Here is a 143,060-nt window from a genome sequence, read left to right as displayed (position 1 = left end):
AAATGCAAGTTACAGTTAAAGCTAGGAGATGCAAGGAACAGTCAAGAAACAGTCTAAGGAAATAGGGGAGTTTTCTCATCGTGTAGCTGGATTTCCAGAGAGTTCAACTGAAAGTTTTGTGAATTATGGGAGGAAATGGGTGTTGGGTCAAGGGAGAAAAGCTCGGAGTAGCATGGTATTAAGAGTACACAAAAGAATAGGAGACCAAAGGCGCTTTTGATTTGGGTGTGATCAAAGAAACCAGGAATGTTAAGCACAAGAGAGGGGCGGAGCAAAATGGCGGGGTGAGCAGGAATGTTAAGCACAGAGAACTGCTACATCAGACAAAGGAAAGGGGGAGGGTGCAGTAGCCTCCTAAATCATCTGACATGGAGTATCTCAGGTATGGAGCAAGAAAGTCCAAATCTAGTTGTCAGGTACTCAGGTGTAGGCAGCCATCCTATTGGCTTTGGCCCTATGTTTCTGGTTCCAGTTAAGGGTCAGGCAACAAACTAAGGGACCACAGGGACCAAGAGGAATGCCATACTGTAAAGTTCTTCTCTGAAACACCCCTACAAGATCACGTCCAAAAGCACAGAAGGGGGTCATGCTGACTGTCAGTGCTCTGTGCCATTTTGTGCTCCCTCCTACATACCCTCTGCTCTCTCTGACTTTTGGCCGAAGTTCTAGTCCCACCTGCTTTGTCACCCACTGCCTGCCTATATAGTTCCCTCTCTGACTTTCAAGGTCCTCATTGGTAAAATAGACACAATATCAATTCTCTGATCACTCATATTGATGGAGTGATATAAATAATGTGAAAGGGCTTTGAAAAATGTAGTCAGATAAATAGATAGGTGCACTGACTTCTCCCCACTTTGCCCGTTCCTGCTTCAAATTCATTCTCCTAGATCCCAACCCTTAATTCCCTAACTCTATCCTAGCCCTTTGACCAATCTGTGCTACCGAGGGGCAAAACTACATGTTATCCTAAGGAACAGGGACTAATATTACAGCCCAATTTCTTCTCTCTACTATTCCCCATGATCACTCTTAAGCCTAGAAACTGGGACCACTTCCCTGATTGGTCTAGCCCCACAGAGAGAGGTATGTACGTTTCATAATGGGCATTCAGTCATGGGATGATGTGAAGTCTAGCTTGTGAGATAACTGCTGGAGCAGGTCTGGATTTATGCTCAGTTACTCATTTTGACAAGATGAGTAACTAGAGAAAAGCCATTTGAAAAATGAGAAGAAAACTACCTCTCATTTCCCCATCTCAACCCCATCCTCCACCTCCTCCTCCTGTTCCTTCATGCTCTTGTTCTCCAACCCACCTTCCTGCCCTGTCTCCTCACTCTTTTGGCTCTCAGCCTACTCCCCAGCGCCCACCTTCTTCAGCTTCCCGCCCTGCCCATTTGCTTTCTTTGATTAAAGTAACCCCTTCCTATCGCCTTGCCTTCACAATTTCCCCTTCCCCGCCGAGCCCTTCTTCTATTCCTTCCAGACCATCCAGTCGCCGCCCTGTTCGTCTGCCTCTCCTTTCCTGTAATGCCTCTATTTTTGCTCCTACCCCTCCTCCTAACCCTTCTTTATAGTCCCTTGGACTCTAGTCCTCACCAATACTCCAGCAACCCTCAATCAGAACCTTTAACCAGGTGATCCACAAACCTCATCCTGTAGAGATGATTTCTCTACTAGTGGGTCAGTCCTGGTGAAGTTCAGAGTTTCCAGGACTGTGGATTCCCGGTAGCCTGACCTGGTGGACACAGGAAGTTCAAGATGATGGCCAATGAACATTCAGCTTTGAGGGTAAGCTTGGTTACTTACAGGATCCTTTATCCAAGATGGTGTTTTTGGAGATGGCCAGATGCTGGTTATACCACTATTTGTATTTTGCCCTCATCCTCATCTTAGCAATCTTCTTCAGATGCCAGAGACACCTTTAACAAATTCCTTTCTCGAGAGAGTCTGTTCCTTTCCTCTCCTGCCTGATCAGCCAGGCCGCATAAGCCTCTACATTTGTAATTGGCTTCTCCATGGAACTTTGTCTGTGACCACAGAATAAACAGCAAGACCAGTGACAGAGAAGCTAGAGAAGAGTGAGGACTGGAAAGCATCTAATCTGATCTCTAGGAGGGTAATCCTATTGATCTATCCTGGGTTAAAGTGAGTGTAAGAATGGGTGACCCCTGAGAACTTACACACAGGGCACAAGGACCCCAGTACAGATAGATGAGGACTCAAGGTTTTTTGGTCTGGTTCCTCCAAGACTCCATTTTTCTGCATCCTAGGATTCTAGAACCTTGCCATCTTGCCTTGAGAAATGTCTTCTGCAAGAAGAGAGAGGGGGACTTCCATTGTGTTCTCATCAAAGCTCTGATGCTGTCTATACACCAGAATGTGGCTGGTAGCAGAGACTAGAAGGGAAGGACACATCCAGATCCTACCTGATGCTATCACCAAAAGAACAGATGATATATATTTTTTAAAGTGCTCTCTTCAAACTGATATATAGATTCAATGCAATCTCAATCAAAATCCTAACATATATTTTGGGAGAATCTGTCAAGCTGATTATAATTCGTATGGAAAGGGAATGGGCCAAGAATAGCCAAGACTCTCTTAAGAACTGGTACGAACAATTTCTGTACCAGATATCTGGACTTATTACAAAAATTGTAGTAATTAAGATAGTGTATTACTGGTGTAAGCATAGACAAACAGACAAATGGCATAGAAGAGAGTCCGGAAACAGACTCATACATATGTGGACACTTGCTTTAAAACAAAAGTAGCATAGCAAAACAGCGAGGTTAGGACTATCTTTCCAATAAGGTGATTCTGGATCAACTGAATACTCATATGAAAACAAAGTAAGCTAGACTCCTACCTCATACTACACTCGAAAACCAATTTCAAGAACATAGATCTAAATGTCACAGGGTGGAAACAATAAATCTTCTATGTTTGCTCTGGTCATGCATGGTTATTGAGCACTTGGGATGTGTATTAAGTGTAAAATTCACGTGAGATTTTAAACAGTATGAAAAACAATGATAATAATGATTATATAATAATGATTATAAAAAAATGATAATAATTTGGATATATTGGGTTAAATAAACATTTACCTTTTTTAATTTTAAATTACATATGTGGCTTACCTCATATTATTATTGGGCAGCACTGATCAGGAAGGTAACATAAGAAAATATCTTCACATAAAATTAGGAAAAAATGTCTTAAGTGGCATCTAGAAAGCAGTAACCATAAAGGGAAAGACAGATAAATTTGACCACATTTAAATTTTAAAAGATACTATTAAACGTCTTGTAAGTTATTAAAAAGACACTAGTAAGAGACTAAAAAGGCAAGCCATACAGTGAGGAAATAAATTTGCAACACATACAATTCCAAAAGGGCTTATATCAATAATATACAAAGAGTGCCAACAAATTAATAAAGAAAAGACTAACAATCCAAGAGAAAATAGGAAAAGATTTGGAATGGGCATGTCACAAAAAAAGCTATCCAAATGACAAATAAACATACCAAAAAAAGTTGGTTAACCTCACTAGTCAATAGGAAAATGCAAATTAAAACCATAATGAGATGCCACTACATACCCACCAGAATGGCTATAATTAAAAAGACTGACAGTGTCAAGTGTTGGCAAGAATGTGGAGCAACAGGAACCCCAGTGGTGGAGTAAATCAGTTCCACCATTTTGGAAAACAGCTTGGTATCATTTACTAAAACTGAACCAAAAGCATTCCTTCTAATCCAGCAATTCCACTCCTAAGTATACATCCAACTAAATATTTGCACATGTGCACTGAGTCATTTATAAAAATATTCATTCATCCACTCCTAAGTATACATCCAACTAAATATTTGCACATGTGCACTGAGTCATTTATAAAAATATTCATTCAACATTATTTGTGAGAGTCTTTACTGAAACAACCCAAGGTACATCAGCGCTAGAATGAACAAATAAATTGCAGTACAGCTGCAAAAGTGAACACTACACAGTAATGAAAAGTCATGAAACCACATCTATATGCAACAGCATAGATGAATTTCACAAACATCATGTTGAGCAAAAGAAGCCAAACACAAAAGCATGCAGTACTGTATGATTCCATTTATATAAAGTGGGAAAAAAGCTACAGAAACCTATGGTGTTAGAATTTAGGATAGTGGTTACCTTTGAGGAGAAAGAAGAAGACCGTGTTTGGGAAGGGGCATGAGAGAGGTTTCTGGGGTGCTGTCAATGTTCTACTTCTTGGCTTCTTTGATGGTTACAAATGTGTATTTTCGGTAAAGTACACAGTGTCAGCTATACATTTCAGAAGAAATGACTTTTCTCTGCATGTGTGATGATTCACAATAAAAAGATTTTTTTTAATTTTGTTTTTTAAATGTGAATGCTTATCAAGAATCCCTAACTTGGAAGTGTGAGTTCTGACAAGTTGCGGTGCCAGGAGGGAGGTGCAAGGATCTCCCATCAAGAACCCAACAGTCTCCCCTTTGACCTTCCCTCCCCATCTGCCAAATGTAGACAGAGGATCAGGCGGCTTTTCTCTTTTACTCATTAACATGGTGAATTATATTTTCAAATATTAAACCAACTTTTCATCTCTTTGACAAACCTCACTTGATCTTGATATATTACTCTTTTTATATATTGCTGGATATTATTTTCTAATAATTAGTTAAGGATTTTTGCATTTATGTTTATGAGGAATTATTTCTTTAGTTCTGTTTTTTGCAGTAATTTGGTTTTGGTACCAATGTAATGCTGACCTCATAAAATGAGCTGGGAAATGTTCTCTCCACTTCTGTTTTCTGAAAGGGTTTGCATACTATTGGTATTTTCTTCATTATGCGTTTGACAGATTAATCAGAAAGGCCATCTGGGCCCAGAGGATTATATTCAGGGAAGTTTTTCAATTACAAATTCAATTTTTTAAATAGATACAAAGCTACACAGATTTTCTCTCTTTTTTGGTCAGTTCTGGAAATTTATATCTTCACAGGAGTTATCCATTTTATCTAAGTTGTCAAATTTTTGACAAATTCTTTATAATATTTCCTTATTGCCCGTTTAATGTCTGTAGGGTGTGTAGTGATGTCCCACTTTCACTTACAATATTGGTCAGTTATATCTTCTCTTTTCTTTCCTTTTTTTCTTGATAAGTCTAGCTGTAAGTTTACAATATTTCAAAAGACCAGCTTTTTATTTTATTGGTTTTATTGCTGCTTACATGTGTTCGATATCATTGATTTCCAGTCTTATTGTTATTATTTCCTTCTACTTATTATTTTTTATAAAATTTGCTCTTCTTTTTCTAGCTTCCTAAGGTAGAAGCCTAGTTCATCAATGTACATTGGTTCTTTTCTAATACTAGCATTTAAAGCTATGAATTTCCCTCTAAGCCTTGCCTTATATGCATCCTAAAAATCTTGATAGTTGTGTGTTCATTTTTTATTAGTTCAAAACATTTTCTAATTTATCATGATTTGCTTGGATTCATGACTGACTTATAAATGTGTTATTTAATTTTCAAATAATATAGATTTCCTAGCTATCTTTTGTAATTGCTTTCTAACTTAAATTCTGTTGTGGTCAGAGGACATACTATGCATGATTCAGTTCTTCTAAATTTACTGAGACATGTTTTCTGGCCTAACGAGTGGTCTATATTGGTTAGTGTTCTATGTGCACTTTTAAAGAATGCACATCTTGGGATTGATGGGTCAAGTGTACTATAAGGTCAATTAGGTCAAATTAGTTGACAGTGTTTTCAAGTCTTCTACATGCTTACTGATTTTCTGTTTATTTGCTTTACCAATTACTAAGATAGGAATGTTGAAGTCTCCAACTATAACTGTGAATTTGTCTATCCTTTCAGTTCTGTCGGTTTTTGCTTCATGTGTTTTAAAGTTCCATTATTAAATCTACACACATTTAGAATTATGTCTTCTTGGTGAATTGACCCTTTCATCATCATGAAATGTCTCTCATTATCCCTGATAACATGTCTTGTCCTGAAGTCTGCTTTGTCTGACATAAGTATAGCCACTCCAGCTTTCTTATTATTCCTGTTTGCTTGGTATATCTGTGTCTAGCTGTTATTTTTAATCTATGTGAGTCTTGATAGTTAAAGTAGGTTTATTGTAGATAGCATATAGTGAGGTCTTTTATCTAATTCAACAATCTCTGTTTTTTATTGGAGTAGTTTGCTTTCAATGTAAATTGTTAATATGGCTAGGTTTGAATCTAGTATCTTGCTATTTGATGTCTATTTGTGACATCTCTTTTTTGTTCCTTATTTCCTCTTTTCTTGACTTCTTTTGGATTAAGTCAGATTCTTAGTATTATTTTCATTATCTTCACTCATGTCTTATTAGCTATACTTCATTGTCTTATTTTTAGCAGTTTTTCTAAGGTTTACAATATGCATCTTTAGCTTATTCCAGCTTATACCTTAAATAATAACATAGCACTTTATATATAATGTAAGAATAGTACAATTGTATACTTCTATTTCCCTCTCTATTTTTGTGCTTTTATTGTTATACACTTTATTTCTGCATATTTCAAACTCCACAATACACTGCTATTATTTGTGCTTTAAACAATTATTTTTTAAGAAATTGGAAAATGAAAAAGAATTGTTTTATATGCATGCCCATGACATTTCTGGTTGTCTTCTATTCCTCTATGAATATTGTTGTTATTTTCCTTTGTTCTGAAGAACTTCCTTCAACATTTCTTATAGGGCAGGTCTTCTGGTAAGGAACTCTCACTGCTCTCGTTTCCCTAAAAAATTCATTATTATACCTTCATTCTTGTAGGATATTTTCACTGATTATAGAATTCTAGTCTGATTGAAAAAACTAGAGAAGGATAAGGTTTATAAGATAATAATATTAAAACTACAAACAGACCAACTCTATACAGTGCAAGACCAATTCTACGTGGTACAGAGTTAATATCTATTTGGGTAAGGAGACACATTTTCAGACACATATAGATTAATTCTTCTATATGTGTCTTTATAAACCTACTTTAACTATAAAGACACATACAGATTTATTCTTTCAACACTTTAATGAAGCTCCATTAGCTTCAAGTTTACATAGTTCTGATGAGAGGTCTGTGAATATCATATTTGTTACTTTGAACATAATCTCTTTTTTTCCCTTGATGTTTTTATCACTGATTTTCAGCAATTTTATGATGATTTGCTTTGGCATCAGTTTCTTTACATTCACATTGCTTGGGCTATACTGAACTTCTTGGATCTATGAATTTATAGTTTTCACCAAATTTGGAAATTATTTACCATTAATTTTTCAACTATTTTTATGTCCCTCCACTCCTCACTCTCTGAGACTCCAGCAAATTGTATGTTGGATACTTGCTTATCCACAGGTCACTGAGGCTCTTTTCATTTTTGTTGTCTTTTTCTCTCAGTGCTTCAATCTGGATGGTTTCTATTGAAATGTCTTCAAGTTCATTGACATTTTATTCTCCAGTGTCTAAAAGCTATTAATCCCATCAAGTGAAGTTTTTATTTCATATATTTTTTATCTCCAGAATTTCCTTTTAGTTCTTTTTTACATCTTCCATTTCTCTCATTATTTTCATGTTTTCCTTTAAATTCTTTAATAGATGAGTAATAGCCATTTTAAAGGCCTTAAAGTTAATTCCATAATCTTAGTTATTTTTGCTTCTGTTTCTATTCATTGATTTTTCTCCTGGCTATGGGTCACATTTTACTACTTCTTCAACTTCTGCATTTCTAATAGTTTTTATTTGATGCTGTTCATTGTGAATGTTTCATTGTTGAGTAATGAGTTTTGTTTTCTTGCTTTAAAAGGTGTTGGGAACTTTTCTATTAGGTAGTTTAGCTACTTATGGATCAATTTGATACTTTCAAAGCTTGTTTTTGACTTTTATAAGGATAAAGCTAGACTAAACTTACCCTAGAGTAACATTTTCTCTAAGGCTAGCTTAGTCCTATTACTAAGGTGTAAACTTTTGGGGGTCTCTACAAAATGCCTTCAACAAGAATTCTCTACTGTGTCTGGTCAGAACTCACTTTTATTTCAGTCCTGTACAAGTTCTGGGAATTGTTCAGCTCACACTTTCTCAAGATATTCTTTCAAATAGTTCCCCTCTCTTGCTATCAGCAAGAGACACGAGGGGATTCCAAGCACATTTCTGGTTTCTCTTCTCCTCCTTTCCCTTCTCTTTCCTTCCCTTCTCTTCTCTTTTCTTTCCTTCCCTTCCTTTCCCTTTCCTTCCCTTACATTCCCTTCCCTTCTCTTCTCTTTTCTCTTCTTTTTCCTCCTTTTCCTTTCCTTTCCCTTCCCTTCTCTTCCCTTCTCTTCTCGTTCTCCTCTTCTTTCTCCCCTTCTCTCTCTCTCTCTCTCTCTCTCTGTCCCTGTCTCCCTCTATGTCTCCTCAGCCAAGCACACTGCCATGTTCAACTTGGATTACCCCTCCCTGAATACTTCAGAAACTGTCTCCAAGCAGAAATTTGGGTCAACTGTAAGGCTCATCTCATTAGATTCCCTTCTCTCAAGGAATCACATTCCACTGCTGCTTGTTAGCTAATGTCTGGAAACATGCATTTTGTCTAGTTGTTTGCAGCAAGAGGGCAAGCCCAGTCCCAGTCACTCTATTGTGGCCAGAATTAAAAGTGTTGTTTTATTTTTTTACCCTATATTTTGCTTCCCCAATCTCCTTACCCAAACAGATATTAACTCTATAACATGTAGAATTGGTCTTGTACCATATAGAGTTGGTCTGTTTGTAACGTTAATTAATAGTATTATATAAACTCTAGCCTTTTCTAGTTTTTTCAATCAACATTGTTTTTAAGGTCTGTCCATATGGCGGTAGTGCTGTACATCGAGTTTGTGGTTCTAGCTGTTGCATAGTTGTCTCAGCAGCACACTAGAGGCATCTCCTTATTCATCAAGATCTTTTGCATGTTATGAAATAGTTTCAATTTTTACTTGCATAAAAGTTTCATGCATTCTTTGTTAGGTTAATTCCTAGATAATTCAGTTTATTGCTAACGTGAATGGTATTTTATTTTCTATTATATTTTCTAGTTGATTTCCCTGGTAGCTGGGTCACTGCATCTGATCTTAATTGAGAGATGACCCAAAGATTTCAAGAAAAGTCTGCAACCTCAGATACTAGATGAGAAGGACCAGGGCCATTACATTCTTCAGCTCTCTGGTATCTCTCAATACATATTATCTCAGAGTTTAGAAGCACACTGACAGCCTGGAATGACCCGAGGTAAGCAGAAGCTAGCCCTAGAGAGTGACCAAGCTGGGCTGAGCTGGGCTGAGCTGTGATATGTTCAGAGCCCATATCAGGGCACCTGGGAAATATAAGAATGAGGAGCTGGAGTGGAGAAAAGATGAAGCTACAGACATTCTGACTCCTCTTCCTTCTAAGCCATAGCCTAGCCCTAGCCCTGTGGAGAATGAGGGCTGATGGACCACTGGACCCAGGCTGAAGAAAGCTCACTTTGGCAAGGCAAAGATACAGTCTTGCTAGCTGTCCCAAAGCTAACAGTGTGGCTTCTTAGCAAAATGAAGGTTTGCTTTCTTCTTAGCCTTAGGAAGGTAGCGAAGACTTCAGGAGCCTGAGTCTTGATGGGAAAAGGGACCCAGGCATGGCTTACAATGACAAGGAACAAAGCTGCTTCTGTAGTTCAGCCAGGTATGATAAAATCTGTTTCATTTCTGAATGATATAAGGGTTATATAACGATGTAAGAAGAAGAAAATCACAGTGCCAACTGGTCAGACATCCAGTCAGACAGAAAACATTTATCAAACACTTACATCTGTACATATTGTACTGGTAATGCAGAGACAGATCAGATACATTTCTTGTTCTCAAGTAACTTATATATAAATAAATAAGTTTAGTGAAGTATTTTAGTATCTATAGATTTGGGATAGAGCATGACACAATGAAAAATTGGACTAGGGGCTATAGAGTCTAGAAAGTTTTGTGAAAGATTACATGTGAATTCATCATAAACAGTGGGTAGGTGATCCCCAGACAGACAACAGGGGAAAGAGCTTTCCAAGCGAAGGAGAAGGAGCTAAAACAAGGAGTCATGAAATCACCTGCTGGGCTCAGGAAACGGCAGACATGTCCGCACAGCTGACATGTTTAGCACTGTGTGCCCCAGACCTAAACACATCCTGGAACACACCATATCATGAATGAATGAATGAGTGAAGGAAGGAAGTACATAGTGGGGAGGAGCACAGGCTTTGGAGTCAGTGTTTACTGAAACCAGGGGTGGCTCCTTTCTTTATGCTAGGCCTACAATTGGTTCTTTTAAAATAAATATGATGTGGAGGCCTGCCTGATGGTGTAGTGGTTAAGTTCACACTCTCCACTTTGGCAGCCTGGGGTTCACAGGTTTGGATCCCAGGTGTGGACCTACGCACTGCTCATCATGCCATGCTGTGGTTGGCGTCCCAATACAAAATAGAGAAGGATTGCCACAGATGTTAGCTCAGCAACAACCTTCCTCAAATGAAAAGAGGAAGATTGGCAACAGATGTTTAGCTCAGGGCCAATCTTCCTCACACACACACAAAAATATGTGAAATATCTTTTCACAGAAACAGAAAGTAAGACAATGGTTGCCAGGTGCTGGAGGTTGTTGTTTAATGGGTATAAAAAAGTTCTGGAGATTGGTCTCACACAATGTGATTACACTTAACACTACTGAACTGTGTGCTTAAAAGTAGTTCAGATGGTAAATTTTATGTTATGTATATTTTACCACAATTAACAATTTTTAGTATAAACTATAAAGTCCCCAAGTTACTCAGATTAGGAAAAGCTTATTCTATCTATATTATCGCACGGGTGAGATCAGCCAGAACGTTATCTCAGATATGAAACTTCCACTGTTTTGCGAGATAGACACAAGAGGGTTTCAATTCCTGGCATCTGCTTTAAAGTGGGAGAGCTTTCTGACTCCTTCCAAAAGCTTTTTTAGGAAATGATTGGTCAAGGTGAGGTCCAATGATAAGTCCACTACCTCCTGCGTTTCCCACTGGACTGCGAGTCCTCTCCTGGCAGCTGAAGGGCGGTCCTAATAACCAGGCTTGGTGCTGACAAGGTGAGCGGAGCGCCGGAAAGGACGGCAAGAGAAATAAGATTCCGGGGAACGCTGTTGCCTGGAGACGGCGTGCCACACTGTTGCTCGGAGATGGCCGCAGACCCTGCACTGGGCGAGCGTCCAGAAGGAGCGGGACCCGACCCAGCAGGGCCGAGGCCATGGCCGGACACCAAAAGGAGAAGGTGGTCCCAGATGAAGTCCATCAGAACCAGATCTTGAGGGAATTGTACCTCAAAGAGCTACGAACCCAGAAGCTCTACACACAGTATCACGTGAATCCCCTCCGCAAAGGTGAGCGGCTCTGCCGAGTGGAGGAAGGGTAGAGAGGGGGCGCGGCCCTGGGGGGAGGAGCCCTCGGGGCGCGGCGCGGAGCGCAGTGGGAGACCTGACCTGGGCTCCATTCCTAGATTTCAGGAATTATGACTTTTGCGGTGGGGGGCGGGTCTCGCCCCACATCACATCAAATATATTACATATATTAAATGCACCCACACTGCGATTAAATATTTTTGTTGCAAGAAAACCGAAAGAGTTTTTATAATTTTGCTTTTAAAACAGTTACATTTTTCAGGGTTTTATGTTTCACTTTGTTTTGCTTGTGTTTCGTTTGTTTTTAGCAAATAAGAAGGGTTTTTTTAAGGCTTCCGTACTGTCTTAGGCCTTCGGACAGGTGAGGGCTTGTAGTAGACCCCGGCCCACGGTGCCCCCTGATGAAACGACCCTACCCTCCCTTCTCCTCACTGTGCGCATTCCTTCGGCGGTTTCTTGTGGTCCTGGAACATCGGCTCCCCTTGAAGGCCACTGAGTCTCAAATGGAGCCCCAGACCCATGCGCCCAACTGCCTCCCGGCTACATTCCCCTGGACAACCCATAGGTTGCTCAGAAGTTTTTCACTGGTCGGAGTTTGAGATAAAAATCCCTGGAGACCACTGGTCCCTTCTGGCCTCTGCTCATTTCCTACTACTCTGCACCTCGCTCACTCCGCTTGAGTTACTCTGGCCTCCGCGAAGTCACCAAGCTCACTCTCGGCTTCCTTCCACACATCCTCACTTGGCGTGTTCCCTGACTTTATTCAGGCCTCTGCTCCAATGTCTCTCCTCACAGACATCAGCCACACTCCCGCCCCACCATTAACTCTCTACCCACGTAACCTGCTTTATTGTTCTGCATCTCACTTACATTTCCCTGATATTATATATTTGTTTATTGTCTCTCACCAGAAATAGAGTGGAAGCTCAGGGTGTACGAGAACCTTCTCTGTTTACAGCCCTATCTCCACTGCATTCGAAATTACAAGCAGAATGGATGTTTGTGGATTCTGCACCTCTGTTATCACATGGCCTCCTGGGTATATATCCATTATCTGCTTAACCTTCTTTGGCTGCCTGGGATGTCTGCATCCCTGTAGACAAGCACTGTCCAAGAGAATGTTTTGTGATGGTGAAAATGTTCTTCTGTGTCTGTTCGGCCCCAAATGGTAGCCATTAGCCACACATGGCTATTGAGCACTTGAAATGTGGCTAGTGTGACCAAGGGATGGATTTTTAATTGTATTTAATTTTAATTATTCAAATTTAAGTGGCCACGTGTGGCTGGCGGCCACTGTGCTGGACAGTGACACTCTAGATTGTGAGGTCCTTGAGGGCCTCATTGCCTAGTGCCCAGCACGGTACCTGACATGTGACAGACACGCAGAAGATGCTAAATGGATATCTGGCCTAAGGTGGATCTTAGAGAGGGCAGGGAGTTACTGTTTTAATGTGAACCTGCAATGCTGTTTTTCTCTAGTGCACACAATTGCCAGAAAGCCCATGTCGTGGCACGATAACCTGGAGGAGCCTGCAGATGGTAAGTCCTGGGGTTCGAGACTGCCGTTGAGATAGAGCACAGACAGGCAGCTGGCTGGAGAGAGCTCTCAGGGTGGTGTTACCTTGGGACAAGTATCAGTCAGTCCTCTGCTTGGATGATCTGAAAACTGGAGTCATTCTCACCAAGCTCACAAGAGGCTGACATATTCAACAATACTTCTGGTTTATTAACTGTCAAGCCAACAAAAATGTTTCTAATGGTCTTAACACCACACTGTATTCATTCATCAAACTTTTAGCTGTTACAATCACACATTTGGGAGTCATACTGAGTTCAAATCGTGGTTCTACGGCTCACGAACTATGTGAAGTTGGGCAAGTTTTTTAACCTCTCTAAACTTATCTCTTGGGGTCATTGTGAGGATTAAGCAGACTAATGCAAGTGCTTTGAACAGTATCTAGTACATGGTGATCAGTAAATGTTAGTTATTATTATTATTTTCATTAGTACTATGTGATAGTCCCTATCATGGGCTAGTGGGCAGGGATCTCAGTGAAGGAGACAGACAAGCAAATAGAGACTAAGATTGGGATGGCAACAGCATAGGCAACAGGTGACCAAGTCAGACAGTGGAGTTCTGGGAAGTCTTCTTGGAGGAGGTGATAACAGGGTGAGGTAGAGTATGTCAGGTGTAGAAGACTGAGAAAGGACATTCCAAGTTATGTGGAAAGGCACAGAAATGAGAGACACCACCGTGGCCCCAGAACTGCGAGTCATTTGGTGTGGCTGCAGTATGCAGGTGGATGGGGCCACGTTGGGGACTGAGGGAATAGAGATGTTTGATGGAAAATCTAATCCTTCCTGGGAAGCCGCTGCCCTTCTCCTCTGCCTTCCTAGAGTAGAATTTGATAGAGTGAGCACGTAGGACATATGGGAGGACGGGTGTGCAGTGTGGGGCAGGGGGCGGGGGGAGGATCTTATAGCCCAGTGGAGACAGACAGACGAGGGAATAGACCCAGAGAGAGCGTAACCAAAGAGGTCCGACCATCATCTGTAGTGAAGTGACCTGCCCAGCTAGAGTAAAGGATGCGAGTTGGGACCTGGTAACTGCTACCGCTAAAGAAAACAACAGGTGGTGAAGGGCTTGAAAGCTGAACAGAAGTTCACCACCCGGGGCCTTGTCTCAGGGGTGAGCTTGGCCCCATGCCAGGCCCTTTATTCACATTCCTTCCTTGCATTCTCAGTCATCTTGCTGATCTAGATGATTTCCTCCCATTTTACAGATGAGCAAAGCGAGGCCCAGAGAAGTTAAACCATCCAGCAAGCTAGTAGTGGAAGGGTCAGGAATGTCGGATGACAAAGCCTGGGTTCTTCCCATTGTCAGACTGCCTCTCTCAGATTAAGACTTGACAGGGTAGAAATTGAAAATGAAATTTTTTTTAAGTCCTTAAGCTGTTGGAGTTACAAATATGCCTGGTGTTGGCAGCCATACTTATTTCAGTGCAGAAGGATCTGACCTCACTGCTTATTGCCCTCCTCACTCTCTGCTGCAGCTGCTTTGGCCAAACCTGCTCATGCCTCAGGGCCTTTGTTCTCCCTGCCTGCCTGCGGCGTGCTTTTCCTCTGCCTCTTCCTCAGGGCTGGCTCCTGCTTGGCATCCAGAGAGGCCTCCCTTCGCTGTCCTTTCTCAAGTAGCCACCTTGCCTCCGCATGCCCCTTTGCCTACTCCCTTCTTCACAGCTGGCATCGCTGTCTGCCGCATCGGGTTTGTTTGTGTCCTTGTATATTGTGTCCCGTCCCCCCACCTAGACCACGAGCTCCAGGAGAGCAGGAACCATGTCTGTCTCAGTCTGCTCTGTCTCCAGGACCCACAGATGTTTGTGCTCAACAAATATTTGTTGAAAGAGGAGTGGAGGAACGAGACACCTGTGTCACGAGGCCTAGGCAAGCCTCTGAGGCAGGTGCTCCGCCTCTAGGGAAGGACGTGGCCAGAGCAAAGGGCACAGGACCACCTGCAAAGACTGACTCCGTGACTCACGCCTCCTCTCCCAGCCAGGTTTCTGAATCTTATTCACCACGCTGCCCAGGGACCAAGGAAGAAATACACGGAGACACAAACTGAGAGCCAAGAAATTGGATGGGACTCAGAGCCCTTGGTAAGTGTGGCTTCTTGCCTGAGGAAGCGCAGAGGCAAGGCAGGTGGTGGCCAAGAGAACAGAGTATGGAGCCAGGCTGCCTGGCTGTGAACTCTGGTTACCACTTATTAGCTGTGTGACCTTGGGTAAGTTGCTAAGCTCTTTCGTGACTCAGTTTCCCCATTGTAAAATGGAGACATTACACTACTTACAAGGATTAATTGAAGGAATATTTGTAAGGGGCTGAGAAGAGGGCCTGGCACGTGGTAAATACTGTGTGAGTGTTGATTAAACAAAGGTTGCTGACGGCAGACTGCCTGTTTGCTCCACCTGTTATTAGTAGGGTGGTCTTGGGCTGTCACCTAACATCTCTGAGTTCTGTCCCCTTATCTGTAAAGTGGGAATGTGAGCAGCAGTGCTCCACTTGACTCGAAGGGCACCCCAAGCTGCAAGGAGTCTGTGAAATGTGGTCTTTAGCTCATTGTCACCCTAAATGCTGCAGGGCTTCTGTCACTAAGGAAGAAATGTAGAATTTCAAATAGACAACTTGAACTTCCTGTTGCCCTTGTCTTAACTCTGATTATGTCCAGCATCACATAGAAGGTTTTCATTTTGAGGTAGTCCAATGTGCCAATCTTTCCATTATGATTTTGTGCCTTGCTTGTGAAAACCTTCAGCATCCAGAGTTACAAAATGACTAACTTTTCTTCTATATTTTCCCCTAAGTTGTTGTGTTTCTTAACACTTGGCTTTTAGTCCATCTGTATATTTTGTGCATGATGGGAAGTTGGAGACACTGTTCTTCAACTGTGTCGGAACTTCCTTCATCACCTCAAAGGCACCAAGGTCTTGCACACCCTGTAGCTTTATGTTTACTGCTTCTGCAGCCCACCTCCTGACCGCCCCCATACTCCTTTGAGACAGCTCAGGAGTCACTTCTTCCATAAAGTCCCATTAAGGAATGTCTCTCCCCACCCTCCCCACCAGGCAGAGTTGGGCACTTCCCCCTTGTGCTTCTCTAGCATCGTGCGCCGCCTCCTGCTGCTGCAACATTCAACTCAATTCAGTGTATCAGTGTAACATGGTGACTCTGGCACCAAACAGCCCGAGTTCAGATCCCAGCTCCACCACTTTGACCTGAACCTCTCAACCTCCATTTATCCACCTTAAAATGGGGAGGATAATATCGACACTTGAAGGTTTCTTGTGAAGATTAACTGAGACAATGTATATAAACTACTTAGGACAATACCTGGCACATAATAAGTGCTCCATAAACACGGCTACTATGATGCCAATGAGGAAGAATGGAAAGGAGGGCACATGGCCCAACCAAGGACCAGTCAGATGCTTCTCCTGACAGCTTGGCTTGATCTCCGTTGTCTTCACCTACGAATTGTCTAGTGTGCTCCCTTCCCAAGAACTCCCCATACCCTGTAGTTCTCCTATTTCTAGGCGCCTGGCCTTCTCACCATTTGTACAACTCTAGTCTGGGGCGCGTGGCTCTGCCACAGGGCTCCTGCACAGAGATCGGAATAAACGGCTCAGTAAGTCAGGTTTTACCAGTAAGGAGGAGCGCAAATAGCTGCTCGTTTGCAACAGCTCCTCTTCAGATATGGGACATGGCCTTGGCGAGAGGAGACTATAGGAGACAGGGTGAGGATTCCAGCAGGAGCCCCCACCGCTTACACAAGGAGGACTGAGCCCAGGAGGGAGAGGCACAGTTAGACAGCTGGGAAAGAGATAAAGGCTCCAAAGGGAAAATGAGGAGGATGAGGGGAGGCAGGGTTTAACTTATAGTGAATAAGGGAAGGGAGAGGAGCGTTGTGAAGGAAGGAAACTTACCCGAAGTTAAAAATCATCCAAGTTAGATAATTAAGCAACTTAGAAAAATATTACAAAGCACAAGGAAGTTAACTCACTATTCTTCATTTTCTTAAAGAGTAAAGGCCTGGCGCCCACAGGTACAAAGTGAGTATGGAAGTGTTGCATCTTTGACCAGTACATCTTATGGCAGTGTCACCACACCGTTACAGGAGGGACAAGTATGGCTTCCCTGGCCAGCCCTGCCCCGCTCGGACCTTCCTGCGCCTTGCAGATAACCGACTGCATCTGCTCCCAGATCAGTCATCACGGAGTTGCAAAGGGTCTGCAAATATGTCCAGCCTGTTCATTATAAATCTGGGGACAATGCCATCAGATGGCACTGGTGGCATAGTAAGAAAGCATACCCAAAAACGTTAGATCCACGTGTTATGCAATCATAAAAGGTAATTAAGCTGGAGTTTCAGAGTGATGCGGTTAGGGGCAGAAGAGGCTTGATCAACCCCAACTTCACTTAGGGCTCCCTGCTGCGTAGTAAGACTTTACTCCAGACAGGCAGAGATCCCCCAACCCCATACTGAGACACTCAATAGATCCCTCTCAGTCTCTGGTCTCCTAGTAACATTTGATAAAAATGTATCCTTTAAGTTGATTTCATGGTGTAGCTTCTATAAGATTTATGTGTCAGAGTGCTCACTCTTACTCCCTTCTCTGTGTAACTACTTCGACAACGTTCGTTCTTTCATTCAGCCAAGATGTAGAGTCCCTAGTGTGTGCTGGATACTGTTGTAGGTGCTGGGGATAAGCAGCGACTGAAACAGACACAGCAGCTGCCCTCATGGAGCTTACATTCCAGTGTGGGAAAGAGTCCTTGGGCAGGGCCTCCAATTTAGGCAGTGGGAAAGGGAAGGCCAGCAACTTTGCAGAGGCTGTTCTCATTCAATCCTGCAACTCTTCTGATGTAAACGTTGTCATCTCCATTTCACAAACAGGGTTGAGCAAGGAAGAGCACCAGAGGCCACACATCAGGAGACTGGGGCCTGATTCGAGCCCAGATCCATCCAACTTCAAACCCAGGTCATCCCCTCTTCCCCACAGGCTTCTGACGCCTGTATTCTCCTCTTTAGGTCAACCCAGAGCGCAATGACCGCAGGCTGAACCACTTCAGGGTCTACAATGACATCACTCTGTACAAGGCGAAAATGTGGAGCTTAGGGGAAGATGATCGCCACAAGTAGTGTTCCAGCAGTGGCGTCAGTCCCTGTCTTTAATGCCCAAAGTGTGTGCTGCCCAGAGAAATAAAGACTACTTTAAAGCATAGGTCCAACTTTTCCTATCCTGAGTCTCACATTTCTTTCCGCCCTAGTCCACTGGTTCAAATCCTTAATCATAAACTACGGGGAGAATTCCAGTTAAAGATGCGAAACCAAGTGCATACAATATCTCCTCTGCCGTCTCAGACCCAATAAAAGATAATAAAGGGATAAAAAAAAAAAAGGTATGAGCCCACAACGGAGAGAAACATTAAAAACCAAGAAAACCAAAGACATAGTTAGAGGATGGAAAGCTGATGTAAGAGGGGGGAGGAAACACAAAAGGCAAGTGGAATGGGACACCTCTGAGCATAGAGCCTGTGCCTCCTGGGACTATGGAGAGAGGTTCAGGACTCTGAGACAGAGTGGGGTGTGACGCAGGGCTGAAAATGGACATTGGTATGGAGTTTACAGGAAGTCCCACCGCACACACATCAGCAGCCAGACACTGGAGGTTTATTCTTGGAGAAATGGGAAAAGCCCAGGGCTCAGGGACACTAAGTGAAACATGGGGTAGGAGTGAGGTGTGAGGCTGAAAACAATCAATGAAAATCTGCAAAAGGAAAGTTGGACCGCTAGCCCACATATATTGCATTTTTACCCTGGATTTGAAGCTGGAGTGTTCCTCTCTGGAAAAGCAAAATGGCTCTAAAGAAAAGACCGCCCCCAGAGTACCATTTGAAGGTTCTATAAAGAAAGAGCCAGGGAACTTCCAGGCTGGTGAATACATGGAGGTGCTGGGAGAGGGTGTACCCAGGCGGGGTATAGAAGCTCCGCGCACCATCCCTCCCATGACTTGCTCTTTGGTGTCTCTTCCATCTGGCTGTTCGTGAGTTATGCCTGAAAGGGTGAAGCCATATATTGCTGAGACCACTCCTGGTTTTTGGGAACCCCCCATCGAATGGAAGCCTGCAAACTGGAGTGGACTCGCCCTGGGAGACATTTTCATACAATACGATGGACTAGACTAATTATTATTGATGATGTCAGAATCTAGAAATGTGCCAGTATCTCTTTAACTATTAGAATCCTTTTGCTATGAGAGATCCGTGGTCAAAGACCAGGCAGGGGGGGACCTGTGATATCATAGATATTTGGCCTCTGTCCCCAGTTCCTGACACAGAGCTCCCAAATCCCCTGTAATTTCCTTAGTGATACCCGTGATAGGAGCGCCTTTTGTTCTAATGAGGCGACTCTTGGCAGCCTCTAGATAGATTCAGGACATGGGCTGCTCGCCAGAAAGACCAAGCCTCAATCAGAAACTTGGAACTTTCCACTCCACCGTCCAATCTCTGGGGAAGGTAGAGGGGCTGGAGATTGAGTTAATCACCAATGGCCAATGGTTTATCAATCACACTACATAGTGAAACCTCCATAAAAACCCCTAAACTACAGGGTTTGGAAAACTTCCAAGTTAGTGAACACATCAAGGTGCCGGGAGGAGGGCATGCGTGGAGAGGGCGTGGAAGCTCGGTGTGCGCTCCCCCCACCTTCATTTTATGGTCCTGCACTACTGTGCATAGCAAGGACTCCCTCATAGACTTTTTTTAGATGACTTGAGGAGAAAGTAACAGCTTTCTCTCTCTTTCTTTTTTTTTGGTGATGTTAGGAAGGAGGTGAAAGCAGAAGAAATGTAGTTGCTCTATTTAAAGGAACAGACCTGCAGGAGCACAATGACCACTTTCAGAGCTAACAACATTGTGATGAAAAGAATCAAGGACCTAATCTATTTTATAATTTACACCAGATCATAAAATTAGACACACAGCTCTGTATATCAACTAATCGTTTTGTGCTCTCCTCCCAATATTCATGACGACGAACAAATTTGTAAAATTTTGTCAATTAAAAGCCCTTAGCTAAATGCACAAGAAAATGAAAAAATAAACATTTACTTAGTAGACTATAATTTAAAACATTAAAAACATTGAGAATCAAGTGCTTTACTTCTTTGTAAAAGCTGTGCCTGCCTTTTTCTTGTACATGATATGGAGCAAGCACTTCCTACGCCTTGGCAAATTGTCTTACTCCTGTCTAAGTTTGGATTCACTTCCAACACCTCATCATTTGTACTTTCAACATCACGAAACATCTCCAAGAGTCCCTTCAGTGTGCAGTTTTCTGCCAGTGTCACTTCCTCCGGGACACTGTCATCTTTTCATCACTTTCCTCATGACATTGGTCAGTTCACAGTCACTCCTTCCCTGGCTGCATTTCCAGGCTTGAGAGTAGCAGCAGGGCCAGCACCACTGCCTCGTCAGCTGCTTCTCCTACAACTCTATTTGTGTGCTATTCAAATTTTACTTCCAACTTTATCACTTTTCATTTCACTGCTGCATTTCCATCTTTGCTGGTCAATTCCCTCAATTATACTTCTGTAAAATGCCATGTGGGTCTATTGCTGGGAGACAAGGCGGCCACACAACTGCACTGTGCCACCTGTGTGTGCACCAAGGAACAGGGGCAGTGAGCAGTCACGGACAGACTTTGAGAGAAGGGACGATTGGTCACTAATCATTATGCATCTATTATTTATGTAGTGATTCGTGGACTAAAGGGCTAGCCGCAAAGTTTCTACTTTCTGCAATTACTCAGTTAATAATACTTTGGGAACTGAAATGTGAGGTGTTGAGAAACTGCTGTTAATGAACTGCATGCACCTTGATGACTGAAATCCACGCATACTGGAACCAGGCAAAGCAAGAACAGCCTGTACTCTGTACTGGGAACTGCTAGGTTCCTACCTATCTTTCAAGGCAAGGAATTGCATTTTAAAGCAAAAGGAGGGTAATACTGCCTGCACCCTGACTGTGCGTTATTTTGAGGGCTAGAACAGGAGAGGAAGTGATGTAAATGAGCTCTAATGCAATTAAGGGAACTGATTTCAATTGCTATACAAAAAAGAAAAAGATAAAAGCAAGGAAGTTATATAGTTTTCAAATCTTTTAAAAGTACTTAGCATTAATAATTTACTTTTGGCCTTACCAGTGTGAACAACTGTTAACCTGTGTTCCCCTTTCTTAAAATTCTCAATAAGCTCCACACATAATTCAAAGTGCCTAACGGATTCCGAGACTCCATATTTGAATTACTTTACACTACCCCATTCACTAATATTGTACAGATTGTCAGAGACAGGCCAGGGTAAAATATTTTGGTCTTCTGAAAACATGACCTGTCTGCTCAGAATTTTAATTGAAACTAATTTACAAGAAATTCCTTTTTTTGTGCTAGAAACTCAGTATATGAAACAAGAAATGTGCTTTTTCAAGTACCAATGATGCTACCAGAAAGGAAACAATATGGAAATAAGTCATTTCTTCTGGTTAAGAATATATAGTTCTCAGATATTTGTAGCCTCAGTTTCTAAACAAGAATGGAGAGAGGGAGGAGGGCAGGTAAACTGACTTCCCATCCTATCCACACAGAGGAAAGCCCAATGTGTAAAGTGGCCTGCCCACCCATGCCCAACCTATGCATAGCTTCCAGCCAGCACGTGAGTCTCTCAGTGTGTACCACCGAGGATGATCAGACATTAAGGAAAGCCACTCCAGCAAAATAATCCTACGCAGGCATATATGCTTATTGCACAGCAGGCAATGTTCTAAGCATTTCACATCCATTAACTCAGTTAAGGCTGACAGGAACCCCATCTGGCGGATTCTTTTATCATGTTTATATAGAGATGACAAAGCACAGAACTGTCTTGACCAAGGTCAAACAGCAAAAAAGTAGAAGAGCCAGGTGTCTTGCCCAGCGGTCTGGCCCCAGAGTCCGTGCTCTTAACTTCCACAGCTCACCATGAAAAAGGGAGACCAAACGCACTGGGAGGGGCGGGGGAAACTTGAGCAAACCAAATGAAAGGAACAGAAAACTCTTTAAAAAACCAAAACTGTAATTCATATTCTGAGAGATATGACTTGACAATATACCTAGAGTAAGAGCAAAATGATATGAAAAAAGGGCAATTAGAGAATAAAGAACTTGTGGGGGGGCCGGCCCCGTGGCTGAGTGGTTGAGTTCACGTGCTCCGCTTCGGCGGCCCAGGATTTCACTGGTTTGGATCCTGGGCATGGACATGGCACCACTCATCAAGCTATGCTGAGGTGGCAGCCCACATGCTACAACTAGAAGGACCCATAACTAAAATACACAACTATGCACCGGGGGGCTTTGGGTTGAAAAAGCAGGAAAAAAAAAGAAGACTGGCAACAGTTGTTAGCTCAGGTGCCAATCTTTAAAAAATAAAAATAAAAAGAACTTGTGGGGGATAAAATGAAAAATGAAAGCTAAAATAAGTATTCAATAAAATGACTAGAAAAAAGAATCAACTCTTTCCCCTAAAGTAGAACTAAAATTAACACAAATTTAGAAGATGGGCAGAAGTGGTTCAAAATTTGACTACCGGGGCCGGCCAGGTTGCATAGTGGTTAAGTCCACGCACTCCGCTATGGCAACCTGGGATTTGTGGGTTTGGATCGCAGCTGCAGACCTACACCACTCATCAAGCCATGCTGTGTCAGCATCCCACATACGAAACAGAGGAAGATTGGCACAGATGTCAGCTCAGGGCCATCTTCCTCACCAAAAATAAAAAACTTTGACTACCAGAAATTCCAGAGTTAGAACAAAGAAAATAAGGCGGAGGTTATCAAATAAAATTTCCAGAACTGAAGAACCTGAATCCTTCCAAATACCCTAATCAAAGAATGAAAAGAGGCCCACACCAAGGCATGTCATCACGGAATTTCAGATCGCCGGGAGAAGCAAAACCTCCAGAGAGAAGAATGAGAAGGAGAATGGTGCTGACTTCTCAGTGACAACACAAGAGGCTGCGAGACACAGCAGCAGCGCCTGCAACACTCTCAGGAAAAGTCACAGAAGCCAAACGAAAGGCAACTGCAGAAACGCAAGGAGATAAATTCACCTTCTGTGTCCCCTTTCCTAGGTAGAAAGTGGTATATGGCAAAAGAAGGCATAGGCTAAGACAGGAAAATACGGCATCCAGAAAATAGTAGATCCAATCTAGAAGGTCAAAAAGAGACAGGGTAACGGCCATATGACAGGTGGATAAATGATGAAGCATCTAAGAAAAAAGAATAATACAGAAGGAAAATTAGGCACATAGAAAAACAAAAGGTGATAATCAACTCAAGGAAAAACCAAAAGCTGTACCACAAAGGAAATTTTATCCCAGCACAGCTAGCCCTGCAGCAAATGGGATTTAAATAATCATAGTGATATAAACGCTGATTACTGATTTATCCAAAATCATGACACCACTATCCGGAAGGAGGGGGGAGAGGAATTGGGAGGGGTATAAGTTACATCTTCATCCATCATAAAAGGAAGCCGCCTGGACTTGAAGTCTAAATTATTATCAATAAATAGCAATACGATTTAATATGTAAAAGTAACTTCTAAATCTTTCAGTCCTGAGTTTTTAACCAAGAATATACGTCTCTTTGAAAATTTTTCCTTAGTTTATTGACAGAATTTTTTATAAAAAGAAACCAACAGAAGGGAGCCCACTGCATCATGAAATCCCAAGTCTTCATTCCTTTTTCTTGCTTCTTTGTTTTCAAAGATGCTGCTCAGCGTGCTCTGCTCTTCATTTTCTCTCTTGTCCGTTTTCCAGGTCTCTTCTACAGAAAGAGAAACACCACATGTGGTCACACAGCAGCATGGCCTTCTGCCCAGGGTCAGGATGCACAGGGAAAGAAAGGGAGTAGTGGGTGTGGGTGGGAGAGAAGGCAGATCCAGCCCCTCACTGGATCCCTGGCTCACTTACATTTGACCCTTTCTTTCCAGGCCTCTTGAGGCCCTTGCCATGAGCTGTCTTGGCCCGGAAGCTGGATACATCATCGTAGCTCTCACGAGTGTTCCACTTGGAGCCTTTCTTCTTTCCACCATAACCAAACTTCTGGTTTTTATAGCGTCTTTTGGCACTGGGCCTGGAAAAGCAGCAGTCTTACAGCTCACCTGCCAGCAATGTAAATCCTGACGGGTCTTATGCCCCAACAAGAGCCCCAGTTTCTTGTCTTTATGCAAAGCCCCTTAGATGCCACTGTACCCAGAATCTCATCCTTAACCCTACATTCCTACTCTACAAGCTCCCCAGGCAAGCTCGTCTATTTAGGGTTTTAACTACTACAGCAGGAAAACCAACAAAGCAAGAACCAGGAAAGGACCCACATCTATCTGTGGCTCACCACTGACCTTTGGAAAGCATTCTATTTTAACTAAATCTTGCTGAACTTATCCTCAGTTGTTTCTAGTCCTCTCAACTTATTACATGCAGTTAACATTTAAATGTAATAAATTTTAAAACTGGTCACTCTACGGGAATCTCAGATTCAGCACGTCACCTCGCTTCCTAGACTGGCTTCACTTCCAGGATGTGTGCCTGACTTGAGGCTGGTGGTGCCACCATCTGCTCAGCCACCCAGGCTAGAAACCTGGGAGTCAGCCTTGGCTCTTCCTTCTTTCACTCTCTACACCCAACCCAATTACTGAATCCTGCTAATTTAACCCCGTGAATATTTCTTCATTTTCTCTTCGCTACCCCCATTACCACTTTCAGGTCATTATCACTGCTCTCTGAACTTTCATAATAGCCCCCTAATCAATTTCCCTGCCTCCCTCAAGTCCATCATATACACAAGGACCACTGTAATCTTTTAAAAGCATGAATATGACCTGCTCATTATTTCCAGTAAAGCCCATCAGTGTCTCCCAAGCCTACTGGATAAAGCCCAAGCTTCTCAACCGGGCAAACAAGCACGCGTGTGACTCGGCCCAGGGCCCCTCTAGCTACATCTCACCCTTCTTGCCTCACACTGAATTCCCGGTGATACCAAATGTTTGCTGTTCCTCACACAAATCTGCTGTTCTCATCTCTATGCTTTTGCTCATTCGTGTTCTTCCTTCCTCCGCAAACCTCCGTCTCTCCTAGTCTCCTGGTTAATTCTTACTCATCCTTCAGACTCAGCTGAAGCGGGACCCTCTTCCAGGAAGCCATCCCTGGACCATGTCAGATATTTCCAAAATGTGTTTCCATGCTACTCCCCAAATGCCTCTATCATAGCATTTACTATGTCACACAGAAATTATCATTTCCCCAGACCTGGTGTCCAGGAATCCCTTTTAATCTTCATACTACTATGAGGCACAGATGAGGAAATTAACATCTAGATAGGTAAAGTAACTTGCTCAAAGCTCCCCTCCCAATGAAGGGCAGAGTCTGGATCTGACCCCCAGGTATGTGCTCTTAACCATCACACTGTGAGACGGAAACCAAGTTTTACTGAGTATTCACTCAAAATATGCCAAATCCGTAAACCACCTCACTTTAGTCTTCAAAGGCTAAAAGGACTATCCCACGGTCCTGTAAGTCTTGGCCACAGGCAGCAGCAGCTACAGTCTCTCAACTCTGAGGCCGCTCCTTGTGGAGGTCCCTGCTGTACTTGGGAGCTGCTGGCCCTGGACCCATCACAAAACAAAACAAAACAAAAACACTCCATACCCCTTCTTCATCTGCTGGCCTTTAGCTCCTTCCTTCTTGCCACGGGCCACAGGTTTCTGATCTCCCTCAAGGAAATCCAGTTTATCCGAGAAACCTGGGAGGAAAGAAGTACTTTGATCAGTGCCATCGCGTTTTAAAAGCTTAAAGTTCAAAAGAAGGGTGTTACTTACTGAATTGATTTTAAGAGGCACATCTTGCTCCCCACACCATCCCAAACCTCAGCTCCAACAGTTCCCAACCAATCAAGGCTCCAGGGGACTCTGTGTTAGAACTGACCCTAAGGGACCCAGTACTGCTGCTCCCTCCATGCTCAGGAGGGAGATATACTGACCTTTCTGGTATTTCTTAATAGCATTCATCATATGCGCTTTCTCCCGCTGCCTCTTCTGAAGAACCTCTGTTTGGACCTGGGGACATGGACACAGGACTGTTATACCCATTCCAGACCATCACGGCCAGTGTCTACACTCTCTCAGGAACAACACTGTGATAATACCACCACTGCCGGACTATGTGCCAAAACTATGCTAAGGCTCTAAGTATATTCTCAGTTTATCTTCTCAACAACCCAGGGAAGTAGAAATTCTCAACACCACCAAAAGTGAAGCACAGAGAGGTTAAGTAACTGGCCTGAGTCACAAAGCGAGAAAGTGCAGAGCTGAGATTCACACCCAGGCAGTCTGCACTCTTACCCCATTACACAATCCTGCCTACAAAACGGTAGCAAATCACGTTTAGGTCTACATCCCATGGTCCCCATTCATTACACTTGGGCAGATTAAATATCTAACCTACTGTTACTAGGCATGAAAGTACCAACTGAAAAAAACAATCCCCCCAAAAAACAAAAAAGAAAAAAAGCTTTAAGGACAAAAGGAGATGCTTACATGGTAAGGCAGGCTTCCTCAGTCTCAACACTACTGACAGTTTGGATGGGATAATTCTTTGTTGCGGGGTGGACAGCATGTCCTGGGCATTGTAGGATGTTGAGTGGCATTCCTGCCCTCTACCCACTAGATGCCAGTAGCACACGCCTCACCAAGATATGACAACCAAAAATGTCTCCAGACACTGCCAAATGTTCCCTGGTATGCAAAATTATCCCAGCTGAGAACCACTGTGCTGAGGTTTCCTCAAATTAGAAACATGGAGCTAACAGGCCCAACTGAATTCTTTGCTTTTGATAAATCGTGTTAAACCAACTGCCCATGTCTTTGAGTTGATCTCAGCCATCGACCACCAGATCAATCCAATAAGTCGACGGCTGCCCTTCTGCAGAGGACAGGATGCTAATCTACTTTTACTCTGCTGGGGATTCAAATGTGGCCTGCAGCTCAGCACCCCAGATCACAAGTGTTTATGTCCAAAATGTTGACAAAGGCTTAACACCCATGCTGATCCTCCTTAGACTCATTTCTTCCCATAACCCTAACTTTAATTCCTATAATCTTCTTTCTTGTATGACCATGAAATAAAGAAGAAAACCAAGAAAACTTCCATGGTATGCCTGCTCTGGTTTTACATTAGAACTCAGGTATTCATAGTTTTCAAACACACAGGTGCCATTTCTTCTCTCAGATGGGATGACAATCAATAATACGATTCCCTTGAGGACTTTACAACCATTTAGGCCAATGATTCTCAAACCAGGATGCATGTCAGAATCATCTCTTTTGGGGGAAGGGAAGAAAATATACACAGATTCCCAGAGATTTTGAAGCCTAGAAAGCTGGTTTGAAAAATTCCCCCAGGTGGTTCTGCTGTGAGGTCAGGTTTGGAAATCACTGATGTGGACCCAACTCTTCACTGTACCGACGTGCAGAATGGAGCCCAGAGAGGTGACGGACTCACCGGCAGTTACCACACTACTTCTGGTGACACAGTGGTGTCAGGAAAGACTGCTCAAGGAAAGACAGCACACACCCCACTGTGAGACAATAAACACACGAGCAAACACACACAGAGCATGGAACCAAATCAGACCATGGCAATCTGGCCTGACAAACACACCCGGTCAGCCCACTCCAGCAACTTCCTTCTCACCTTCTTTCCGTATTTTCTCAATGCTCTCAGTTGCTTGGCCTTTTCCGACTTCTCCATGGCCACCTGTTTAGCCTGTAGCTTCTGTCGAATCTGAAACACAAAATGTTGTCAGCTTATGTTATTTGAATCTGAACGACCAGTACTTAGGGGGCACTGGAGCAGGAAACAGATAGTCCCAGTTCCGCAAACTGTGGAACTCAAAGGAACCTTGTAAATCATCTAGTCCAAAGCCTGTGTTTTACACATAAGGACAATAAGGCCCAAAGACTGAGCACTTTGTCCAAGATATCAAAAGTAACAGCGGTGGAGCTCGAACTGGAAAGTGGCCTTCCCACTCTGAGGGTGCCGTCTGTTCCATTATACAGAACTGTCTGCTTATAGCTTTGCCAGGAAAAACTAACTTCCCTCCATCCCTACTGTCTGCAAACTGAGGTTAAACCAGCATGCAGCCTCAGTTCCCTTCTCCAATATACCACACACACATCAAAAATTCAAACAGATGTCAGGTACCTAACCTCTTCCGTCAAACATACACATTTCAGTTAAAGGAGGAGCAGGTGTCAATGTGAATGTACAGAGATGTGTCTGGGCTCATCTCTAGATTAGCTTCCCTGCGTGCCACCGAGACAAGAAGTCCCAAAAATCCAGCTTGAGACCCAAGGGAACTATTTAAATATATCTTCGATTAGATTTTGACAATTCTCTTCTGCCCAAAGTTAACTGAGGACCAAATTCTACCTAACTCTAAATTACACTACATCTGAGGCATATATTAATCCCTCATTTTACAAAAGAGAAAGCTGAGGCCCAGAGAAAAGAAACTATCTACAGGTTATAGCCCAGACCCCTGGCAATGGTGGGATAAGAACTGTTTCTTCTACACACCATGCCATGACCATGCCAGTTAGGAAATGCAAAAGGCCATCTTTACCTCGGGGACCACACTTCTTACAGTACTTGTCCTCTCCTTGATTGTTTAAATTAGGAAAAAGTCATCCTTCTATTTATCTAATTGGTGATGACTGGCCTAAGTGTGAAGTAGACAATCGAGATAATAATTGTCCTGTGACAACTAGTTACCTATTATTGGGCTCAGGCTTTTTTAAAACATTATGGGAGATAAGCCAGCTGAATACACTTAAGGATGAAGCCTCTACTTTCCAGAGAAAACCTTGTTTCTTACCTTCTGCATCTGCTGGTCAGACTTGGCCATCTCTGCAAAATAATCATCGGGCCTCTTGGTAGGGACTTTGAGCTGACGGAGGCGGGGTAACACCGCAAGCACTGCGGCCTGGGCCTGGCGGTAGCTGAGGATGCAGGACAAGGTGTGAAAAAAGCTCCGGGCGCAAGGACTTACACTCCTTCTCACTGCGTCTCATGAGTTAGCCAAGATCAAAAAGACTCTCAACATCTGACCTCCACCAGCAAGAACAAACACACAAACAAAAACTAATAAAATCTCACTAACTCGGTATCTGGGAGAAATTTAGCTGCAAACTTTTTTTTAAAAGGGGGAGAGCATTGCTAACAAATTAGTAATTTAAAAAAATGACCACTCTAAAAGTACCCATTAACTTACAAACTAATACCAATTATTAATTCTTGCGTAGTCACTTTAAAAAGTTCATGTAAGAACCTCCCAAGTAAATGCTTGTTGCAATAACTGAATGCACAAAAAAACCTTAAAACTGCATATTTCAAAACAAACAATTTTCAATTGCGACTGCTGGACCAAGGGGCTCTTCTCAACCAGGGAAAATCTCCTAGATCTTTTTAGTCAAAAGAAGCCGTTGTCCTTACTCCCGGGCTTATAACTTCAGAAGTGTACTTTCCTCCTCTCCCTACTCTCTAGCACAGGGACCCACAACTTCTCCCACATTTGAAAACGAACATACAAGCTCATCTCTCGCTGGAAGTCATCTTCTGGATCAACAGCTTTCTGATCCTTGCTCTGAGATGTTGACTGAGGTTTACTGATTTCCGGCACCGGACCCAGGGTCACATCAAGCCTTTCAACCCATTCCAGATCCCGCTTGAATTCAGCCAAACACTGCTTCAGGCCATTCTAGGAAATTCAAACACCGCGCTCACGAGAAGGGAATAGGCCCACGGACAAAGTGCTAACCCCCAATACTCGGACAGGTAACTGTCTTGGCAACGCACAGGCTGCGTCTTTCCCGGGAGAAGAACTCAGGTCTCCTAAGCACAACAGAGCCTGATGCGCATCCCACGGCTGAGTACCCCCGACCCGGCGCCCCGCTCACCACGTCGTTCACTGCCTTCTTCGGCCCCTCAAGCACCACGTTGAGGCCTGGCTTCAGGAGCCCTCGGGAAAACGCATCCTGCAACTGCAGAACACAACCGGCGGTCAGCACCGGGCTGTAAGGAGCCCTCTCCGGCGCCCGGCCCGCGAGCTCAGCTGACACTGACCTCTCTGTCTGTGACAACAGAATCATCAGAATCCGAGTCCGAACCCGAGAGCGGCGGCGTGTCCATCTCGCGGCGCGCACGTCCGACACCTACCCGAGGGAGCGGGATGGCCCGAGGCCCGCGGGGCTGGAAAAGGGCGCCTCTCGCCGCCGCGACCTGCCTTCAGCTCCCCAATCTCCCGCTTCGGCTCCACGTGGACTCGAACTGCCCCAGTTGCAGCGCCTCAACCCGGCTGCTGAACTTTCCGATGGGAACTTCCGCTTCCGGCCGCGGAACCACACTTCCGGTTTGTAGTTGCTATAGGAACCGCTCCGGCGTTTGAAAGTGCCGGGGCGGCTTGGGATCGTAGTTGTAGTGCCGCAGGGTACGTGCGTGGTCTGGAGACACGGAGAGAAGAGGCGAAAGGTGGGAGGGAGTACCTGGGGGTCGTCCGGAAGGGCAGGAAGCCGCGAGGGAGCGAAGGAAAGGAGAGGAGCGAGAACGGGAGAGATAGGGTGTCGCGGGCTCAGGGGCGTGTCATGGGGGCGGGGCGGTTGCTCCGGCTGCGGGGTCAGGGGCGTGTCCTGGGGGGCGGGGTACTCCGGGGCGGGGGTCAGGGGGCGTGTCCTGGGGGCGGGGCGGCTGGTCCGGGGGCGGGGTCAGGGGCGTGTCCTGGGGCGGGGCGATGGGCTTCACTCTCGCCAGCCGCGCTCCGTTTTCAGCAGAACACTTTGACCGTGGACCATGTCGACCGTGGTAGCTCAGTCGCTGCATGTTTTTGGTCTTCGATCCCACGTGGCCAATAATGTCTTCTTCTTCGATGAACAGATCATTATATTTCCTTCAGGAAATCACTGTGTGAAATACAATGTGGATCAGAAGTGGCAAAGATTCATTCCAGGTAAAACCCTTTCCATCCAGATGTACATTAACAGTATGTGCCAGATATAATCCCATAATCCCAACACGACAATTGAAAGAAAAATTTTTTGGCCAACTTGAGTATGTGTATAGTTTTATAAATATAGAAGAAATACATGTCTACTTGCATTATTTAACATATAGATTAATCAATTACACATACATAGTTAACATGTAAAATAGTGTTAATTTAAAAGTGCTTTTGTTCACTGTGATTTAGTGAAAAGAAATATTTTGAAGAGTGTTTTTTCATGCATCTTCAGTATTGTTGTCTCTGCCATCGCCGGGGCCACTTTTTGAGTTGTCTGACACAGTGTTCCTGAGTACACCACCTTCGTTACAGCACCTTTTGAATTCAAGTTTAATGAAAGACTGGAGATTTTACCCCAAGTCACAAGTAACCATGTGTATAATGTAAATTTTTTTCTTCACACTGGTCCTTTTGATGATATATATGATTTCCACAACTTAATCGCTTATTCTCTTTTTCCACCCTTTGTTGCGTATAGTTTTACCACATATAGGTGTAACCTCATGTAAAATATAGTTTTGTTTTTGCTATATTCTAACTTTATATAAATGGAATCATAGTATATCTATTCTGCGACTTGCTTCTTTTGTTAAACATCATGTTTTTGAGATTACGTGCATCTTGATACATATTACATGCATCTTGATACATATGACATACATTTTATTGCTCAATGGTGTTCCATCCTATGAATCAAATATCCCAAATATATCTATCCGTTCTAGTGTTGATGGACATTTGGGAAACAACAGTTTTTTGCTGTTACAGACCATGCCACTATAAACATTCTTGCATTCATATATGCTTGTCCATGCGTGCAGATTCTCCAGCGCACACAGCCAGGACTCAGATTACTGGGTGATGTGGTAGTACCAATGTACACTCCCACCAGGAGTGTGTGAGAGTTGTTCCCTACTCAAAGATTATTAATAAATTCTCCTATATTATCTCTTTTTTACTTCATACTTTTGCCTTTCACCTTTGCGGCTCTGAGTTAGAATGGTGCTTAGTGCATTAGGGAATAGCAAGGAGGCCAGTGTGGCTGGAGTGGAGTGAATGGAGGAGTGGAGCGCAAGAGGTGAGGCAGAGAAGTGATGGGGAGCAACATCACGTAGGGCTTTGTAGGTCCAAGGCTCTTACTCTGAGTGAAGTGAAACTGGGGGCGGATTCTGAGCAGAGGAACATGATCTGACTTACACTCAACAAGTTCATCCTGGCTTTTGTACAGAGAATGGATTTAAGGAGGGATGAAAGAGGAAGCAGGAGACCAGTTGAGAGACTATTGTGTAATCCAGGTGAGAGAAATGGTGGCTTGGAGCAGGTTGCAGGCAAGAGGAATGGTGAGAAAAGATCAAATCCTGGATGTATTTTGAAAGTGGTGGTGACAGATTTCCTCTTGGACCTGATGTGGGGTGGAAGAGAAAAAGCAGCAGCAGGGTTTTTGGCCTGAGCAACTGGAAGGATGGGATTACTGTTAACTGAGATAGAGGATTTATCCATGAGGCATAGTAGGCACAGAGTCTAGGGCCCATGATACTTTTTGGGACCAAGAAAATGTTTTAATTTTAATGTATTTTAAAATCAGGAAAAAAATGAATATAATAATAAGGACTAAATAATAATGAATCCAGCCTGGATTATATTCCTTTTTATACCAATGCAGACACAAAATATCATTTTCAACATTTTTTAATGGAGGACGGAGCCCATGAAAACAAAAGTACCTGGGGCCCATGAAAATCATAATGCAGCTCTGATTGCATTTCCCAAATAAAGTATTTGCACCGTAATCTTTGCCTCAGGCTCTGCTTTCTAGAGGACCGGGCCTTTCATTCTTATGCTTGTTACCTCATGCTTGCAAGATGACTGTTGTATCTCCAGATATCACCTCTATATTCCATGAAAAGAGGAGTAGAATGCATCCATCCCTGGTTTTCAAGAAAGCACAAGCTTTACAGTAAAGCCAGTCCAGCAGACTTCTGCACTTGTCTCATGGGCGCAATGTCACACAGATCACCTAACTGCAAGGGAGGCTGAGGAATCCAGTAATTAGCATCCCAGCCTCAAAAGTAGACAAGAGTATTGAGTACCAGTTGCTCAGGGCATAAAGGTTCCTATGATCTGACCCTATTCCACCCCTCTAGACCCATCTTTGGTCACCCCTGGCTCACATGCGATGCTCCAGGAATATCCCACTGTTTGCAGTTCTCCCACCGTACTGTACCCTTTGTCACATCCACACCTTTGCTCTTCCTACCACCTGCTGACCCTGCGTCCAACTTTGTCCTCCTTCAGGAATCATTCCCTGACTTCTCCTTCCACCTCCACCTCAGTAAGGTTCTCGTCCTAGTCATTTTCATAATACCCCAGACATAGTTGCACCAAGGGACTGCAAGGATTGACACTTGTCTCCTGTTGCGTCAGCAGTGCCCATCACTGTGCCTGGATCATGTTGGATATTGGTGAAAGCATGATCTACCCTCATTACCCTTTTTACCTCTGTTTGCAGGCTCAGACAAGAGTCAGGGCATGTTGGCGTTGTCCATCAGTCCCAACCGGCGATACCTCGCTGTCTCCGAGACTGTGCAAGAAAAACCTCTCATCACCATTTATGAACTGTCATCCATCCCTTGCCGGAAGCGCAAAATCCTTAATAATTTTGACTTCCCAGTTCAGAAATTTGTTAGCATGGCTTTTTCTCCAGACTCCAAATACCTGTTGACTCAGACATCACCTCCAGAGTCAAACCTTGTCTATTGGCTGTGGGAAAAACAGAAAGTAATGGCCATTGTTAGACCCGACTCTCAGAACAACTCCATCTACCAGGTACTACCCAGCATAATAAGTATTGTGCAAATTATGAAAAAAACAGTAAGAGCTCTCTTTTATTGAATGCTTTCTGTGTTCTGGGAACAGTGCTAATTTCTTAACATGCATTTTTAAATTTAGTCTCACAGCACCCATATATGGTATGCTTAATTGTTATCCCTATTTTACAGATGAGGAAACTGTGCCTCCAAGAGGTTGAGTCACTCACCTGAGATCACAGAGGTGGTGAATAGCAGGGCCAGGAGTCCCTGACTCCAGTGTCTGTCTGTCTTTTCTCTGGCCCAGAACTGCTTTCTGGTCACAGGTCAAGCCCAAAGGTGGACTGTTCAAACTCACTCTCTCTTCCTGGTCCTAACCTCTTCCCAGCAGCATTGCTGGGTGGTGGGAAGATTTTTGGGAATGTAATGTCAATTGGTAGATCTTTAGGAAGCTGTCATTGAAATTACAGTTATGTGGGGAACAGAATTTTCTATTGTGGTTTGAGGGCAAATGAAGAGGACCAATTAGGAGGCTGGTTGACTCTTAGGGAGTGGGTCCCACAGACCCGTTGTCTTGGTGCAGCCAACCTAGTCTAAGGTCTAGCACTCTGTTTTACAAGCTCAAGAACCGAGTTCTGTTCATGTTCAGAGATAATAGCCAGTCAGCTTCTCAGGCATAGACTCAGTTAATCTCCCAAGAGGCTGATGTGTAAACCAGCATGTCACAACTAGAACACTCACATTGTTTATCCAGTGTTATTTCCTCCCTAGTCATAGAGAACTTGGGAGATGAAATTAATAATTAATAATCAGAAGTTGCTTGGTGATCACAGAATCAGACCAAAGGCAGGGAGAGCCAGAAAAGTATTTCATCCAGTCCATGATGAGGCCTGATACAGCATCCCTGTTCAGAGCAGAGAGCGCCTCCTCTCAAATCGATTCAGTAAACACTTATTGGATGCCCACTGTGAACCCAGCACTTGGAATACAGAGATGAAAAAGCCACAGCCCCTCAGGTTGCTCACCTTCTAGTGGGGGTGACAGGTTGACTTCTTGTTCCTGTAGATTGGGATGAGGGTACCGATAAAGAAGCTCAGTTGGTAGGAGACCACGAAACAGTCCCTGACATGAGGTTCCTTCCCCCTGGACAGGACACATAAACCTGCCAGATCTTCATTTTTCTGTGTTTCCAGTTGAGCCTTCATTCCACTTTTTTGGCACAGAGCTTGGCCATTGTTAAGACCCACTCATCTTGCTTTTTGGCCTTTGTAAGGTGACTTTTGTAGGTTTCCTACTTTACGACTAATGAACCCCACAAATATAATGGATATGGATCTGTGCTCTTGTCAAATAGGGTGTCAAAATCGTATGATTTGGTCATGTTTAAAGGATACTCTGAGCTACCTAAAATAAATATTAATTAGTAAAATGAGAAATAATTCCATCAGGATTAGTCTTATAAATCTTTTTCTTTTCTTCTTTCACATTTTACAGGTGAGCTTCAATCCCCAGGATAACACTCAGGTTTGTGTCACTGGAAATGGGATGTTTAAGCTGCTCCGCTTTGCCGAGGGAACCCTGAAGCAAACCAATTTTCAGAGGGGAGAACCCCAGAACTATCTAGCCCATACCTGGGTGTCTGATGACAGGATTATTGTTGGTACTGATACAGGCAAGCTCTTCCTCTTTGAATCTGGAGATCAACGCTGGGAGACAAGCATAATGGTCAAGGAGTCCACCAGCGAGACGAAGAACCTGAACGTGATCCAGGAATCAGAGAGGTGATGGGGCCTCTCCGGGCTGGTGCTCTTGTGAAAGTATTCTCATCGTGCTAAGCATTACACCAAAAACAGCATTCTTTACAAATCACTCACAACCCCTCTACTTTAAAAATCAACTCTTTTCATCTTCTCTCTGCCTTTCTAGTTTTCATCTATATTCAAGCACAAATTTGACAGTTACGACCATAGCCTAGAGATAATTCTTTTTTATACCTAACCTCATTTTATAAGCATTTTAGTATGACTAGTCATCAAAACTACAGATTTTTAAAATGCATTTTCTAGTGGCTGCCTGATTTACTGAATCAATTCAGTAAATGTCCACCGAGCCCTGCAGCGCACAAGGCGTCATGCTGGGTGCCGGGGACTCAGGTCCTCAAGGACTTTGCAGTTCGGTAGGAGGCAGCAGACTAACAAGGAAGTGCCAGGAAATTTAATCTGTACATCGGATAGACGCATATGGGCCAAAGTTGGGGCTCGGGTCAATTTTACCTCTTCTACAACCAATAATATTCATATCTCACATGTATTGGAATGTATGTACTAGACACTGCCTTATGCGCTTTACGTATATCCTCATTTGAGTCTTAATCTATATAGTACCTATTATTATCATGCCTATTTTACAGACAAGGAAAATGAGGCTCAGAGAGGTTAGGTGACTCACCCAAGATCACAGTACTATTAAGTGGTAGGGTCAAACCTACCTATCCTCAAACCCTCAACCACATGGCATACTGTAGATTCTTCCTCAGTAACTTTCAGTACACCCATTTGTCACCATCCCCCACGCCAATGATATCTCCTTTATTGTCATGATTTTGTTAGGAGCTTCCTAATAAATCCCTGTGCCCTCCGGTTTGCTGTGTTCACAATCCTTCAGTGGGTCCAGGGCTCCAAGAATACAGCCCAAACTCCTGGACGTGTCCCACACATCGCGTCTGCTCTAAGCCTTCTTTACATGGGGAGCATCAGCTCTTGCCTCTACCTACCACACATGCCATGTGCACTTTTCTGCTTTGGGGCATGGTCATGTGTAGTTCCCTCTGCCTCCGAACCCTGCTCTGTTCCCCTGGACATATACACGTACCTGACATACTCCTGTTCGTCCTTCAGATCTCAGCTGGGAGCTCTCAGCCTCTGCTCATCTCGGATAGGTACCCCTCCTCTGTAACTGTCCTCACAAAATCCTTGTTACCTGCTGGCTGGCTGCTCCCGTCCTACTCAGCTGCCCCCTAACAGTCCTTGTCACATGCCCCCTAGACTATAAGCTTCTGAGGGCAGGAACTGTGTCAATGTCATTTACCATTGTTTTACAGAGTTGTTAACACAGTATGATACCAATAAATAATAGTTAGATGAATGAATGAATGAATGAAAGAGAGAGAGGAAAGAGGGAGTGAGGGAGGGAGGAAGGAAGGAAGGAAGGAAAGAAATGGGAAGCTGGATTCAAATGTCAGCTTTTCCACTTCCTAATTTTCCAGCCCTTCTTTCTCATCCCTAACAGAATTCATCTCCTTGGGATTGCCTCTGTTAACTTCATATACTATTTCCTTTTTCCAGCTTGATTGAATTTCCAGCAGTCACTTCCCCAGTTCCTTCCTTTGAACAAGTCATGATGACCAGCAGCCACAGCCAGCTGGCCATGCCCCAGGTGTTTGCCATTGCAGCCTATTCAAAGGGATTTGCCTGCTCTGCTGGGCCAGGGAGAGTTCTTCTGTTTGAGAAGATGGAAGAGAAGGATTTTTACCGCGAGAGCAGAGAAATCCGGGTAAGGAGGGGAGGAAGAAGCAAAACTGGGGTCCTACTTGCGTTTGTTCTCCAGCAGCTGAGCACTGACGAGGAGTTTGATGGGCAGGAGAGCAGCTGTAGCGCTGAGCATAAATGGGGACTTGAGCCATTTGTCCTGAGGGAAGTTTTAGTATGGGTTGGACAGAGTTGGGGTTTAGAATTAGGAAGATCTGCATTTGAATTCTGAAGAGAACTTTGGCAAATTCTGTTTTCTTTTTGAAGCTTAGCATTCCCATAAGAATTGTACTATTATAATATATATTGATGTTTAATGTCAAGCATACTACCTGGGACATAGGAAGCCTTCAGTAAATGTTTGTGGAATAAATGATACAAACTGTGATGGAGAGAGATCATGTCTGGTTGGAGAAGAACCAGGAAGGCTTCTGGGTGTTTGATGATAATCTTTGAGGAAGGGTCTTAGAGGATGCATAACATTTGACAGGAAGAGATGGATTAGGAATTCCAGATGGAAGGAACAAATTAAGCAAAGTCACCCTGACAGGGAGCAGGTGGTGTGTTTGGGAGATGTTCCCCAGTCGATAGGGACTAAAGTCACTTAAAGGGAGAAGATTCGAGCTAAGGCTGGTGAAAGATCTCAGATGCCATCCTGAGGTGTGTTTGTAATTCAGCAGGCAACCTGTTTTTCAGTGGAGAAGCATTGTGCTTAAGAAAAGTAATCTACCTATGAAATAGAGTGGGCATGATTTGGAGGCATTGGACGTGAAGTGGTTAAAAATACATTGGATGAGTTAAACTTGACTCTGACATTTATTGGCTGAGTGACTTAAGATGAGTTGCTGAATCTAGCAAAACCTGTCTTTGAGAAAATAGCCCATGCCCTGTGGTTATCAAAAGGATGAACCGGGGCCGGCTCCATGGCCGAGGGGTTAAGTTCGCGTGCTCTGCTGCGGCGGCCCAGGGTTTGGATCCTGGGCGCGGACGTGGCACTGCTCGTCAGGCCACGTTGAGGTGGCGTCCCATATCCAACAACTAGAAGGACGTGCAACTAAGATATACAGCTGTGTACAGGGCGGGGTTGGGGAGATAAAAGCAGGAAAAAAAAAAGATTGGCAACAGTTGTTAGCCCAGGTGCCAATCTTTAAAAAAAAAATTTTTTTAATAAAAAAAAAGGATGAACCAACATCTGTGTAAATCACTGCAGGGCTTGGTTCTCCAGAAGTCGTAGTAGTTATTATTGCCGCGATTAGGCATCAGGTAAGTAACAAAAAAGCTACTGAAGCCAAGAGGCCGTGAGATCTAGGACCACAGCACAGTCACAGAGGAAGTGGGAAAGGAAAGAGCCTCTGTGAAGGGTGACTCTATAGGACTTTCCCTGAGTAGACGTGGGATGCTGGAGCTAAGAAGCTCTCAGAGGTCATGTGTGGGCTTTAGGCCTGGATGCCTGGGAAAAAGTGCCAGAGACGGGAAAATTGGGGATAAGAGCAAAGTGGGCAGGGACTGAGGGGAGGCATTATGCATTTACTTTGCCTATAAAGCAGTTCATTCTTTTGTTTGTTTATTCATTTAACAAACATTTATTGAGTGTTTACTATAGGCTCCATGCTGGGGGCCAGCACAGGGGATACAGCAGGGAGGCAAACACACTAAGAGCTGTCCCTATGGCTCAGTCAGTCAGCCGACAAGCAAATAGGAACAGGTTGTTGGACGGGATCAACGCTGTGGAGAAAATAAAGCCACGAAAAGGACAGGGAGCAAGAGGGAGTTCTGTTCTAGAGAGGATGGCCCAGGGAGGCCTCCCTGAGGAAGCTGACATGGGACCAGAGACCAGAATAAGGTGAAGCAGTCGGAAATGTGGTTTAGACTTTGGGAGTGAGATCAGTCTGCATGCACGCACTCACATGCACTGCTTAGCTTATGTCTGGCACGGAGTTGATGCTTTATTTTTACTATTTTAAGTATTTATCACTGTAATGACTTTCACTACTACTGTTTTCATTGAAACCCTCATATTAGGTAAAATCCCTGAGAGCTAAAATAGAGAGGGAGAAAAGAAGAGGACTGAGGACAAAGCATTTCCGAATTTAGAGACTGAGACAGGATGAGAACCCAGCAGAGGACACTGAGAAGTCCTAGTTGTTCGCTCATTCATTCAACAAATGTCCTTTGAGAACCTACCATGCCCAGGTTCTGTGCTCAGAGCTTGAGATTGATGAGTCAGAGGTGACTGCTCCCCTCGAGGTCCTCTCCGTCTCTGTAGGAAGGCCACAAGGCAACACCCATTCATTCGCTGACCACCTGCTACATTCCAGGCACCGTTCCAAGCACTAGGGCACAGCAGTGGGACAGCACAGAGAAGGGCCTTGATCTGTAGGCTCCCATTCTACTTTACACAGTGTGATGAATGTGACAACAGAGGGAGGTCCCAGGTGCTGTGGGCACATTGAGGGAATATCTGCCACCCCCAGCCCAGGGCAGGCCAGGGAAGGCTTCCCAGAGCCCTCACTTCCCCTGGTGGAGCAGGGGGAGTTGACTACGTAAGGAAGGGTTACGGGGTATGTAGGAAGACAGGACTCCAGGCAGAGGGAGGGAAGCACAAGAGTCCAGTGTCCTGGACCTCAGGGGGGCAGGTGCCACCATCACTGCTATGGGCTCTTGAAAAGCCAAGAAGATGAGGACTGAGCAGGGGCCTCTTGCTTTGGTGACAAGGAAATTTCTGCTGTTCATGAGGACAGTTTCAGTAAGTGATGCAGTAGGAGCCAAATTAAAAGGAGTGAAGAACTGAGTGGTAACTGCGTGGTAAGGAAGTGGTGGTGGTACGTGCAGGCCAGCCTTTCAAGAAGTTTGGTTGTTAATAGATGAGAGATAAGGAAAAGGAAATCTGATTTGTAAGGTCTACTTGGGAATGACAGGCCTTCTCAGAGACTACTGGCAGGAGGCGTGTGACCCCTTCTCTTTTCTCTGCCCTGCCACCCTCCCCACATGCAAGAAGGGCTGTCACCTGCCCCTCTGCTGCCTTCAAGTGCACACTGCTGTACTTGGTGCAGGGGACACCCACACTGGGCTTCCGACAGGTGGGCCAGAGAGGGGTTTAGACCAACGCTTGTTTTGAAAGGGGCCCTCAAATTGAGATGTAGAGAGAGATCGTTTTTACATGTGCTGCTGTCTTATTATTCAGCCACTAATCACTTAGAGGTGAATACAAAACCCACAGAAACAGAGGCGACTCAAGCCCTCCCTTCTCCACATCTGAGGAGGATCCTGGGAAGCATGTTGGTCTGGGAGTCTGTAAACTAAAAGGATCTGCGAGAACTCTGACAGTCCAAGGACACACTGACAACGCTGGGACGTTACTGATAGCTGTCTCATGTCCTGGGCAGATTCCTGTGGACCCACAGAGCAGTGACCCGAGTCAGTCTGACAAACAGGATGTCGTCTGCATGTGCTTCAGCCCGTCGGAGGAAACCCTGATTGCCAGCACCAGCAAGAACCAGCTCTACAGCATCACCATGTCCCTGACGGAGATCAGCAAGGTGAGTCTTCCCAGCGGCGCTTCCTTCCAGCCCGGGGACTGGTCACCATGTGTGCAAATTTTAATCCGAAGTGGCTGAGCATGGGCTCCTTCACCCGCTTCGTAGCAGGGGAGAAGACACTCTAATTTTAGGATGTCCGTCTAGAAGTACTCTGGGACCATCGATGGGGTTGTGGTTGCTGCAGCCTCATTGGATCTCCAAATTTAAATCATTCTATCAAATTTAAATCGTCTGTCAAATTTAAATCATTCATATCCTTTTACCCAGCAATTGCACTTCAAGAATTTAATGTACTGCTATACCTGCCCTGTGCCCCGAAATGTATATAAAAGGTTTATTGTTGCTTTTTGTTTTTGTTGTTTTTAAATAACAAAGAAAGCTGGTATAAATACACTGCAGGCATTGCAACTAAAACAGCACTATTAAAGAGAATCACTTTGTTCACTTTGTCAAGAAGATATTACAATTTTAAATTTGTATGCACCTGATAGCATGGACTCAAAATGCATAAAGCAAAATTTGACAGAGCAGGGAATCTAGACCACCTATAATTATAGTGAGAGATTTTAATGTGTCTTTCTCAGTAATGGTGGTTTTTTTAAGTAACAGTTGTACTAAGTTATAATTCACATACCATACAGTTCACCTATTTAAAGTGTACAATTCAATGGTTTTCAGTGTATTCACAGAGTCATGCAACCATTACCACAGTCAATTTTAGAACATTTTCATCATTTCCACAAAACTTATAAGGGGGCTGGCCTGTTGGCATAGTGGCTAAGTTCGCATGCTCCACCTTGGCAGCCCAGAGATCACCAGTTCGGATCCCAGGCATGGACCTACACACTGCTCATCAAGCCATGCTGTGGCAGCGTGCCACATACAGAATAGAGGGAGACTGGCACAGATATTAGCTCAGGGCCAGTCTCACTCACCAAAAAAAAAAAAAAAAAAAAACCCAAAAACTTATACTCTAGCTATTATCCCCCTATCTGCCCCCTTCCCAGCCCTAGGTAACCACTAATCTGCTTTATGTCTCTCTATATATGCCTATTTTGGACATTTAATACCAATATTTGGAACTTTGTGACTGGCTTCTTTCACTTAGTGTAATGTTTTCAAGGTTCATCCACAATGTAGCATGTATCAGTACTTCATTCCTTTTTATGGCTGAATAATATTCCATTGTATGGATATACCACATTTTGTTTGTCTAATCATCAGTTGATGAACTCTTGGATTGTTTCCATCTTTTAGATCTTATAAATACTGCTGCTGTGAACATTCGTGTACAAGTTTCTGCATGGACATATATTTTCATTCCTCTTGGGTATATACCTACAAGTAGAATTGCTGGGTCACATCATAAGTCCATATTTAATAACCATTTAAGGAACTGTCAGATTGTTTTCCAAAGTGGCTGCACTATTTTATCTTCCCATCAACTGTGTAGGAAAGTTCTGATTTCTCTGTATCCTTGTCAACACTTATTATCTGACTTTTTGATTATAACCATCCTAATGGATGTGAAGTGGTATCTCATTGTGGTTTTGATTTGCATTTCCCTGATGACTAATGATGTGGAGGACCTTTTCATGTGCATTTGACCACTTGTATACCTTCTTTGGAGAAATGCCTTTTCAGATCTTGTGCTCATTTAAAAAATTGTGTTGTCTTTTTATTATTGAGTTGTAAGTTTTTTATGTATTTTAGATACCAGTTCCTTATCAGATACGTGATTTGCAATTATTTTCTCCCATTCTGTGAGTTGTCTTTCCACTTTCTTGATAGTGTCCTTTGATGCAAAAAAGTTCTCAATTTTGATGAAGTCTAATTTATTTTTCTTTTGTTGCTTATGCTTTTGGTATTATATTTAAGAATCCATTGCCAAATCTGAGGTTTTGAAGATTTACCAGTGTATTTCTTCTAAGAGTGTCATAGTGTGTGCTCTAACATTTAGGTCTTGATCCATTTTGAGTTAATTTGAGTATATGGCATGGGGTAGAGTAAGAGCCCAACTTGATTTTTTTGCATGTGGATATCCAGTTGTCCTAACACCATTTGTTGAAAATAGTTTTCTTTCCCCCATTGAATGGTCTTAGCACCCTGGTTGAAAATCACTTGACACATGGGTTTATTTCTGGACTTACAATTTTATTCCATTGATCTGACTATTCTTGTGCTAGTACCACACTATCTTGATTACTGTTGCTTTGTAGTAAGATTTGAAATCAGAAACTGTGAGTCCTCCAACTTTGTTCTTCTTTTTCACGATTGTTTTGGCTATTCTAGGCACCTTGCAATTCCATATGAATTTTAGAATCAGCTTGCCAATTTCTACAAAGCAGCTATCTAGGATCTCTATAGGGATTGCTTTAAATCTGTAGCTCAAATTGGGGAGTATTGCCATCTTAACAATATTAAGCCTTCTGATTCATAAACGTAGATGTTTTTCCATTTATTTAGATCTTCTCTAACTTCTTTCAACAATGTTTTGTAGTTTTGAGAGAATTACTTTGGCACTTTTCTTGTTAAATGTATTCCTAATGCTATTGCAAGTGGAATTTTCTTAATTACATTTTTAATTGTTCATTTCAAGTGTATAGAAATACAATTGATTTTTGTATATTGATCTTGTATCTTGCAATCTTGCTGAACTCATTTTTTAGGGGATTCCTAAGGATTTTCTATATACAAGATTGTAAAGTCTACAAATACTTCTTCTTTTCCAATTTGAAGGCCTTTTATTTCTTTTTCTTGCCTAATTGCTCTGGCTAGGACTTTCAGTACTATGTTGAATAAGAGTGGCAAGAGTGGGCATCCTTGTCATGTTCCTGATCTTAGAGGGATAGCTTTCAGTTTTACACCATTGAGTATGATGTTAGCTATGGGTTTGTCATATATGGCATTTATTATGTTGAAGTACATTCCTTCTATACCCATTTTTTGGAGAGTTTTTATCATACATGTATGTTGAATCTTGTCAAGTGTTTTTTCCTGCTTCCATTGAGGTGATCATATGATTTTTATCCTTCATTTTGTTAATGTGTCATATCATGTTGATAGATTTGTGGGTGTTGAACCATCCTTGCATCCCTGGAATAAACTCCACTTGATAATGGTGTATGATCCTTTTAATGTATTGTATTTGGTTTGCTAATATTATTTTGAGGATTTTTGCATCTATGTTCCTCAGAGTTACTGGCCTGTAATTTTCCTTCTTTGTGTTGACCTTATCTGGTTTTGGTATCATGGTAATGTTGGCCTCATAAAATGAGTTGGGGAAAGTTCTCTCCTCTTCTCGTTTTTGGAAGAGTGTGACAAGGATAGGTACTAAGTTTTCTTTGAATGTTTGGTAGAATTCACCAGTGAAGCGATCTGGTCCTGGAATTTTGTTTTTGGGGAGGTTTTTGATTGCTGTTTCAATCTCCTTACTAGTGCTTGGTCTATTCAGATTTTCTGTTTCTTCATGATTCAGTCTTGGAAGGTTGTATGATTCTAAGAATTTATCCATTTCTTCTAGGTTGTCCAGTTTCTTGGCATATGGCTGTTCATAGTAGTCTCTCATAATCTCTTATATTTCTGTGGTGTCCATTATAACTTCTTTTTGTTTCTGATTTTATTTGAGCTTTCTCTTTTTTTTTTCTTAGCAAATCTAGCTAGAAGTTTGTCAACTTTGTTTATCTTTTCAGAGAACCAGCTCTTAGTTTCATTGGTCTTTTCTATTGTCTGTTTAGTCTCTATTTCATTTATTTCCACTCTGGTTTTTATTATTTCCCTTCTTCTACTGACTTTGGGCTTCCTTTGTTCTTCTTTTTCTAGTTCCTTTAGGTGTAAAGCTAGATTGTTTACTTAAGATTTTTTTTGTTTCTTGAGGTAGACCTTTATTACTATAAACTTCCCTGTTAGTACTGCTCTTTTGCTGCATCCTGTAGATTTTGGTATGTCATATTCATTTTCATTTGTCTTCAGGTATTTTTTTTCTTTCTCCTTTGATTTCTTCATTGACCCAATAGTTGTTCAGTAGTATGTTATGTAGTCTCCACATATTTGTGATTTTTCCAGCTTTCTTCTTGTGGTTGATTTCTGGTTTCATACCGTTGTGGTCAGAAAAGATACTTAATATGATTTTCAGTCCTCTTAAATTTACTGAGCCCTGTTTTGTGTCACAACTTATAGTCTACCCTTGAGAATGTTCCATGTGGATTTGAGAAGAATGTGTATTCTGCTTTTGGATGGAATGTTCTGTATGTCTCTTAAATGTGTCTCGTCTAATGTTCCATTTAAGGCCAGTATTTCCTTGTTGACTTTCTGTCTGGATGATCTATCCATCGATGTAGATGGGGTGTTAAAGTCCCCTACTGTTATTGCTTTGCTGTCAATTTCTCCCTTTAGGTCTGTGAATAATTGCTATATATATTTTGGTATTCCTCTGTTACATGCATATATATTAATAAGTGTTATGTCTTCTTGATGGATTATCCCCTTTATCATTATCTGTCCATCTTTGTCTCTTGTTATCCTTTTGGCTTGAAGTCTCTTTTGTCTGATATGAGTATAGCTACACTGGCTTTCTTTTGGCTGCCATTTGCTTGGAGTATCATCTTCCATCCCTTCATTCTGAGCCTATGTTTGTCTTTAGAGCTGAGAGGAGTCTCTTGGAGGCAGCATATTGTTAGATCTTGTTTTTTAATCTATCCAGGCACTCCATGTCTTTTTATTGGTGAATTCAATCCATTTACTTTAGGGTGATTATCGAAATATGAGGACTTAATACTGCCATTTTATCTTTTGTTTTCTGGTTGTTCTATATTTTCATTGTTGCTTTTTCCTTGTGTTTCTGTCTACCATTTCAATTTAGTTGTTTTCTTTGATGTTTTTCTCAGTTTCCTCTTTTTTTTATGTTTTGTGTCTCTGCTCTAGATCTTTATTTTGTGGTTGCCTGAGGTTTGTATAAAACATCTCATAGAGAAAATAGTCCTTTTTCTACTGATACTATCTTGTCTTCATTTGCCTAAACAGGTTTCATCCTTTTCCTTTTCCCCTTTTATGTTTTTATTGTCACAAATTATTTTTTTGTGTTGTGAGTTGTTACCAAATTGAAGTAGCTATAGTTACTTTTAATGCTTTTTTTCCCTTTAAGCTTTTTGCCATAATTGTTTAACAACCTATTCTGATATAGAGTTGCAATTTTCTGATTCTGTCTATTTATTACCTTCCTTAAAGTTCATGTACTTTCACTTTTTTGTTTCACTTAGGAGAGCTGCGTTCAACATTTCTGATAAGGCAGGTCTAATGGTGATGAACTCCCTCAGCTTTTGTTTGTCTGGGAAAACCTTTATTTCTCCTTCATATCTGAAAGATAACTTTGCTGGACAGAGTATTCTTGGCTGACAGTTTTTATCTTTCAATATTTTGAGTGTGTCATTCCACTCTCTTGACCAGTAGAATTTCTGCTGAGGAATCCACTGATAGCCTAATGGGAGTTCCGTGGTAGGCTACTCTGTTTTTTACCCTGGCTGCCTTTAAAATTCTTTCTTCATCATTGACATTTGACAGTTTTAAAATAATGTGTCTTGGAGAAAGTCTTTTTGTGTTAAGATAATTAGGTTTCTGTTAGCTTCATGTACTTACATATCTAGTTCCCTCGCCAGGTTTTGGAAGTTCTCAGCTATTATTTCTTTAAATAAGCTCTTTGCTCCCTTCTCTCTCTCTTCTTCTTGGATACCCATTATCCTTATGTTTCCTTTTCTAATGGAGTCAGATAGTTCTCATAGAGCTTCTTCATTTAAAAAAAAAATCTTAATTCTCTCTCCTCTTCTATCAGCATAACTTCTAGGTTTCAGTTTTTGAGCTTACTAATACTCTCATGGTCTCCTCAATTTCCAGTGCTTTCTGATGCATTCTTCATCTCATTTGTTGAGTTCTTCAGCTCCGGAATCTGAGTCTTTTTTAGAGTTTCAATCTCTTTGGTAAAGTGTTCCTTCTGTTTATTAATTTTGTTTCTGAGCTCACTGAACTGTCTTTCTGAGTTTTCTTCTATCTCATTGAGTTTCTTCATGACAGCTATTTTGAATTCTTTGTCAGTTAGATCACAATCTTCCTTGACTTTAAGTTTGGTTTCTGTAGAATTGTCATTTTCTTTCTGTGATACTATGTTACCATGGTTTTTTATGGTGATTGTGGAGTTATTCCTCTGCTGGTCCATTTGAAATAGAGAGCACCTTCTTATTTAGGTAAAGCTTTGTTTACTTTGATTCTGAGTTCCACAGGTTAGTAAATTAGAGGGTTTTCTTTTGCTTTTCAGTAGGTGGCACTATAGCACAAGTTTTTGATTTCTCTTACGTGAGCTGCCTCTGGCTAGATTTGAGAATTGGCACTTTCCACCCTCCACCACCTCTGCCAGAGGTATTGCTAGTGCCCTTGTTATTGCTTGTGCTTCCAGCATCGCTGGTGCCTTGGTGCTGCCAGTATTGCTTTGGTCACTGGCATCGCTGATAGGGCACTAGATGCTCCTCCACTGCATCTGGGGTCATCTGAGTGACAAGTACCACTGTCACAGTGGGGGCCGGGGAGGATAGGGGAAACTGGGGTCACAGGTGCCTCCATCATGTCTGGGGTTGTTCAGTTTGTGGATGCCACCACCATGGGCAGAGGGCTGGAGTCGCAGGCACTGCTGTGGCTAGCAGGGCCAGTGTTGTGGGCCCTGCCACTACTGCTACTCCATTCCCTGTGGCCATGGGTGCTGCTGTGGCCAGGAGGTTGGAGGTGTGCTACTGCCTCCACTGCTGCTCCCCAGGACTGCGAGCTCAGCCACCATGGCTGGAGAGCCAGGACTGCAGGCACCACTTTCACTGTTTCCCCAATTCTGCCTCCTCTCCGTGTTCCAATCCACCCACCTTCAGATGTACAGATGTGTGGATCTCTCCTCTGTCCTGGTGTGTTGGGTAGAGGAACCTTTGTTGAGTTATGGATGTTTTACTAGTTGTGGATTGAAGAGCAGAGACAAAGGGAGCATCTCATGCTGCCATGATGCTTGCGTCACTCTCGATAGTAATGTTTTTCAACACAATAACATCCTCTGTGTCATCAGGAGCACTGGAGAAGTAATCATAGCATTTTCCCTGAGGTCATTTATCAACTACTGTGGTTAAATAGGTCTTGGCAGAATACTGCAGTCACACTGGGCCACATTCCCACTGGGAGCCAGATGAAGTCAACAACGTCCTCAACAAATCTCTGACTTTTAATTAGATTGTTTAATACAGTCACATTTAGTGTTATTCCTGAATAGTTGGATTTACCTCTGCCATTTTACCTTTTGTTTTCTATCTGGCTCATGGGTTTCTTTGTTCCTTTGTTCCTCATTTACTGCTTGCTTTTGCATTAAGTGAATTTTAATGTAGTGTTTTAATTTATCTTTTCATTATTAGTGATTGCTCTAGGGTTTACCATGTATGTTTTAACTTAACAGAATCAGATTCAGATTTATACTAACTTAATGCCGGTGAGATACAGAAATGTTAACCCTGCATAACTCTATTGCCTTGTCCCCCTTTATGTGGTATTATTGTTATACATATTACATCTATAAATGTTATAAACCCAACAATATATTGTTATAATTATTACCTTATGTAATTTTATATCTTTTTAAAAAGCTAAGGGAAGAAAAGGGAGCTTTTTATATTAACCTTATTTATTATTTCTGATTCTTTTTGTTTATTCCTGCATTTGAATTACTATCTTGAGTCATTTCTATAGCCCACCAGATTTGCTCCCACCCACCATCTTTGTGCTATTATTGGCAAATATATTACATTTTTATAGGTTCAACAGTACATAATATACACATTGTATATTATGTGTATTTTATACAATTTTTGTACAATTGCTTTTAAAATTTTAAATATACGATTGCTTTTTAAATCAGTTAAAAGAAGAAAGGAGATGAAATATGTATTTATACTATGTTTTATAATTACATAATTACCTTTGCCAGTGCTTTTGTGTGTGTGTGTTGATTCGAATTACTGTTTGGGGTCACTTGCTTTTAACTTGAAGAATCTCCTGTAGTATTTCCTGTAAGGTAGGTCACTGGCAACAACTTCTTTCAGTTTTTGCTGGGAATGTTTTTATTTCATCTTTGATTTTTAAAGATAGGTTTGCTGGATAGAGGATTCTTGCTGGACAGTTTTTCTTTGAGTGCTTTGAGCATGTTATCCCACTCTCTTTTGGCTTCCACTGTTTTTGCTGAGAAATCTGCTTTAATCTTATTGGGGTTCCCTTGTGAATGATCAGTTGTTTTGCTCTTGCCGCTTTCAAGACTTCTCCTTGTTTTTGGCTTTCAGTATTTTTACTATGATGTGTCTGTGCATCTCTTTGTGTTTATCCTCCTTGCAGTTCATTCAGCTTCCTGGATGTGTACATTAATGTTTTTCAATAAATTTGGGAAGTTTTCAGCCATTATTTATTCAAGTATCTTTTCTACTCCTTTCTCTTTCTCCTCTCCTCCAGTATTCACATAATGCATATGTTGGTGTGCTTTTAATGGTGTCCTACGTTTATCTGAGTTTCTGTTACTTTTTCTTCATTCTTTTTTCTCTCTGTTCTTTTTACCTCCAGAATTTCTATTTTTTAAAAAGTTTCTCTCCGTTTATTGATGTTTGCTATTTGATGTGACATATGTTTCTTTACTTCTTTAATTATGGTTAATCATGGTTTTCTTTAGTTCCTTGAACATATTTATAATGGCTATTTTGAAGGCTTTGTCTATTAGCTCCAACATCTGGTCACTCTCACAGGCAATTTCTGTTGCCCTATGAGTAGAAAAATGCAAATTTAAACAACTCTGAGATGCTTCTTTATAAGAAGTTTATTATAATAGCAAAAATCAGAAAGTTAGGTATCACCAGAGATTTCTGAGGACAAGGGATAATGGGAATCCTAATGTGGTGATGATGAAAGTGTAAACTGGTACAGCCCTTCTAGAGAGCAATCTGATAGTTCTTGGTCAAATAGAGAATTCATATATCTTGTTATCCAGTAGTCTGCCACTGGATATGTACCAGGCATTCCATCATGCAAGTCCATTAGAGAATGTACAAAGATGTTCACCTTAGTGTTTGTAGTAATGGAAAGTTGAAGACAATTCAGATGTCCACCTCTAGGAGTGATGGAGAAGTAAAGTAGTTGGATGCATACTACAGAATACAAAACATCAGTTAGAAGCAATAAATTATATTTACTATAACATAGATGGTTCTTTAAAAATATAGTCTTGAAGGGAAAAAGTAAAAATACAGAATGAGACCTAAAACACAATGCCATTTATAGGAATATAAAACAGGGCTGGCCCCATGGCCAAGTGGTTAAGTTCACGCACTCCGCTGCAGGCAGCCCAGTGTTTCATTGGTTCAAATCCTGGGTGCAGACATGGCACTGCTCATCAGACCATGCTGAGGCAGTGTCCCACATGCCACAACTAGAAGGACCCACAACGAAGAATATACAACTATGTACCAGAGGAGCTTTGGGGAGAAAAAGGAAAAAATAAAATCTTTTTAAAAAAAAAAGAATATAAAACATATATATATACAAAGACATAAATAAAATCCATTAATTGGTGCCTATGAAAAAAGAGGAACAGGAATGAAAATTGAAGAAAAAAATGAATGAAATAAACATAAAATAAAATTGGCCTTACATGAATTGATTATGATAGCCTGCAACTCTGCTCATGAGATACAAAATAAGGAAAGTAAAGACATAAAATCAAGGAAATATGCGGCAAGATCATCAGATGAGATTTGGGAATGGAAGAAAGAGGAAAAGAGTTTGAAAGGTTTGAAAAGAGAGAGTAAATGGTATGAATAGTTATCTGATTCAGAAAGTGAACTTCTTGACAAACATGGTTGGGGTTACCAGGCCCATTGGAGGTTTGTGGTCATGAATTCCAAGTGAAACCAGTAAGCTTGCTCGTCTGATTCTCCATGATTACACAACTACTCAGGCAGCAGTGCAGAGAAGAAGGGGAAGAGAGAGCGTTGCTTTTGTTTTTAAGATAAGAGAGAGTTGAGTGTATTTATAAGCTAATAGGAATGGCTAGTAAAGACAGGGAAATTGAAGATAGTGGAGAAAGAAGGGATAACAGATGGAGAAGAATGGGGATAACTTCTGCCTTCCCCTGCCCCCCAGCACAGCATGTCTTTCTCTGAGATCATAGAAAAGGGGGGAGTGGATGCAGCTAAGTTTATAAGTGAGGAGTGCCAGAATTTGAGGAAATATTCATTTTAGCCTTTTCTTGGCTTTTGAACAGACCTAAAATCTGTACATCTCATTAAATTTCCCAACCATCACTTCTCACTCAGGTGTCCTGGTATAATGCCTCTGATGACAAACATCTGGAACCTGTCAATGAAAATAATCCATAACCAATCTATAAACGAAAATTTGGGAGAGTTTATTCTGAGCTAAAATGTGAGGACCATGGCCCGGGGCCTTTCTTCCCGAAGGAAGAAAGGGCACCAAAGAAGTGGGGTGTACAGAATGGTTATATACCCCCAAAGAGGATGTTTCACATATGAATGAAATGTCCTTTTGAGTGACATCAGCAACATGGTGGTGTGAGCTCACCCAGGACTCTCTCCCCTCCAAAGTACAACCAAAAAGAGCAACTGCTTTCCATCCAAAAAAACAATCCTAATAACAGAAATCGTCAGAGACCCACAGCAGCCAAACGACTGAAGGCAGAGAGGCTACAGCTGGCCTTGGAGGAGCTGGAACGGGGTAGGAGGGAACTTCGCTCCCTCCCCTAGAGACTGGGATCACTGCTGTGGGTGAGAGAAGGAGTGGGGGAGGGGCTGCGCATTGGGGGATCGTCCAGGACTCCCACTGCCCATGCAGCGAAACCCTCTTACAGGGGAAAGCTTTCACGTGGGGGAACCCCAGCAAGCCAGGGCCCCGGGAGACCAGAAAGTGAGAGCTGATCCAATACCAGTGGGGTGAGTGAAAGTGCCCCTCCTCCCACAACCCACACTGGGCACCGCAATCTTGGCTGAAGGCACAGGGCTCAGAAAACAAGCCTCTTGACCCCCATCTAGTGGTGACAGGCTGTAATTGCAACCGAATAATAGCATCATGCACAAAAACCACTCCTCTACCATCCAGCAATTTATAAAAGCTCCAGTCCAAAAGGAAAACAATAAAAATACAGAAGTAGGTCCTGAAGGCTTGGAAATGGGTAAACTAAGTGAAGAGGAGTTCAAAATAGCTATCCTCAGAATATTCAATGAGGTAAAGGGAAATATAGAGAAACAAGTCAACGAGTTCTGGAGTTACTTCACAAAAGAGATTGAAATTATAAAGAAGAATCAATTAGAAATACTAGAGATGAAAAATACAATGGATCAGATAAGACAGAATACGGATTCCCTGAATGCCCGTGTAGACACCATAGAGGAGAAAATTAGCATAATCGAAGATAGGCAGGCTGAATGGCTCCAGACAGAGGAAGAAAGAGAACTAAGAATTTAAAAAACTGAAGAAAATCTCAGAGAAATAGCTGACTCAATGAGAAAATGCAACTTAAGAATCATCGGAATTCCTGAGGGCGTGGAAAAGGAAAATGGAGCAGAAAGTGTGCTCAACGAAATAATAGAAGAGAACTTCCTAAATCTAGGGATTGAGAGAGAAATGTGTGTGGAGGAAGCTTTCAGATCTCCTAGATTTGTCAATGTAAAAAGACCTACTGCAAGGCACATAGTAGTAAAAATGGCAAAAATAAAGGACAAAGAAAGAATACTCAGGGCAGCAAGGCAGAAGAAAATAACTTACAAAGGAAACCCATCAGACTTTCAGCGGATTTCTCTACAGAAACCTTACAAGCTAGGAGAGATTGGAGTGACATATTCAAAACTTTAAAGGATAAAAATCTTCAGCCAAGAATACTCTATCCAGCAAAAATATCCTTCAGATATGAGGGAGAAATTAAATCTTTTCCAGACAAACAAAAGCTGAGGGACTTCATAGTCACACGACCTCCACTACAAGATATCCTCAAGAAGGCTCTCATACCTGCAAAAAGAAAAAAGGGAGTGAGGGGTCACAAAACACAGAGTAGGGAGACAAATAGATAGAATATGAATAGGATAGCAAATATTCAACTATAGCATTAGGATAAAGGGAAGGAAATCACAAAAGCAAAGACAATCTTATCACTCTAACCACAAACTCACAACACAAGTTGGAATAAGAGATGAAAATAATAATTTAGGAGGGGAGGAGGAAAGGGACTGAAACAGTCTAGGCTAAGGAAATAAGAGACCACCATAAAATGGACTATGTTATACATGAGATTCTGAATACAAACTTCAGGGTAGCCACTAAACTAAAAAACAGAACAGAGACACAAAACATAAATAAGGAAAAATCTAAGAAACCCAGCATAAGGAATTGCAGAAGTCAATGGGTAGGCGGAAACACACAGGAAGAGAAACAAAGGAAACACAGGAAAACCGGAAAATGAGCAACAGAATGACAGCATTAAGCCCTCACGCATCAATAATCACCCTCAATGTAAACGGATTGAACTCTCCAATAAAAAGACACAGAGTGGCAAAATGGATTAAAGAACAAGATCCAACAATTTGTTGCCTCCAGGAAACACACCTCACCTCCAAGGACAAACACAGGCTCAGAGTGAAGGGGTGGAAGACAATACTCCAAGCTAATAGCAAACAAAAGAAAGCAGGTGTCACAATACTTATATCAGACAAAACAGACTTCAAGATAAGGCAGGTAAAGAGAGACACAGAGGACCAATATATAATGAGCAAAGGGACACTTCATCAAGAAGAATAACGCTTATAAATATCTATGCAGCCAACACAGGAGCACCAAATTTCATAAAGCAACTATTAACAAACCTAAAAGAAGATATCAAAAATAACACAATAATAGTAGGGGACCTCAACACCCCACTCATATCAATGGACAGATCATCCAGACAGAAAATCAACAAAGAAACAGTGGAGCTAAATGAAAAGCTAAAACAGTTGGACTTAATAGACATATATAGAACACTTCATCCAAAAACAGCAGAATACACATTCTTCTCAAGCGCGCATGGAACATTCTCAAGGATAGACCATATGTTGGGAAACAGGGCAAGCCTCTACAAATTTAAAAAAATTGAAATAATAACAAGCATCTTCTCCGATCATAATGCTGTAAAGCTAGAAATTAATTACAAGAAAAAAGCTGAGAAAGGCACAAGGATGTGGAGATTAAACAATATGCTATTGAACAAGCAATGGGTCATTGAAGAAATTAAGGAAGAAATCAAAAAGTACCTGGAGGCAAGTGAAAATGATAACATGTCATACCAATTTATATGGGATGCAGCAAAAGCTGTATTAAGAGGAAAATTCATCGCAATTCAGGTACATCTTAACAAACACGAAAAACCCCAAATCAGCAATCTTAAACTACACCTGACTGAATTAGAGAAAGAAGAACAAACAAAGCCCAAAGTCAGCAGAAGGAGAGAAATAATAAAAATCAGAGCAGAAATAAATGCTATTGAAACAAAAAAGGCAGTAGAAAGGATCAATGAAACAAAGAGCTGGTTCTTTGAGAAGGTAAATAAAATTGACAAACCCCTAGCCAGACTTACAAAGAAAAAAAGAGAGAAAGCTCAAATAAACAAAACCAGAAATGAAAGAGGAAAAATAACAACAGACTCTGCAGAAATACAATGGATTATAAGAGAATACTATGAAAAACTATATGCCAGCAAAATGGATAACTTAGAGGAAATGGATAAATTCTTGGACTTCTACAATCTCCCAAAGCTCACTCGAGAAGAGGCAGACAATTTGAACAGACCAATCACAAGGGAAGAGATTGAAACAGCAATCAAAAACATCCCAAAGAATAAAACCCCAGGACCAGATGGCTTTCCTGGGGAATTCTACCAAACTTTCAGAGAGGATTTAATACCTATCCTTTTCAAGCTATTCCAAAAAATTAGGGAGGATGGAACACTTCTAACACATTCTACGAGGCCAACATAACGCTGATACCAAAACCTGACAAGGACAGCACGAAAAAGGAGAACTACAGGCCAATATCGCTGATGAGATAGATGCAAAAATTCTCAACAAAATTTTGGTAACCCGAGTACAGCAATTCATCAAAAGGATCATACATCATGATCAAGTGGGATTCATACCAGGGACACAGGGATGGTTCAACATCTGAAAATCAATCAATGTGATACACCACATCAACAAACTGAGGAATAAAAACCACATGATCGTCTCAATAGATGCAGAGAAAGCATTTGACAAGATCCAACAGCCATTTATGATAAAAACTCCGAACAAAATGGGGATAGAAGGGAACTACCTCAACATAATAAAGGCCATATATGACAAACCCACAGCCAACATCATTCTCAATGGGAAAAAACTGAGCGCCATCCCCCTGAGAACAGGAACGAGACAAGGATGCCCTCTATTGCCACTCTTATTTAACATAGTACTGGAGGTCCTGGCCAGAGCAATCAGGCAAGAAAAAGGAATAAAAGGAATCCAAATGGGAGGGAAGAAGTGAAACTCTCACTGTTTGAAGATGACATGATCTTATATATAGAAAACCCCAAAGAATCCATTGGAAAACTGTTAGAAGTAATCAACAACTACAGCAAAGTTGCAGGGTATAAAATCAATTTACGTAAATCAGTAGCATTTCTATACTCTAATAACAAACTAACAGAAAAAGAACTCAAGAATACAATACCATTCACAATCGCAACAAAAAGAATAAAATACCTCGGGGTGAATTTAACTAAGGAAGTGAAAGACCTATACAATGAAAATTACAAGGCTTTTCTGAAAGAAATGGATGATGACATAAAGAGATGGAAAGACATTCCATGCACATGGATTGGAAGAATAAACATAGTTAAAATGTCCATGCTACCTAAAGCAATCTACAGATTCAATGCCAACCCAATCAGAAACCCAATGACATTCTTTACAGAAATAGAACAAAGAATCCTAAAATTCATATGGGGCAACAAAAGACCCCAAATTTCTAAAGCAATCCTGAGAAAAAAGAACACAGCTGGAGGCATCACAATCCCTGACTTCAAAACATACTACAAAGCTACGGTAATCAAAACAGCATGGTACTGGTACAAAAACAGGTGCACAGATCAATGGAACAGAATTGAAAGCCCAGAAATAAAACCACACATCTATGGACAGCTAATCTTCAACAAAGGAGCTGAGGGCCTACAATGGAGAAAACAAAGTCTCTTCAACAAATGGTGCTGGGAAAACTGGAAAGCCACATGTAAAAGAATGAAAATTGACCATTCTTTTTCACCATTCACCAAAATAAACTCAAAACGGATCAAAGACCTAAAGCTGAGACCTGAAACCATAAGCCTTCTAGAAGAAAATGTAGGCAGTACACTCTTTGACGTCAGTATTAAAAGGATTTTTTCGGACACCATGTCTTCTCAGACGAGGGAAACAATAGAAAGAATAAACAAATGGGACTTTGTCAGACTAAAGAGCTTCTTCAAGGCAAGGGAAAACAGGATTGAAACAAAAAACAACCCACTAACTGGGAAAAAATATTTGCAAGTAATACATCTGACAAAGGCTTAATATCCATAATATATAAAGAACTCACACAACTCAACAACAAAAACTTAAACAACCCGATCAAAAAATGGGCAGGGGACATGAACAGACATTTCTCCAAAGAAGATATACAGGTGGCCAATAGGCACATGAAAAGATGTTCAACATTGCTGATCATCAGGGAAATGCAAATCAAAACTACACTAAGATGTCACCTTACACCCATTAGAATGACAAAAATAACTAAAACAAATAGTGACAAATGTTGGAGAGGTTGTGGAGAAAAAGGAACCCTCATACACTGCTGGTGGGAATGCAAACTGGTGCAGCCACTATGGAAAACAGTATGGAGATTCCTGAAAAAATTAAAAATAGAACTACCATATGATCCAGCTATTCCACTACTGGGTATCTATCCAGAGAGCTTGAAGTCAGCAATCCCAAAAGTCCTATGCACCCCAATGTTTATTGCAGCATTATTTACAATTGCCAAGGTGTGGAAGCAACCTAAGTGTCCATCAACAGATGATTGGATAAAGAAGATGTAGTATGTATATACAATGGAATACTACTCAGCCGTAAAAAAGAACAAAATTGTCCCATTTGCAACAACATGGATGGACCTTGAGGGAATTATGTTAAGTGAAATAAGCCAGATAGAAAAGGACAATCTGTGTATGACTCCACTCATATGAGGAATTTAAACCTGTGGACAAAGAGAACAGATTAGTGGCTACCAGGGGAAAGGTGGGGTGGGGGGTGGGCATAAAGGGTGAAGGGGTGCACCTACAACACGACTGACAGACAATAATGTACAACTGAAATTTCGCAGGATTGTAACCTATCATTAACTCAATAAAAAATTTAAAAAAAAAAAGAAATGTCCTTTTTACAATGTCACGAGTCTGCTCTGTCGGCACAGGGATTGATGGACACAGCAGGTAGGTCTGCTCTCTCAGTGGACACAGCAGGGTAGCAGGTCATTTGTCTCGAGCTGGGTGGTCACAGGTGAGCACAGCAATCAGTTCCTAGCCTAAGGAAAGATGCTTATCCTTAAGGAAATGCCAATGTGGGGGGAAGTTGTACCTTTATCTTAAGGCCATTTGTTCTTGCCATAGTAAATGTTTAAAGCAGATGCACAATGCCTGCTCAATGGCCACAGTCAGGCCCTTTTGGAAAAACAAAGTCAGACCGAATTAAGTTTACACTAAATGGCTCCCTCATATACTCCAAAATATCCTATTGCTTGCCATTTCTGTTTGTCAACCCTACACAACCAGTGTAATGGAAGACATTTTAATTTAAAATCATTCACCCAACTCTCATTGCTGCTGGTGGTAGAGTAACATAGTCTCTCTGGAGAGAAGTTTGGCAGTACTTATCAAGATCCTTACATCAGTTACTTATCAGATCCTTACATCATTCATACCCTTTTTCCCAGCTTCCACTTCTAGAAATGTATGTGTTGTGTTGGTCCCAGCCAATTGACGATAACGCTTGGAATCAGCTAGGAATGCCTGAGGCGCCTGCCCAGTCCCATGTTCCTCATAGTGAGCCGCCACAGACACTTCCCACTGGGACCAATGTTCTAGCTAGACTAGCCTTTGTGATTCTTATGATTGCGGGATACACTTTGGCAAAAATCATCAGGGAATTTCAAGGAATAAGATTTACTGTTCCTAAGTCCTGGAGGGTACATGGCATGCTCAGGGGCCACACACAGGTAGAGAGACAGTGCAGACCTGGGGCTCTGATTTTATTAGCATCTGAGGGTATGTGTCTAGGGTTTCGTAGCTTCAGTCCTTATTGGCTAATTTAAAGCATAAGAGTGGAAATTAGGGTGTTGGGAGAGAGGAGCAGGGTCACTTAAGCAGTTTGTTATCTGGGTTACCCAGGGCTTTCTGAAAGAGGGACCTTCGTGGATGGGGGCAGCCTAGTTCCTTCTGTGGTTGTTTTGCTAGTAGCTGTGTCATCCAGCTGGCACTATGTTTATTCAAGATAGATGTCTTTTGAAATGGATGCCTCGGCAATCAAAAGCTTGATAGCAGGCACTTAAACTACAATCAAAAAGCTTAATGTCAGGCACTTACACTACAATCGAAAAGCTTAATGTGGAGCACTTACACTGCGATATCTAAGGAAGTAATCAGAGAAGTACACAGACTTACATGCAAGGATATTTAGTCTAGTGTTATTCCTAAATAACAAAAATCCGAGACCACTTAAATGTTCCCATGGTAGAGGAATGGCTAAATTAAATTCTGGTATGTTTGTAGAAGAAAATATTTTATTGCCATTAAAATCATGTTTTAAAATAATAGTGGCATAGGAAATTATGCATAGTATTAAAACCGTTTGCCCACGACCTGATTTCTGTGCACCCTGCCTAATTAATGTTCCTGGGTAGTAGTGAGAGCTGAAGTGCATAGCCAGCCTTTTGCTTACTCTGCCGGATCTCATTCTGTACGATTTCTCCAGGGAGAGCCTGCTCACTTTGAGTACCTGCTGTACCCATTACACTCAGCATCCATCACCGGTCTGGCTACTTGCATCCGCAAACCCCTCATTGCCACCTGTTCTCTGGATCGATCCGTTCGCATCTGGAATTATGAATCCAAGTAAGGAAAGAAAGGCTTTGCTACTGCAGTATGCAAGATTTCAGTTGTTAAATTTGTTCATGTGAGTTATTTTAATTAGAGAGTTTTAAAATTTAATTACTTAAAAGCTTTCAGTTGGAAAAAAAATGTTTTTATCAAGTCAGTCAACCTACCTGTTTCTCTTTCACTCTTGCATGGGCTAGAAAATTACTTTGTGCTTTATTAAATGCTTACTAGATACCAGACACTAGGGACATAAAGATAATATTCCAATATCTCACCTTCTTACATAACCTCCTATGTCCTTCCAGCTTTTCTATCCCCGCACTCCCACTAGATCTGCTTTTTGCCTAATGGAGCTCTCCAGACCATTTATTCCTCCTCTTTCTCCTCCTCACTGCCCATAGCCACCCTCAGCTCCCTAGAGACTCATTCCCCTGACATAGCTTCCCTGAGAATCTCCAAGCTAGATTGGCCCCACACTGCAATTTCTTTGTTTTTGTGTATAGCTGCTGAAAAGAATTGTGCAGTCCTTCTGATTTGGGGAATCTAAATGGAGCTGTGCCTGCAACATCACTAGACAACCCCTTAATCAGTGTCCCTAGTTGCCATACTCATTGCTGGATGCTATCCTCAAATAACCAAAATCTAGAAAAGAGAGGCAAGCCATAAAGTATCTCAAATGCTATGATAAAAATACATACCAGATGCAATGGAGGACTCAAGGGATTTGGTGGGATAGACCCAGAATTCAATAATTGCTCTTTTTCACAGCACTCTGGAACTATTTAAGGAGTACCAAGAAGAGGCATATACAATCAGCCTTCACCCATCTGGTCACTTCGTTGTAGTAGGGTTTGCCGACAAACTACGCCTTATGAACCTACTCATTGATGATATACGTTCTTTCAAAGAATACTCTGTCAGAGGATGTAGAGAGGTAAGAACTGCTGGCAATAAAGGTCCAGTTTCTTGGAAAGCCAGGGTTGAAATATCAAGAACTAACATGCCCTGGGGAGGTGGGACCAAAGTTCGTCTTAGAGAACTTTAGTGGTTTAAGGGGAAAAAACTCCAATTCTTCTCCCGCCAAAATATTTCATTGAACCCAAAAGCTTGTGAGATCCCACCAGTGATTAGTCCTCTCTGTGATCGTGGAATCAAAAGAAGCATTGAAAAAGAGAAGTTATCTCAGATTCAGCGTGACAGCTGGGAAGGCAAGGTTGGAGACTGGGAGGAGCCAGGGAATATGAGCTTCAACAGTGAGAGTCAATAGGCAGCCCATCAGATTTCCTGAGATGACTTGCGGGAACAAGACAGTCATTTCAGGAATTGCTTCCCCACTCTGAACCTTCTTCTTTAGACAATGTGAGTGCTCTACTCTGATCCAAGCAGTTTCATGATGAGTGCGCATGGCAGTGTCAGCATCTTGGCCAGTATGAGCTACAGGAATAGTGAAAGTATCTGAACTGTCAGCCAATTCTCGGTCCTAATCGCACTCTCTTGATTCCACTTCCACACAAAGTTTCAGCCTGAACTCTTTGGGAAAAGGAGATCTTGACTGTAACTACCAGTTGGACTGCTCATTGCTTTCTTTCACTCTTGCTCTTCTGCTGTATTTCCTGGCAGTGTTCCTTTAGCAACGGAGGTCACCTGTTTGCTGCAGTCAATGGAAATGTGATTCACATTTTTACCACCACAAGCCTGGAGAACATCTCAAACCTGAAGGGACACACAGGGAAGGTAAGTGAGTGAACAGTATCCATGGAAACAGGGGGCACAAAGCCAAGAATTCTGCTAGCCAATGGCATACAAGTGAATAAGAGAGGAATGATTCTGTCCCTCTTAGAGTTCACTGGCTACTTGGGGAAGGACACAATAAAACAAATGCACAAATTTATTTATTAATTGCAATAAATTCAATGGAAGAAAAACATAGGTCATGATGAGAGGAAATAATGTAGGAGTTGGCATAATTTAGATCAAGGTGTTCACAAAGGCTCAATCCTGAAAGAGTGGGTAGGAATTAACTAGACAGAGGTGCTGGGGATCATCATGGCAGATAGGGATCCAAAGACCCTGAGATGGGAGATTGCATGGGGTGTCAGAGGAACTGAAAAGTCTGTGGGGCTGGAACATCAGTATCAGGATGAAGCATGAGGTGAGCTGAGATTGGAGAGGTCAGCTGGGGCCCAGGTACATGGAACCTTGCAGGACTTTGTTCTTTATCCTCCTTGTTCCTTGAAGTCATTGACGACTTTCAGGGCCAGGAATAATAGGACCAGATTTGCGTTTTGAAAGAATACTTTGGCTGCAGAGTGAAGAATATATTGAAAGGGACAAGGGTGGAAATGGTAAGGAGACTATTGTGGATGTCACACAATCGATGATAGTATTTTGGACCAGGATGAAGGTGGTACAGATAGGCAGAAGTGGATGGATTCAGAAGAGATTTAGGAAGTAAAACCAATAGTTCCTGAAGATAGAGTGGATATGGGGCATGAAGAAACGAGAGGGGCCAAACATGGAGAGGGTAAGAAAAGTCAGCAAAATAATTTGAAGGGAAAAAGCCATTGAAAAAGAAAGGTGTTCTAGGCAGAAGGACATGTTAGAGATGCGGAATGGGAGCATGAAATAGGATGGTGGTTTGTGGTTTATGTGGCTGGAGCACTGGGCACATTTGAAAAGCGATAGAACAAGGAGCTGGAGAAGTTGGCTGCATCATAGAGTGTGTATGCCATGCCAAGGAACTGGACTTTAGTCTGTACATGATGAGAAATAATTGAATGGATTTAAGAAAGGAAATAATGGGATCAGAAAGGTAGTTTTCCAAACAGTATTGAGAATAAATTAGAGGAGAGGGAAGTGGGAGTGATGAAGACCAGCTAGGAAGTGAGGCTGAAAGATGAGTTAGGAACTAAACCACAGCTTCAGTAGTAACAATGGAGAGAAGAACGATATTAAGTTCCATTTTGGACATGTTATGTTTGATGTGTTCAGGCAGTGTGATATATGAGTGTGTAGGTGAGGTAAGATGTCAAGGATGAAAATGATTCAGTGGATTACGTGTAGTGGAGGCCAGAGGCATAGATTAGATCACCAAGGACCAGTGTGGAATCTGAGAAGAATCTTGGGCAGGAGAGTGGTGACCAATACTTACCAGATTGGTAAAAGAAGAGAAAAACTGAAAAAGAAGGTACAAGGAGCACCTGGAATCAGGGAATTGTATCAGAGAAGCCAGGAAACGAGTTTCCAAAAGGATAAAGTAGTCAGTAGTATTAAATGTCAGAGAGAGGTCCTGTAAAGACTAAAAACTGACCGTTGACTTTAGCAATTAACAGGTCATAAGTGAAGGTGCTGTGTAAACACAAGCATTGTTTAGAGCTGCTGGGCTTCCTTAGCTTCAGCAGTGTGATCGATCCCCAAGTGACTATGGGGGTCAGAAGAAAGCCCACCAGGTGATTCTGATGCTCTTCTAGGACCATGCATGCTCCCATGGGAGGCCCCACCTCACCAATTCAGGAAAAGAGCCTTTTGTTTCATCACTTTACACGTAGTTATAATACTGATCTCTAATCAGGGATATATGTTAGACTTACCTGCGTAATATTAAAAAAAAATAAATACAGATGGAGCATGCAGCTAAAGCCATGCATACAGGGAAATTTATAACCTTAAATACATATACGAGAAAAATTAAAAAGAAAATAAGTGATATAACCATTCATCTCAAGAAATTAGAAAAAGAACAGCAAATTCAAAGAAAATAAAAGGAAGGAAATAAGGATAGGAGCAAAAGTTAATGAGTAGAAAACAAACATATAGTAGAAAAAGATCATCCAAGCCAAACTGGTTTTTTGAAAACACAAAATGGACAAGCCCTTGGCCTGGCTGATCAAGAAAAAAAAGAGAGGGAAGATATAAATAACCAATATGAGGAATGAGAAGGGGCTATCACTACAAGTCCTATGGACATTAAAAAAGATCATAAGAGGATATTATGAGCAACTTTCTGCAAGTAAATTTGAATATATAAATGAAACTGACAAATTCGTAGAAAAACTGAATTTGTAATTTAAAACCTTCCAACAAAGAAAACTCTAGACCCAGATCATGACACTGGAGAATTATATCAACTTTTAAGGAAAAAATGATATATCTTGAAAAAATTCTAGAGAATTGAAAGAAGAGTAAATGCTTCCCAACATTCTATGAGGCCAGCATAACTGTAATACTAAAACCTCTCAAAGACATCCCAAGAAAAGAAAATGATAAGCCAGTTTATTTCATGAATATAGACAAAAAGTTGTAAACTAAATATTATCAACCTCAATCCAGCAATATATAAAAAGGATAATGTCGTGTGACCAAGTTGGGTTTATTCCAGGAATACGAGGTTGTTTTAGATTTTGAAATCGATTAATGTACTATACCACATTAACATAATAAGAAAAATCATATACTTATCTCTATAAATGCAAGTGTAATAAAAATTGATAACACTTAACATCCATTTATGATTTTAAAAACACACAAACTAAAAATAATGGAGAACTTCTTATTTTATAATAAAAGTCATATATAAGATATTTATAGAAAACCTACAACAAACAGGACAGTTAATCTGAAATTATGAAAGCATTCCCTCAGCTAGAGACCAAAACAAGATGCCTTCTGTTAGCCTTGTGCTGAAACCAGGGCAATAAGGCAAAAAAAGGAAATATGTCCTAGTCCGATGGGCTGCTGTAACAAAATGGCACAGACTGAGTAGCTTATAAGTAACAGAAATTTTTCTTCACAGTTTGGAGAGTGGGAAGTCCAAGATCAAGGTGCCAGCATGGTTAGGTGAGGGCCCTCTTTCTGGCTGCAGATTTTTCATATCCACATGGTGGAAGAGGGGAGCTGGCCTGTGGGGTCTCTTTTATAAGGACACTGATCCCATTCCTGAGGGCAGAGCCCTCATGGCCTCATCACCTCCCAAAGGCCCCACTCCCTATACCATCATCTTTGAGGGTTAGGATTTCAACATATAAATTGGGGGGGGACATACACATTCAGACCATAGCAGAATAAAAGACATGAAGATTGGAAAGTAATCAATAAAACTATCATCACAGACAACTTGACTGGGTATGTAGAAAATTCCAAGAATTTTCAGATAAACTATAAAAATTAGTGAATCTAGGGGCTGGCCCCGTGGCCGAGTGGTTAAGTCTGTGCGCTCCGCTGCAGGTGGCCCAGTGTTTCGTTGGTTCGAATCCTGGGCACGGACATGGCACTGCTCATCAAACCACGCTGAGGCAGCGTTCCACATGCTACAACTAGAAGGACCCACAACCAAGAATATACAACTATGTACTGGGGGGCTTTGGGGAGAAAAAGGAAAAAATAAAATCTTTAAAAAAAAAACTTAGTGAATCTAGGAATATTGTTGGAAATAAGGTCACTGTATTTTTTCAAGTGTATTTTTACATAATAGTAACAAACAATTAGGAAATGCAATTTAAGGGGTGGAGATGGGGCTGAGGAGGTAGGTAAGAATGTGCCTGACCTTGGAGTCATGGAAATACCCAAAGATGTGGCCAGTGGGACAGGAGGTTGGTTGCTTATAAGGAGATTGAGAAAATAAGCAAGTATATTGATGATAAAGGGAGCCAAGTCTCTCACTGATGGAGAAGGGAGCTGTAAATGTGGAAAGGGGGAAAGGCTAGAATGTTGCTGTTTGGTTGTTCTTCTGTTTAGTGACTTGGCTGAGCTATTCCAAGAAGTCTTTCTTCCCCTTCAGTGTACAGCCTCTGATGTCTGTGCTCAGATTTTTTCCTTTTTTGATGTTGTAGCCTGGCTACCTAGTGGTTGCCCCTGGGTTGATCCAAGCCGCTTGTTAGTCATAGATTGTGCTTAAGCCCTCTTAGCCAGTTGGATTTTTACCCTTTACTGTTACATTTGTGTATGGCTTGGAGGCTGCGATCACAGTTCATGGAGTTTGTTTTTTGCCCCATGTTCGGCTAGAGACTAGTACTTTAGAGGTTCCCTCTCTGATTGTACCTGAGAGGGGGCAGCCTTAGGCATGCACACAGCCTCCGAGGCTGCCCAGAGTAAGTGTGGTTTTATTTCTAAGCCTGACTTCCTGGGAGATGCCCCTGGGTCAGAGGAGCTTATTAAGTTAGCGTTTGGTGAGACGTTGTGTTGAAACCCCCAGAGCCAGTGACACGTCTGCCCTGTGTTAATGGGCTCTTGTGCAGCTTAGGAGACACTTTCAAGTTTTCCCTGTATCCTGCTCTGACTCTTTCTGTGTGGATGCAGCCTAGCACGTGCACACAGCCTTCCCAACCCCCAGAGTTGTCCATGACCCCAGAAGCGTTCTTCTTGACTGTCTCTTTCGCTTGTTCTCTCTATTAAAATTCTGCTCTGCTGTTTTGCTTATATCTTGGAGTCCAGCCTTCTCTTAATTGCTCTCCACCAAGATCTCCATTGTTGTAGACAATGCCTATAGGATGGACTTCTCCATGCTCTGTTCCAAATAAAGTCAGTCACCTCAAGCAGAGCTGTAGAGCTCTTTGTCCTATGGCCTGACTTTCTCCTGGAAAGAACCCCTGCTCTACTGCACGAGAGCTGGGGGTAGGGACCTTCTTTTCCAGGAGTGACATCCCTACTCTGTGAGTGGCACTTGCAGGAGAAAGCAGGGTGGAAGCCCCTGGCCTCTTCAGCTCTCCCCTCATGCTGTGGGACCTCCACCCTAGAGCAAGCTGGGGCAGGGACAATTGGGCCACCAGTATTCTCAGCCTTCTGTGCTTGGAGTAGAGCTTCCACCAACGAGTGGGGACTGGCTGGGGGAAGGGAGACCAGGTCCTCTTGGCCATGCCTGCCTGGAATAGAGATTCTGGGTGGAGATAAGAAATACCAGCTGTCTGACCTTCCCAGGGTGAAACCGTAGCCAAAGACTGAGAGCGAGGGGAGAGAGGGAGCCCCATCTCTTGGCCACACCTGCCCAGAGTGCACAGGAACAACGTTTCTGGAGCTGAGGAGGGTAAAGAGCAATTCATGGCTCAAATGCCACAGCCTCTTACTGAGATTGAGTAGATTTTCTTGAATGAGTGTTTCTACATTTGCTGTATGCCCTTAAGACAATTTCCAGGGATTTTAAATAATTGTTTTTATGATTTTTAACAGTTAACTTGTTTTGTTGGGGGGAAGGTCAGCTGAGGTCCTTACTCTGCCATTCTGGGAGTCCCCTCTCTCTGTGCTAATTTTGCAATTTCCTGTGAATGTATAGTTCTTTCACAATAAAAGCTTTTTTAAAAACATGGCAATAATTGATTCGTTGTAGCATTATAGGAACTACTGTGATTCATTCTCTACATTCATAAAGTGGAAAGGAAATAGGAGTGTCATCTTCGATATTTTGCAAGGATCTTGGAAAAAAGAATGTTAAAATTCCCAGGAAGCTGTGTTTTGTGCTTACTGAAGTGCGTGTACCAGGAAAGGACATTCTGCCTCAGTCTAGTGGGACATGTGAGGAGTTCATCCTCCTTTTCCATGGTGGGGTGTCTGCGTGTGAGAGAGTGTGGCTGAGTGTGTACTCCTAACTGGCTGTGTCTTCGTCCCCTGTAGATTCGTTCCATTGTGTGGAATGCGGATGACAGCAAGCTGATTTCCTGTGGCACAGACGGTGCTGTGTATGAATGGAACTTGTCCACAGGAAAGAGAGAGACAGAATGTGTGCTGAAGTCCTGCAGCTACAACTCTGTTACCATCTCCCCTGATGCCAAAGTTATCTTTGCTGTTGGATCAGACCAGACTCTCAAGGAGATTGCAGATTCTTCGGTGAGTCTGTCCTGTCCTGCCTCTGGGCTGCTGTACACATCTGCAGAAGACAGCCCCTCATGCGTACAGCAGACAGTATGATGAAAGAGGGCCTGTGAGACGGGGTCCTTTCTTCATGGCTTGACACCTGGCTCCTCATTCCTTTTGGGTCAGCTCAGATACTATTACTTTCAGAGTTCCCTGCCCTATGCCCTACCCAACGGGGTTCAATTGTGGGGTCCATTTCCATTTCTGTTTTGCTTGGTGTGTGTAACTTCTCTTCCACCCTCCAGGCATGGAGGTCAGCAGCCTCTCTAAACTTCATTCTTATCCTCAATCTGCACTTGCTTTCCAGGGGGTAAAAACAGAACTATAGTTATTGCTGTCACTTAGGTCTGCCACTGTATTCTTTTGAAATCCCCAAACTGTGAAATTTTAGGATTATCCCATTTGGTTCGAAATAGTTGAGGGAGGAGAGAAGAGCTCAGCAAGGACATTTCATACAAATGTGTCTGTGTCTTCCTCCGGGAGCCCAGCAATGGCTGATCTTCAGTGGCTTCTCTAGCTTGTCTTTAGTGCCTGTCACTCTCATGGTGCTGGTGGCTAGGAAAGTGCAGAGAGACCATGGCAGCAAACTGACCTGAGGCAGGTTTCCCGTTGAGTGGAGCCCAGTGAGAGGAGGGTATCTCTTCACTGTGCTCCCAAGTAGCTTAGTCCTAATTCTGTGGTGGCTTTTACAGGGCTGCACCAGAACAAAACTCTTTACAACAAGGCCATGGTTCACTCCTCTTGAGAACCCTGCTAGTTGGTATACTGCATGGCCCACAGCAAATGTCCAGTAAATGTTTGGTGGGTGGATGGAGGGATGGGTGGATGGATGAATTAATGAGTCAAGGAACGAATGAGTCCCCGATGGTATAGCTTTGTTTATATAATAGACATTAATAACTTTTTGCTGAATAAATTTATGATCCCCATCCCATGCTTGGTTTGAGATGCACAGTGGCAGAGAAGTCAACAGTAGGGACTCAGGACCTGACTGCCACTTACTAGGTGTGTGAGTTGAGGCAAATTACTTACCATTTCTGAGGCTCTGCTTCATCATCTTTAAAATAGGGGAACAGGAACTACTTCAAAGGAGTTTTGTGAGGATTGAATGAGTTACAACATGTAAAAGCCATAGAACAGTGTTTTGCACATAGTAGGTACCATTTGAAGGTTTCCTTTTATTAGCGTTATTTCTAACCCCATAACTGTTTATGCATCAATCAAGCAGCCAAGAAATATTTCGTTTGTGCCTTTTATGTGCTAGGCACTATGTCAGATGCTATAAAGAACACATTTTGAAAATACAGAACTTGCCCTAATATTGCTATTAGAGTAGAAGACGAGAATGACATGGGGACACGGGGGATGTGGCTTAGCCTCTCACCCTGAACAGAGCTGTGTGTGTTCCAGGTCCTTCGAGAGACATCAGCATTTGACGTCACCTACACAGCCATTGCCATCTCGCATTCCGGGCGCATGATATTTGTGGGCACCTCCCTGGGAACCATTCGTGCGATGAAGTACCCTCTGCCTTTGCAGAAAGAATTCAATGAGTACCAGGCTCATGCTGGTCCTGTCACCAAGGTGAGAGGGGAGCCTCTCCTCGGGTCCCAGTCCCAGAAGCAGCTCTCGTGGATCTGCTTGATCCTGCCCTCCATATCCCTTCTTCATCCCTTCAACCTCCCAACCTCTTTGCTCTCCTTATTGATTCATCCAGCCATCCATTCCATAGACATTTATTGGCTATTAATATTCTTTGTTTAAATTACTCCAAGGAATTTATCCTAGGCAGTAATCAGAGATACACCTAAAGATTTATGTATAAGGTTGTTCACCATGATATTATGCATAATAATGGGCCATTTGAGAGGTGCTGTAGCCTCCACCCCCATCTCCTTTACTAGGGCCAGTGCACTCGTCTCCTAGCTGCTGTGAGCCTTGGCTGCTGGTGGCTCACAGCTCTCCTCCTCCTCCTCCCAGAAGTGCCCTGGACTAAAAGGAGTTCTAGCCCAGGAGATAGCCCCTGCCCCTCCCTGAGGGTACAAAAGGGCTTCCCTTGCGAGTGGTAACACAGCACACATTTGTAAATTGTCCCTCCCCTCTCCCTTCTGAAAAAGTAGTGTCCGTGTTTACATTTCCATGTAAAACTGAAGAACAGGCACTGGGAAAAGGTCTCTCCTCCCCTCTCTCATTCCAATTTGAACAACACCAACACCTGTGGTCGCGTAGGTCAGGGGCACTACTGCCGCAGCAGGGGGAGGGGGCTGATGGGGGGACCCAGGTTCACATGCGCCACCACTGCAGGCAGCGGGGCCAGAGTCATGAGCATTGCCACAACTGGAAGGACAAGGGCTGCAGGCCCTGCCACCTCTGTCACACAATTCCCTGTGGCCACAGGGCAGAGTCATATGCGCCACCTCTGCTGCTGCTATCAGGCTCCCTGGGACCATGGCTTGGAGGCTGAGATGGCTGGCGCGGCCTCTGCTGTTCCCCCGGTTCCACCTCCTCTGTGTGTTCCAATCCACGCCCCTTCAGATGTGCCGATGTGTGGATTTCTCCACAGTCCTGGTGTGTTGGGCGGGGGAATCGCTGTTGAGTTATGGAGATTTTACTAGCTGTGGCTTGAAGGGGAGAGACAAGGGGAGCATCTCACAGTACCGTGATGCTGACCTCACTCCTCTTGTCATAGTTTTAATTTGCATTTCCTAATGGCTAATAATGCTGAACATCTTTTCATGTGCTTATTTGCCATCTGTATACCTTCTTTGGTGAGATGTTTTCTTATCTTTTGCCCACTTTCTAGTTGGATTGATTGGGGTTTTTCTGTTGAGTTTTGAGAGTTCTTTATATAATCTAGGTAATAATTGACTCTTAAGATTCCAAATCCACAGAGAACATAGACATAGCCTTGCTTCTTTTATTCCGTAACAGAAGTCCATGAGGGCTCCTGTCTCGTTCTTACTTAGGATGGAGTCTTCCTCCCCATAAGGCTGTGCCCAGGCTCACATGGAGGGAGGACGTGCACAAGAGCTGGCTCAGTCCTGGTCATCCATGGCCTCAGAAAGCCTCCTCTCCACCGTCTTTTTCTCTTCAGGTATTGCTCACCTTTGATGACCAGTTCCTCCTGACCGCTGCTGAGGACGGCTGCCTGTTCACCTGGAAGGTCTTTGATAAGGATGGTCGGGGAATCAAGCGAGAGAGGGAGGTGGGCTTTGCCGAAGAGGTGCTTGTTACTAAAACAGACATGGAAGAGAAGGTAAGAGTCAGATCTAATGAAGGGGGACCTGGAAATTCCTTACCAGACTGCCTCCAAACTCCTCGGACTGGCATTTGAGGCCCCTAGAGCCTGGCTGCACCCAGTGCCCAGCGCAGACTCCCGCGGCTCCCTGAACATTCTCCACCCACACCACCACGCTGTCCTCCTCGCTGCCGCTTGATTCTGTTTCCTCCTCACCCCGCCTGTCTGCCACACGATCATCTTGACTTACACTGTGCTGCACCTTGAGCCTGTGAGCTGGCTTTCCTTCTCCTCCTGTTTGAGAGCAGGAACCATGACATACAATTCTCTTGTGTGACCAACAGTTTCCAGCACATGCTAGGCACGTGGAAGACAATCAATAAATATTTATAAAATTGAATGGACAAACTGAATATGCCAGTTGTACCTGTGAAACTTAATAACTGCTAGTGGAGCCTTCCTTTTTTAAAGGAAAAAAAGAGGTATTTAGGAAACATTCCTGAAACCAGCTCCTCTTAATAATAAACAATAATAGAAAAAAAACCAAAAATTTTTTAGGTCTGCCAAGAACCAAGCATGATGCTAATTACTTTATAAGTATTTTTTTTTCATTTAAATGTCACAACATCTTTATGAAGAAGATACTCTTATTCTCCCATATTTCAAGAAGTGAGTTTGGAGAGGTTGAATGATGTGTCCAAAGTCACAGAGCTAGTAAGTAGTAGGACCAGAGTTCTGATCCAGATTTATTCTGGAGCCTGCTCTCTTCATCACTAACAGAAGGGCCTTCCCTTCTCTTAATGCAGTAACATTCTGTAAAGATGCATTTTGCAGAACTGTGAGCGCCTACCTCTGTACCACACTCCCTAAGGGAGAAGATGAGTGGATGGCAAACCCACGAGGCTCACAGAGGAATCCCAAGGCTATGTACTCATTGCTGTTCATCCAGCATCCAAAGTGCATTTATTGAATACCTACTGTTTACTAGGCACTAGGGATGCGTGTGTGAAAAGACAAGCCTGGGCCCTGTGATCAGGAAACTCAGAGTCAAGTGGGGGATAGAGAGAAGTCCAGCCATCAGAACAGCAATGCCAAAACAGCCTGAAAGCAAGATGTTAGGTCCCTGGCGTGTCCCAGAGCTCCCTTCTAGAGCTGCTTGGAAGTTTCTGCGGGAAAGGCAAAGTGGGAGGAAAGAGTGAGGGAGAACCTGTGAGAGTTAAGGTCTGACCTGCTGCAGGCAGGCAAATATGTCTCCTCCTCTTCCTTCTTCTCTCTATTTTCTTCTCTCTTCCTCCCAGAGGGTAGGGGGAGAGACCAAATGGGAGACACCAGTCTGCACCAAAAGCCTCAGGTGTCTGGGCTGCCTCCTGACCGCAGCCCCCAGCTGGGCCTGACAGAACTGCTGCCAAGCTGGATTGACTAGTGTATGTACTGCTCGCTTCTTGAAACTCCCTTCTCTCTCAGCATCTGAGACCACACCCATTATTCCCTGTAAGCCTCTCAGAGTATTCCTCCTAGGCTCCCGGCTCCCTCCCTGGCTCTTTCTCACATTTGCCAGAATTCCCAGCTCTCTTTTTTTCCTTTATATTCTCTGACATTCTTTGTAACTATCTCTCAGACCATGATTTACACACTCATTCAGTCATTCACTTATTCATTCATCCAATTAGTATTTACAGAAGGGTCTGCTAGGTGCCAGACACTGTACTCAGGTCTGGGATTACAGAAATGAGACATAGAGGGTCCTTTAGCTTATAGCGTGGGAGGATGTGTGGGTAAAATCAAAAAGGGAATAATGGGTGTTATGAAGGAGTGATGCTGTGGGGGCACAGGGGAAGAGACCTGACCCAGGCCGGGTGGCGCCAGAGGAAGTGAGCCTTGCACAGAGCCTTCCGGAACAAATGGGAAAGGGCGTTCCACACTGAGGAATGAGTGTGTGCAGACAGAAGAGAGAGGTTGCTTTGGGAAAGATGCTCCTAGCTAGGTTGGACTGAAGAATGGAAGGTGCACCAGAGAGACAGGCTGGAGAGAGAAATGGAGATCGTGAGGGGCCTTTTACACCATGTTTTAGATGAAGGACCCATTAAGTTATGGAATGAGTCGATCGATTTCCATCATGGACAGACTAATCTACAGCAATGTGGAGAATGAATTGAGGAAGGATGATGAGCAGGTGTCTCCAACGCAACATGTCAAAAACCAATACATTTATCATTCCCACCAATACATATATTCCACTAGTCCACGGAAGACCCCCAGCATCCCTTATTCATCTGATAATTATTTTTTTAGTACTGACTATGTTGCTGGTCCTGTGATAGGCTCCAGGGATAAAGTATTGAAGCAAGACAGGCCAAGTGCAACCCACAGGGAACAATCTGGCTGGGGAGACAGTCTCCATCCATGGTCCTCTCAACTTCACCCTACACCCAGGCAGTCACCACGTTCACTAAAATCTCTCTCTCGAATCTTTTCATTCCTCTCTGCTCTCCCACCCCACCTCCCTTCAGGCCCTTACCATCCCCTATCTGGATTATGTGGTCCCCTCCCAACTTATTCCTCCCCCTACTTGCCATCAGTCCTTCTCTAATCTAGCCCATGTTGGACATTGCCATCAGAGAGGTCTTTCTAAAGCCCAAATCAGCTTAATCAGGTTAGGTGAGGCGTACCTTCAGAGGAGGCCCTCTAGGATAGAATCCTAATTTCTTAGCTTGGCCTGCAAGAACCTTGATGGTCTGACCCTGTCTCAGCCTCTTCTCCCTCTGCCTCCCACCCACACCAAATGACAGATGGTACGCTGACCAGGCATCCTCGCTCTTACCCTCCTGACTTGGCACATGCAACTTGTGTTCATCCCTCATCTCGGTACTTCCTGTGTACCAGGACTACACTAGTCTTCAGGCCAGGAATGCAGAAATGATATAAAACGTTCCTTGTTCTCGATTCAGCCACGGGCAGCAGGGGAGACAGACCAGAAAAGGTGAGATAAGGATGTGTAGGGAGGAATCATAGGCGAGCAAGAAGAAAACACCTGTGTTCTCACCCACTCTGTCATCAACATTAACTTTTTTAGGAAATGAGTGGTATGCGTATCACAGTATTTTTTTAAAACATCAGCATCGGTGAATACAGTAGATTGGAGTAAGAAGACACTATATGTAAGGACCAGCAAGGCAGGAAGAGTTAGGACCTAAATTAAAGTAATAATATGCCAAAAGAGGCATCACAAACATCGAGAGGGACAAATTGACAGTCCTGGGAACCACCCGGCTTTGGGCACTCATCACAATTTGTAATGATATGTTTATTTAGCTGCCTCCAAAGATTATAACTTCCATGGGGGCAGGAATCATGGTTCAACAAACATTTTTTGAGTGCCTACCGTGTATCAGGTACTGTTCTAGGTACTTGGGATACATCAGCAACCAAAACCAACAAAGACCTCAGCCTTCTTGGAACTTAAATTCTAATGGGGGAAGAAGACAAAAGACAATAAGCAAAATAAGTAAATTATATAATATACTAGAAAGCACAAGGTCTAAGGAAACAATTAAAAGTAGAGCAGAGTAAGGGGGGGGTCAGTGGTGCTGGGAATGGGAAGGAGAGTGTAGCAGGATCAAAGAGTGTGGTCCAAGTAGACCTCATTGAGCAGGTGATGGTTACGCATATATGAAGGAGATGAGAGAGTTATTAGCATAATGCCTGGCATGCAGTAGGGCTCACTGAATATATGTTGTGAAGTTAGAGGAAAAAGCTTGTATGTCTCCTAGTTTTTAGTCTATGAGTCTTGTGGGGAAAAAGTGATGAGTTCTGGTTGAGACACATGAGTTGGAGGCTAAGCAGAGCTGCAGGTCTCAGAGAGCTCAAGGGCACAGGTTTAAATAGTCCGATTCACCCCCATGTGAATGTTCTTGATTCTGGTGTCCTTCTCCTAAAGGCCCAGGTTATGTTGGAGCTGAAGACTCGTGTGGAAGAATTAAAGATGGAGAACGAGTATCAACTTCGACTAAAGGATATGAACTATTCGGAGAAGATTAAGGAGCTAACAGACAAGTTCATCCAGGAAATGGAGTCCTTGAAAACAAAAAATCAGGTCTGTTGAGAGACTGAACCAATAGCCACAGATCACAAGAAATTTCCTATTTACTCAAGATGGAACCAGCATACACTCAAACAATAAGATATACGATAACATGCGATTTTAAAACATAGCTGATAACGTCAGAAATGCTTACAACAAAGTGCTAAGTGGGAAAAAGCAGAATATAAAACTGTCTATAGTGAATGATATTAATTAGGTAAAATAAATACACACAGAACAATTTTCAAGGAAATAGCTAACAGTGTGATTATCTCTGGAGGTTGGCATTATGGATAACTCAAATTTTATTCTTTATACTTTTCTGTAATTTCTAAATCCTCTACAATGAGAATATGTTACTTTTATTATCAAGACAAGGATGAAATGGAAAGGAAACAAGAAAAACAAAGTATAGAAAGGGAAGAGCTAGCGGAAGATTGATCTCTGGGTTGTCAGTAGGTTAAATAAAACTAGTCCAAATGGTCTTCCTATTGTTAGGTTTGGTCCAGGGCCCTCCCAGAATAATTCCTTTGTTCTGCGCAAATCTGACTGGCCCTCCATCCAAACCCCACAATTTTTTGCTCAAAGGATATTTGTTTTTTTATGCTATCTCCTGACTCACACGAGGCAGAGAGTTTGACTAAAAAAAAAAAACCCTGGCTATTAGTTTTATTATTTCATTCATTTAATCCGAAAACATTGATTTAGTGCCGTTTGTAAGCTAAGCACAAAGTTAGGTCCTGGGGATGGCCCCTCCCCTGCCTGCAAGGAGCTTTCCTGATTGATTAAGGAAAATAGCTTCTTGGAAGCCAATGCATTGACATAGCCAAGGATTTAGTTGGCAACAGTGTACAGACAACACAGGATTCAAGTGAATCCTTAATTTTTCAAGCCAAAAATCCATTTGCTGTGTGTCCAGAACTGAACTCATCATTGACGAGACCCATTTCGTGGAAGGATATAAAGAGAGACAGCACAGAACTTTCAGAGCAGAATGTAATGTAAATAAAATGTGAGAGCTTGCTTCTTGCTCATACGACAGGGCTTGGTGCAAAATAAGGGCTTCAGACACGTTTGGGAGTGAAGGAGGATGGCACTTGTAAAATATGGTCTTGCCCTAGTGGTGCTTTCAGCAGATGTATAGAAATGAGAGCGTCTGAGTCTGTGTTTTAGGTTTTAAGAACAGAGAAAGACAAGCAGGATGTGTTGCATCGTGAACGCATGGATGACCTCCTGGAAAAGCAGAGCCGGGAACTGCAGGACCTGGGTGAGTCCTCACAGAGGCCGCGTGGTTAGGGAGGGGCAGAAGTCTGACAGTCCGCCAGACCTAGGTGATATGGCCCAGGTAATATGGCTTTGTCTGTAAGCAGGCTGCATGTGTCCCCTGGAAGTCCCTGTGCTTTGTACTCCGGTATATTTACTCATTCATTAAACATGTCTTAAACCCCTACTGCATGCCAGTAGGAGACACAGCATTGTGGGTTTGGAGCTGCCTTGGGCCCCAGATCCACCGTGTCCTTGCTGTGTGCTCCAGACAGTCACCTAACCACACCAAGCCTCAGTTGACTCTTCATAAAATGGGGCTACTAGTACCTGTTTTGCACACTCAGGACATTCTTCTTGGCCCTGAAGCCCCAAGCACCCCTCTGTACTTTCTTGGAAACCTTTCTGCCTAGAGGGCAAAGGGAGGGAGTTTGGCTGCCCAACGAGACAATAGAGTGGGGGCCTAGTGAGAAAGATGGGCAGGCATTTGAATCTTGGGTTTGGAGGCAGATGCTCTAGCTGGTGGTGGAGGGGGTAGAAAAGCACCTAAGGCCCCTGGGTGTCCCTGAGGTTGGTGCCGCTGTGCCACCTTAAATCCCTTCCTTGCTTCTCTCCAGAATGTTGCAACAACCAAAAGTTGCTCCTAGAATATGAGAAGTACCAGGAGCTGCAGCTCAAGTCCCAGAGGATGCAGGAGGAATATGAGAAACAGCTTCGGGACAATGATGAGACCAGGAGCCAGGCCCTGGAGGAGCTGACTGAGTTTTACGAGGCCAAACTGCAGGAGAAAACTACCCTTCTGGAAGAGGTACTCCCAGGAAGCCAAGATCTGCCCCCTTTCACGGTGCCATCCTGCAGGCCTGGCCTGCGAACGGCCCAGAGCACTGTGGGCACCCTCGCTTGACCCCTTTCCCTCCGGCAGGTGTTTCCTTCAGCCTTGTTCTACACTGTTTATGCATTTGTTTCTCTGTGGACAAGGGGACTCAGTCAGCTGGGAGGTGCTCAGTTCTCGAGACTGAAATTCCTTGGATAGACTAAGTTCATGCCTATGGTTGTATCCTTACTGTACCTTCAAGCCTTAAGAACTGGGAGAGCTCCCTAGAAGAAGCTTATAGAACCTGGAGAGGAACAAGGGCCCTGAAGGATGGGGAAGGTGGTTGCCTGAAACCCGTTAGCAACTTCCTCTGTCTTATAAGATGAAATCACTCCCTCACTGATTTAACAAGCACACACAGTGTCTTATTGGTTTACCAGCCTGGTGCTGAGTGGTCAGGAGAAATAGCACACTGGCCTGGTTCTCAGTCAGGCAAGGGAGGCGGTCACATAGACAGACACTCATGATACCCACAGAGGCAGACACAGGACAGTAGGAGAATGCTGACAAAGGCACTGCCCTGGCTTGCGAAGTCAGGGAAGGCTTGCAGGAGTTAATGAGTTCCAGGAGGAATGTAAGTTGGAATTGACAGGAGACGGGGAGGTGCAAGAGGGAAGGGCATCCAGGCAGAGCAAAGTTACAGAATGTTCCAGCTGTTTGGGTTGCTAGAATATCTAGTTTCCCAAGATGAAGACGAGGTTGGAAGAGGCCAGATGGCCGCCTCTTCTGTGTGAAATTGCAGCAGATGGTGGGGGACAGGAGTCATGAAGGTGTGGAGTGATCTTTGAAGGGAATGACGAAGGAAGTGACCAGGAAGGGGACTGGCAGGCATGCAGCTGAGGGCCCAGCTGAGGTCGAGACATGCGTTCTGGTGGCATTAATCCTCCAGGCTGTGCGCTTTCCCACAGCAAGTAGGTCTGTGTGTGAGGAAGACACACAGCAGCCCTGATGCATAGCCGCGGTTTACTAAGTAGTGCCACAGAAAAATAAAGGTCGTCTGGTGACTAGCCACTGGGTCCAGGCCAGAGAGGGGTCAGTAAAGAACCAAGAGCCTGGAAGAGAGTGGAAGAATCAAGACAGGACCGGGGGACGTGGTGAGGCTGAGAGCTGGGCTGGCATATCTGGGTCCAGCAGAGAAATCGCCTGTGCTCAAAGGGCAGGGCCTGCATTTTAAGACTTCACAGGTGGCACCATTCCAGGGCATGGGCCTGGGAGAGGGTGGCTGAAGCAGAGTGGAGATTAAAGGTCAAGGCACCAGGAGACATTATAGGATCCTCTGGAACCACTCCCGATCATGGCAAGGAAGACCGTGAGTCAGCACCCGGAAGTCCTCTGTGAACTGGGCAGGTATCCACGCAGTGGGGGATAATCACAGTGAGGACAGAGTGGAGGTCTCCTGACAGCAGGAGCCTCGGAGCAGGCTGAGCCCTGACACAGGGCAGTGGGAGATAAGGGAATTCTACCCTCACCTGAGCCCGAGGCATTTCCACTCTTGCACAAAGCACCCTGACTGGTCCCTGCCCACCTCCCCAGCCCCATTTCCGCCTGCTCCTGTCCAGCTCCCTCACATCCAACAATGTGGAGCAGCAAGAGTTTCCCACACAACCTCTGCGCCTCTGCTCAGGATCATCCCTCTTCCCCTGGCCACTTGTACCCATCCTTAAGGACTCAGAACAAGAGCCAACTCCTGGAGGAATTCTTCCCTAACTCCTCTCCCCTCCCACAGGGCTGAGCACCTTCCTTTGTGTTCTCAGGGCCCCCAGACTCCTCTCTTCCACATGGCTTACACAGTGACATCATGCGTTTACTTCTCCTCTTCCTCCCAGGGAGCTTCTCCAGGGTAGGGACTGTGTCTCGCTTGTCACTGATTCTCAACACCCAGCACAGGGCCAGCATGTTCCAGATGCTCCAGAAATGTTTGTTGACATCCACTGAGCTGATCCAAGCTCTGCCTTTAGGGATAATGAATCTACCAGAGGGGAGAGAGCCTGGTCTTCCTCCCAGGACCTCCCACAGGGATTACAATGCATTTCTTCTTTTGGGTCAATAGATTTCAACTCAGAGCTTTCCTAGGTGGCTTCCACCTGGCATGCCATCCTCCTAACCTGGCTAGGCTTCTTTTACCTTTTAGCAACATCTACCAGACCAAGAGCAAGGGTCTGCGGGCCACTCTAGCCTGCCGATAGAGCAGACCTTGCCAGGCTTCTGTCTAGCAAGGGTCTGGTGCCCAGTGATGGGGAAAGAGAGAAGTGTTTCTCAGGAGGCTGTTGAGCTCAGTTTTAAAACTATCTCGTCTCTTTTAACCCCCAAAGCACTCAGTCCAGGGGGCATACATGCATCCTAGGAGAATGCCAGGGTCAGTATGAGAGGAAAGCGATTGATCCTGACCTAATCTAAAATTTCCTCCACTTAGTGGAAGTAAGCAAAGGGGAGTCATGCCCTAGTCACTTCCCACACTCCACTGCCAGCGTCTGAGCTCTAGGCTTTTACTCATTCTGCACCAATTATGTACTAGATACTGTGCTGGGTGGTGACAGTGGTGAGCAGAGAGATGTGGTCTTGCCATCAAAGAGCTCCCCTGCCAGTGGAGGAATCTGTCAAACAGGCAATTACAGTATAACTTAACGTGACAGCACACATACAGGCCTCCCACCGGAAGTGATAGCTGAGCGAAGAGCTGAAGGAAGACCAGGGGAGAGCCACAGGAAGAGGGCTGAAAGCAGAGGCAGAGCGTGCGCCAGGGCCCAGCAGCTGAGGAACATGCACATTTGGGGAACTGAAGTTAGTTTGCTCTGGCGAGAGATTGCGGTAGGAGTGATGTCTGAGGCCGGAGAGTTAGCCAGAGCTAACTCATGTGGAGCCTTGTGGACCCAGCTCGAGAGTCTGGACTCTATCCTGAAGACAAATGTGAGCCATGCAAGGCTTTTAAGTTGGGAGTGGCACCATCAGGTGTATGATTTAGAGAGCTCCCCTTGCCTAGAGAATAGGAATGGACTAGAGGGAAGCAAGACGGGGGCAGGAGGCCGGTTAGGAGACTGAGACAGCTGTCAAGCCAGAGATGACGGCGGCCTGGGCAGTGGTAGAGGCATAAAGAGAAGTGGATGGATTTGAGAACCCTGTGAGAGGTGAAAAGGGCAGGAGTGATAGGATTAAGGAGAGGGAGGGCAGAATCAAAGATGCGCTCATTCATTCAGATATTTACTGAGTACCTGCTGTGCACCAGTGTGTGTTGTACACTGGGAGGGCAATGGTGGGCATAATAGGGCTTCTGCCCTCGAGGAACTTACATCTAATGGGAGGGACTATCAAGTAATTTCACAAATAAATATACAATTATAACTGTCACAAGTTGAGTGAAGGAAGGATAGAGGGAGCGTGGGTGTCAGTGTGAAGAAAGAAGGGAAGGCAAAAGGACAGACAGGAAGAAAGTGGAAGGATCAAGAGACCCATGGCCTTGGTTTCTGTTTCTGGAATAACACTTGGTCTCCCATTCTCCTTGGTAAGCCTCATACGCTCTTCCCGTCCCAGGCCCTCTTAGCACAAAAGTGTCATGTGCCCTGTCTCCCCCAACCACACACTCTCCTCTGTCTGAGCCAGGCGCAGGAAGATGTCAGGCAGCAGCTGCGGGAGTTTGAGGAGACCAAGAAACAAATTGAAGAAGATGAAGACCGAGAAATCCAAGATATCAAAACCAAGTATGAGAAAAAGCTTCGGGATGAAAAAGAGTCAAACCTGCGGCTCAAAGGAGAAACGGGCATCATGAGGAAGAAGGTATCGTGCTGTTTCCTGAGAGGCCCGGGGAGTGGACAAGGGGCCACTTGTCCTCTCTCTAGAGCCTCTTGATGAAGACAGTCCATCCTCACTCAAGGCTGTGGGACAGGATCTTATGGGACAGAATAGTGCATCATCCGTTTGGCCTGGGAAACTCCTGAACTGTCCCAAATTCTGATGGGGAGCTCTTTAAATTTACAGACCGTCGGGACGAGTGGAGATGAGTTCAAAGATTCTGGTGGTCCTTGTTGTTGCTCTTTGTATCTTTAGTTCAGCAGCCTGCAGAAGGAGATTGAAGAGCGAACCAATGACATTGAGAGCCTGAAGGGAGAGCAGGTGAAGCTGCAAGGAGTCATTAAGTCCCTGGAGAAGGACATCCTGAGCCTCAAGCGGGAGATCCAGGAAAGAGATGAGACGATTCAAGATAAGGTAAGGGCTCGTCTTCTGTCCTCCCTCGGCTGCCTTGATGGACCCAGACAAGGAGGACAAAGCTCAAGAGGGAGAGGGTCCCTGGCTTCTTGGATCACATTTGTTTAATTTGATGGGGGATGAGCGGTCAGTGAAGTGCCTGCTGTATGCTTTGGCACTGGGCTCATTGCTATAAACGCATCACATTCAGTTCTCCCAACAACCCAGGGAGCCATGAGCAACCCAGTTTTATCACTCAGGAAACTGAGTCCCAGAGGTTAAGTACCTCACTCAAGGTCATACAGTTTATAGGTGACAGAGGTGGCATGGGAACCTGAGTCGGCTGACTGCAAGGCCCTACTCTCCACCGCTCCAGGCATCCTAGAGTGACCATCCCCGTGGACTGGGGGCTGTTCACCCACCCCATTGGCCCCACCATCCCCCTGATCAGGGAGGAACTCCCCTGTGGTTGGCCCTATAACTTCCCATACCCCAGAAAGCTGGTATCACATTTCAGGATGCCTTTCCCACAAAACACTTAAAAGACAGGCACGTCACATTTTGTGAGGCAAACCACCTCAGTATCCAGATTTTCATATGATCCTCTTGAGCAAGTCCAGGCTCCGTGCCCTCTTCTCCATCACCTCTGCCACTACTGCCTTCATCGGCAGAGTTCTCCAGTGGGTGAGAATGTGGGCTTCAGCACTGGTTCACTAGGTTCCAGCACAGGCTCTTCCGTGTGCCGGTCACAGGACCTTGGGCAGTTTCCCTTAGCCTTTGCTTTCTCACCTGTGAAATGGGGCTCCTCAGGGAGTCTGATAAGGATGAAACGAGAAGTTCCTGCGTGTGCATGTTTGTGTATGTGTCTGCGCATTCTTTTGTAGGAAAGGTCCAAAGCTCTCCAGATTCTCAAAGGGAGGTTTGGACAAGAGAGGTTAAGACCTCCTGCCCTAGAAAATTGCAGCCGTCTCCTGATGGGTCTCAGGGCCTCCCTACCCGCTTCCTCCCCCGCTCCCTGCCACCATACTCTGTAATTATGTCACTCTCCCACTTAAAATTCTCTTATAGCTCCCCATTGCCTGTGGCAGGGGTCAGCAGACTTTTTTGTGTGAAGTCGAGGTAGTAAATATTTTAGTCTTTGCAGGCAGTATGGTCTCTGTCACAACTACTCATTTCTGCCGGTGTAGTGTAAAATCAGCCTTAGATAATACATAAATGCATGGGAGTGGCTGTGTTCCAATAAGACGTTACAGAAACAGGCAACAGGTCAGATTTGACCCTAGGGCTGTAGTTTGCCAGATCCTGGCCTCCTGGATAAATTCTAAATCCTTTAACCCAACATGTAAGACCCTTGCCTCCCTGCCCCGCTCCCCTCCAGCCTCATTTCACACTTCCACCATGAGCCACCACCTTACACTCAAACAAGTTATTCTCAGACCCTCAATACATACTCCGCTTTCTGTGCCCTCCTCTTTTACAACACCTGTCACAGTGTAGGGTGACATTTGTTGACACATCTGCTTTCCCAGCTAGTGTTTTCTCCTTAAGGACAGGGACTGTATTGTATTTACATTTGGAATCCCAGACCTTGGTGAAAGGTCTTCATGCGGTAAATGTTTGGCAGATGGATAGACCTACATTCTAATTGCTGTTGCCTTGCAACAAATTACCCCAAAACTTAGTGGTGGAAAACAACTGTTTCATTATGCTCACAGAGTCTGTGGGTCTGGAATTTGAACAGGGTACGACAGGATGGCTTGTCTTTGTCCCCAGTGTCTGGCGCCTAGCTGGGCCTCTGTCAAGGGTGACTCAAGCCGCTGGGGGCTGGAAGATCAGCAGCCACGGGCTTCTTCAGTCACATGTCCAGCCCTTGGCCAGGATGGCTGGGAGGCTGGGCTCACCTGTTACTCTCGACCAGAAACCAAACATGCTCTCCAGCCTGGAGGTCTCAGCGTTCTGGGACTTCTTACATAACTGACAGCCTCCCCGAGACCACGTGTCCCAAGATAGCTGGGTGAAAGCTGCTTGGCCTTTTCTGAGCTAACCTGGGGAGCCACACAGCATCACTTGAGCTGCGTTCTCCGGGTTACAAGCAAACCACCAGTCCAGCCAGATGCAAGAGGAGGAAGTTAGGTCGTACGTCCTGGCAGAGAAGCATAAGTCACATTGAAGAAGAGCATGTGGTACAAGAGATGCCATCGAGGCAAGCTTTGGAAAACAGAATGGGCCACTCTCTATATATGAGTGAGTGAGTGAATGAACCAAGTCCTGGTGCAGAAGCAAGCAGCCAGTGCTGCAGCCCGTGAGAGAGCCAGCCTTTGTACCCCCAGCGGGGAGAGCATCTGTGGCCTCCTCAAGCAGGAGGTCACAGGATTTATGTTCTTTTCCTGAAGGGACTCCATGTCCCAGGGCCTCCTGATAGCTCTCTCACTTCTCTCTCGTCTCACCCACAGGAGAAGCGAATCTATGACCTGAAAAAGAAAAATCAAGAACTAGAGAAATTCAAGTTTGTGCTCGACTACAAAATAAAGGAGCTGAAGAAGCAAATAGAACCTCGAGAGAATGAGATCAAGGTGATGAAGGAACAAATACAAGAGGTGAGAAGCCATCTGTGACACCCTGGCCTCTGATACCCGCTGCCCCTTCCCTGACTCTCCATGGCTGGCCTGGGGGGAATGGAATGAGGCTCCCCTCACAGCCCCTCCCTGCTCCCAGGGTGTGTGCAGCCTCCATTCCACAGAGGATGCCACAGGGAAGGCCCAACCAGGGGCTCAGTTGTGCAAAAGTGAAAAGCTTTGGGATCTGCTGCGGGCCCTTGGGGTGGACTTTGGCCCTACCGGCGCCTTGGTGTGCTGCTCTGGACCCTCAAAGGGAAACCTCGGCTGTTGGGCCTTCAGCCACCAGGGGGCGTTGTGTACCCAGCCACCAGCCTGGTGCACAAGAAAGCACACCCCTCCCAGTCAACAGTTTTTCTCAGCCTGGAAATGTTGGTTGGGGCCCTAGGCAAGGCGTTTCATGTTTGGAGTAAACCTGGTAAAGAATGGGAAGTCATCAAAGGCTCTCGAGCGGGAGGGTGGCATAATTGTGTGTGTTCTGGGGAGCAAACAGGATAAAGGTAGAGAGGAGTGAGATCAGAAGCGAGATTAGACGAGATGGACAAGAGCTGCGGAGAGTCCAGTGAAGTACAGGTGTTCCCCCTTTGGCCCCTCTGTCCCATACTCACTGCATTTCGTCATGACAGCTTTACCTGTCAGCCTCCGCTCCCTGGGCAGAGAGAGCTGAATGCCTGACTTCCACCTGCACCCCTTGCCCGTCCCTCAGTCAGTGGCAGCGCCAGGTGCCCACGGCAGACACGGAGCACTCCTCTCCATTTTTACCTTCCCGTGACTCCTATACCCACTCGTCACCAAGCCTATCTGATGGATTTCCAAACGATACCTCAGATCCAGCCCCCCTTCCCCTCTGCTGCCATCACCCTGGTCCAGGCCTCTGTCATCTCTCATCTAGACTTAACTCCAGCCTCCAACCTGGTCTCCACATAGAGGCCACAGCAAACCCCCAGTGGTATCCCATCCCACCTAGAATAAAATCCACACTCGGTGCTGAGACCATGAGGCCCTGCCTCTCCAGCCTCGTCTCCAGGCTCCCTCCCCCTGCTCCAGCCCTCAGCCTCTCTCACAGTTCCCAGAACAAGCCCAGCTTTTCCCATATCAGGACCTTTGCTGCTCCTTCTGCCCAGAAGGCTCCCAGATCTTCACGTAACTGGCTTCTTCCCATCTTTCAGGTCTCAGCTCATATGTCACCTCTTCAAGGAAGCCTTCCCTGATCTCCCTATCCAAAATAGCTTCCTGCTCCGCCTCCATTTTCTCTAATTGTGCTGAGCAAGGATAACAAATAAAAAGGCATCAGAGAGTGTTGATGGCCCAACTAGAACGGGATACGCAAGAGCTATGGTGGGGAAAAGCAAAAGCCTTTTCTCTACTGCTTCTAGACGGCAGTAAAGAAGCCAGGTGGTGGGATCAGTCCAGGGCTGGGGGCTGGGGGGCAGAAAGGCTATGTCCTTGTGGCAGTGACTTTCTCCCTAGCCTCTGGGATAAGGAAGGATGTTCCCAGCTGATCACAGAGCTGCCTCCTCTCGACCTGCTGCCATTCTTGAATGACTTCAGGCCCAAAAATGGCAGCCCAAGAAGAAGAGAGAAAGAGCAGAGGCCCCACCTGCCTGGAAAGTCATCGTGCCGCAGGCCCCTGAATTCACTGCCGCATTTCTCCCTCCTCATTTGACATATTTGTCAACTGGATTTAAGGTTGGGTCAGTTCTTTCCACCCCAACACACCAGGGAGGTTATTCACTTTCCTGTCAGTAACTGGGCCATGGCATTGGTCCTCAGCAGAGAATTCACCTGCACCTTGGGGGTGATTCAAACAGAGCCCCTCCTACCCCCATCCCCACCCCATGCCAGTTGCTGCCAGGGCTCATATCTGGGCCTGATTCCTCCCCCAGGGGCCTCTGACCTTAGGGCTTCCTCTGGGGGTCAGAGCCACGTTTGGCCCACCCATGGCGGATCTCCCGTGAAGTACTATTCCTACGAGAAGGAAGCCATAAGCCCTCGGCTCATTTGTAGAGCTGAGACCTCTGTGGATGGAAACGTGATACTTCCCTGATTCGGAGACCTCCACTGTTCCAGCTTCTCTTTGATGAGACATGACTATCTCCTTCCTAGGGGAGAAGTTTCCAGAACCTTGTCATTTTACTTCACACTCTTTAATTTATTCATCTAGTACAGAGTTTCTCAACCTCAGCACTGTTAACATTTCGCGCTGGATAATTCTTTGCTATGGGGCTGTCCTGTGCATTGTAGGATGTTTAGCAGCATCCCTGGTCTCTACTTACTAGGTGCCAGTAGCCACCCTCCCCCTCCCCAAGATGTAACAACCAAAAATGTCTCCAGATGTTGCCAGATGTCCCTAAGGGATAAAATACCTCTCCCCTGCTCCCCGCATTGAGAATCACCGAATGCAATGAATAACACATGGCAAAGTAGATGGCATTTCCACACCAGGAAATGGATGCTTGTTCTCACATCCTAGGCTAGTCTCCTGCCTGTCCGGCCAGCTACCCAAATTTGACATATTTCACCATTTTTCTATGAAATAGATTTTTTTTTGAGGTAACATTGATTTATAACACATATACATTTCAGGTGTACATCATTCTATTTCAGTTTCTGGGTAGACTACATCGTGTTTACCACCTGGAGACTAATTACCATCTGTCACCGTACACATGTGCCCTATCACCCCTTCCGCCCTCCTCCCTCCCCCCTGAAATAGATTAGTTTTATTCTCAGCATGGTTTGGGCTTTGCCTGTATCACCTTTCCGACCTAATCTGTCATTGCTGACTTTAAGACTGTAGAGAAAGAGGCACAGCCAGCTGCAGGCACTCAGACATGACCTTGGAGAAGCCCGTTTCTCTCTTCCAGCTGCCATTTCCTTGTTCTAGGAGAACATCACCTCTCCTGGGCCACAGCGGGAGCCTGCTGACTGTTCTGCCTGGCTCCAGTCTTGCTCTCTCCAGTAGACCCTCCACATCAGGACTTCCAAGGCATAAAACAGATTGTGCCAGTCTTTGGGTAAAACACGTCAGTGGCTCCCTGAGCTTTGGGGATAAAGGCCAAACTTCCTACTGGTTTAAACATCTGGCCAGGACAAACGCTGAACTTCTCACCATTCAAGCCCTTGCCCTTGCGCCCTGCATGACCCAGCTCAGCTGACCTCTCCAGCCCCTCTCCGTCTTCCTCCCATGCACCCCTCCTGCTGCCACCCTGGACCACTTGTAGCCTGCAGAGTTGCACCAGGCTGCCAAGGCCTCTGGTCCTCCTGTGCATAGCTGTTCTCTCTGCCTGGAATTCTCCTTCCCCGTTTTGTCCTCTAATGCCTATTCCTCCTACAAAACCTGACTGAGCGTCCCTTCTCTGGGTGCCACCACCTCACCTCTGTGCACACACAGGGCCTTCTACCTCAACCGCAGTCAGGGTTTGTCCTGTTCCACCTTAACTTCCGGTTTACTTCTGTTGTCCCTCTAGAGCTGAGGCTTCTTGAAGACAGAAGCTACCTCTTAATCAGTTCTGCATCCCTACACCTACGACGGCTAGCCCGCCCTTTCCAACATTCCTTCTTTAGCTGTGCAGATACCCACGCTCACAGTGTGTCCTCCATGAGGTGGCTTTACATAGCTCTGCCAGCATTGCACGTTCATCTCAGAAGGCAGCTGTTTCAGGCCCTCCTTGCTTCCCGCCCTGTGCACCCTCTGCCTTCTACCCTTGCCATGCATTCATTCATTGATATGAATATGTATTGAGTGCCGCCTTTATGCCAGGCATTCAGTCAAAGGGCGGCTCTGTCTGTACAAAATGCTCCCAACAATGAGAATAACATTCTTCTACAAGCTGCCCTTTCACGTCCAGAACGTGGTTGTGGCTCATTAGAGCCTCCTGGTACCCCAGAAGGTGGCCAAGAGCCTTGAAATCAGACCAGAGGGCCTGGGATGCACTACCAGGACTACTCCACTCAGCCGTGAAAACAGAGTAAACCCTTCCATCCCCCTCAAAGAGTCCACAGGCCTCTCTATTAACAGGAATACCAGTGTCCCCCAGATTTAGTGTGTAAATCACACATCACCCTTTTGCTTTTGGCAAAAATTAGGTCAACTGAGAGCTCACCTACAGCTAATGTCACCCTAATCAGAAGATCCAGTTGTCATTCACATGTCTTTGGTTCAGACAAATGCAACAATGAATAACGGTCTTTCAGAAGCTCACTCGTGGTTTCTTCTTTTTCTTTTGAAGATGGGACACTCTCTTCAGTTGTACCTCTTAAGACTTTTTCAACAGAATGATGAGGCTGAGGTTCCTTCTCAGCTTCCTCTTTCCTGTTTCGTGCCTTTGACTGGGGATGCCTACATGCCGGCCCCTCTAAACTTTCTGCTTTAGAATCAACTCTGATGACTTGTGGCCCAAAGGGTCAAGATTCACTAATACAACTTCACAAAGTAGGCAAGGAAGGTGCTCCTTTGCAGGACCCTGCCTCAGGTTAGAGTTGAGGTTCCGGTACTTGAGAGTTACCAATTTCTAAGGAATTCTAGAAAAGAATGTAATCAGCATGGTTGAAGGAACAGGGAAACTGAGGGGGAAAATTTCCTAGCCTGGCTGTAGAAACATATGATCTGGGTTAACATATCAGCCAAGGGGGTGGGGGCTTTGGGCATGGCAACGAGTAGGAAGAAAGGTTTTGTTCCAGAGGACGTGGGTGGGAACCAGAAAAGAAATGCCCAGGTATGAGGGGAAACATTCCCCCTGAAAGACTTCAGGTCTCAAATAAGTTTCACTCTCTTACTTTCTTACTCTTGATTCTTTCTTCCCTTGTTCTCTCTAGATGGAAGCTGAACTGGAGCGTTTCCATAAGCAGAACACACAGCTGGAGCTGCACATCGCAGAACTGTGGCAGAAATTAAAAGCCACTGATCAAGAGATGCGCAGAGAGAGACAGAAGGTGCGAGGAGTTTCGGAGTCTGGCAGTTCTTGGATTCGGGATCTGGCATCTCTCTGCAGCAGGCAGCTGGCTTCTAAGAGACAGAGCCAGCCCATTGCTAAGATACATTCCCGTTTTAACTCACATCTTCCCTTGCTCATCACCCTGCCTGGTTTCAGACCCATGCAAATTTACGTGACTGAATCCATCTGAGACGATAAAACAACTTTGGGTAAAGTGATCAAGGGGGTGGGAAGCCAGTTCATAAGAATGTGCACAGTGTTGGCTTGTTCGCCTAGGAAGAAACATGCTTAGAGAGGTCATTTGTAGTCAGTGGTTAAAGGCCTTGACTACCACAGTGCCAAGGCTAGGAGGACCTCAAAGATCATCTAGCCCAGTCTCTTTGTGTAACAAATAAGGAAAGCGAGGCCAGAGAGATTAAGAGGTTAAGAAACTTCACCCAGCACAGCTACTTAGTACATACAGAGCCCATATCAGGAACCAGGTCTTCTGGTCCCGGGCAGGACTTGGCAGCACCCTCACCCTCGGGCACAGGGCATTCCGTAATGTTTATTGAAACAGACTGAATTTTTCCCTCCCCCACATTAAATATGGGCTCTGTGCTAGGTCATACCAGAAGCTGCAGAGCTACAAATGTGAACTGACACAGATCCTGCCCGTCACAGACTGAGGAGGTCAATAGCTGCTCTGTGGCGTGTACAGAATAATTATAGTGCAAGATGGAAAATTGTGGAATACGAATAAAGGGCTATGGGAGCACAGAGAAAGGAAAGACTCAGTCACGGGTAGAGGATGATGGGCATAGAGAAACCACGATGGAAGAGGGAAGACCTAGCTCAAGGTTGCAGATGAACCAGTCTGCCCAATTTTGTAACTTTTTCCCTACCCACTCACAGCAGCTCTCAGTAAGGATGACACTGGATGAGCTGATAAGGGGGACATGGAAGCCCTGGCCCAAGAACCACAAGAAAGAATCAATACTATCCATCTTGGCTCAGAAGGTAGTAAGGGCGACCACTTACGCCTCCTTTCATCTTTTAAGGCCTGTGGTCCTGAGAGGAATCCAGAGCCAAGAAAAGAATCCATTTGTGTGGCCCCTAAGGATGAAGCCCAATGTGAGCCCTTCAGGCCCGGGGCCCAGCCCAGGACAGGTGCATGACAGTTGTAGTACCTCCGCCTCTCGGCTGTTTGCCCATCTAGGTCTCTGTGCCCAGTATGGCCCCTGGTGGTCAACTGAGTCTTGTCCCTTTCTGCTGCCGTTAGCAGTCCCTATAGTGCTAGAAGTCAATGCCTCTGCTTGCAGGAGCGGGACTTGGAAGCGCTGGTCAGGCGGTTTAAGACAGACCTTCACAACTGTGTGGCGTATATCCAGGAACCCCGGCTGCTGAAGGAGAAGGTCCGAGGTCTCTTTGAGAAGTATGTGCAGCGGGCAGACATGGTGAGCCCTGCCTCCCGTTCCCGCCCTCGCCCTCTCAACAGGGTCTCCCCTCCCTCCCTGACAGTCCTTTCTGCCCCATCAGGTGGAGATCGCAGGGCTGAACATGGACCTGCAGCAGGAGTATGCCCGTCAGCGGGAGCACCTGGAGAGGAACCTGGCCACTCTCAAGAAGAAGGTGGTCAAGGAGACCGAGCTGCACCGCACCGATTATGTCCGCATCATGCAGGTACCTGCACACACCCCGCAGCCCCTGCAGAGGCTACACATTCAGGGGTGAGAGGGCCCGTCCTCAGGGCTCCCCAAATGTCCCAGGGACCCACTAGCGTTCCCTAAAGCTTTCTCTTTGACTCCTCTCCTCTCACCTCCTGGAGCTCATCCCCTGTGACCATGGCCCAGAGCCCCGCCAAGAAGGTTTTCTAGGCATTTCCATGCTCACCCCTGCCCCACCAATGCCCCTTCATTTCTCCCTCCCCACTTCATTTCACCAGGCACCCGATACTTTTTTCCGCCCCATCTTTAGCCAAAGCCCTCCTGTCTCCTGCCTCACTCTTCTCATTGACCCCTGTCCCCTCTGGACTTTGTCCACGGGACTTTAGCTCCCCCGAGTCACTCTCTCCTCCTCCTCTCCTGTTTCCAACTCATACTTCCCCTTACTTTGTTTTGCGGCTTTTCATTCTGCTACCTGCATCATGTGGGCCCTGCTGGCGCAGTCTCTCCTCTGAACACGCCCGTCCCACCGCCTCTTCTGACTTTTCTGGTGCCTCAAGTCCCTACCCTTATCTCTTGGGTCCAGCGCTAACACACCCACCTGAAGAGTTGGCCTCACTCCAGTTTAATGAGCTCTCCACACCCACTCCCAGGATCCTTCCTGACCCCGTTACTGCCGCCTCCACTTATGCACATTATCAGGACTGCCAGGCGGGATTCTCCTGCCAGATTTCTGTTTGGGTGTCAGTATCATCTGAGACAATTAACGTAAGTTAATATCAGAAGAGAACATCAGAATCACATTTATGAGGCACATACCTTTTTATGTTCATGTTTCTTTAATGCCATAATTCAAATACTGGAATGGGGATGGGCTCTAGGTGGATTGAAATAAACCAGTTCCCAGCTTGGCCAACCCATATACAGCTGGGCTGAGCACACTGCAATTCAGGCTGGACACGGGCACAGCGGGTCTCATGCCATCTTACAACCAGCCCCTGCTTCAAAGCGGCCCACGCCATCAAACCACTGCCCGGCTCCTGGGCCGTGAAAGCAGTCAGAGGCCGAGAGACAGGAATGGATCTAATTCCTGGACCAGGGGGACTGCAGGAGCAGTCGTCAGCTGGTGACATTGTTCTCATCTGTGCCCTGCCACCAGAGCACAGGCCTAAGGGCTCCTCTAGGGGCTGGGTCCCTCTCTCCATGCCAAGCAGACACCCAAAGCAAGTGTCAATCCTGCAGAAGAAGGAAGAACAAAGAAAAGTGAGGACCCCAGGCTAGCCAGAGGGTACAAGTGGCAGTGTGAGCTGTGCAGGGCAGGCATCATCTCCTGTTTTGCTCCCCACTTCCTAGAGGGTGCATGTCCACTCCTGCTGGGCCAGGGTGAAAGTTGGGGTGGAAGGAGCAGAGGAGACCCAAGCAGGCCTCCTGCCCAGTCCTGCCACTCTCTGATGGCTGGCAGAGGGAGCCGTCAACACGGGAAATCCCTAAAGAGTGTTTCCTCAGGCCACATTGTGAACTCCTGTGCTCTGGAGCCCTGTGGATCCATAGACAGGCCCCAGACAAGTGCAGGGGGCGAGGGGGCCCAGGAGGCAGAGCTCTGAGTCCCCACCCCTCAACCAGGGAGACTCCTTGCTCATGACAGTGGACTCTTTATAAGAGTTTGTTTGGAAGATTTTTTTAAATGAAAAACTTTCAAAACCACTGTTCTGGATGATAAAAAATGGTTTCCTTCTTTGATTTTAAGTTGAAGGAGAGGTGTTGGCAGGGCCAGGCAAGGTGTCAGGGCAGGTGAAAAGGGAGTGGGCACTGTCGCAATGCAGACCCCATTTATCCTGCCTCAGCCACTCTGGGAGACCTTGGGTAAATTCCTTAACTTCCCCAGGAGCCGCCTTCCCTATCTGTAAAATGGGGAGAGAACACCAACTTCAGCGAGTTACCGCGATGCTTGAATGAGATAACTAATGTAAAGCATGAGGCACTGGCCAGGCCCAGAATACCCTTCTTCCAAGAAAGAGACTTCTTCAAGAATGAACATCCAGTGGGAGAGCCTCTAAAGCCATCACAGCACAGACCGGGGGCCTGTGGGCTGGGGGCATGAGAGATGGGACAGTACAACTGATCCCAGACCCCCCATCTGGTGGCCCGGGGCACCTGAGGTCTTGGTATGCGTTGGTAAGGAGCTGTGTCTGCAGGTACCACGGCCCTGGCACTTCAGTTCAAAAAGGCCGAGAAAGGCCGGGGTGGACATGGTGTCTGAGAGAAACTTAGTAGAAAACACAGAAAATGAGATCACTGTCCCATTTGTATGTTCAACAGGCTCGCAGGGCCTCCCCCACTCATTCTCCAACACACTCGCAGATAAGGAAATAAGAGTTGCTATGCAATACAAACATCTAGGACACTTACTCCATTCATTTAGGATGCATCCTTGGAGGGCTTCTTACATGCCAAGCTCCATGCTGGCCATGGAAGATTCCAAGAGGAATGTGATAACGTGCCTGTCCTCAGGGAGCTCGTGGTAGGGAACTTGAGCCAGATACAAACAAGCACTGCTCGATCCCGCGTATCCAGTGCTGTGGGCACATTGTAGAGACAGGCTTCCATTAGGTGAAGTGTATTTGAGCTTGGCCTTGAAAGGTGAGTAGAGGATGGTCAGGGAGCAAATAGGGGAAGAGCCTTCCAGACAGAGGGCACACCAGAGAACAGGACCAGGAATCCACAGACCTTACTTTATTGCAGAGCTTGAGGGCAGGGAGAAAGAGCCCACTGGAACGGTAGGTAGTTTAGGGTCCCATTGAAAGGGCTTTCCATGCCACACACGAAGCATAAAGTTTATCGTATAAGCAGGTGCCACCCAAGGTTTCTTAAGTAGGTAAGAGTGTTTTCTGTTCTGAAAGGCTAACTCGGTCGTCAGAGTGGAAGGCCAGTGGGGAGAGGCAAGTGGCAGGAAAGCCAGTTAGATGACTGCCCAGGGAGGGGGAGATGATAAAACCTTGGGAGAGGAAAGTTGTGATGTCAAGAGTAGAAATGATGAGGGGCCAGCCCTGTGATGTAGTGGTTAAGTTTGGTACATTCCGCTTCAGTGGCCGAGGTTTGCAGGTTCAGATCCCAGGTGCGGACCCACACAACTCATCAGCCATGTTGTGGCAGCCACCCACATACAGAATGGAGGAAGATTGGCATAGATAGCTCTGGGCGAATCTTCCTGAAGCGAAAAAAAAAAACAAAAGAGGAAGATTGGCACAGATGTTAGCTCAGGGCGAATCTTCCTCAAGTGAAAAAAAAAAACAAAAGAGGAAGATTGGCAACAGATGTTAGCTCAGGGCGAATATTCCTCAGCAAAAAAAAAGTAGAATGATGACTAGAAATGTCAGATTAGACATGAGAGGAAAGTTGAAAGAGGAGCAGAAAAATGGTTCATTTGTGCAGTTAGGCAAATGGCAAGCCCACCAATTGTGACTTCCAGAAAGACCTACTGATGCAGGGTTTCCAAGTTCATGGAATCAGTTTTGCTTGCTTTTTCCATACTGCCAGGCACTGTCACATTCTTAAAGGCATCAACTCAAGGCTGGCCAGTAGGGGGTGCTACAGGCATTCCCTTTCTTCTTTGCCCAACATGGGCTTCTGAAGATCTGCCAGGGTCAGTTTCCGCTGTGGCTCTCTGGCATCACCCCCAACCAAAGGCAGTCCTAGACAGCTTGGCATAGTCCTTTGTTTCTAAGGCTTTCTATATAAACGGACCTTAGCATCCCCCAGCCAGTCTCTCTTACAAGTCTTACCCCAAGACGTGGTACTTGATGGACCCCAGGTCAGATTTTCCCTGCTGCAGAGGAGCTGGGTGGGGGTCTGGAGGATTGCAGAGGCTTTTGTAGGCCATCCTGACCAAGGAGGGATCCGGAGCAGAAGGCTCAGCAAACCTGTTGTGTTCACATTTTATTTCACAAAGCTACACGAAGCACATACAGTTGACGTCAGTGTGATCTCTGCACTCTTCAGAACACAGGACCACCCCAAGAAGCACTCTTTAGGAGCCCCACTTCTCCTTTTAGGGTGCTTCCGTGGCCATTATACTACGTGAGGTGTTGGAATGGAGGTAATGTAAATGAGAGATGGGAAGGTGGAGCCTGGGAGGCAGCCGTCATAGAGGAACCAGGCCCTTGGAGGCAGACACAACCAGATTCAAATTCCAGCTCTTCCACTTAGGCACTGCCTCAGTGTCCTCATATGAAAATGAGTCTAGTAATAGCTTCCTCATAAGGTGGTTGTAGGGATTAAATAAGGTAACATATGCAAAATGTTTGATCCGGTGCAGGGATCCAATCAACCCTTGAAGTTATGATTGCTCTTGTTGTCATTATCATCGTCAAGCGTTTGGTACCTCAAATGCTGCTTGCTCCCTCTTGGCCCTGGGCCTGAACCCTCTTCCCTGTCCCCCACCTCCCCAGGGAGTCTTCCTCACATGGGGCGAGCACTCCTCTTCAGACTCTCATGGCATCTCTCTGCGTTGGATCCCAGCTGGACTTCCCGTGTCTGGCACAATGGCCAGCGCATAGTCGGCTTCCAGAAACTGTTCTTAGGTGATTTTTATGGATGAATGAACAAAACAAAAAAATTGAGGTGGCAAGCTTCTTGGATGTGTCTGAGGCTGGCGGTGAGGTCAGAAACAGGCATTCTCACCAAAAGATACCAGGAGCCAGAAGTCCCCATCGTGATGACAGGCTTGTTGAGGAGGGAGCGGGTAGAAAGTAGGGCAGGGGCTCCACTTGGGGCCATTACAGTAGCAGTGGGGCAGGATGCTGAGAGCTGGGTACAAGTCACAGCAGGAAGGCTGGACACAAGATTCCGTTCAGACACAAAATCAACAGGATTTAGTGACAAAAGAGGTGGAATGACCAAGAAGTACCTTAAGGATGTTTATGGAAAGGATTGGCAAATGGTACTCTCAGGCTCTAATCTTCATTCTGACTATTATTACTTTATGAAATGAGACACGAGAAGTGAAGGTAAGTGACACCAACTGAGAGGAGGAGCTGAGAGAGCCCCTCAGCGCATGCGTTTGTGCGTGAGCTCCCTCTGGCTCTCCTGAGAATCCTGTCTGGTCTCCCCAGCCCGACCTTTACCCCCTGGTTTGTAATTTCCTCATTAGTAAGAATCTTGTCTTATTCCACTTGGTATCCACTGTATTAGTTATTCATTTGCTTATCAATTCCACAAATATCTATTGAGCACTTCTTACAGGCAAGGCAGAATCCAAGGTCTTAGAATGCAATAAATCTGTATTTAATTGATCATGTCATGATACGATATGAAGGGCTTCCACGGGGAGGAAGCTGGCGGAGCGTTTCACTGGAAAGGAAAGGAGATGTGGGAGATGCATCACCAAGGCATGGGTTGGTTAAAAGGGTAAAAGATCAGATGGAGAAAACCTGCTGACTTTAGAGAAAAACAGGCACGAAGCCTGGCCTGAGAACGAAGCATTGGCAATCCTTGGGCATTTCATCCAAGAAGGAGAGAATTTTGCTTAAATGAAGAATGCTAAATTAAGTGGTATACTGAAAATCTGAAGGTGTACCTGACGTGCTTGGATGAAGAGGCTCTGGAGGAAAAGAGTATGTGGGGGCGTCTCCAGCTCGTATCCCATAACAGAGGAGTGCTCGTCACAGCCCGGTGAGAATAATGCTGGGGGTCATCCTGTTCCCTGGGCTCTGACCCCACACTCACCACTCCAGAGAGAACATCCTAAGTGGAAGCACAGTCCGTTCCTCGCACAGGTCTGTTTTACATAGATTTGGCCTGCATTTGCCATTTTTGGTACTCAGACCCTGGAGGGCCTTGCTACCCACAGATGGTCTGGCCCGTGGCCCAGCAGCAGCATCTCTTGGGAGCTGGTTAGAAACACAGAATCTCAGCACTGGCTCCAGACCCACTGAGTGAGAAGGCGCCTCTAACAGGATCCTCAGGTGATGCATTTACAGAGTCCTATGAGAGGCACTGTAGTGGACAAGCCAAGTCCTAAGGCTGTGTGGGCTCTAAGAGCAAAGTGGCCAATCTCTCTCTGGGCCCATGGTGATGGGATGTCTCCATGGAGCCACCCTTGGTGCCTTTGTGCTGAGTGCGAAAGGAAGGCAGTGATTTGAGGTGTGGGAAGGGAAGAGACTGCTTGGTCCAGAGTGCAGAGGCCCCACTACCTGTTCTGAGCAGGTTCTTTGTACTCCCCTCCACTCCCCTCTCTGCATTCAGGGATACAGAACTGCTGCAAGTCCCCCACACACCAGTCGTGTCATACTTCTGTACCTTTGCTCCTGCTGTTCCAGTTGTATGGGACGCCCTTGCCCTCTCCTTGGTAGCTCCTTCACGCCTCAGCCCAGGGCTCAATCTCTAGGAATCTACCCTGGTCATTCGGGCAGTTTTTCCTCTGTGCCTCACTCCTCCATCACAGTAAGGTGGCCACCATGCTAAACTGTGCTCAGATTCCCCACCAAACTCTGAACTCCTCAAGAGCAGAGGCCAGGTCTTACTGTCTATATACCTCAGGATCAGCACAATGCCTGGCACATAGTAAGAGGTCAATAAATTGGATGGATGGATGGATATTTGTCAAACACAAATGAGAAGTGAACTTCCAATGGATATGGCAAATGTTAATTATTCGTGTACCTATCTGTGTTCCTCACTGGACAGTATGCTACTGAAGGCAGAAACCACGTCTTATTTCTGTCTGCATCCCAGGGACATAGCAGATACCATATAAATATAGGTTCAGCAAATGAATGGGAAAACTGAATAAAGTATAGCATGGTACTTAGTTCAGAGCTCTGGAGCCAGACTGTCAGGGTCAGAATCCTGGCTCTGCCACTTGCTATCTGTAATCTGGGCAAGTTACATAACTTCTCTATACCTCAGTTTTCTCTTCTGTAAAATTGTGATTGTAATAGAATCTACTCGTTATTATGATACTTCAGTGCATTAAATTCATATAAGGTGCTTAGAAAAGTGTTGTTGTTGCTGTTGGTGTCGGAAAGAGCCTAGAGGGATGGGAATGGTACACACTGTCTGTATCTTACATTGCCAGAGTCCACCTGAAGGTAAGTTAGCTGGTACCTCGAGAGGCCAATCCATGAACTAGTATGAAGACTCATGCCCCAGTAGAGGAACCAGAGAGTTAATCTGGGCCCAGGACTAAACCTGCCCATTCCCCACACCCTTGGTCCCAGACCAGGGCAGGCCCTGTGCCCACTGATCACCCTTCTGTCCATACTCACTCGCTCTTCCATCTTTTCTATAGGAAAATGTCTCCCTGATCAAGGAAATTAACGAGCTCCGCAGGGAGCTGAAGTTCACCCGTTCCCAAGTCTATGACCTTGAAGCAGCTCTAAAACTGACCAAGAAAATCCGACCACAAGATGTTCAAGAGACAGGTAATGTCACTAGTAGTCAAGGGACATGGGCTTTGGAATCAAGGGACTGATGGCAGCCACGAGCAGGTCTCCCTTTTGGCTTGCAAGGCTGCCTCTCCCAAGTTTCCTCCCATATCAGGTCACATCTACCCGGTGGCTTTCTGGGAAGCTCTGCACCAAAGGCCTGCTCTCCCAAAGATCTGTGAGGACCTTACCACATTCAAACATACGCAGGTCCAAAATCCTTGGGGTTAGCTATGATTTCAGAGTTCAGAATCTCTCAGGTTTTAGAAGGAGCACACTATATACTGTAATTCCAGTATTTATACTGTATAGAGGAGGAGTCTGGGGCAGTGCCCTGAAATCAAACATATTAGTATTTCCGTAGTGAAACGTATGAATATTCCTACTAAACTTCCTAAATTTAAAAATGCTTTCCATTTTTAGGGCTTTTTCCATTTTATAATTGTGGCTAAGGGATTATACAATTAAAATAAAGGCAAAAAGAAAAATCAGGACAGTTGGAAACTAGACTTTTGGTGGTAACCATGATACATTCTACAGAGAAGTCAAACTATAATGATGTACACCTGAAACTGATATAATGTTATAAACCAGTATGACCTCAATGAAATTTTTTTAAAAGATCAGAAACTATTTAAAAGGAGAGGGGAAAGAATGACAGAAATATTAAATGAGTTAGTTACTGCAATTATATCCTAAAATTATTCTGAATTTCTGATAGCCAAGGCAAAAGGGAAACAAAGAAATATGATATTTTACATGGTTCTTATTAATGGCAAGGAAGACTTTTTTTCCTGGAGAAACAGACCTTTCCCTGGCACTAAATTCTGTAAGAAACTTATCACAGGGATCCTTACGAAAGGGATGTTGAATAATGTAACTGACAGTCTTTAACTGTAGGTTTTCAGACAATAAAAAAACATTCTTCAGGCGTCCATTTCTTATCTGGACAGTCAATAAAATCCAAGAGTATAAGGCATTTCTATGGAAAATTAAGCCAATGTGGTTCAAGTATATTGTTTTCTGGTGGTTCACATTCAGGAATAAAGCTTAGAAACCTTGGTGAACTGAAACATCCCATGGCTGTGGACTGGATCTTTCAAATCTCAGTTGCCTCATGTACTATGGTTATGTGAGATAGTATTATTGGGGGAGGTGGCTGAAAGATACACAGGAACTCTCTGCACTGTTGTCATAACATCCTGTGAGTCTTAAACTATTACAAAATTATAAATATATAAAATATGTGATTTTATATTTTATATCATGTGCCCTTTTCTTGAGAGTTGAAGAGAAGTTGAGACAAGAGTAAGCTCTTTGAGCAGTACCTGAAGTGGCAATATTAGGTCTCAAGAACTGACATATGAGCACAGCATGTGTTATAAAGACTGAGAATCTTGACTTCTTGGAGATGAAACCATCTTTAGTTGGAGGTGAAGCACAGATGTGCCTGTGAAAATTGCAAAACTTCTCTTTAAAAAATACTTCAAGGAAGGGGGCGGAGCAAAATGGCAGGGTGAGCTGACCCAGGATTCTCTCCCCTCCAAAATACAACAAAAGATTAGAAGAACTGAATTTCAGAGAATAAACATAATGCCAGCGCGTTAGAGACCTACAATACCAAGAAGGTGGAGATCATAAACCTTGCTTACACCCTCGGAGGCGCTGGAACGGTAGGAGAGAACATCGCTCCCTCCCCTAGAGTCTGCCATCGCTGCCGTGGGTCGGGAAGGAGCGGGGGAGGGGCCGCACGACCGGGGGATCATCCAGGACTCCTGCTGCTGATTCAGTGGAGACCCGCTGACGGGGGGAAAGCTTCCGTCCGTGGGGACCCCATAAATCAAAGGCCTTGGGAGACCAGAGAACAGAACTGATCTGAACCCAGACAGGCACGTGTGAGTAACAGCCGCTCCCCCCTGGCAAAGCCGGTGGGCGCAGCCATCTTGCCCCAAGGTGGAGAGCTAACACGCCGCTCTCGACCCCCATCTAGTGGCAGCAGGCTGTAACTGCAACTGAATTCTACCACCATGCGAAAAAACCGCTCCTCTGCCATCCAGCAATTTATAAAAGCCCCAGACCAGAAGGAAAACAATAAAAACATAGAATTAAGTCCTGAGGACTTGGAATTAGGTAAACTAAGTGATAATGAGTTCAGAGCAGCTATAATCAAAAAACTCAATGAGGTAGAGAGAAAGAGAAACAAGCCGAGTTCTGGAGTTACTTCACAAAAGAGATTGAAATCATAAAGAAAAATCAAACAGAATTACTTGAGATGAAAAACACAATGGACCAGATAAAACAGAATACGGATTCCCTGAATGCCCGTGTAGACAACATAGAGGAGAAAATTAGCATAATCGAAGATAGACAGGCTGAATGGCGCCAGACAGAGGAAGAAAGAGAACTAAGAATTTAAAAAAATGAGGAAAATCTCCGAGAGATAATGGATTCAATGAGGAGTAAGAACATAAGGATCATAGGAATTCCCGAGAATATGGAAAAGGAAAATGGAGCAGAAAGTGTGCTTAATGAAATTATTGAAGAGAACTTCCCAAATCTAGGGATCAACGGAGAAATGTGTGTAGAGGAGGGTTTTAGATCTCCTAGATTTGTCAATGTAAAAAGAGCTACCCCATGGCACATAGTAGTAAAGTTGGCAAAAAGGAATGATAAGGAAAGAATATTCAGGGAAGTAAGGAAAAAAAAGAGAATAACCTATAAAGGAGCCCCTATCAGACTGTCAGCGGATTTCTCTACAGAAACCCTACAAGCTAGGAGAGAATGGAGTGACATATTCAAAGCTTTAAAGGATAAAAATCTTCAGCCAAGAATACTCTATCCAGCAAAAATATCCTTCAGATATGAGGGAGAAATTAAATCCTTTCCAGACAAACAAAAGTTGAGGGAATTTGTAACTAAAAGCCCTCCATTACAAGAAATCCTCAAGAAGGCTCTCATACTTGAAAAAAGAAAAAGGGAGAAAGGGGACACAATCCACAGACTAGGGAGACTGATGGATAGAACCAGAACAGGGTAGCAAATATTCAATTATAGCATTAGGGTAAAAGTAAGGAAACTACCAAAACAAGGACGATCTTAGCACTCTAACTACCAATTAATAAGACGAGTTGGAATAAAAAATGAAAATAATTATTTAGGAGGGGAAGAGCAAAGGGTCTAAATCAGGATTGGTCAAGTAAGTAAGAGACCACCAGAGAACAGACTATATTATACACGAGATTCTAAATACACACTTCAAGGTAGACACTAAAATAAAGTACAGAACAGAGTCACAAATCATAGATAAGGAAAAATCTAAGAAACCCAGCATAAGAAATTGCAGTATTAAATGGGTAGTCTAAAGCAAACAGGAAAAGAAACACAGGAAAACAAGATAATAAGCGACAGATTAACAGCACTAAGTCCACATGCATCAATAATCACTCTCAATGTGGACGAATTGAACTCTCCAATAAAAAGACACAGAGTGGCAAAATGGATTAAAGAACACGATCCAACAATTTGTTGCCTCCAGGAAACACACCTCAGCCCCAAGGACAAACACAGGCTCAGAGTGAAGGGGTGGAGGACCATACTTCAAACTAATAGCAAGGAAAAAAAGGTAGGTGTTGCAATTCTCATATCAGACCAAGTGGATTTCAAAATAAGACAGGTAAAGAGAGACACAGAGGGACAATATATAATGATCAAAGGGACACTTCATCACGAAGAAATAATGCTTATAAATATCTATGCACCCAACACAGGAGCACCAAGATTCATAAAGCAACTATTAACAGACCTAAAGGAAGATGTTAAAAACAACACAATAATAGTAGGGGACCTCAACACCCCACTCACATCAATGGACAGATCATCCAGACAGAAAATCAACAAGGAAATAGTGGAGCTAAATGAAAAACTAAAACAATTGGACTTAATAGACATATATAGATCACTTCACCCTGAAAGAGCTGAATACACATTCTTCTCAAGTGCACATGGAACATTCTCTAGGATAGACCATATGTTGGGAAACAGGGCAAGCCTCTACAAATTTAAAAAAATTGAAATAATAACAAGCATCTTCTCAGATCATAGTGCTATAAGGCTAGAAATTAATTACAAGAAAAAAGCTGAGAAAGGCACAAAGATGTGGAGACTAAACAACACACTACTGAACAAGCAATGGATCATTGAAGAAATTAAAGAAGAAATAAAAAGAAATACCTGGAAACAAATGAAAATGATAGCATGCCATACCAACTCATATGGGATACAGCAAAAGCTGTATTAAGAGGAAAATTCATCGCAATACAGGCACATCTTAACAAACAAGAAAAATCCCAAATAAGCAACCTTAAAGCACACCTAACTGAACTAGAAAAAAAAGAACAAATGAAGCCCAAAGTCAGCAGAAGGAGAGAATAATAAAAATCAGAGCAGAAATAAATACTATTGAAACGAAAAAGGCAGTAGAAAGGATCAATGAGACAAAGAGCTGGTTTTTTTGAGAAGATAAATAAAATTGACAGACCACTAGCCAGACTTACAAAGAAAAGAGGGAGAAAGTTCAAATAAACAAAATCAGAAATGAGCGGGGAGAAATAACAACAGACTCTGCAGAAATACAACAGGTTATAAGAGAATACTACAAAAAACTATATGCCAACAGAATGGATTACCTAGAGGAAATGGATAAATTCTTGGACTTCTACAATCTCCCAAAGCTCACTCAAGAAGAGGCAGACAATTTGAACAGACCAATCACAAGGAAAGAGATTGAAACAGTAATCAAAAACATCCCAAAGAATAAAACCCCAGGACCAGATGGATTTTCTGGGGAATTCTACCAAACTTTCAGAGAGGATTTAATACCTATCCTTTTCAAGCTATTCCAAAAAGTTAGGGAGGATGGAACACTTCCTAACACATTCTATGAGGCCAACATCACGTTGATACCAAAACCTGACAAGGACACCACGAAAAAAGAGAACTACAGGCCAATATCACTGATGAACATAGATGCAAAAATTCTAAACAAAATTTTGGCAACCAGAATTCAGCAATTCATCAAAAGAATCATACATCATGATCAGGTGGGATTCATACCAGGGACACAGGGATGGTTCAACATCTGCAAATCAATCAACGTGATACACCACATCAACAAACTGAGGAATAAAAACCACATGATCATCTCAATAGATGCAGAGAAGGCATTTGACAAGATCCAACAGCCATTTATGATAAAAACTCCAAACAAAATGGGGATAGAAGGGAACTACCTCAACATAATAAAGGCCATATATGACAAACCCATAGCCAACATCATACTCAATGGGCAAAAACTGAACGCCATCCCCCTGAAAACAGGAATGAGACAAGGATGCCCTCTATCACCACTCTCATTTAACATAGTACTGGAGGTCCTGGCCAGAGCAATCAGGCAAGAAAAAGGAATAAAAGGAATCCAAATAGGGAGGGAAGAAGTGAAACTCTCGCTATTTGTGGACGACATGATCTTATATATAGAAAACCCCAAAGAATCCATTGGAAAACTGTTAGAAGTAATCAACAACTACAGCAAAGTTGCAGGGTGTAAAATCAATTTGCATAAATCAGTAGCATTTCTATACTCCAGTAATGAACTAGCAGAAAAAGAACTCAAGGATACAATACCATTCACAATCGCAACAAAAAGAATAAAATACCTTGGGGTAAATTTAACTAAGGAAGCGAAGGACCTATATATTGAAAATTACAAGGCCTTTCTGAGAGAATTGGATGACGACATAAGGAGATGGAAAGACATTCCATGTACGTGGATTGGAAGAATAAACATAGTTAAAATGTCCGTTCTACCTAAAGCAATCTACAGATTCAACGCCATCCCAATCAGAATCCCAATGACATTCTTTACAGAAATTGAACAAAGAATCCTAAAATTCATATGGGGCAACAAAAGACCCCGAATTTCTAAAGCAATCCTGAGAAAAAAGAACAAAACGGGAGGCATCACAATCCCTGACTTCAAAACATACTACAAAGCTACAGTAATCAAAACAGCATGGTACTGGTACAAAAGCAGGTGCACAGATCAATGGAACAGAATTGAAAGCCCAGAAATAAAAGCACACGTCTATGGATAGCGTATCTTCAACAAAGGAGCTGAGGGCATACAATGGAGAAAAGAAAGTCTTTTCAACAAATGGTGCTGGGAAAACTGGAAAGCCACATGTAAAAGAATGAAAATTGACCATTCTTTTTCATCATTCACCAAAATAAACTCAAAATGGATCAAAGACCTAAAGGTGAGACCTGAAACCATAAGGCTTCTGGAAGAAAACGTAGGCAGTACACTCTTTGACATCAGTATTAAAAGGATCTTTTCGGACACCATGCCTTCTCAGAGAAGGGAAACAATAGAAAGAATAAACAAATGGGACTTCATCAGATTAAAGAGCTTCTTCAAGGCAAAAGAAAACAGGATTGAAACAAAAAAACAACCCACTAACTGGGAAAAAATATTTGCAAGTCATATATCTGACAAAGGCTTAATATCCATAATATATAAAGAACTCTTGCAACTCAACAACAAAACATCAAACAACCCAATCAAAAAATGGGCTGGAGACATGAACAGACATTTCTCCAAAGAAGATATACTGATGGCCAATAGGCACATGAAAAGATGCTCATCATCGCTGATCATCATGGAAATGCAAATCAAAACTACCCTAAGATATCACCTTACACCCGTTAGAATGACAAAAATATCTAAAACTAATAGCAACAAATGTTGGAGAGGTTGTGGAGAAAAAGGAACCCTCATACACTGCTGGTGGGAATGCAAACTGGTGCAGCCACTATGGAAAACAGTATGGAGATTCCTCAAAAAATTAAAAATAGAACTACCATACGATTCAGCCATCCCACTACTGGGTATGTATCCAAAGAGCTTGAAGTCAGCAATCCCAAAAGTCCTATGCACCCCAATGTTTATTGCAGCACTGTTTACAATAGCCAAGACGTGGAAGCAACCTAAGTGCCCATCAACAGACGAATGGATAAAGAAGATGTGGTACATATATACAATGGAATACTACTCAGCTGTAAAACAGAACAAAATCATTCCATTTGCAATAACATGGATGGACCTTGAGAGAATTATGTTAAATGAAATAAGCCAGCAAGAGAAAGATAATCTGTGTATGACTCCACTCATATGAGGAATTTAAAATTATGGACTAAGAACAGTTTAGTGGATACCAGGGGAAAGGTGGGGTGGGGGGTGGGCACAAAGGGTGAAGTGGTGCACCTACAACATGACTGACAAACATTAATGTACAACTGAAATTTCACAAGATTGTAACCTATCAATAACTCAATAAAAAAAAAAGAAATCGTTTACAGAACATTTACTAAAAAAAAAAAAATAATAAAATAAAATAAAAATTAAAAATACTTCAAATATCCCCAAGCATCCTAGCAAATAATCCATTGAGACCTCCTCAGGATGCCCTATGATATAGTCATGTTCTTCTTATTACTGTCATGGAAATTTTCAGACAGATACAAATATTGGGAGAAAAATCTAATGAGTTCCCATGAATTCATTCCCCAACTTCAACAAGTATCAATTCCTGACACTTGCTTCATCAGTATCCCCACCCCCCCCACCCCCAGTTATTTCTGCCAACACCCAGCGTGGATTATTTTGAAACAGACCAAACATCACATCATTTGTGTGAGATAGTTTTATTCATGGAAGATTCATTTGTAACAGTTGAAGACAGGTATTACCAGTTGTCTGCCTTGATCCTGAAGAACCTAGGTCTGACCTCTGATTTTGAACTTAGGCCCGCCACGACAAGTTAGCTCAAAATAGTCATCCTCAAGTTGTTTAAGGAATTGACCAATTCAGTTGGTTTTTAAGAATTCATTATCTGAACAGGAGAGGTTGCCATCCCCAAACCACTGTTTTAGCTTTAGCAGCATTTATGTTTTCATTCACACAACAATTAACAGGTCTAATCAACACATCTGTTTGTTTTTCAATTATTAAAATCATGTCATTAGAACTTTTAATTAAAGATGGCTAATTGAAAGCCTACCAAAATGGCATAAATAAACCATAAGATCAAAGAAAACACAGAAGGAAACAAGAGATGCAAAATTTTAAAAGCTGGAAAATGGATAGATGAATGGTAACTGACTGCATAGGCCCAAGACATGAATCCTAAGCCGGAGGAACTATAGGGAACTAGAAGAAACCTAATGTACATCACAGAACCCTCAAAAGGCTCAGGAATTAGCAGAAGCAGATATCCCTGGAAGAGGAGGTGAAGGTAGGGCTGAAAACAAGAGGGAAAGTCTCTAAGAGCTGATAGGTCCGTCCACTGTCCAATGGTTAAAAAAGCAGACCTTCATGAGGGCCATTTATCATGAAATTTCAGAACACCAGGATACAAAGAAAAGCCTTCAAGTTTCCAAAGAGGAGAGTGGGAGGTTTTATGCAAAGGATCAAAAATCTCAATTGCAAAATACAAAATCAACACACAAAAATCAGTTGCATTTTTATACATTAACAGCAAACAATTCAAAAAGGAAATTAAGGAAACAATTCCATTTACAATAGCATCAGAAAGAATAAAATACTTTGGAATAAAGTTAACCAAGGAGGCAAAAGACATGTACGTTGAAAACTACAAAACATTGCTGAAAGAAATTAAAGACACCAATAAATGGAAAAACAGCTTATGTTCATGGATTGGAAGACTTCATATTGTTGGGATGTCAGTACTATCCGAAGTCATCTACTGATTCAATGCAATACCTATCAAAAGCTCAGTGACTTTTTTTTTTGCAGAAATAGAAAACCCATCCTAAAATTCATATGGAATCTCAAGGTACCCCAAATAGCCAAAGCAGTCTTGAAAAAAATAGAACAAAGTTGGAGGTCTCACACTTCGTGATTTCAAAACTTACTTCCAAAGCTATGGTAATCAAAACAATGTGACGCTGACCTAAAGATAGACATAGACCAAGGGAATAGAATAGAGAGCCCAGAAATAAACCCTCATGTATGTGGTCAAATGATTTTCAACATGAGTGCCAAGACCTTCAATGGGAAAAGGACAATCTTTTAACAAATGGTGCTGGGAAAACAGGATATTCATATGCAAAAAATGAAAGTGGACCATTACCTTACATAGTATATAAAAACTAACTCAAAGTGGACCAAAGACCTAAATGTAAGAGCTGAGACTATAAAACCTGAAGAAGAAAATAAAGGGGAAAAGCTTTATGACATTAGATTTGGCAATGATTTCTTAGATATGACATCAAAAGCACAAGCAACAAAAGGGAAAATAGATAAAGTAGACTACATCAAAATTTAAAACTTTTGTGCATCAAAGAACACTATCAACAAGAGTAAAAAGGCAACCCATGGAATGGGAGAAAAATATTTGCAAGTCATATATCTAATAAAAGACTGATATCCAGAATATGTAAAGAACTACAACTCAACAATAACTAAAAAAAAAAAGATTTAAAAAATGGGAAAGGACTTGAATAGATGTTTTTCAAAATAAAATATACAGATGTCTAATGAGCATGTGAAAAGATGCTCAACAGTAAAAATCATAAGAAGTGTGCAAATTGAAACCACGATGAGGTACCACTTCACACTCATTATGATAACTGTTATCCAAAGAAAAAGATAACACATAAAATGCAAGTATTGGTGATGATGTAGAGAAAGGAAGGAAGAAATGGATTCAAATGAGTATATAATGAGCTAGGAAACTGTATGGGCCAACTAGAGGGGAAAGCCTGCCTTGCAGAGGGAGATGGGTGCGATACGTGTCTGTCAGCCTTGGCTCTGGGTGAAGGGGAGAAAAAACAAGAGAAAAATCTTTCCCTGAGAATTCCAACTAAAACCCACACTCAGGCAGGTTTAAGTCCAGAACTCAGAGCAACGTTGGCTGAGAATTTAGTTTAAAATTTAGTTTACAATGACCCACACTGGTTGTGTCCCCAGATCCCAAGCAGAAGCAGATGCAAATTCTCTCTGGAAGACTACCTTGTAAACCCAGGGGTCAAAGAATTCCCATAGATAATATTCCAAGGAGCGTGAACTCATGGTCAAAACTCACTAAACACGTGAGGAAATAAATCACCCTGAGTGAAAAGCAACAAAAATGTCAAACTGCAGAGTAAAATCAACAAGGACCGTGGATAATAGAATCATTAAAATATGAATGTTTAATATGCTTAAAAAAATAAAAAAGGAATTTTAAAATAAGACAAAAAAGCAAGAATCTCCCAAGATTGATGAAGTCAATTTGAAAAAGAACCAAAAATACTTCTAGAAATGAAAACTGTAATTAGACTCCATGGACAGATTGAAGAGCAGCGTAGACACATCTGAAAGGAAATTCATGAACTAAAAGAATGAAGAAATTACCCAGGTTGTAGCCCAAAGGGACAAAGATCTAGTAAAAGACAAAGAAGATGGAATGGGATAACCCAACTTATGTCTAATTGAAGTTGGAGAAAGAGAGAATGGGAGAGGGAACATGACAATAAAGAATGGCTGAAAGTTTTTCAGAATTGATGAAAGATGTCAATCATCAGATCCAAGAGGCCCAATGGATCTCAAGCAGGAGAAATAAAAAAGAAATCTACATCAAAACTGCAGAAGCCAAAGAAAAAGATGTTAAAAACGCCAGAGAGAATGGATAGATTGCGTACAAAGGAATAACAATTCAATTGATGTATGACTTCCCAATAGCAACAGTGTAAACTAGGAATAGTGAAATAGTGTGTTCACAGTCCTGAGAGGTAGTAACTCTCCCCTAGAGTTATATAACCAATGAAACAGTCTTCTAAAAAATGGGGCCACAGGAAAAAAATTTCTGACAAACAGGAACTGAGAGAATTTGTCACCAACAAAACCTCAAAGGAACTTCTAAAGGATATATATCAGGAAGAATAATTATTCCAGAGGAAAGTCTGAATGCAAGAAGAAATGATGAGCAAGGAAAAGGCAAATATGTGGAATCTAAACAATCACTAGTTGTATAAAACAATAAAAACAATGTATAAATTGTGGATTAAAATATCAGGCTAGAACTAAAACACTGGGCGTATAAACCAGGGGGGCTTGGAGCAAACGCATTGTAAGTCTCGTGTTGTTGTACAAGAGGGTAAAGATGTTGATTTTTTTTTAAAAGATTTTTTATTTTTTCCCTTTTCTCCCCAAAGCCCTCCGGTACATAGTTGTATATTCTTCGTTGTGGGTCCTTCTAGTTGTAGCATGTGGGACGCTGCCTCAGCATGGTCTGATGAGCAGTGCCATGTCTGCGCCCAGGATTCGAACCAACGAAACACTGGGCCGCCTGCAGCAGAGCACGCGAACTTAACCACTCGGCCACGGGGCCAGCCCCTTTTCTTGTTTTTTTTTAAAGATTTTTTATTTTTTCCGGTGTTGATTTATTTTGGACTCAAGTTACATGTTGCTTGTTAGGGGCTGGCCCAGTGGCATAGCGGTTAAGTTCACATGTTCCACTTGGGCGGCCCAAGGTTCACAGGCCCGGATGTGGGGCACAGACCTAGCACTGCTCATCAAGCCATGCTGTGGCAGCATCCCACATAAAATAGAGGAAGATTGGCTCAGATGTTAGCTCATGGCTAATCTTCCTCACACACACACACACACAACATACACATTTAACAAGCATATATAGGTGTTAAACTTTTTAGGGTAACTAGTAAAAAAGAAATAAAGAAAAAGAGAATGTATACCATCCAAACCAGTAAAGGGAAAAGAAACTCTAAATTTAAAAAGGCCAAAAAAGAAAATGAAAAAGTAATACCAACATAAAATGGAAATAAGAGTACCAATGACTGAAGATGTATGAAATTCACATCCTTATTTTCCGTCATTTAAGATTAGAACTTAATCTGCTGTAGGAAACTTGTGGGCAGGATGCAGAGAGGGAGGCTGACCAGGTCTGGAAGACAGCAGATTCAGGGCAGGGCAAGGAGGAAGAGGAGTTGGGGGATATGAGGAGAAAGGTGAGGGGGGCCATGAGGAGTGAACTGACATCGCACAGCCACGGCGGAGAGGAACAGGAGGGTTTAACAGTTCCAGCACGTGGAAGAAGGACCATGAAAGGGGGCACCCTGTAAGACTGAACCAAACTATCGTGAGCAGGCAGGTCATTATCAAAGGGAATGGGAGAGAACTGTGGGAGAGAAGGCAAGAAGTGGAGGAAAAACAGAGCCTGGGCCCTCAAGATGTTCACAGACCAGAGAAGGAGACAGAGTGGCAAACAAGGGCAGAAGCCCCACACTGGGCCCACTGGACCATCCTCCATGGGAGCTGGTCTCCCAGGAGGCAGAGCTGTAGCCCTGGGAGCATTGGTGGGGCAGTGTCGCCCAGGCCAGGCATATTCCAGGAGATGACTACTTCTGGAGGCCAGCCAGCAGCTCTCTGTCACCCCTGAGCTTCCCTACACCTCTGTGGTGTCTGATCTCCCCATCCCTTGCATGTGGGGGAAGAGCCTGCCTATGCAGTACCTCCCATTGCCCGACCTCTGAGGTCAATTGACCTCACCCAGTGATGGAGCAGCCTAGAGGGCCTTATAGCTACAGTCAAGATCTTTATAACACCGAGAGAAGCACTGGGGCAAAGAGACGATGGTGTGGTCAGTCCTGCTGAGGCAGGGCAGAGGAAAAGGAAAATTCCAAGTGCTGGAATATTTCCAGGTTCACTCCAATGGGTACCCCAAGGACTATGGGCTCACAAACACAGGTTAGGTCCTCCTGGGCAGCCAGATGGTGACTGGGTAAGTAGCTGTGTGTAAAGGGCTGTGGGGGAGGGCACAGGGCTTAGTCCAAGGACAATGCTGGTAACAAGGAAAGAGGAAGTAGATGAGGGAACAGGTGGAGAGGTAAACAGAAACTAGGCAGAGGCGAGCGATGCGGACCCAAGCAGGTGAATGGGCCTCTATGCTTGTGTCTGCTGTACCTTCCCAGGGGTGCTGCTCTCCCCAGGACCAGGGCACAGCTTAGCTGAGGGGATGGTTACCACAGGCAATCAGCAGCAGAAGGAGGATGAAGACTCAAGACCTAGAAAAAGAAAAAATACTAAAAAATCAAGAGCCTAGAAATTGCAGCAGAGGAGAAGAATTAAGGAGCAAAGGCAGAAAGAGAAGTGTCCAGACTGCTCCTGGGAGCGATGGGATAAGTCAAGTACTCTGAATGCTGGCCCCATAAGACCAACTAGAGGCCCAGGGCAAGGCTGGCCACTGGCCGTTGCTGACCACTTCTTCTTTGAAACGCTCTGTTCCTTGGCCTCCAACATCTGTTCTTTTCTAGTTTTTCCTCCAGATGTACAGGGAAGGGGTTGGCAGTGGGTAGGAGAGACCCCTCTTCCACTGAGAGAGCTTGACTGTGGCCAGGGAGTCGGAGGCACAGTTTCCTAGTGAAGAGGCAGTGTCGTCTGTTAAGAGTGGAGGAGAGGATGGATTTGTCAATGATTTCTTGGATATGACAGCAAAAGCACAGGTAATAAAAGAAAAAATAGATAAATTAGACTACATAAAAATTTAAAACTTCTGTGCATCAAAGGACGCAGTCAACAGAGTGAAAAGGCAACCTATGGAATGGGAGAAAATATTTTCAAATTATATATCTGATAGGTGTTAATGTCCAGAATATGTAAAGAACTCCTACAACTCAACAACAACAAAGCAAATAAGCTGGTTAAAAAATGGGCAAAGGACTCGAACAGACATTTCTCCAAAGAAAATATATAAATGGCCAACAAGCACATGAAAAGATGCTCAAGACATCACTAATCATTAGGGAAATGAAATCAAAACCATAATGAGATACCACCTCATTAGGAAGGCTACTATTAAAAAAAATAAAATATTAAGTGTTAGCGAGGATCTAGAGGAATTGGAACCCTGGTGCACTGTTGGTAGGGATGTAAAATAGTGCAGCCACTATGGAAAACTATAGGGTGTTTCCTCAAAAAATTACAAACAAAATTACCGTATGAACCAAAACTCCACTTCTGGGTATGTACACAAAAGAATTGAAAGCAAGGTCTCAGAGATATTTGTACACCTGTGTTCATAGCTGCTTTATTTACAGTAGCCAAAAGGTAGAAGCAACTCAGGTGTTCATCAATGGATGAATGGAAGTGAATGTAAAAGGAACCCCTTTGGTAGGTAAAAAATGGAGTTGTCCAGGAAGAAGAGGTCTAAATTCAGTCAAAGAACAGGTGTCTTGAGCAGAAGGCAGTAAGAGAGGTTGTGATGAGAGAATGGAGAACTAGAGTGACAGATTTAAAAGATGCAGGGTATGGGGCCAGCCTGATGGCGCAGCGGTTAAGTTCGCACATTCCGCTTGTAGGCGGCCCAGGGTTCACCGGTTCGGATCCTGGGTGCAGACATGGCACCGCATGGCATGCCGTGCTGTGGTAGGCGTCACATGTATAAAGTAGAGGAAGATGGGCATGGAGGTCAGCTCAGGTCCAGCCTTCCTCAGAAAAAAGAAGAGGATTGGCAGTAGTTAGCTCAGGGCTAATCTTCCTCAAAAAAATAAAAATAAAAAATAAAAGATGCAGGGTTTTGGGTGTGATGAGGGGGGAGGGGAAGCCACAGAAGTGGGTGCTGCCATGACTTGGAGGCCATGGACATTAATGCTGAGAGTTCAGCCTTGTGAGGCCGGGGACTGGGATGAGCCATGGACCTTCGTGGATACCAGCGTTGCCCAGCATGATGGCAGCACCTGAGACAGGAGGATGACAGAAAGTAATGGGGAAAGACCTCAAGGAACCTGAGTGGGTAGCCATGCCAGGAGGGTAGAAAGGGGTCTGTCTCCAGGAGCAAGGGTCTTTTACCTGAGGAGGAAGACTGGCAGTTTGGAAGCCAACCTAGGTTGACAAGAGAGTGCCACCCTGCATGGGGTGTAGAGAATGAGAAAATGAGCAGCCTCCACCAGAGGGGCCTTCGGGGCAGGCAGATTAGGGGGCTCAGGAGAGGGGCTGGGCTTAGGTCATGCTCAGCATTCACCTTATCACTGAAGTATGTTACTTTATTTCTCCATCTCTGCTAGACAATGAAATGGCTTATACTTGTATCCCTAGCATCTGGGATTGAGTGTCTACTCCATAGTGGGTGCTCAATAAATGTCTGAGGGGGCAGGAAGGATAAGCTGTCTTCAAAAAGCTTATCAGCAGTCTAGTAACAGGCCCGCATTAGTCCTGCTCTGTCCCTTACAGTGACCAGCGAGGACATACCTGGCATCGCTGCCACCGTGAGACTAAATGAGCAAGAAGAAACTGGGAGAATTATCGAAATGCAACGCCTGGAAATCCAGCGCCTCAGAGACCAGATCCAAGAGCAAGATCAGGTCCCAGGGTTCCACTCCCTTGCCGGAACTCGGCTTCCTTCCCTCGTTGAGTCAGAAGTGGACTCTGAGGTGCAGACCCAGTGACTCCCTCCGGTGAGCCATCTCCAGCCCCAGCAAAAGCAGCACTGCACATCTGTCGTCGGGCTGACTCTGGGCTGCAGTCCCTGTAGCACTGACCACATCAACCTCTTTCTCCTGCCCTGGGGAATGTGGGACACAGAATAAAAGTGTTTGCCCACAACCGTGTCCAACTCTGCTTAGCCAGGGAACTGGGGAGAGGGGAAGGAAGACAGGTGACCCTGAGGGCTGGAGGGCTCCAGCTCATCCAGAGCCACGGCTGCTTGCACCGGCAGAGACTGCACTGGACGGTGGGGCTGGCTTCTCTGGGCCTCAAGGATGGGACTGCCTGCTTCCATCCTAAGTGTCACTGCCTGCACTTCTAACCTGGCTTTCTCCTCTGCCGACCAACTCAGGACCAGACAAACCCTCCTACATTTTCTTCTCCTTTATGAAACAAAATGAGGTTTCCTGAGGATTTTTACATCTGTGTAAAGATGAAAGTGAAATAATGAACATGGCAAAGTTCCCAGAGGCCCCCAAGTCCTCCGTTATCTGCTGTCTCTGTTGTTAGGACTCCATGCAGAGCCCTGCCCTTATTTCTCTCCCTCCCCGCTGCTCTAGACTTGTCATCCTTGTTCTGCACTGCCCTGCCCCACTCCTCCGCTTGTGGGGCACACTTCTTCCTCTAGGCCTCATACTGGGTGACCCAGCCACACATACCAAGAAAGGTCATTTTTATGCACTAAAGAGTAAAGGAATGTAACCCACATGTTCCTGTCTTCTCCCACCTGCAGAGGCCGTATGACCGTCTCATACTCAAATAACAAATATTTAATCCTTCGTCCCTGCTGGTCCCTCCTGGCTGTCTTAAACCTGACATCTCCAGGGCATCTCCCCATCTTCCCCAACTGCTTTACTCCAACTCTGTTCTTGGGTTAGTTTCCCCAGTGAGAGCTGAGATGTAGCTGGCACTCCTGGCGAGGTTCTCTGGAAGGCTGGGGACAACAGAAGGAAGGTGCATGGCAGAGGCCACAAAGCAAGTCTACATGGGACTCTCTCTCCTTTGCAACTCCCTCAACCCCACCCCCAGCCTGCACGCTGTCACAGTGGCCAGCTTATCCCCTCCAGACAAGCATGCACCCCAGTATGGCCTCTGCTCACTGGGAGACCGGGCCCCAGGAAGAGGAGAAAATTCAGGCATCCTCTGAGAGACTCAGCCACAAAGACGACAACCTGTTCCATTATCACGCCAGATAGACGGGCTCTTCTGGGACTCAGATTTCTCCATTCCACGCTAGTGTCTTGGCTTTACCTTGGCAGGAGAAACTGACTCGAAATGAGGTTGAGGAGGTCAGCAGGGCCAGATGGCACAGGGTCTTGAAGGCACATTACAGATACGGCTCTGTCCAGAGGCCAGCACTAAGGCACTGAGAGTCACCCCCACTGCTTCCCAAGCTCTTGCCATACTATCCTCCTTTCAGTCCCTATAGAAGGCTATGTTATTCCCTGCTTCCAGATCTTTCCACATACTGTTTTCTCTGCCTGAGATGCTGAAGAGCCTGAAATGCTCTTACCCCCTCACTTCACGCAGTGAAATTCTACTCATCCTTCAGATGTAGCTGAAATGTCACTTGCTCAGAAAGACAGTCCCTGATCTCTCCCTCCGCCTGTGTAAATTACCCTCACCGTATTGTTTTCCTTTATAACCCTCATTATAACACATCTGTTCAGTTGTTTGATGCTGCCTCTCCTACTAGGCTCTCAGTTCCATGGGGCAAAGGCTGTGTCTGCTTGTAAAGTTCACTCAGGTATCAGGGTGGAGCATTGATTGAGGAACCCGACACCGGAGGCAGGGGGACAAGTTAGGAGGACACTGTGGCTGACCACACGTGGGAGTACAGCTGCTGGGACCAAGATGGTGGCAGTGGAGATGCAGAGAAGTGAATTCTTCTGACTTAAGGACTGGAGAGAGTTAGCCAAGCAAAAGGGGAGGAAGAAGGAACATGCAGAGGAAACTGGGGCTCTTCTGAGGGCAAGAAGGAAATTCACTGTGGCTAGGATTTAGCAGCTTTCAAAGGACAGATTTCTCAACTTAAAAATTACATAGGAGCAAGACATCACATTTCACCTGCAAGATGAGCATTAGGTTACAGATGAGGAAACCAAAACAAAGGAGGATAAAGTAGCTGGCACAGGGTCACACTGGCAGGGCCAAGATTGCAGCCCAGTCTGCCCAGTGGCCTCTAAACCCACGCTCTTAAGCCTGCACCAGGTGCTCTCAAATAGAACACCAGGCCAACTGGTGGAGGTTACAGGAGTATGATGCCCAGAGTCTAAACAAGAAGTAAAAGGAGCTGACAACTCTGAAACTAAGCTCACCTGAGCCAGTGGCTGGCTGCAGTCCAGCTGGTGAGGACAAGGTGGAGGAGGAAGCCCAGACCAAGGGAGAGCCCCACCCCAGCAAAGCCTGGCACCTTGGCCAACAGGTCAGCAGGGTGTTTTCTTACCTGCACAGGGGTGAGCACAGCTTCTTGCTAGCAAATCTGGGGCCAGAGATACAATCTTGTTTATTTCTCCATCTTCTGTCTTACATGTTCCTACATCAACCTGTTGGGTGGCATTGGTTGGGTGGCATTGACTGAGTGGCTTCTGCCTATGAGATCCCCCCCCTGTACTTTGCCTATCCTGACTCCATGGGGAGGTTCTCACCCCACTGGTGCCACCTTCTCCTTCACAGGGTCCCTTCAGTCAGTTTAGCCCTCATTGATGGAGTAGGTCTGTCAGTCACCTCCTCCTGCAGCAGCCATAGGGACCCTGCTGTCACCCAAATGGGTAGGCATCGGCTTATGGACTCCACTCTTGTTCTTCTAGTTGTAGTCCATCATTGAGCTCTGAGAACTCATTCCAGTCTAGTGTGACAGCCTTTGGGGGCTGCCCTCTCTCTGGGCCCCAGACATCCGCTGGCTCCCCTCCCCTTCTTCTAGAGTCTTAGCATCAGTTGTGACCAAACAGTGTGAGCTGCCCAGCTCAGCTTCCTCTGCCATCCTGTTCTCCCAGCACCAAAGACCCTGCCCCACAGGAGGTTCTGACATCAGCATCTACCTTTCCCCATTGCTCCTTAGACAAAGCACAACCAGCCGTTACCAACCAGCTGCTCCCAGGAAGTGCCTGAGGGGCCCTGGTGGGCCTGGGAATATCTGAGTGTCCAGGTAGGACCCCCTTGCAATCATTGCTCTGGATTTGGAGTGAGAGGTGAGAGAGAAGGCATGTGCGGACCAGGAGCAGCGTTCACTCTCCCTGAGCTCTGTTGGGGTGAGCTCCCCTAGACCAGTGGAGTTTGGGGGGCCTGCTTATGCTTTAAGTGTGCCTGAAGTGCACTCAGACTCCCCTGAGCTGAGCTGAGCTGGGCTGCAGAGAAGATTTACAAGGAAGTAACCCTGCTATTACTAGTTACTAACACTGCTAGTCCAAGAAGGACTAGCGTTCCTGATCACCTGCAATGACCAGTTGTGTACAAGAATTTGTATTTATTGCTCATCTAGTATGTGTCACTTGGTGGGATTTGGCAGGAGCAGCAAGTGTAACAGAAAGCAACTCCAGCCAATTTAAGCAAAAAGGGAGAGTTCATTATCTGGCTCTGGAGATGTCTCATAGAATCTCAAGGCAGAGATACAAGAAGTCCTCAAGAAGGACATGAACCAGGGCCTGGGACGCTGCTGGAACCCCCTCTCCCTCTCTTGTCCTTGCCCCTGTCTGCAGACTAGCTTCCCATTGCCAGTTCAGCTGGCAGAAGGGTACCCTAGCATCTCATTAGCAGGAGCCCCAAGGCTGAAATGGAATCTCTAGTCTGATTTTAAATTGCGAAAAGAGAATATTTTGGGCCTCGCTTGAGTCTGGGGCTCACCTCTCTCTGATCAACCGTATCCATCAGGGTGGGTCACAAAGTAGATTCCTGGTTGTTGGAATCCGTGCAGTGAAGTGGGTCATTGTGAGCGATGCAGATACTTCAAAAGATGTCTGTCTGGGGGCCCTGTCACTCACAGAGCATAGGGGTGGGGGCAGGAGCCTGGAGCCACCAGAGACCTGCTGTTCCCCTGGGCTTTCTGCCCATTTTTCTCCAGACGTGCTTCTGGAAGGCAGGGACGGGCCCTTTGGCCTCCCTTGCTCACTGGGTCTCCACCTGGCACAATACCTGGTCCAGAGAAGGGAAAGGGTAAATGTTTACTGGATGAATTGGTTATATTATTCAATCCACCCTGACACAACTATTTAGACTAAGTACTGTTGTCCCCATTTTACAGATGAAGAGACTAAGACGCATAGAGGTTAAGCCATTTTTCTAAGGCTACACAGCTAGAACCAGGACTTGAACCTTCAAGGTCAATCTAGTTCCAAAGCCAGTGTTCTTTCCACCACTCATTCACTCATTCAACAAGCATTCATTGAGCACCTATTGGATGCCAGGCCTATTCCAGGAGCTGGGGTACACCATGAACAGTCACAAATCCCTTTCTTCATGAAGCTTGTATTCTAGGGGGTAGATAGACGGTATTCCAGATAGAGAAGAAAACTATAAAGCATATTAAACAGAGATAAGTGCTAAGAAGAAATATAAGAGAATAAAGAAAAAGAAATAGGGTGGGGGATAGGAAGTATTGGGGAAGGTTGGGATTTTAGACAGGGGAGCCAGAAGGTCTCAATGAGAAGGCGACATTGAGCACATTCCTGAAGGAAGGTGAGGGAGAGAAGGTGGGAGAAAAGCAGTTCAGGCAGAGGGAACAGCCAGTGCAAAGGCTCTGAGCAAGAGCACTGATGGAGGAACAACAGAGGATGAGGTCAGAGGGCCTTAGAGATGGGGGGAGGACTTTGGTTGTTTCTCTGGGTAAGACTGGAGGGACTCAAGCTTGGAAGTGACGTTACCTACTCTACCTTAAAACAGGATTACTCCAGCTGCCAGGCTGAGAATAGTCGGGGTGGGAATGCCTGGGGCCCAGGGACTCTGTCTCCTGACAATATTCCCACTGTCTGGCGCCTGAATAATTGATCAGCTGGAACCCACACCTTGCACTCTGCGCCCACTGCCACCTCTTCCTCCTGACCTTCATTACCGTCCACCTAAGCTGCCCCACCAGCATCTGCTTTGGGGACAGAGTTCAACAGCCCTGCGAGGAGCCTGCCTGTCTCTTTAACTCCAAGTTATTTGATAAGACGGAGAACAAAAGCTCGCCCAATCAATGTTTGAACTGAGGATGCTTTTCGGCTTTGTTCTCCCTACCCAAAAATTTCCCTTCAAACCCCCAGGGGAAAGGGAGGGAAAATCTCATGAGCTGCCCTGTCCAGCTCTCTCCAGGACAGCTGGACCATGGGTCTGGCTGAGATTGGCCCCTCCTTGGGACCAGGAGGATAAATAAATGTTAGATACTTGCGAGAGGAATACCCAGCCAGTGAGCCCCTGCCAGACCCCCTGCTTCCCCACTCCTCCCAGTGCAAGGGACACCTTTATACTGCTTTGCAAAGTGGCAAACCCACATGGTTGTCCCCAAGATCCAGCCTGCCTCACAGCGGTCAGCCTGCCCTAACTTTTATTTAAGGGAAAGAACCATCTAGAGCTACACTGTCCAGTAAGGGAGCCCCGAGCCACATCTGGCAACTGAGCATTTAAAATGTGGCTAGTCTGAACTGAGACGCACGGTGAGTATCAAATACACAATGAATTTTCAAGACTTCATACAAAATAAAGGACTGAAAGAGCCCATGAATCACTTATATGTTAAGATGAAAATATTCTGGGGTTAAATAAAAATTTTAATATATTAATTTCACCTGTTTCTTTTTACTTTTTTAATGTGGCTACTAGGAGATTTTAAATTACATGTGTGGCGCGTGTTGTCTTTCTGTTGGATAAGCTGCTCCAGAGTTGTGATCAGCCCCCATTCAGCTCCACAGAACAAAACAGAAGCACAGACAGGTCGAGCATAATTATTTTGTGAGCTGATGATGGAAAGGTAATTTTGATTTCGTTTTTCTTGTCCATTTCATACACATCAGGGGGAGAGAGAGCGAGAGGGATTACAAGGGGCTCAAGCCAGGAGGCGAGCGACACCTCCACCTGCAACCACTTCCAGCCAGCGCCCCCTTTGCCATCTGGAGTACATGTGGTGTGTGGTGCCACATTCACCTATTAGAAGCAGAGCCCTCCCTATGTCCCTGTTATACTTCGGAACTCTCCATGGGCATCTCACATGAGTCCACATGCCTCACCACGGTATTCAAGGCTCTCTGCAACCTGAGCCAAACCTATCTTTCCAGCTTCATCTCACTTGCTCTCAAAACCTCACACCTGTCAGTTCACACATTCATTCATTCAACAAATATTTGATTACTTGCCATTGGCCAGGCATTGGCTGGCTGCTGAGGGCGTGGTGCTTAGCAAAATGGGCTCTAAATCTGTACCTGCCGGGGGGCACAGGTCTAGTGGGGGTGACAGGTAAGTCAGTAGGGCAGTTACAGCACGTGCAGTAAGAGCAGTTGTAGGGGAAGCAAGTCAGCCTGGAGGTCAGGAAGGGCTTCCTGAGGGAGGTGACATGTCAGTTGAAGAATGTGAATGAATGACCAGAGTGAGGCTGGGGAGTGGTAAATATCCCAGGCAGAGGGAACTATGAGTTCAAAAACCAACCGGAAGGGCAGAGCTTGCAGAACTGAAGACATGCATCCTGGCTGGACGGCAGGGACCCGTGGCAAATGACTGGCCTGGTGTGGATGGCAGGGGCTTTGTGAGCCCTGTGAAGGAGTGTGGCATTTATTCTGTGTTTTAAGCAAGCGAGCTAGGGGCTTCCCCCCTCCCCCCCCACCCCGGACTCCAGCCCAGAGGAAAGCGGGAAGGGATACTGGGGCTGGGTTTGGGGATAGCTGGTGTTGGAATTTGGGGCTGAGGCAGGGTTTGAGTTGAGATTTGAGATTTGGGGGCTGGATCCAGGAACAGGAGACAAGGCTGGCGCTGAGGGGGAGGGGGAGGTCTGGGACCTCATTCCAGAATCTGGAGCTGGGATCCAGGTGAGGAATTAGAGCCGAGGTTTCAAGCCAGACTTGGGGTTGGGATTCGGAGCTGGGGCTGGCGTTGGATTTGGAAATGAGGCTGGGGGCTGGGATTGGGATGTGAGATTCAGGTGTGGGGCTGAGATGTGGGGTTGGGGCTAGGGTTACGGTCAGGTTTGGAGCTAGAGCTGGGGGATGTGTGAGGGCCCAGGCGCTGGGGCAGACAGACAGCATTCCTCCTGCTGCCCGGGTCTGGGAATTGTGTTCGAGCCCTTGCAGCCGCAGACAGAAACCCCTCCCTTCCCAGGAATGCCTCTGCCCTGCTGAAGGAGCAGTGCCACGTCAGCCAATCGGATCAAGCCCTGCCTTCGAAACACCTGTTGATCCGCCTCCCTCCCCCAGGGCTCACCTGGGTGCAGGTTAGGCAGGTGAAGCGCCTCCCTGGAAACCGAGCTGGAGTGCCTCACCTGCCTGGCCCTGCCTGCTCAGATCGGATCCAGCACTTTCAGGCTTCTTGTGAGTGCCCCAAAGTCACCCTACCCCCACCGCCCCCACTTCTCCCACTGGCTCTTACCCCAAAAACCTCCACCCACCCCCAGCCTGGCCTCGCTGTCCCCGCACACCCGTGGAAGCACTTTCAGACCAATGAAGTCACAGCCCTGGGGAATGCTGGGGCTGACTGCAAGGCCCCTCCCCCGGTCCCTCCCCCACCTTCCTTGGGGGCATCTGCACCTGCCCCTCCACCTTGTGTTCCGGCAGCCCCTGAAGAGAGGTTGTGGAGGACAGATACCTCATCCGGGGTGTAACCCATGTACAGCCACGTAGTCATATTCCTGGAATGATCCAGGACCTGTGTCCTGTGTATAAAGCAGGAGTCCTGTCCTGAATTGGAGGGGAGAAAGTTGTGTTCTTTTACTCAAAACGCATGCTTTGGGCATCTGTGCAGTCCTGAGAATTCCCACCGGAATTCTGAAATGGAGCTATCAAATGACTCGCCCCCCCCCCCAAGATAAATGTTATTGTCCTCACTTTCAGATAAGGAGCCTGAGGCTCTAAGAGGTGAACTCCTGCGGGCTTCTCTGACCCTACCCCAAGCCCTCTTCTGACTAACCTTTGCCGGACATTTGTCACAGGAGCACACCTGCTGTAAACTGGGGCTCCTTGAGGGCAGGGACCGCGGCTGCTTGATTTTGCCCAGTGTGAGTCCTCTGGCCTCTAGAGGGCACATGCAATGAGTAACCCCTGTGAAGGCTTCCCTGGGCAAGAAGGATGGCTGCTGGGGTCACGTCCAGAGCCCTCCTGTCCCTTTGCACCACTTTAGAGAAACCGTGGAGCAGGATGGTGTGGGGGGTGGGCGGTGAGAGGGAGCAGAGTAGGGGAGGCAGGGAGACCAGTGAGGAGGTGGGGAGGGAGGTGAAGGGGCAGGGGCGGTGGGGACGAGGGCAGGGAACGATGGAGAAACGTTTAGACGTGGCCTCCCCGGAGTGCATAAGTGAGGAAACACAAGAGAAGCAGGTTTGGGGTAAGATGACGGGCTTGGGTTGGGACCTGTTGCATCAGGCAACGTTGGGACATCAAGGTGACAATTTGCTTATGAGTCTGGAGCTCTGGAGGGAAATCCTGGTTGAGAGAGGGAGGGATTTGGGAACCAGCAGCTGTGGCTGTGAGGTTAGATGAAATGCTAGGGAAGGGAGAGTGTTAGGGGTCAGATCCTAACCCGCAGAGAAGGAGCCATAGCTCTAAGAGAGAAGATTCATGCTCAGGCTGCTGGATCCACAAGGGTTAAGTCATAAGCCCCCTCCTTCCCCACAATCCTCCCCCTCAAGGAGCCAGTGGTGACAGCTGAGGCCATGTGAGTTGGATCCTGAATGAGGCTTTATCTCTGGCTCTTCATCCAGTCGTCCACCGTGGCACCAGCTCCCTCCGCCAGCCGGGATGGGACAGGCAACTGAGAGAGCCGGAGCCAGAGAGGTCAGGGCCTGGGCAAGGGGGTTCCAGGGGGAAGGGTGGAGGTGCTTTATGTGGGGGGAACTCTCCTGGGGTCATTGGAGAGGGAGTCCGAAGGGGCAGTGTTGGGGAAGTGGCTTTCCTGGAGGGATTCCAGGGGACGTGGGAGGATTCCCAGGGATCATCCCCAACACTCCTAGGAGCGACCATGAGGGGTAGGTTGGCTGGGAGACAACATTGTGATTCTCCCACTGCAGGTGATGGGGACCATACGCTGGACTGGGAGAGACACAGGACTCTGGGCCTCTGGCTGCCAAGCATGGGGTGGGGGCTCCAGGCCGTGATCCACACCCTCTAACCCCTGACCCTGCCCTCTGCCCTGACTTGTGCCAGACCTAACCATGCCTGCAGGAGAGGCTCGAGCCCCGCTGGGCCAGGGGCTGCCCCCAGATGTGCTGGCGGAGCAGGTGGAGCTGTGGTGGTCCCAGCAGCCACGACGCTCAGCACTCTGCTTTGCGGTGGCAGTGGGCCTCGTGGCAGGCTGTGGGGCAGCTGGCGTGGCACTGCTCTCCTCCACCAGCAGCCGCTCAGGTGAGTGGAGGCTGGCAGCAGGCACTGTGCTCTGTCTGCTGGCCCTACTGGTTCTCGTTAAGCAGCTGATGAGCTCGGCAGTCCAAGATATGAACTGCATACGCCAGCCCCACCACGTGGCCCTGCTACGCAGTGGTGGAGCTGCCGATGCCCTGGTGGTGCTGCTCAGTGGCCTGGTGCTGCTGGTCACAGGCTTGACGCTGGCTGGGCTGGCCTCCGCCCCTGCCCCTGCCCGGCCACTGGCTGCCATGCTGTCAGTGGGCATCGCCCTGACTGCCTCAGGCTCACTCCTGCTGCTGGGCTTGCTGCTATATCAGGTGGGCGTGAGTGGACATTGCCCGCCAATCCGTTCGGCCCCTCCCGCTACCCACAGTGACCACAGTGGCAATGGCAGCATCTTCAGCATCTCAGGAAGGTTGTCTGCTGGCCAGCGTCATGAGACCACATCCAGCATTGCCAGCCTCATCTGATCAAGCCCAAGTCCTTCCCACGACCTGCCTCAGCAACCACAAGACTGTGCCAGGGCTGAGTGAGTGCATGAGTGTGTGTGTGCACGCACAAGGGGATGGTGTATGTGAGTGTGTGCATGTCCCCAGGACTGTCCGGCCCTGCTGTGGGATGTGTGATGAGGAACCTCTGTGGTTCCTCACATCCACACCGAGGGAGAACCAGTGTGTTTCTCCTGGAACTGGGTGTTTGTGTCCATGGAACTGTCACAGTCTGCCTGTCCGTATCTGGGGTCTCTAGGCAGAGACGTGTCTGGGATCCCTGAAGATTCTCAGCCCCTGTGCCCAACACCCCTCAAAGCTGACCCTGCCCTGTGACCCCTGTCAGGGGTTTTTGCAGGAGTGGGTGTTGCCCACCCCGAGACTGCACCAGCGAGTCTCCCTCCGTGAGGACAGTGAGTGGTGGCAGAGCTGGAAGAACACGAGAATGGAATGGGACAGGCCTGGATCGGAATCCCCCTCCACCACTTACCCGCCAGGGGACTTGGGAAAGTGACTTAACCTCTCTGAGCCTCAGTTTCTTGAGAGGCATCATGGTCGCCGTAATCAATTGTGAGGATTAAATGACGTCATGCATGGAAGGACTGGGCACATGACAGATGTGCAATAAAGTGGTGGCTGCTGCTATTGTTGCTGTATTTACCTCCCCATCTCACCCAGAGACCCTTCGCCACCCCCTCCCCCACGCCCACGCCTTCCACAGTGAACACTTGGTGCCTATCTCAGGCTGACAGAAGATGCCTCAGAGGTGCCCGCAGTCAGATCTGTGGTTTCTCCTCTAGGGTACTGAGAGGCTGGAGGGGAGATGGGGAGAGGAAATGCTGGGCTGCAGGAAGGTGGTGGGTTTCTGGTCCTAGAGGGGGTCGTCCTGAGTCCTTCGCATTTGCTCCTATGCTGGGTGAAGATGGAGCTTCAGTATTGGGGTTTTATCAGCTGGCTTCTCCGGAGGCTGCAACTCCCTACCCCACTTCTGAAACCAGAACATCCTGGCCTGTGTAGTCACCTCGCCAGCTGGCCTGCCTCCGGGTTCCCAGGCGTGGGAGGGGTGTTTGAAACCGGGTTTGGGTGGTAAGAGCCCCAGCCCTGCGAGGGGTGTTTGAAACCGGGTTTGGGTGGTAAGAGCCCCAGCCCTGGGAGGGATTTCCCCTTCTGTGGTGCAAGGGCGCTTCCTGGGCGGCCTGGATGAATTTCCACCAGAAGCGTGCTCGAGGGCACTGGTTAGCGTTCACTGCTCCCTGCCTCTTGAGGTACAGATTACGTGAAGCCCAGCGGAGGATACCAAGGGAGGCAGAGAAGCCTGACGTGTCTCCTGAGAGGTTGAAGCGTAGAACTGCAGAGGCTCTGACGAGAGAAAATTGCTTTCAGCTGCCAGGGTCACAGTCTCCTGGAGAAAAGCTGACAGATGAGGGGAAGGGTGTTGCCAGCCCAGCAAGGGAGCCACATGGGCATGTCCAGGAGCACTGGGTATCCCATGGGCTCCTCACACTCCACACATTCATAATGGAACCCCTCTCCTCTATCTTGAACCAGCTCCTTCATCTCCCCATTCACCCAGCATCCAGGCTCTTAAATCCACAGCCCCCAACCCCAACACCTACACTTGAGCTAGAGCAACTGTCCTCAAACAAAAATGCAAATTTACCTTAAAATCCTTCCATGGCTCCCCACCTCTTGCAGGCTAACGTGCAGACTCCCTAGCACGATTTGGCCTCCCTCTCCCCTCAAAGCACCCCCAGGAGCCAGCCACACTCAACTGCTGTGTGACCTCGCCACATTCTCTCACTTCTCCCAGCCTTTGTATGTTCTCTTCGCCTTCGAGATGCAGTTCTCTAGGAGCCACATTCTCTGGGAAGTCTTCCCTGACCCTCTCCCCCTAAACTAGAGACTTGCTCCTTTTCTATGCCGAAACCCTTGGGGTAGACACCAGTCCGCAATTCTTTCTCTGTGTGCCTGTCTCCTTAATCGGGGGGGGGAGCTCCTCCTGGCAGAATTTGGGTCTTGTTCACCTGTGTGGCTCTAGTTCCCGAGCCTGACACATAGTAGGTGCTTTGTTGGGTAGATGAAAGACTTGGCTTGGTCGCATGGCAATGTGTGTGCCAGGATCGGGGCGAGAGCCCCTGTAATTGGGAAGGGTAGGAAACTCCACTCTTGGCCCTGAATCTTTCCCTCCTGAGGCCCCCCACTCTCTGCCCTAGAAATTCTTGCTCTTCCTGAGCTCCCAAGAGGGAGCTGTCGTCATCGCCAACTCCGGGGCCATTGAGGACCTCAGAACCCTCTCCACCTGTAACGTGTAGAGAAGCCTGTTTCCTTTTAGCTGAGGCAGGGTTAGACTCTCACAATATTTCTTTTAAGAAACTAAAGGAAGACAAACACAGAGGCCTGGAAAATGGGGATGGGGAGGGTGCCATGGCACAAATGCCAGGCGAAGCAGCTACTGTAGGCAAGGCCTGTGTCGGGCTCTGCTGGGAAGGATGCCAGGTGAAGAATATGGTTCACGCCTATTCCAAAGGGCAGGGGAAGGGCATGTACACACTATAACATGAAACAGGATGGTAAGAGCTGGGTGAGGCACAGGCAGGGCTGAAACACTGCTACTTTCTCAATCACTGAAGCCGACCCCACGACCTCCCACCTCCAGCTTGTTTGCTCAAAGTATCTCACTAAACCCCATTTCGGTCCACATTGCAACCAGACGCCCACTGGCCCCTCCTGTCTTCACTTCCCTTCTGGTTAAGATTCTGTGACCAGCCATTTCACCCACTCCTTGACAGAGCCCTCAACCTCTTAGCCCCCTGCCCTTTGGTTCCACCCTGCCAGCAAACCCCCCTCCATGGAGGAACCCACCCATCTGCCTTCACTGCACTGACATCTCTCAGTGAGTAGTTATTAGAGAAATCCACACAGCCAGGCGGCCTGTGTCACCTGAGTTCCCCATCAGTCCCCACCAGGTCCGCAGTGCTATTCGTCAGTTACGCTGTTTCCCGGCTCCTGCTCCCACAGCGACCCTCAAGTTCTCTCCACTGCCTCACACCCCAGCATCGCCCCACTCTGTACCCCCCAACACCACGCTCTGCAGACCACTTGGCCTCTCAGGTCATGAGAAAATGACAGTCACATGGTGGGAAGTCCTCACCTTGCTCCCACCAAATCACTCCTCCTTGTCTCCTGTCTGAGTGGCCTTGTCAGCCCATCTGAGGAATTTGGACTTTGGATACTGAGAAACATGGAAAGATTTTAATCAGGGATGTGCTCTGGCCAGAATGGGATTTGTGACTCATGGGCTACAGTGCAGAGCCGGGGATTGGCCTTAGGAGAAAAAGAATCAGAAGAAATGGCCAAACAGCCCCAGAAGTGCCGTCTGCGTTGGCCTCTGAGGGATGAGAAGCAACATCATTAGAACATTATTAGAACATTAGAGAGGTTTGGAAGAAAGGATATCCCAGAAAGAAGAAATAGCAGAAGGGTCCAGAGATGAGAGAACCTCAAGGAACCACGAAAGATTGGTGTGGCTGGAACATGGAGGGTTCGCTGGCAAGAAGCAAGGGGTGCAGCCAGGGAGGAGCCCTGGGCCAGTCCCGAGTTTCAGAGGCTCCCTAGCAGGCAGCATAGTTTCTTAAGCCCCCGAAGAAGCCAGTAAAGGACTATAAGCAGAGGAATGGCCTGGTCACTATTGGCTTTTAGGACAATCATTCTGCCTGCAGCATAATTAATTGGAAGGGGCAAAAATGGAGGTGGGAAAATCACTTGGTTGATTAATGCCATCTCCAGACACGAGATGGTGGGGACTTAGACAAGGGGATGGTTGTTAGGACAGAGTGAAACAGAACAGATGTGATAGGTGCTCAGAAGGTGGGACTGACAGGTCTTTCTGACTGACTGGAGGAGCTTCTTAAGATGGAAGAGATGTGATGGGTTAATGTTGATAGAAAGAGGAGTTTAAAATACAAGGTGGAGAAGAGACCATTCCTAAAGTCCCAGAGTCGGGAGGCGAGGAGGATGGATCCAGGGCACAAGATGGAAGGACTGGGCTTACAATGCCATTTTGACAGGAAACAAGGAGGAATGGACAAAAGGTAGGTTGGTGGGGTTTGTAGCAGGAAGTTGAGGGAAGCCCTGACAGACAACTGTTCTCTCTGTGAGGCAGAGGCCATTTTAAAGAGGTGCTGTGGAGAATGGGAGAGGGATCTGACCAAGAAAACAGCAAGATTGCCAGAAGCCTTGAGAGCCCTTGGGAGGCTGGAGACCAGGCACTAACAGAGACACCAGCCTGAGCAATGGTGGTGCTTTCTCAACAGCCACAGAGGCCAGGATGCAGGTCTCAGGTTGGAGCATCACCTGGAGTGTGCAACGGCGAGGCAAGGGGGCAAGTAAGTTGAGGATACTGGCAAGAGAGAGGCTGACATGATGGACCCTGAAATCTAAACTAGTAATGTGTGGAAAGACAAGACAGCTGATGGTGAGACAGAGTAGAGTGGTCTGGACATAAAGGCTCCCATCATGGTGACAGGAGAGATATCGAGAGAGAGAGACTTGCCACACGTTCCTCCTGGGCTGAACAGTCCAACTCTAGGTTCTCAATCATGTCACCTGGATACCTGGATGCTGGAAGAATACATTCCAGAAACTTCCAAATCTGTTCCAGTCCAGGTGGTCCTTACATCATATCCAGTCACATCCCACGTGAGACCTCAGGCCTTCTGGGGACACTCACGTCTCCATAGAAGGCTTCCTCTGGACCTCAGGGGACCAACACATGCCCCTTTATTCTCAGCTTTCAGCACACAGACGGGCTGCCTTCTTGACTGTTCCCCAGGACCTGTGAGACTGCCCTTGCACAGCCCTGGGAGTCAGCCCCAGGGACCAGCAGGGCCCAGCCAGGGATGGGATGTGCCACTTCTACTCTCACAGCTCGTTCTCCCAAACCTGGAGCTTGCATCCTGAAACTTCTCGGCCCCCATCAACTTGGGACGGGGGTGCCAGCCAGGCCAGGAGGATGCAAGTCCAACAACTAGAAGGTTCCTTCTCTAGATCTGTTTTATTGTTACTTTAGGGTGAAATAATGGCATTATTTCTGAGCGAAGAGGCAAGTTATAGTTAACTTGTTTGAGCCTCGTCTTCTCAGTCTATAAAATGGGGGTGCCTGCCCAGCAGGGCTGTAGTAAGACATGCTTGAACAACAGAGCTATTATTATTATTGTCATTGTTGTTCTTTCGTTATTATTCTATTCGACAGCGTCAGAGATTCTAATTCAAGTCCTTTGCTGTCCTGGCCAGATCTTCTGACCTGAGTCCTGGGAAACAGGGGATCTCTAAACCCCAGCCCAGAGTGAGGCAGGAGGCTTAGCAAGCTCCTCCCTCAGGATTAAGCCTGGTCACCTGTTGGGGGCACAATTGTTCTGGGGGTGGCCATAGGGGTAAGGCTAACATTTGCAGGTGCTTGCTCAGTTCCCCACTTTACATATGTAACTCATTTAACCCTCCTAACCATATGAGGTAAGTACTATTATGATCCCCATTTTACTGAGAAGAAATTGGAGCGCTGAGGGGGTAAGTCACTAGCCCAAGGTCACACAGCATGTAAATGGCAGAGCTGGAATTTGAATCCAGGTAGCCTCTGCTTTCAGTTCACTTTGCTGCTCTGCTGGGCTTCTTAAACTTCAGGTCTGTGGTTTCTGTGACCCCCTCGTCTTTCGCCTCCACACAAGGACAAGGGATGGAACCTTGCTCTGGGGGCAGCAGGACAAAGCAGCTGGGAAGCTGGGTTGTCCTCTGCCGTCAGGTCTAGGTTGGGGCTCCCAGGACAGAGTAAGTAATGGCAGCTGCTGAGGGGTGCAGGACACGCTGCAGGGCCAGGGGCCGAGGCAGCCTGGGGCCAGGGCCTGAAGCCAGAGGAGGGCAGACCAGAGAGAGGTCTGACTCGGTCACAGACCTCCCAGCAGTTCCAGCATCCCTGGGTCTCTGAACCTGTGGACTTCTCCGTGCCTAGAGCCAGGCATGCGGAACACAGTGCCAACAATTCCTCAGAGGAATCCAGCAAGGCCTCTCAGGACAGGGTCCAAGGTTCTGTGACCCCAGGGCCCTGCTCAGCCAGGCTGGACGCCCACAGCAGATTCTGAGAGGACCCTGCCAACCCTTGTAGGGTGCTGGGCTCAGGAAAAGTGACTGCTCATCTGGGAACAGGCCCTTACCTTCTCCTGGATCCCTCAGGGGTTCTGACTCAGGTCCCAGAGAGTATGTGAACACAGGATGCTGAGTTGCTTTCTGGCCCAGAACTGCAGGCAGAGCAGCTCCCCAGGTAGGCACCGGGGAGCAGGAGGCCAGGGGACAGGCCAAGCTCTTCCCTCAGAGGCCAGGACGTACCCTCAGCCCCTTAGTCTGGCGCTCGGGGTCCCCTTCTAGGATCTCAGGCTGGGGCAGCCTCTGCTCCTGTCCCAAACACAGGGACTTCCAGGCCTGTGATGGTCAGACCTCTCTGGACTCAGAACACTTACTGGGGTTGAGGCTATGTGCACGGGCTCCCCTGCAGTGTCCTCCTCTGCTGACAAGCCCTTAGACGTCAGTGTTTCCCTGCTCCGTCCTCAGCTCCTCCCCTCCCCTGGTGATCTTATGTACTCCCAGGGTCTCAGTGACCCTATCGCTGACTGTTCCCAAACCCACATCTGTAGAATGGACTTCCTCCTGTGAATCCAGCTGCCGCTGGGTATCTCCCCCTGGAAATCCTGCATCCCGTACTGAATCCTTGTTCCCCAAAACCTGCTCCTCCTCAATGTGCCCGGCCATCCAGCCAGGAACCAGGGCATCTTCGTTGACTCCTTCCTACTCCCCACATCCAGCAGTCATACTCCACCCCCTTCCTGTCTCTGGAATCTCTCTGTTCCCTGTGCCTCAGTCAGGTCTTAGGACCTCTCTCTGGGTCTCTCCCCTCCAATCCATCCCCACACAGCATAGCATCCAGGATGACTTCTCTATCATGATTACCCATCACTTCCAAGCCACAAATGTCCACAGATGAGCCTCGGTTGCTCTCAGGTTGAAGGGCAAGCTTTCTACCTTGGTACCAAGGTCCTAGCTGATCTAGCCCACTCCAGCTTCATCACTGCCATTGGCACCCCTAGACCCTGCCTACACTGCGGTGCTCCTTGACCCCCTGCCTTTTTCTCAAGCATCTCCCTACATTTGTCATCCCCTCACTTTCCTTCTCTGCTCTTTTCTCAAAGGCTAACTCTGCCTCTGGGTGGACACATGTGGGGTGGCCAGCTGGTTTACGATGACTTCCCCTCGTTTGGGAATGACCTGGAACAAACAGGTGGACTCCCAAAATCACATACGTGCCTCAGAAGCCTGCCCTCACTGGTCATAGCTGGTTGGACCAGTGGTGGATACTTGACTCAAACTGGGCCAATCAGATTCTGTCATCTGAGTACTTGAAACTCAGAATCAAGAGTTTCGGAGCCCCAGGCATGGAGTGTCATTAATGCCCATAAATGACAGAGCCCTGGAGCTACCATGACTGACCTCTGGCTACTGGCACCCCCTGCTTCCTGCTTTCATGAGTCGGCCGCCCCTTTAATTCTCCTTCAAAACTCCTTTCCATTGCTTGCAACTAAAAGAAGCTATCTCAAGTCTCTCCCTTCCTGAAACCGCCTTCTTTGCCCCAATCTCCCCACGAGCAAGTGTGACCCTGGCCTCCTCCTCTTTGTCAAGATTCCCGATAAATTCTTCCACATTCGTCTCCACTTGCCTTTCATCTACTCCCTCCTCAGCCCACAGTAACTCAACAAATTCAACAAATATTTATTCGGCATCACCGTGTGCAAGGCTGAGGAACAGAATGAGGCACAGCCTGTGGCCTCAGAGAGCTCACGGTCTAGCTGTGGGGACAGGCACAGTAAGGGGTAAGTGCAAATTGTAATAAAGCCTAAAATAAAATGTGGCAAGGGAATGGTAGAGAAACTCACACGTGTTATGAGAGAGAGGGGCTCACGGAAGGTGTCCTGGAGGAGGGGCTGTCCGAGCAGCATCTCCCAGCAAAGAGGCACAAGGAGCTTTTTTATGCACAAGTTCCAATTCAGGAAAATAAAGATGAGTGACTTCTTTCAATTTTTATTTAAAATGAAAACAGATTTATTAATACCTGTGAAAAATGTAATATATTATAACCATTTCGATTACCCACTTTATTGATAGGAAAACATGTCAATAAGAAACTTGGCACACTGGTTTTCACCCGCTAAAGTGTTATCATCTGGGCACATTTGAAATGCTGGCAGGTGGGGGTCTATCGGCCAGGGATTTTCATCACAGTCAAAGAGGATCTGGAAGAATGAAAGGGCAACGTACCTATGCCAGGGGGAGGGTGGGAGCAAAGGTGCACAGAGGAAGAACTTGGGAGGAGAGGAGGAATAACAAACAACTAGTTAAGTAGAGAGTTAAGAAGGGAATGGCAAGAAAAGAAACCACGAAGTTGATTCCATAGTCAGGCCCTTAGTAGGCTTTCTCCTGAGAACAGCAGGGAGCCATCGAGGGTTATTGAGCAAGAGAAGGTCATGGTCACTTTAGTGGCTAGGGTCAGGGAAGGAAGGATTGCTCTACCCCTGGTCAGCCCTTATGTCATAGCCACCTCTGTCCCTGAGGCTTATGGCTCCCATGTAGTAACCACTATCCTTAAGCTGTCAGGCATGGGGTGGGGTATTCAGAGATCAGGGCTCAGAGGGAGAAGTGGTCCCTGCTACCCTCCGTCCCCAGCCCACCAGCCCCAGGCTGAATGTAATTGTCCTCAATGAAGCCATCGTCATCTTCGTCTTCACCCACCTCTGGGTGGACCCCCTTCCCTGGCCTGGGCAGCTGGTGGTGCTGGTAGCTGGCACGGTATTTGCGGCAGAGGTGGCATTTGGCAGCAAGTGCGATGAGGAGAGAGAGGACCACAGCTCCCAGCACAACCCCAACCAGCACAGGCCATGCCCGGGTCCCAGTGCCTGGTGCCGGGGACACAGCTGATGCCGTGGGGAGCTGCGAGGGCCCCACAAGGGCTGCAGAGAAAGGGACAGCATTATGGATAAGGCCCTGATGGGCTCCCTGGGGAAACCAAGGAGAGGGGGCAGGGTCCTTCCCCCACCCCCGCCTCAGCGACCCTCCACTGTCACTCACTCTGGTTTGCCTCACTCATGGAGGGGCTGGAAGACACCGGTGAGCTCCAGCCTCTGCCAGAAGAGCCCAGCTCCAAGGAGACCCCCAGATGCCAGGGAGCCCCAGGGCCCAGAAACCTGCAAGATATACACACACGTGGGTGTCAGGGATGACCACGGGGCTCACATTCCAGGCCACACTCACAGCCACGTTAGGATGCTCACGAACAATGGAGACTGGACAACTGACCATAACCAGTTGCCCACGGGAGAGAAACAAGCTGAGCACACGGAAATTGGCTATTTGTAAGGGAACATTGTAGGGTCCAGCTCCGCGAGCAGCTGAAAAAATAAATCAATGCTGGAACTTACTGAGCACCACTCGTGATTCAGGCACCGGGCAACATGCTCACAGAACCCCGAATGCAGGTATAAACATCACCCCTTCTCAACAGATGAGGACTTTGAGGCCTGGAAGGGTGAACTAACTCAGCCAAAGTCCCAGGACTGAAACCCAGGTCCTCCGGTACCAGGGCCCAGAGCCCAGTCTGCAACACTGCCTGCTGGGCTGAGGATGGGGGTGGGGGCAGAGGCAGTCCTGGCTCCCAGAGGTTGGACAACATCAATTGCTCAGAGCTAACGAGCCAAAGTGGAGACCACACATGGAAGACAGTGCCAGTGCCCACCCAGGGCAGGGACCCCAGACACAGCCAGGGCAGCCCTGGCCCCTCTGCTCCTGAGTCAGGAGCCCCTCCTCCCTCACCTCTACCCTCAGCCTGTCAGGCACATCCCTTGTCCATTAACCTCTGCCCCAGAGGGAGGCTGGATTCAGGGAGTAGCCAAATGCAGATCACCCGAATCAGGAAATTGTCTGGGTGAGAATCCCCAAGGCTGGGGAGGATCTGGAGGAGGAGCATCTGAACTAAGGGAGTATCTAGGGGAAAGATCATCTAGGCATGGGAATTCCTGGAGGAGGAGTGTCTGGAAGAGCAACACGAGAATCTGGCGAGCGTCTAGAGGAAGAGCACCCAGGGTAGGGAAGTACCTGCTGGCTGAGGCTGGAGATTATCTGCAGGTGGAACACCTCAATCTGGGTGGAGTATCCAGGCTGGGAAAACACCTAGGAGAGAAGCGCCTAGTTTAGGAGGATACACGGCCATATTCCTTTTTTGTGTGTGAGGAAGATGGGCCCTGAACTAACATCTGTTGCCAATCTTCCTCTTTTTTGCTTGAGGAAGATTGTCGCAGAGCTAACGTCTGTTTCATGTTCCTCTGTTTCACGTGGGCCGGTGCTGCAACGTGGCTTGATGAGTGGTGCTAGGTCCGCACCCGGGATCCGAACCTGTGAACCCCGAGCCGCCAAAGCGGAGCGTGTGAACTTAACCACTATGCCACCAGGCCGACCCCTCACCCATATTCTTAATGACACCCTCGCCCTCACCTCCAGCCTGTCACCAAGCCCCATGTGTCCTTCTTCTAAATAGTTCTGGAATGATTATGCCCCTTCTGTGCTCCCCGGTGCCACTGCCCAGCCCAAGCCACCTTCATCTCCGGTCTCTCCCCACCTCTAGTCTAAAGGCCAAATCTGACACCATCACTCTGCTACTGAAAAATCCTGCAGGAGCTCCTCAGGCTCTCAGGGCTGTCTGCGGATTCCTCTGCCCTGCCTTTGTCCTCAAGCTCAGAAGCCCCTCAGGCCAAACTCTTCTTCCTCTTCTCCACAATGCCCCCCACCCCAGGCTATACACACACACCTCCCACCTCACCCACCTTCTGGTTCCCCACCCACTCCTTCCTCAGTTTTGTGAGTCCCCCCACCCTCCAGGCCAAATCAGACCACGCCTGCCTGTGAGGCTGTCCCAGGACCCCTTCACTGGCCTACCAGGTAACTACCGGTCAGAACTACCGGAGGGGCAGCTCCCTGGGGGCAAGGTCTGGGCTGAGCGATTGGTGCCCGACACCGGCAGAGAGCTTGGCACTCAGCCGCTCAGTGCATGTTCTTGAGAGGAGAGCACCAGAGTGAGGGGGCCGGTGGGGGGCTTCAAAAGGAGTAAAACACGCACTCATTCATTCATTAGCAAACATTCATTGGGTGCCTACTGTGGGCCCCACACTAGGTACTGCCTTCTTAAAAAATAAGATTTTGTTAAACTGAAATGAATCGAATTCAACTTGAAGTTTCGAAGATTATACTCCTACTCCTTTCCTTCCTGCCCGTCCCTGTGAATTCTTCCCAAGGACACACACACGCCCTCTGATCTTCACACACACAATGCCCCCCCAACACCCCTCCCCCGCACCCCCCGCCCCGCCCCGCCCCCAGCCTGATTCATAACTCCTTCCTGCTCCCAGGAGCGCTCAGGGATCTGCAGAGTCCCCCTCCCCGGCCCCTTACTGTCTTCCCCTCTGCTCCCCACCTGTAGGAACTGTGTACAATCCGTGGAGGAGCTTCCGGCTGGGGCCAGCAGGACCTGGCCAGGTGGGCAGGTCGGAGCTGCCTCGTGACTCACCTGGGGACGCAGCAGGCGGGGCTGGGGCGGCAGGTGAGGGCGGAGGGCCCGGGCAGCAGGCAGCACCTCCAACAGCGACGACTAATTCTACATCTTCCCAAGCTTCTGCCAAGAACCTTATGGTGCAAGTCTCACCGCCACCCCTGGTGCTGGAGAGAGGGGCGCAGCTGGAACCCAGACAGGGGTCCAGCGGGCCCTAGAAGGGGCAGACACCCCCAGGCCGCTGCTCACACTGGCAGCCCTTATAAGTGAGTTTCTGGTGACAGGTACAAAGTCCAGAGTTGAAGAGGGAGCTTTGCAGCCAGTGAGGGCAGCGGGCGGAACGGGAGGTGGGGGAGGGTGTCCTTCCCAGGAAAGCCAGAGGGACCAAGGACACACCAAGGCCTGCAAACGTGCGTGTAAGCCTGCGTGTAGGGGAGATGTGGAGGTCAATGGGGAGTGTGGGGTGAGAAGCCTTTTGGGGAGTATGTATGTGCCCTTGGGTTATCCTGTGTAGGTGTGTTTACTCAGACAGATGATTCAAGCCTCCGTCTGGATCTCAAGGACCCTGTCATCCCACGCAGCTAGGCTCTGAACCTCTCCTTTTTGTCTTACTCCTCATCCCTAGGCCTACTGCCTCCCTGTCCTTAAGACCCAGGTCAGGAGTCACCTTCCCTGAGCCCTTGGCTACCTCAGCAAGCCCCGCCTCCTCCACACCCAGAGCACTGTGTAGCACAGTATTTCTACATTATCTTGTAATTATTTCTCCCTGTGCTGCCTCCTCCCTTGGCCAGGAGCTCTCCCAGGGTGGAACCAGGTTTTGACAGTCTCTGGGTTCCCAGCGCCTGACACAGGGCAGCCTCTCAGCAAATATCTAAGGGAGGATGTGTTGGGTGCACTAAGCCACGCAGGCAGAAGTGACAGGGACCCACAGGGCGCAGCGGGGAGCAAGAGCTACAGCCAGGGCTTGCAAACGGGGCCTGGAGGAACCACAGCTGGAAAGTGGAGGCCAGTTCAGGAAAGACCCTGACTATCTTAGCATGGAGGCTGAAGCCTTACCGCCAATGGCCACCTCCTACCTCTCCTTCCTGGGCTGGCACTGTCGACGAAAATAATCCATATCCAATCTATAAATGAAAATTTGGGTGAGTTTATTCTGAGCTTAAATCTGAGGATTATAACCCGGGAGAGTCTGTCCACAAAGGAACAGAGCACTCCAAAGAAGTGGGGGTATAAGGGTGGTTATATACCCTCAAAGAGGATGTTTCACATAGGATTGAAATGTCCCTTTTACAATAGTCGCGAGACTGCTCTGTGGGCACAGCATTGTATATGATTATAGAACAAGTACAGTAACGATAATAACAGCATTTTTGAAAGGATTACTCTGAAATGCATTCTTAGTCATAGTCTCTAGCAGAAAAGGAAATTTGTCCAGGGTTATAAGACAGATCAACCATCTCAAGCCGTCGAGCAATCATTACTCTAGTTTGTATGCTACTCTTACAACACTGAGTAAAGAAAACAACAATTAGTTTGAATATTATGACTAGTACAAGAATTCCAAGAAGTAGTAGAAATAGGAATTACAATCTGGATTGGAAAAGGGAACTGATACCGGAAGGAAGCTAACCAAACAACTCAAGACTGGGTGTCGGATCGCATAAGGCATCCACTTGCTACTTCATGTTTTAGCAGAGATGACACATTGGAAGATTCATCAGGTATAAAAACACAGCATTCAGTCTGAATGATTGCACACGTGCCACCTTGGGATGCTGTAAGAATATCTAAGGCCATTTTTTGAAGGACATATTTTGAAGGACAGCCTTTCGCATTAAAGTCATTTCAGTATTTAATAAGGCTATTCCTGCTTGACTATTATTAAGGGCTTGTTGAGTAAATTTAGTCAGAGCTTCTATATGTAATATGACATCTTCTAGCCCCAAGAAGGAGCAAATATAGCTGCAAATATAGCCATACCAGTGAAACACTGAACAAGCCCATCTGGCCTTAAAGAGAGGGAGATTGGCAACAGGTTTTAACTCAGCCTGACTCCTTCCCTGCTTTTAAAGGAAACTCAGGGTGAAGTGTTTTAGCCATCCAGGCAGTTGCCAAGGCCAAAGATTTGTTCCACATAACCATTGAGTTCCATTAGGAGTCACTCGATAAATTCCTGGCCTTCAAGACCAGTCTATTCCAAATTAATCACTTTAAGTATGATAGCATTCCAAACAATTATAAAATAGGTATAAAGTTTAAGCATAACAAAGGTTTAAATGAGGAGATATAAGCTTGGGAATACAGGCCTGGTCCCAAGTCTTGGGACAGCTGTCTACAACAGATGTCGTCTTCTTCTCCTCCTGGTATTGTCCTTTTCAACAGGGCTGCAAAGAGTCTTATTTGATGTCTCTTTCAATAAATAAATTCTTCAGGTTACAGTCCATGATCCTTAAGTTCTGGGACTTCTCTGTGAAAGAATCAGCTACAAATCTTTCATTTCTTTTAAGCACCACAATAAGACCATGAAAACAATGTAATACATCCCTTAAGCAAACCTGGTTTACATATTTCTTCATTTAATTGCATAGGCTGTTGTATTATTTAAAAAGGAGACAGCCGATGTTTACAAAAAGTACAGCTCTAAGATTAAGGAGCACTAGCACAAGAGCTTTGGGCCGTGAGAGAGTAAATGCTTCTGAAAGCTTGCCAATTAAGTTCTAGTTGTGCCATTCGTTTTACCAGTCCTGAGGATCGAGGATGGTTAGCACAGTGGAAATGCTGCAATATTGGCCAAACATTACAGATTTGAGTTCCCCAGTCACTGCGTAACTCGCGAGGAATTCCTCAAACAGGAATTATTCTAATAGTAATTTACCTACTGTTAAAGCTGTTGCTCTTCTGCAAGGAAAGGCCTCAAAACAATGTGAGAACATACAGATCATTACAAGATATGTTTATCCTTGAGATGGTGGCATTTGGACGAAGTCCAATTGTCATACCTCAAAGGGTCCCTTAGGAAGGGAAAGTGCCCTTGTGACCCATGGAGTGGGTTTCTTATTGGGCCCGAACCACATCTGCGAAGGGGTGTCAAAAATTCCCCCTTTTGACTGCCACATCTGTTTCTCTTGTTCTGTGGCAATTTCTTGAGCCTGTAGAAGGAAATCTTTTACTGGGTTAGCAGAGTTAACGGAAAGTAGCAGGCATTCTTGAGGCTAGACAGTGTAACATCCTCACCTACACTTAAGTAAGACTCATTTGTAAACCAAATTAAACAATAGAATGCAGTTGTGGTCTTCTCTCCCTTGTGATGTTGGAAGGTAACAAGGTTAATGGTTGGAGCAAATTATAAATTAGTTCCTGCGTCCAGGGGGCAGGCAGTCAAGAAGACTTCTAGATGTCAGAGTCAAAGCATCTTTTTGCAGCTTGAAATGTCTGATGATGTCATCAGGCATTCAGGTATCTTTTGAGTGGCTTACAGCTTACACAGCAACAGATAGGAATCTCTCTTAAGTTTATCAAGTTCTTCAGCTTCAGTTTGCAAGGTTTCAGGAAAAAGAGCATGATCAATTCTCAATGATTCCAAATGAAAATGAGGGAAAAATTGAAAACATTAGTTTGGAGGTTTGTAACCAGATATTTCAGTAGAAGAATTCAGGATGCAGTTCACTTCACAGGTAGAAAAAGCCTCAAAGACAATTAACAGAACTAGGATCTAATATCCACAAATGCGTATTATAATTTTTCACTGAAACAATTCTTCTCTCTAAAATCACCCTCATTTTTACCAAAGATAGTCAAGTTAAGACTAATTGGTTTGCCAAAATAAGTTTAGTTTCAAGAAACTTGGCCCAATTATTTACATAAGTGCAGCAAGAATAGCAATTGATCATATAGGTTCTTAAATTTGCTTTGCTGGAATTTTTCATGAGGAATCTCAGATTGAACTTTAAAGACTTCTTGAGGCCAGAAAAGTCAAGCCAAGGATTTGTGCCATGAGGCCTTGCCTGCAATACCTTAGATTTGGGTGACTTCTCTCCTTTCTTGAGATTCCCCAGAATATTTCGAGGTTCATTGCACCTGCCAGATAAGCAAGCTTCCTTACTTACCAGGTAAGATTGCTGGAATCTCTCTCTGTAAAGCAAGGTACCAGGCCCATATTTCCAAGTGGCTTTATTTCCAGAAAGTCAACCTTATTCCTCAAAGGCAGTATTGTCATATCTGAGTCTCTATCTTTCTGTCAAACATGACATTCCAGTCAAAGCTTTGGTAAGATAACAAATGTGTCCTGTTATAAGGAGAACAGATTCTTATTGAACTTATGCAAATAACTATATTGCCACGAAATAACCATACTCACTCACAAAGAGTTTCCAAATTCTGGAGGGATCAGGTAGGGAGAAAAAGACAAATGTTTCAGTTTTGCTCACAAAAGTATAATTTCACTGATTGCTATAAGACATGGTTAGCATAAGAGAAAAGATTTCCTTAAATCTGAGAAAACAAAACACATCAAAAACAATATTCCAAACAAAAGTTGTAAAAAAATTATAATCATCCTCAGTTCATTCAGTCCTGTATAACTGGTTCTTGATCTTAATCTGTTAGCAGTTTTGTTTTTTAACATTAAAACTCATTTGCTTAATTGGATTTACTTTAATCTCAGTCTATGTGACCAGGCATAAAACTCCTTTCAGAATTTCTCCTTCACAAACCTTCTACAACTTTCTTTTTGCCTTCAGAATTTGTCCCATGCTTTCTTTCTTCTCTTCTAGTACATTAGGACAAATTTATCTTTCTTAACCAACCAAACAAAAATATTTCCATTCTTTATACCCTTTTTACTGAAAACTTACATTTTAACTTTCCTTGAATGCAGAGCTGTTTTCCTTATTAATTTCCAATGGCTTTAATTACATATGTTAATTAGAACTTTTAACCATTAACAGACCCTAGTAAACACTAAAAGGTAAGCAATTACAAATTGTCTTTTATATCAGCATTCTAAACACTTCATAATTTCTAGGAACACATCACTTTACAGTAAAAGACCCATAGACTTTAGCATCTCTGCAATAAAAACCAAAAGCAGATAAACTTAGATGTTTAGCAACGTTTGTTCTATCCAATCCAAAAATTACCCAGATACTCAGATTTTTATCATTTAACTTGACTTGGCAAAACCAAAAAGAATTTCAAAGGTGTTTTTTTTTTCCAAGTATACAGACCATAAAACAGTTATTGTACCCACCTTTATCTATTTAAACCGTTTGTTTCCAACACTTATGTTCAGATTACCTATGAAAACCTCATGAGACATGAGACAAAACTGGTCCTCATTTAAAGCTATTATTTTGCTGACGAATTTCTAACAGACAACATGAACTTATTTGACTAGTAAACCCAGGCTGCATGCCTGCATCGTTATGCAAATACCGACAACTCTGACAACAAGACTATTTTCAATCAAACCAACAAACTTAAACAAGCTTTCATTTACCAAAGGTTAATTCACAAGACGTTAACTTTGAAAGATACTGGGTTAATTTCTACTACATTTAGAATTTATGTAAGCACTTACTTTATGCCAAAACTCTTGATTTCTCAGAAACTGGGTTTTAACTCAAATTACATTCCAGGTTGATCTACCTGTCCAACTGCATCACAAAGGCACAGAGAAACCCAAGTTTTCGATTTTACAGAAGGTCCAGGTTCTGGTCAGGTCCAGCCTGAACTTAACCTCGACTTGGTGACAACAGAAGAGATGATGAGCAAAACAGACAAAGAAAAGAAGAGATGAGATCAGACCTCGCCCTCATGGCCTCTTCCAGAGGGTTATCAAGATAAGAGTCACACAACAGTTCCCATGCTGGGCTCACAACCCCAGCAGGACAGTTCACAGAGTAAATCACAAGTCTCCTACCCTCATAACTGACTCAGTAGGTGACTAAAACACTCAATGAGTCAACTGTCAAGAGAGGGCACCCCACTTAGGGTTGCTGGGGTGATCAGGCCCAGAAACCCAAAGTTGGGGCTCCCAGGGGTGGAGCCTTTTACTCCTTAAAGATTTCTTTGTTTCCCGGTTGCAAAGCTAAAAAGGAGGCGAAAATGGCCATTGTAACTCTAAGAGAGATGAAGACATTTGGGTTAGTTCTATTCAGAAAAACTTTTTGTAAGCGCTTACTTTAATAGAAGGAATAGAGCTCTTTAGAAAAGAAGGAGATGAGCTCTGAGATTCCAAAGGCAGCTGCAGAGGAGATGGAAGGGATAAACGGGGTGGGACAGTTTCTGGCTTCTTATCCTTTTTAAATTCAGATACAGTTTACGGTTAGTCTCCTGTAAAGAATTCACTATCATTTTTACGTTTTGAAGCCTCTAAATGCCAATCATAATAAGCTTCCCATTCTTTTGCTTTAGTTTTAGAGCCGGCTCTTTCTACTTGTGTGCACAAATACAGTAGCTTTGAGATATCGAACGTTCCCCACTTTGGCCACTTAAGTCATTCTTAGTTAATCCTTCCCATTTTGTTAGATACTTGCAAGCATTGTTTCCATACAGCAAACCAGCTGGAGTTCCATTGGGAGGTCGTCCATCCGGGAGCTGGCCGGCTTTAAAAAGCACGGTTTTCCCATTTTCTTTTTGCTTGTCTGTTTTTGTTTTTGTTTTTGTTTTTTTTTAAATAAAGTCTGAACAACTTCTAAGGACAGTGTAGTGGGTCAGAATTGTGCTGCTTGTGAGTGTTACTCCCCATAGAAAGGTCGTAAACACTCTCTTACGTGCCTTGGTTTTTCCCTCCGGCCGCCTAATACTGCCGTGGGAGCTCGGAGCGCGGGTGACCAGCCCTTATATGCGCGTCCCCGGACGAGCCTGTAATTAATTACCGTGAATGAGAGTGGAGTTCCCTATGGGACCGCTGCACGTCGCGAGGATTGATCCTCTGACACTCCCGCTGAGGTCCTTAGTCACCTAAGGGCGCCTTTTGGTAAAGGCCGGGAGGAGCAAGTGTCCCTTTTCTTCGGAGGTGAAGACATTCAGTCTCTCATTTCTCTATCAAGCAGTTTGTTCAGACTCTATAAACACAATTCTTTCCAATTCAAAGCCAAATTAAAAGGACAACCAACCCAGCTCACTCCAAGCTCCTCTAAGCCCCTGAGGCTTAGGAATTCCCTCTAGGTTTTTCTCCACCTAGGAACTGTACCGGTACCCCTCAAAACCTCTAGTCTTAAGACCTTACCCAGCTCATATAAACTCTTGGACCATCGACTTAAAATAAGGAGGTCCGGGTTTCAGGAGAACTCACCAAGGTCACCTGAAGAATGCAGTGATCGGGGGGCTCAATGGGCCCTTATTGGTACCGAATGCCAGTTCAGTGTAGATTCCAGGTGGCCTCCGGTGGGTTTCTCTGAAATCCTGCCGCGACTACGCCAAGAACTGTCGACAAAAATAATCCATAACCAATCTATAAATGAAAATTTGGGTGAGTTTATTCTGAGCTTAAATCTGAGGATTATAACCCGGGAGAGTCTTTCCACAAAGGAACAGAGCACTCCAAAGAAGTGGGGGTATAAGGGTGGTTATATACCCTCAAAGAGGATGTTTCACATAGGATTGAAATGTCCCTCCCACAATAGTCGCGAGACTGCTCTGTGGGCACAGCGATTGATGGAAATAGCAGGTAGGTCTTCTGTCTCTGTGAACACAGCAGGGTGGCAGTCTGTTGTCTCCAGCTGGGTGGTCACAGGTGAGCTGGGAGGTGAGTGCAGCAATCAGTTCCTAGCCTAAAGAAAAATGCTAATGTCGGGGGGAAGTTGCATCTTTATCTCAAGGGCCTTTGTTCTGGCCAAAGGAAATGTCTAAGCAGATATGCAATGCGTGCTCAATAGCCAGTCAGGCCCTTTTGGAGGAAAAAAAAGAAGTCAGGCCGAATTAGGTTTATACCAAATGGCTTCCTCATATACTCCAATATATCCTATTGCTTGCCATTCTTATTTGTCAGCACCTACGCTTCACACTCTCTGTTCCAACCACATTAAACTGTTTTTTGGTCCTAGAACCCACCGGCTCTCACCTGCCAGGCTTTGCACGTGCTGTTCCTGGACCCCTGCTTTCCCCCAGCCCTCACCTCCAGCCCCTCCTCCCACACGTCCATCTCCCACCCGGCTGATTCCTCCTCCCAGGCCTACTGGTCACCCAGGTCCTATGCTGGGGCCTTTATCTAGACTGCCTTCCCTGCGCTCCCTAGTCTGGGTCCCTCCGCCCCTCCTCTGTGCCCCCGCAGACCCTGGCCCTTCTCCTCCATAGCTCTGATGCCTGGTATTGTGATTTCTCCTTATTTGGCGGGGGTGGGGGGTGGGGGGCCAACAAGCCTGTAAATTCTGGGGGGTAGGATCTGTGTCTGTCTTGTTTCCCTTTGTGTCCCGAACATGTAAAATGGAAACAAGAAATACTCCTGAAATAAATGAAT

At 45.4% G+C, this 143,060-nt stretch overlaps 5 protein-coding genes across 10 annotated transcripts; 3 read left to right on the top strand and 2 right to left on the bottom strand.

The window, feature by feature from the left end:
• The first annotated feature begins 11,121 nt into the window (after positions 1-11,121).
• Positions 11,122-18,262, top strand: CFAP144 (cilia and flagella associated protein 144). The gene is made up of 4 exons (XM_014867353.3): positions 11,122-11,458; positions 12,956-13,015; positions 15,029-15,132; positions 18,063-18,262. Exons 1-4 carry the CDS (start codon positions 11,326-11,328, stop codon positions 18,171-18,173), a joined length of 408 nt encoding a protein of 135 aa, XP_014722839.1. The 5' UTR covers positions 11,122-11,325; the 3' UTR covers positions 18,174-18,262.
• Positions 18,263-23,712: 5,450 nt separating this feature from the next.
• EBNA1BP2 (EBNA1 binding protein 2) lies at positions 23,713-30,786 on the bottom strand. The gene is made up of 9 exons (XM_014867324.3): positions 30,247-30,786; positions 30,081-30,164; positions 29,712-29,881; positions 29,000-29,123; positions 27,817-27,906; positions 26,105-26,180; positions 25,774-25,867; positions 24,040-24,202; positions 23,713-23,893 (listed from the first exon to the last, which is right to left on the bottom strand). Exons 1-9 carry the CDS (start codon positions 30,310-30,312, stop codon positions 23,843-23,845), a joined length of 918 nt encoding a protein of 305 aa, XP_014722810.2. The 5' UTR covers positions 30,313-30,786; the 3' UTR covers positions 23,713-23,842.
• Positions 30,551-113,082, top strand: CFAP57 (cilia and flagella associated protein 57). Its single transcript, XM_044770576.2, has 23 exons — positions 30,551-30,651; positions 30,948-31,126; positions 33,687-34,003; positions 35,479-35,765; positions 37,329-37,536; positions 40,898-41,050; positions 59,185-59,324; positions 60,078-60,243; positions 60,930-61,043; positions 66,912-67,124; positions 68,562-68,735; positions 70,246-70,407; positions 74,327-74,482; positions 75,644-75,737; positions 76,351-76,541; positions 80,205-80,378; positions 80,649-80,807; positions 83,240-83,383; positions 88,220-88,336; positions 89,640-89,774; positions 89,857-90,000; positions 97,270-97,402; positions 112,713-113,082. Exons 2-23 carry the CDS (start codon positions 30,970-30,972, stop codon positions 112,925-112,927), a joined length of 3,753 nt encoding a protein of 1,250 aa, XP_044626511.1. The 5' UTR covers positions 30,551-30,651; positions 30,948-30,969; the 3' UTR covers positions 112,928-113,082.
• Positions 113,083-120,263: 7,181 nt separating this feature from the next.
• Positions 120,264-123,610, top strand: TMEM125 (transmembrane protein 125). Of its 5 annotated transcripts, none has more exons than XR_006527845.2 (4): positions 120,317-120,454; positions 121,765-121,909; positions 122,143-123,005; positions 123,311-123,610. XR_006527845.2 is itself a non-coding variant. In XM_014837267.3 (4 exons), the coding sequence occupies exon 4, from the start codon at positions 122,287-122,289 to the stop codon at positions 122,944-122,946; it is 660 nt and encodes a 219-aa protein (XP_014692753.1). In that variant the 5' UTR covers positions 120,351-120,454; positions 121,072-121,137; positions 121,765-121,909; positions 122,143-122,286; the 3' UTR covers positions 122,947-123,610. The 5 variants fall into 5 exon arrangements, 3 of the variants coding, with proteins under 3 accessions (XP_014692751.1, XP_044626520.1, XP_014692753.1); XR_011503444.1 differs by having other exon boundaries at positions 120,343-120,454; positions 121,837-121,909; XM_014837267.3 differs by adding an exon at positions 121,072-121,137 and having other exon boundaries at positions 120,351-120,454; positions 122,143-123,610.
• A 7,456-nt stretch (positions 123,611-131,066) lies between these two features.
• On the bottom strand, positions 131,067-134,875 carry C5H1orf210 (chromosome 5 C1orf210 homolog). Of its 2 annotated transcripts, none has more exons than XM_014837269.3 (4): positions 134,618-134,875; positions 133,153-133,227; positions 132,130-132,245; positions 131,067-132,011 (listed from the first exon to the last, which is right to left on the bottom strand). In XM_014837269.3, exons 3-4 carry the CDS (start codon positions 132,146-132,148, stop codon positions 131,689-131,691), a joined length of 342 nt encoding a protein of 113 aa, XP_014692755.1. In that variant the 5' UTR covers positions 132,149-132,245; positions 133,153-133,227; positions 134,618-134,875; the 3' UTR covers positions 131,067-131,688. The 2 variants fall into 2 exon arrangements, with proteins under 2 accessions (XP_014692755.1, XP_014692754.1); XM_014837268.3 differs by lacking the exon at positions 134,618-134,875 and adding an exon at positions 134,525-134,604.
• Positions 134,876-143,060: the final 8,185 nt, after the last annotated feature.

The sequence above is a fragment of the Equus asinus genome, chromosome 5, assembly GCF_041296235.1.
Source record: "Equus asinus isolate D_3611 breed Donkey chromosome 5, EquAss-T2T_v2, whole genome shotgun sequence".
In the NCBI taxonomy this organism is placed as follows: domain Eukaryota; kingdom Metazoa; phylum Chordata; class Mammalia; order Perissodactyla; family Equidae; genus Equus; species Equus asinus.
The sequence above is the reverse complement of the archived record's forward strand: the minus strand, read 5'-3'. Positions and strand labels throughout refer to the sequence as shown.

Excerpts from the sequence above, each read along its gene's own strand:
- CFAP144 (XM_014867353.3), top strand. The coding sequence starts at position 11,326 with ATGGCCGGACACCAAAAGGAGAAGGTGGTCCCAGATGAAGTCCATCAG. Across the intron at positions 11,459-12,955 it reads CGTGAATCCCCTCCGCAAAG|TGCACACAATTGCCAGAAAG; the intron begins GTGAGCGGCTCT and ends GTTTTTCTCTAG. Across the intron at positions 13,016-15,028 it reads CCTGGAGGAGCCTGCAGATG|CCAGGTTTCTGAATCTTATT; the intron begins GTAAGTCCTGGG and ends CTCCTCTCCCAG.
- EBNA1BP2 (XM_014867324.3), bottom strand. The coding sequence starts at position 30,312 with ATGGACACGCCGCCGCTCTCGGGTTCGGACTCGGATTCTGATGATTCT. Across the intron at positions 29,882-30,080 it reads AGAAGGCAGTGAACGACGTG|AATGGCCTGAAGCAGTGTTT; the intron begins GTGAGCGGGGCG and ends TGAATTTCCTAG. Across the intron at positions 26,181-27,816 it reads TGAGAAAATACGGAAAGAAG|GTCCAAACAGAGGTTCTTCA; the intron begins GTGAGAAGGAAG and ends CCATGTCCCCAG.
- CFAP57 (XM_044770576.2), top strand. The coding sequence starts at position 30,970 with ATGTCGACCGTGGTAGCTCAGTCGCTGCATGTTTTTGGTCTTCGATCC. Across the intron at positions 61,044-66,911 it reads TGAAGGGACACACAGGGAAG|ATTCGTTCCATTGTGTGGAA; the intron begins GTAAGTGAGTGA and ends CGTCCCCTGTAG. Across the intron at positions 80,808-83,239 it reads ATGAGACGATTCAAGATAAG|GAGAAGCGAATCTATGACCT; the intron begins GTAAGGGCTCGT and ends TCTCACCCACAG.
- TMEM125 (XM_014837265.3), top strand. The coding sequence starts at position 122,287 with ATGCCTGCAGGAGAGGCTCGAGCCCCGCTGGGCCAGGGGCTGCCCCCA.